Genomic DNA, 144,179 nt, shown 5'->3' on the forward strand with positions numbered 1-144,179 from the left:
ATTGGACCACAGTTATAGTGAACAGCCGCGTGTCTCAAGATACTCACATTTGTTTCATGATTTTTTGAAAAGTGATTTGCAAATGGCAACCCGGCGTTTTTTGTTCAGTTCATGATTTCCTGAACCCAACCTATCATTAAAATCATCCATTGTACCTGAAGACTATGTAAAATAGGCTCTGCGCGTGCAGGGGCAGGTTTTCGGGGTTATGCGCGTAACCCTTTGAAAATCTACCCCAAAGAACGTTAGAGGCACAACCCATAGGCATAACACAGAACTTTATTGATTTGCAGTACAAGAAAATACAGTCCTTTCACTATTGCCTAGAACTCTTACCCTTCCAACAGAAGGATTATCTAATTTGCAGATTTCTAATTATGGGAAGAAAATCTTTGATTTATGCTCCAGTTCTTATAGGGGAGGGGCATTTCAACATATGCGTACATGAGGAAAATATTTATCAACGATATATACATTTTTTATCCAGTAATATATGCTTGTATTTTCACTTGCTGAACAATGGAGTGTTGACCTTCACTTAGCAATATCAGATGACATATACCTACAGGTATATGTCATCTGATGTTGATATATAGATAGATATATATAGAGATAGATAGAGATATACACACACACACACACAGGGGCAGATTTTAAAATCTACGCCCGATTTTATAACATGCGCGTGCAGCCGCGCACGTTATAAAAGCCAGGGTCAGCGCGCGCAAGGGGGTGCACAATTATGCAACTTGCACGCGCCAAGCCGTGCAGCCTGCCTCCATTCCGAGGCCGCTCTGAAATCGGAGCGGCCTCGGCAGGAACTTTCCTTCCACCCCCCCCTTACCTTTGTTGAAGAGGTTACGCCTGCCGGCCAACAGCCGGCCCGCGATCCCAGGCACAGCAGCAAATGGCCGCTGCGCCTGGAGGCTCAGGCCACACCCCAACCCCCAGATCGCCCCACCCCTTTTTGCACATCCCGGGGCTTGTGCGTGCCGCCGAGCCTATGCAAGATAGGCTCAGCACGCATAGGGGGAGGCAGGGGTAGGTTTTCGGGGGTTTCGCGCATATCTTATGCACGCAACCCTTTGAAAATCTACCCCCGAGAGAATTGCAATTACACAAGACTATCCTTTTCCCATTTAAAGGCATGTAGAATGGGTATTGCAAATATGGAGGATTGTTTAAAAATGTACAGCACCTAATGCTACTCTTCTACATGGCCTGTGGCATTGCTACCATCTTAACTTTTGGAAAGATGGGGGGGGGGGGGGGGGGGGCAGTGTCCTTTTGGTTAGGGCAACCTATAACCTTTTCCTCAGATTGGGTATTCATTCCCAATAAGCAAATCTCCTATAAGTGACTATAATTAGAAGTTTAAGTATAAATGTTGCATGATTGGTAAACAAAGTATTTTAGTGATATGGTTAATGCAAGCCCCACCTACTATGTGGTATTGGAAATGAGTAGATCTGTTATGGTTGGCAGCTAAATCTATCCAGATAAAGACTGGTTCATATGCTAAGAACTTTAAGCTAATCTGGGGACCATTTTTTAGTTCAATAGGAGATGTTAATTTGCATATTAAACAATTGAACCTTTGTCATAATCGAAGGAGGAGACATCTGCCTCACTGAGAAACCGGTTACATACATGGGTATTAAATATGTACCGAGGGGGAGGGGGCCAAAGGGATAGTAAAATCTGCTAAGCTATGGAACTGTTGAATTGGTTGTGCATTGTTGGTATTCTGATATGCTTTTACATTATTCTAATAATATTTTTAAAAAATGGAAACTGGCTCTGTTTCTATTCTGTTGAAGATTGCCAATAGGATATGGCTGCAGTAAGAGGTAGCACTTCTCATCTTTCAAATGAACTAACAGAACTGTCAGTATCTTGTACCACAATCACCCCCTCCCTTCACAGGAGGTTTGACACAAATTGTCCATCTGTCAATGATCATAATGCCTGATTTTCCTATGGCAAATTGCAGCAGGTCCTTGATCTGTGTGCCTCTATACTATCTAACTCCTGTAAAACTAAATCTCATAAAGTCTGAATGGAAGGACAAGTAGTCCTGCTAGCATCCAAGTCAAGCAAGTCTTCACCACAGCCAAAAGCTAACTAAAGCCCCACATTCCCATTAAGGGTTTAAAATAGACTGGCTTTGCTTGTTTTTCACATTACTTTGAGCTTATAGTAAAAATTAGATACTAAGGACATCGCAGACAGAAATAAACTAAGCATGTGTTAAACAGTAATGTTTGAAGATATTTAAAGAAACATGGAGAGATTTTTAATTGCAAATTTTAAAAAAATGGAGGGCAGAAGATTGGGAATAAAATGAGATTAAGTGCTATTTATTAGATGACTACCAGTTATGAGTATTTCCCCTTTTCTTGAGTTATTTTTAATCTTTTTTTTTTTTTTCATTAACCAAACTTGGGATAAGCATAGCTTATGTTCTTTGACTGCTAAATTATTTTTTTTTTTTTAATAATTATTTCAGGTAGGTAGTCATAGTGGTATTGATCTCAGCAATGCATGTAGACCATGGTGCCCCAAGTGCAGACACAGGCTGAAAGAAACTAGACTATTTGATGGTCAGGGGTGACATTAGATGGAGCTCAGATGCAAAAAAAATAAACCCACACAAACCACTTCGCATGCTCTTACCACACATCCACATGACATCCCACTTCAGTCTTAGAAACACAGAATTACAATTAAAATTTAAAAAAAGGAGAAACCCAACACCACAAGGGGGAAAGTAGGTTTCTGAGGACTAAGATCCTGCTGTCCTCAGAGAACACCTATTACAGGTAAGCAACTCTGCTTTCTCAGAGGACAAGCAGGCGGGTAGCCTTCACATATGGGTGAATCCCTACTACAGGCTGCTCCGCAACACAAAGGGGACCAACAGACACCTAACCAGGTGCCAACAGGGCACCACCATCTGTACTAGTGCTAATATGGGGGTGGGGGAGGGGAGCCTGAACCCAAACAAGGCCCTAGGTTGGGATCTACACCTCAAACAGGTTCCAAAGGCCAAAGTAGAGCACCTACTGTCACATCAGCCATCACTATCAAGATATTAAAGGGATGTGTATGTGAGCAACAGGGCCTGAAGGTTGGGATGCCACAGCCCGCCTTGATCGTATGTGATGAGATATGGGGGAGTCCCCAGCCAGGGCAGTTGCTTACCTGTAACTGGTGTTCTAGGACAGCAGGAGGTTAGTCCTCACATGGGGATATCATCATCTGATGGAGCCCAGAACAGAAAACGTTTGTCAAAGTTGCTAGAAGCATGCTGCTATCCATGCCTCCACAGAAGGTCCCCCTTCACTATTGTAATATAGATGGAAAAAATATGAGTGAAAAATAAAACAAACCAATAGGATAACCCAATGGCATGGGGAGGTGAGCAGGATTCCTGAGGACTAACATCCTGCTGTCCTAGAGCACCTGTTTTGGGTAAGCAACTGCCCTTTCTCCTAGGACAAGCAGGCTGGTAGTCCTCACATGTGGCTGTGTACCAAGTTCCAGACTGCCCGAATGAACAGAGAAGACCAACAGCAATCAAACAATGTGCCAACAGGTACAACTGCAATGCTGGAGGTCAGCTGAGGGCTGTCTGGTTCCCACAGAGCACGGAATGAAAAGTTGGTTCAGGACTGGAACAGGTTGCGGAGGTTGGCTTAACCAAAGGCACTGTCCCGACACCCATCCTTGTCCAAACAGTAATGAGCTGCAAACGGGTGACGTGAACTCCACATTGCAGTCTGGCAAATCTCAGCTACAGAGACTGCGTGCAAATGAGCTACCGACAGTGGCATGGCCCACACAGAGTGAGCCTTTACGCTGCCAACAAGCAGGAGGCCTGACTGCTAATAGCAAAAGGCAATGCAATCCACCAACCAATTTGACAGGATCTGCTTACTCACCTCCCTTCCCACTCTGTTGGGATGAAAAGATACAAAGAGCTGGGTGGACTGTCTGTGGCTTGCTGTATGCTCCAGCAAGAAAGCCAAGGCCATTTTGCAGTCCACGATATGAAGGTCTCCCTCCCCCCGAGTGGGAATGAGGCCTGGGGAAGAAGGTGGGTAACACAATGGACTGATATAGGTAGAAATGATACCACCTTGGGCAGGAGCTTTGGATACATACACAACACTACACAATCATGGAAGCTTGAAGCTCACTGACCCTACGAGCTGATGTAATCACCACCCGGAACAAAACTTTCCAGGTGAGGAACTTCAGGTCACAAGACTGCAGCAGCTCAAAAAAGGGGGGGGGGTTTGCATGAGCCATGCCAGGACAACATTGAGGACCCAGGCCATGACAGGAGGCTGAAGAGGTGGCTTCAGCTGGAGGAGGCCCCATCAGAACCAGCCTGCCAGGTTCTGGTGGGGTTACACAGAAACCAGCATGCCAGTAGCACCCCGATAATACACACTGACAGCACACAGGTGGATCTTGACTGAGCTGGTCTGAAGCCAAGACACAGAGGTGCCAGAGGTAGTCATCACCTGAGGGAGGGGGCAGGAGAAGGTATCCAAGCCATGCCCCCTACACCTGATGGAGAATCTTTTCCACTTCAAGCTGTAGGACTTTCTGGTAGAGGGTTTATGGGCCACCACTCGTACTTGGGAGACGCAGGGTGAGTGCGCCAGAGCCTGAAAGGACAATGAACTCAACATGCAAGCCATCCGGGCCAACACTCAGAGGTTCCGATGGCACAGGGTACCCTGATTCTGAGAGATGAGATCACGCTATTCCCAGCCGGACGGGGGCCCACAGCGAAAACTCCTGCAGAAGTGGGAACCAGACTTGATGTGGGCAGAAGGGCGCCATCAGGATCATGGTCCTGTTGAAGCTTCAGCAATGTCTTCAACAGGGTACATATAAAGCAGGCCTCTCCCCCAGTGGAGTAAGAAGGCATCACAAGCAAGATGACTGTCCCCCAACAACAGGGAGCAGAACTTGCTCATCTTCTAGGGGTGAGGGAAGGAGAAGAGGTCCACACTGGCATGCCCCAGCAGCGAAACACCTTGGCTGCCACTCCCAGGTGGAGGGACCACTCATGGGGATGAAAGGAACAGCTTAAGCTATCTGCCAAGTCATTCAAATGGCCTGGCAGGTATGGGGCATGCAGATACACCCCCTGCAAGAGGGCCCAAGTCCACATTTGCACCACCAGGCACAGCAGGAATGAGCCAGCGCCTCCCTGCTTGTTGATATACCACATCACAACTTGGTTGTCCTTACGATTTAGGTCTTCTTTGGACAACAACTGGTCCCTGAATGCCCACAAGGCATACTGATGGCCTGAAATTCCAGGAAGTTTATCTAAGAGCAGGCTTTGGGGGCAGTCCAGAGACCCTGTGCATAGATACAGTTCACATGAGCTCCCCACCCTAAGGGGAAGCATCAGTGTTGAGAATCACCTGGGGCAGAGAGGCTTGGAAGGGAAGTCCTTTTTCCAGGTTGGAGAGATCTTCCCACCAGGATGGGGACATGCACAGAGTCCATGATTGCAATGGGAGCCTCGAGATATGAGAAGCCTGTTACCACTGAGACCGTAAGGTTCAGGGGTCCACCCTCCTCCTATAGAAGGTGAGCCAGAGGGTCACATGGACAGAGGCTGCCATGTGGCCCAGCTGGCAGAGCAGAAGGCAGGCTGGTATCCTCCGGCTGTTCCAGATAAGGGTAGCCAGCGAGGCAAGGGCGATCACTCAGTCCCTGGGCAAAAAGAAAGACTTTTGCCTGTGGTGTCCAGCTGAGACGACAGGCAGAGATAAGACTTGGGGAAATTGATAAACCCCAACACCTGCAGCACCCACACCATCAGGGCCAGAGCATGCAAGGCTGTTGAGCAGGAGTCACTCTTGAGCAACCAGTAGTCCAGGTAGGGGAACACATGCACTGAGTGACGCCTGAGGTAGGTGACCACCACCAGTAGGCATTTGGTAAAAACGCAGAGGGCCGATGGCAGCCCAAAGGGCAGCATTTTGTACTGGTAATGTGCGTTCCTCATCACAAAGCAGAGGTACTTCCGGTGGCTGGGGAAGATAGCAGTGTGCACATAAGCCTCTGAGATTGAGGGAGCAAAGCCAGACTCCTCTGAGGAGGAGCGGGTGAAGAGTGCCCAAAGACCATCTTTACCTTTTCTCTTAAGAGAAACTTGTTCAATGCCCAGAGGTCGAGAATGGAGCACAAGCCACCATTCTTTTTCAGGACAAGGAAGTACCTTGAATAGAACTCTCGGCTCTCCTGAAGGCAAGGGACCGGTTCCACCGTGCCTGCCAAGAGGAGGGCGGCAAGCTCTATCTGGTTATGACCTGATGGGTGGACGAACCCCACAATGGACATGGGGAAGGTCTCCGGGAGCTGACAAGTTTAGATAGTACCCCTGATGACTTATAGTGAGGATCCATTGGCCCAACATAATCTCTTCCCAGTGATGGGCGAAGCTCAAGAGCCTGTCTGACTGGGGGATATGATGTCAGGGCTACGGTCAATTGGCATTCACTCCCTCGCTGCCCGTGGCCGAGGCTTGCTGAGGTCTAGGCACTCGTTGCTGGGGAGGGCAGCTCCTGGAGCTGGTATGAGGCATGTGAGCCCTGGAGGTTGGAGGATAATTCTTCCTCTGCCTATAGAAAGGCTTCCAGGATCATGGCCTAGAGGACTTCTTGGCAGAGGACAGGGCATCAGAAGCTCTAGTGGAAAGCTGTTGAAGGGGGCATGATGGTCCTTCAATTGCACTACTGCATCCCAGACCTTATCCCTGAAGAGGTTTTCACCTGTGCAGGGGAGATCAGCTAGCCTGTCCTGGTCCTCTGGGCAGAGATCAGAAGCTCTGAGCCATGCCATTCTCCTGGCACTGATGGCAACTGCATCTACTTGGGCCACCATCTCAAATACATCATAGGTGGAATGCACTTTGTGCTTCCCGGCCTAGAGACCCAGCAGGACAATGGCTGAGAGTGACTCCTGTTGTTGAGGTAGGCCCTCTGCGAAGTCCTGGACTCATTTCCAGAGTGCGGTTGTATTGAGTCATATAGAGCTGGTAGACGGCAATGCGGGCCACCAGCATGGTGCCTTGGAAGACTTTCTTGCCCAGGGCATCCAGTTTTGTGCTCACATCCCAGAGGAGTGGAGGCATGGGTGCAGGAGCACTGGGCCTTTTTCAGGGTAGACTCCACAACCACAGACCGGTGAGGGAGGTGCCGCTTCTCAAACCCCACACCCTGCTGCACCGAATAGGTGACAGCCTTTCTATTGCCAGGGGGAGATAGAAATGGGGTACTCCCACATGCAGAGGAGGAGGTCCTTGAAAATGTCATGGATAGGAACTGCCATGATCTCCTTAGGAGCATTGATGAACTGGAGGACCTCCAGCATCTTAAGATGCACATCCTCCTCAGTTAGCAGTTGAAAGGGGATGGCCTCAGCCATAGTCCTGACAAATCCTGCAAAGGACAGGTCCTCGGGGGGGGGGGGGGGGGGGGGGGGGGTGACCGGTGCCATTCCTGTGGAGGTGAGGATGCTGAGAGGGGGTCATCTGAATAAACGGAGGACTCAAAGGAGTCATGGTCTGACCAAGTATGGCATTTTATGTTCTTATCACTCCAAGGGTCGTAAGGCCCTTTCCTCTTCACTGGGACCAGCATGCCATGGGTGAGGAATATCAGCCCTGGGCTTAGATGGCTTCAGAGGCCACGAGGGCACAGCAGGAATCGAAGGTTCCCCTGGCAGTGAGGGACCAGAGGTCGCGGTAGTCCGGAAGAACCTGGCGAGGACTTGGGGAACCGTGGTCTAGGAAACATGGTACCAGCCACATCTTCCTCCTCGGGGGACCCGAGAATTGAGATCACTCTGGTGGGGGGCATCGGAGGCTGCTAGAGAACAGAGGGTCCCTCAAGCATCAGCTGCGTCAGAAGGGGCATTGGTGGCCGCTGGGGAATCAAAATCGGGCACCAGCTGCATCGGAAGGGCACCTAGGATGTCCAGATGCTCCAGCAGAGGTGCATTGATGGCGGAGGTTTGAGCAGCAGTGTGGGGGCTGGTGGCAGCGGCAGCTCAACGCTCTGGAGAGCTTTGAGCACAGTGGACTACACCCTGCGTCCAACTACTCCTGAAAGAATGGAGTGACCAGGAAGGGGGGCGATGTGTCACCGGCTTTTCCTTGGATTGCTGAGGTGGCACAGTGCCTAGCACCAGTATCAGTGGGGAATGCCTAGGACTTCTGGGGCATTGGAGGATGGGGCCTCCGATGGCTGGTATTGCTGCGATGGCAACTTGGCAGCCACCAGTGCCGCATATTGACAGTGACTGGTGGCAATGTTTGTGGGATCTCCCTTTATGCTCAGCCTGGTCCTTCCCCGGCACAGAGGAAGAAGATCCAATGTCCAAGAGAGCGGTGAAATCATCGAAGACCTATCACCATCCCCACAATCCTTGGAGATATTGGCGAAAGGTATGGCCAGAGGAAGCGTCTCAAGTGGCTCCCCACACTACCTCAGTGTCAATGGGGCCGACGCAGGAGTAGAAGGAGCAGACTTCGGGGACCAAAAAAGCTTCTCCATTTTATTGAGGCACACCCAATGCCCTTTGGGGGGTCATTTGATCACAGACGGCACCCCATGGACATTGTGCGAGGCCCCCAGGCAGAGGATGCAAACCTCAGGCAGATCAGTGATGGACATGGTCCATGAACACTGTGGGCACAGACGAAAACCCATCAATGCCATAAAAAAAACACCTAATCTGCAATAACTGTGTAAACCATGTATATCATAACATCAAACTCAAAAAAACAATGGTTGAATATATTGGGATCAGAAATGCTAATTTCCACTTACAACCCAACCTCATATCACTTTTTGAGAGCTTAATGCATTAACACTCATATAGATAAGTCTACCACATATATTGAAACTTGCATATGTATTGTAGTTTGTTATAGACTTTTTAATCATTGTCATGGTTGTGAGCTCTCACATTTGAATTTCATTATTTTTCCTTTTTTTGGGTGGTTTTTTTGTAATTTTTTTAAGTTAATTTTCTTCAAAACAAATTATGATGAAAACATTTTCCATACGTTCCATACATTGCTGTAGAAAGTACTTATCTTTAGTGATGATGACTCAATTAGTCAAAAGACGCTGAGCCGCATAGGCTCTGTGCCAGAACGCCGGAGTAGTGAATAATGTGCCCAACACGGCTCGTGTTTCTTTATCACTTCTTCAGGGGCGTTATAAATTCTTCTGAAACACAAAATGTTCATTAGTATAATGCATTTAGAACAAACAATTGATGTACTTGCTTATCATCCGTACATTCAACATTAATTTATGTCGGACGAACCAGCAGACAAATTAAAATCCGTCTACGTGAACACCATAGCAGATTGAATACTTTGAATTTTGAAGCTCCAATTGTGTAGAGAGAGGACATCACGTCCAAGAGTTGAGATGGACTATATTGGATCAAATCACACAATTGGATCGTAATATTGACAGTCTAAATTAAACTTTATTGAACAGAAATGGATATTCACATTAACAGCTTTTTCCCCGAGAGGGATGAATGAGGCAGTCGATTGGACAACATTAATTTGACGTTTTTACGTTGAACGTTATGACGTTCTTGGAGTCGGGAGTTGGACTGTTCCTATTAGTTGGGATTTCATTCTTGAGCAGGTTTAAAAACCGCCTCGAAATGTTACAACATGGAGGATCAGCTGTTTAGTTATGCTGCGGAAGTCGGGTGATAAAGGAGTTTTGTTGAATGTACAGATAAGTACATCAATTGTTTGTTCTAAATGCATTATACTAATGAACATTTTGTGTTTCAGAAGAATTTATAACACCCCTGAAGAAGCGATAAAGAAACATGAGCCGTGTTGGGCACATTATTCACTACTCCGGCGTTCTGGCAGAGCCTATGCGGCTCAGCGTCTTTTGACTAATTGAGTCATCATCACTAAAGATAAGTACTTTCTACAGCAACGTATGGAAAATGTTTTCATCATAATTTGTTTTGAAGAAAATTTTTTGTAATTTTTTTAAGTTAAAACACCCAAATAAAAGGAAAAATAATGAAATTCAAATGTGAGAGCTCACAACCATGACCAATGATTAAAAAGTCTATAACAAACCACAATACATATGCAAGTTTCAATATATGTGGTAGACTTATCTATGAGAGTGTTAATGCATTAAGCTCTCAAAAAGTTATATGAGGTCGGGTTGTAAGTGGAAATTAGCATTTCTGATCCCAATATATTCAACCATTGTTTTTTTGAGTTTGATGAAAAAACACCTGGCATGCAGTCAATGACTGGCAGCCACCGTACAGCAAAAAGTTGGAAATCAACCACAAAGTTGAAAGAAAGCCAAAAAGACAACCTACTGCTCCAAGTAGGCACTGACTGCGAAGGAATTTGGAAAAAACTCAGAGAAAAAACAAGTAATTTAAGAGCTCCACAAACCACGAGGCAACTGCACCATGGAAAAGAAGAGACTGAAGGGGGACCTCACGTGGACGCGCAGCTATGCTGGGCATGCTCAGTGTGCAGGTCAAAGCTTCTAGAAACTTCAACAAAAGTTCCCCTTGCCAGGCTCAATCGGATGATGTCACCCACATGTAAGGACTACCAACCTGCTTGTCCTTGGAGAATGATCGGTCTCTGTGGCTGGACAACTCCCCAATGAATGAAAACCAGTCTTGTCTTGGCCAATGGGGGGCTATAAGAATCAGTCCCTTTGTCCTAGTAAAGTTTCAAAAGAGTCTTTGCTACTAAGGGAATCAGAGGATATACATACAGAAGACCCTTGCCCCAATGATGGGCAAGTGCATCCAAGGTTGGTTTGCCATCTATCCTCTGCAGGGAGCAGAAAAGAAAATTATTCCTTACCTGCTAATTTTTGTTCCTGTAGTACCATGGATCAGTCCAGACGGTGGGTTATGGCCCCAGTCCAGCAGATGGAGTCAGAACAGACTTCAAGGGGGCGTAACCATATATACCAGCACCCCCTCTGCAGGAGTTCAGTATCGAGTATATCAAAGCCAGATTAGAAGAACCCCTTGGATCAAGTTTACATAACTACGTATTAAACAAGAGCTAACCAACATCAACAATTGTTAACGGAAGGAAACAACGAACTTGTAAGGAGCTGTGACAGCAGTAGTAAAAGAGAAAAACCTGAGAGACACAGAATACTGCTATAGAACAGAACAGAGCAGAGCGAAGCAGGACTAGAATAAAACCCAGAAAGAGGTGGGCGTCTGGACTGATCCATGGTACTACAGGAACGAAAATTAGCAGGTAAGGAATAATTTTCTTTTCCCTGTACGTACCAGGATCAGTCCAGACGGTGGGATGTACCCAAGCCCTCTATGTCGGGTAGGGTCCTGCGAGACCTGCTCGTAGCACCTGCTCCCCAAAGTGACCAGACACTGGAGAGGCAAGATGCAATCGATAGTGTCTCGAGAACGTATGCAGTGACTTCCAAGTTGCTGCACGACAGATCTCCTGAGAAGAGACAGAACGCATCTCCGCCCAGGAGGCAGCTTGAGAGCGCATAGAATGTGCTATGATTCCGCGCGGCGGAACCCGTCCCGCTCCAATATAAGAAGCGGCAATACCATCCTTCAACCAGCGAGCGATCGTCATCTTCGATGCTTAGAAACCCTTCCTGGGCCCAGACCAAAGCACGAACAAATGATCTGACATCCTGAACTCGTTGGTGACTTGTAAGTAGTGGAGCAACGTGCGCTTGACATCCAAGAGCCGTAGGGTTTTCGGTTCAGAGGCATCGAAGGACGGGAGATCCACCGTCTGATTCAAATGGAAAGACGACACCACCTTCGGTAGAAAGGAAGGGACGGTGCGGAGAGAAACCCCCGAATCCGTGAAGCGAAGATAAGGCTCTCTGCACGATAACGCTTGGAGCTCCGAAATGCGACGTGCCGAACAGATGGCCACAAGAAACACAGCCTTAAGCGTGAGATCCTTGAGTGTCGCACTATGAAGTGGATCGAAGGGCGGACCCGCCAGCGTGCGAAGGACGAGATTTAGGCTCCAAGAGGGACAAGGATCCCGTACCGGAGGCCGTATATGCTTGACACCCTGAAGAAACCGTGCGATGTCCGGTTGAAGCAGAAGAGAACCACTCCACTGCAACAGCGAGCCCAGGGCGGCCACCTGGACTCATAATGAATTATAAGCGAGTCCTTTGTCCATTCCATCCTGGAGAAACTGTAGGACCTGGGCTACGGAAGCCCGCGTGGGACGCGTGCCCTGATTGGAACACCACACCTCGAAGACCTTCCAAACGCGAACATAGACTACCGACGTCGAGGTCTTACATGCCCGCAGCAGCGTGGAGACTACCGTCTCCGGGAAACCTCTATGCCAGAGGCGACGCCGCTCAAAAGCCAAGCCGCAAGACAGAAGAGTTCTGCCTGCTCGAAAAATACCGGGCCCTGATGTAGAAGCCGTGGAAGATGTCCTAGCCGTATCGGACCATCTATCACCAACTGTAGGAGGTCCGCAAACCAGGGTCGTCGGGGCCACTCCGTCGCGACGAATATCACGGTCCCCTGATGATGTTAGATTCTGCGAAGAATTCTGCCCACCAGCGGCCACGGTGGAAAAACGTAGAGTAACAGATGGGACGGCCACGGGAGGGACAGGGCATCCACCCCTTCGGCGCCGCGCTCTCTGCGACGACTGAAGAAGCGGGGTGCCTTGGTGTTGAGGGCAGTCGCCATCAAGTCCAAGTGTGGGGTCCCCCACCGGTGGACTAGAAGTTGCATCGCATCTTTGGAAAGGGACCATTCCCCGGGATCCAACTGTTGCCGACTCAAGAAATCCACTTGAACGTTGTCTACCCCGGCGATGTGTGAGGCCGCTAGCCGGACTAGATGCCGCTCCGCCCACTGCATCAGGAGAGCCACTTCGATTGCCACGTGCCGGCTCCGCGTTCCTCCCTGTCGATTGATGTAAGCCACGGTGGTAGCGTTGTCCGAGAGGATTCGGACCTCCCTGTTCTGAAGGAGCGGGAGAAAACGCTGCAACTCTAGCCGGACCGCTCTGGTCTCCAGATGGTTGATGGACCAACTCGCCTCCAGCTTTGACCACGTCCCTTGCGTGGTGCTTCGGCCGCAGACGGCTCCCCAGCCGAGAAGACTGGCATCTGTGGTGACCACTACCCAATGGGGAACCTCGAGGGATACCCCTCGGGCCAGATTCTGAGGGTCCAACCACCAACTCAGACTGTCCCTGGCACTCTGCGGAAGGGGTAGTATTACCTGATAATCCTGTGAGACTGGTTTCCAACGAGAAAGGAGCGCCGCTTGTAACGGCCTCATGTGCGCGAACGCCCAAGGTACGAGGTCGATGGTGGAAGCCATCACTCCCAGGAGCTGCAGATAGTCCCAGGATATGGGTTCTGGTAACGCAGAGAATCTCCGTACGTGATCTTGCAAGGATTGTGCCTTGTCCGGGCGAAGAAAAACCTTTCCCTGATGCGTGTCGAAACTGGCCCCCAGGAAGTCCAATCGCTGAGAAGGGACGAGAGAGCTCTTGGAGAAGTTCACAACCCAACCCAGGGAATGAAGCACCTGAAGGACCCGAGTGACCGAAGCTTGTCCGTGGCTGAAGGACTTCACACGAATGAGCCAATCGTCTAGGTAGCGGTGTACCAGAACGCCCTCCTTCCGTAGGGTCGCTGCCACGACCACCATGATCTTGGTGAAGGTTCGGGGAGCGGTTGCCAACCCGAACGGAAGCGCCGTGAATTGAAAATGTTGGTCCAGGATCTTGAAGCGGAGGAAACGCCGGTGGTCCGGAAGGATGGGTATGTGCAGGTAAGCTTCCGTCAAGTCCAGGGAGGCGAGAAACTCCCCTTGATGCACTGCCGCAATAACTGACCGGAGGGTCTCCATGCGGAATCGAACCACCCGCAGGGACTTGTTGACCTCTTTGAGGTCCAGGATAGGCCGGAAGGATCCATCCTTCTTGGGCACCACGAAGTAGATGGAATAATGGCCCAAGCCCACCTCGTCTAAGGGGACGGGGGAGATGGCCCCTATGGTTCGCAGCCTGTCCAGAGTCTGCTGCACCGCTATCCGCTTGAGGTCGGAGCCACGGGGGAGAAAATGAACCTTGCCCGCGGAGGGCGGACAAATTCCAAGGCGTAGCCATGCTTTATGGTATCCAGAACCCAATGGTCCGCGGTGATCCGTGCCCACTCCTCGAAAAAATTTGTCAGCCGGCCCCCGATTCTGGGAGCGGAGGAGTGGGCGAGGTTGGCATCATTGGGGTGGACTTCGGAGGGGGGTTCCCCGACCCCGCCCCTCGTGGGCCTGCGGCCACAAAAGGAGTGCGACCAAGACTGCGGTCGGGAGACGGAAGTCCGAGGCCCCGCTGGTCTGTAGTGTCGCTGAGCCCTGGTCCGAGACGAAGCAAAAGCCCTGGAAGGCCGGTATCTGTCTTCGGGGAGACAATGAACTGTGTTTTCCCCCAGGGACTTGATAATCTGATCCAAATCATCCCCGAAGAGGAATTTGCCCCGAAACGGTAGCGAGCCAAGACTCGACTTTGAGGAGGTATCCGCTGCCCAGTTACGGAGCCACAGCAGGCGTCGCGCCGCCACCACTGAAACCATGGATCTAGCCACTCGGAAGAGGTCGTACAAGGCATCCGCCCAGTATGCAACGGCAGCCTCTAGCCGATCCGCCTGGGCAGCTTCTTCAGGGGGCAGGTCTCGAGAGGTGAGAAGTTGTTGCACCCAGCGAAGGCTAGCCCGCTGAGCGAGAGAGCTGCACATCACCGCCCGCATTCCCAGGCCGGAAACCTCAAAAACTCGTTTGAGAAAAACTTCCAACTTGCGGTCCTGAGTATCACGAAGAGCTGCTCCGCCCGTCACCGGAATAGTTGTCCTCTTCGTGACTGCAGACACCGCGGAATCCACCTTTGGGAACTTAATGAGGTCCAAGAAATCTTCGGGAAGAGGGTACAACTTCTCCATTGCCCGACTGACCTTCAGTGAAGCTTCCGGAGTATCCCATTCCCCAATCAGAAGCTGCAGAAAAGACTCATGAACGGGAAAGGCCCGGGCCCGTGGTCAAAGTGCCGCCAGGACTGGATCCCCTTTCTTAGAGGATGTGACGACGGCCGGCGCCACTGGCGCTGGAGGGTCCGGCGGAGGGTCCAGATCCAACTCAAGGAGGATCTGAGGAATAAGATCGTTGAGCTCGTCCCTCTGAAATATGCGAAGCGCACAAGGCTCGTCCCCCTCCGGCTGGCCGTCCGGCTGTCCCGGTCCCAATTCTGGATCTGGGGGATCGTCCCCCAGGACTGGAATCGCATCCCCGGCCCCAGGCGCTAGATGGACTTGGGCTGGGCCTGGAGGGGCCCCCACACCCGAACCCACCGGATCAGGGGGAGCCTGTGGCATAACAGAGAGTCGCAGGATCTTTGCGGGGAGAGGCCCCACGGGAATCCCTCCAGGAACCGCCAAGGATTGCAAGTAAGCAGAGTGCATCAATAAAATAAACTCCGGGGAAAACCCCGGCCTATTCGGGGGGACCCCGTGGGGAGAGTCTTCCGGAGTCTCCGGTGCCTGCAAGTCCGGTCCCGGCGGTAAAATCGGTGGGGAGAGCTCCCTAGGATTCACTTCCCCCTGCTCTGACTGAGCAAGCACTGCGCGCTGAGGAGGAAAAATGGCCGCCACTCCCGCCAAAAAGTGGGACATGGCCGGCCCGCGCCGCCCGGGCAAGTCTGAAGAAAAAGTTGAAACAGGGAGGGACTGCGAGGTGCCTTCCCCCCCGGGAAGACATCGCGCGCAGATTCCCTCCCTAGAGATGCTGCGAACCAGGCTCGCCGCAGGCCGAGCAGCGCTCGGCTCGCGGCATCGCTCTGCCAAAATATCAAAACAAGCCTCGGGGGGGGGGGGGGGCCCCGAAGGAATCTGAGCTGCCACGGGGGGGGGGGCCCTGGTGGCCCGAACAACCCGCCGTTACAAGGTCTCCAAAAGTGTCGCGGGGGGCCCGTATGGCCGACACTACCCGCTCAGGAGGGTCCTCCCTCCCAGCCCAGGAACCCTCGAGCAAACTCGAGTCGGGCCGCAGGGGAAAAACAGTCGTGGAGAGGCCGACCCCACCGGCTTCCACGAGGCACCGCTGAGAAGAGCTGCAATAAAAAGCTGGCAACACAGGACGAAAAAGCTGCGAGGAAACAAAACACACAGTAAACTTACCCCCGGCGGGAGCCCAAAGTGAAAGAGAAAAGAGGCAGAGAAGAAGCAACGCCTCCCTAAAAATTAAGGGGTTTTTTTTTTTTTTTTTCCAATTACCAAAACTTGATCCAAAATAGCCAAGAGAATTTAAAGAAGAAGAAAAAGACACAGAGAGGAGAAATTCCTGTCAAACTGGGGAAGCACAGATTCCCCTGCTCTCATCTGCTGAAGTCAGAAGATACTGAACTCCTGCAGAGGGGGTGCTGGTATATATGGTTATGCCCCCTCGAAGTCTGTTCTGACTCCATCTGCTGGACTGGGGACATAACCCACCGTCTGGACTGATCCTGGTAAGTACAGGGAACAGAGGCACATTCCTGTTGCAGGGAGATGCAAAGAGATCTACTTCCGGAATATCCAATTCGCTACCCCCCAGTCCAAAGACCACTCATGGGGTCCTTAAGGCTCAACTCAGCCTATCGCCACCATGTACTCCATTGTGGCCAGGTACTTAGCCATGAGTACCATCCAGTGGCACAGGACCCACAACTAGATGCAGACTGCTTCCTGACACAGGGGGTGAGATCCTGTGTTGGACAGCTGATCTCCGAAAGCACATGGTGCGTACCTAATCGCCTGAAGGTCCAGGAAATTGATTTGACAAGAACTTTCCTGAGCAGACCAAAGACTATGGATACCAAGGCCATCTACATGAACTCCCCACTCCAGGATAGATGTATCCATTGTTAGGACAATTTGACTGGAGGCTTCAAAATGAGATTCCCTGTTCCAGATTGGAAAGTGCCCGCCCCCCAGGACAATAAGTCTCAGAGATGGGGTGAATCAGATGCAATCCTGGAGGCTCCGAGTGTCTCAGTGCCACTGTGACATCAGGGTCCATTAGACTTATGCATGAGTAACATGTATAGTTGTGGCTATATGGTCCAACAGCCTCAACAGGTGCCAGGCTGGCACCTGCTGGCTCTGTTGAATCTCTGCCACAATGGACACCACAATGCCAGGAGTCTGGCAAGGGAGAAAGGCCTTGGCCTGAGCCGTGTCTAGCAGGGCTCCTATGAAGTCCAAATGAGGTGAAGAGCTGAGATGGGACTTTGTGTAGAGAACAATCCTTAGTGACTCCAACACCTGAATGGTCAAGGACATGGACCTGACAGCCCCTGCCTAAGACATGCTCTTGACCAGCCAATCATCTAGATATGGGAAGACATGCACTCCTAGTCTGCAGATGTGCACCGCCACCACAGCCAGGCATTTTGTGAACATCTGCAGAGCAGACGCGAGTCCAAATGGCAACAACCAGTACTGGAAGTGTTCCCACAACAAATCTGAGATAATTCCTGTGATCAGGGAAGATCTCGATATGGGTGTATGCATCCTTTATGTCGAGGGAGCATAGCCAGTCCTTTTTGCAAGAGGGGGATCAAGGTGTCCAGGGAAACCATCTTGAGCTTTTCTCTTTTTAGAAACTTGTTCAAGGCCCTCAGGTCTAGGATGGGATGAGTCCTGCTGTTCTCTTTGGAATCAGGAAGTACCTGGAGTAGAATCGTTGCCCTTGTGGTACAGACTCTATCGCTCTGGCCATTAAGGAAGACAGCTCTTCTTTTAGTACCTCCTGATGTGCTACCAGCACCCAATATGGGTATGAAGGGCAATTTGGGGGGACACCCAATAGATTTAATTGGGTATTCTTGGCAGATAGAAGAGTGACTGGTCGAGGTTACACTGGGCCACTGGTTTGCAAAGAACCAAAGCCTGACCCTAACCTGAACATCTCTCACCTCAGGTACAGGCAACTGGCTTCCGTTCCCTGCAGCCCAGTCAAAACCCTGTCCCCGGAGTTGCCCGAGGAGGCAGCTGGGCTTTGGGTGCTCTGCTGCCTGGGTCGGCCACAGAAGCCCTGATTGTGTTGATGGGAGTGAGGAAGTGAAGTATAGTACTTCCTTTGTCAAAAGAAAGACTTCCTTGGCCCCAGTCTCAATGGTAGGGGGGGGGGGGGGGGGAACAACAGCTTGACACCAGCATAATTTTTTTTTTTAATAGGCCCCCTCCAAGGGTGGCTGGGGAGGGGGGGTCTATGCAGATCTCTGGGGTTCCCCCCCCCCCAACTGTTGGTTTGGGGTGGGGCAAGGGAGAGGGAGAACAGTTCTCAGTATAGAGGCCCCCACAGTCCCAGGGCCACCTTCATGCTTTGTTCAGGAGTTCTTTCACTGCCATGGTATTTTGCTTGTCACCCACTCTCTCCCCCGAGAAGGAAAAATTTCACTGGATTCATTAAGTAACAAGGTCTTCTACTGCAACCTAGTGAATGGCCCCCCCCAAGTTTTCAACAGATAGTATAAACCTTCAAGGACTCAAAATCAAACTTAACTAGAGGATTAAACAACTTTACTTTTAATATCTAAGCAACTTAAGGAATTTTTCAAAAACCTGTGCAGTACTTTCAAATAAAACAAATTAATTTATCTAGATACAGGTACTTTATTTACAAATATTCAGATTAATAGCATTTTGTTACATCAAACAAATAGTACAGCAGTCCAAACAAATCATGTGACACAAACAAAACCTACTGCAACTAAGGAATCTGAAGTCACTGGAACACACTAGCTGGAATCAAATTACCATGTCTACTTTACCCTAATTAGTGATTCTGTCAGCAGGGTCATGGTCCCCCTGGTGGCTTATGTCTTTTTTTTCCCATTTAGCAAAATGTCTAACCTGATCTTGACCTGCTCTACCAATCTATTTAAAAATAACACTAAACAGACAAACAAGGGACTGCACATTTCTGTTTTGGCTCTTCAATTAATATCAACTGCTCAATAGTTCAGTACCACAGTTTGCTTAAATGTGGTTCATAAGTTTAGTGTCCATAGCAGGGATTTTAACACTACTTTGAATTTTAACACTGCAGGTGGGTTTTGTGTTTTAAGTTGCTTTTGTGTAATTTCTTCCTTGACCATTTCATTATAAGACGGACTTATGTTGCAAGTTGGATGTTTTGGTAATTGTCCTAGTATGAAAAATGGATGCTCTGCAGTGTCAAACCTAAAGCACATTTAAAATATTTATATAGACAGCTGACTATAGCTTGAAAACAACTTTTAGAAAGGAAACCACCATTTTGCCCAGCACGATCATGTGTGTCCTTTATGTCACTACTGTATGGCATAAGAAGCTCAAGAATTATAATGCTCCTTTTATAAATTAGAATACATACTCCCTTGTAGTGTTAAAATGCACAGCTCTTAATAAAAATCCCTGAACAGCAGCCTTGCAGTTCTGCTTATCCAGTTTCAAATGGAACCACTTGAAGTATGCACTATAAAAGCATAAAAGATGCAACAAACAGCCTCTATACAATGTAAGGCAGAAAATGCAGCTCAATAAATGCCATATGTTTACAAAAGAAGCATGTTAGCACACTGCTGATTGCACAAGAATAGGGTTTATAAACAGCATAGAATTTAACAGTGCAAAGATGGAACAGACATTGTATCAGAAACTCAACCGAGAAAAGAAAGTCCAAGTACTTTGTAAACCGCAGTTACATCTATTGTGCTAAATGGGGGCAAGGAGGGGGGTCAGAGTCCATACTGTACAAAGTGATTTTCTTCTATACTAATGCCAATCAATTTATTTTCTTCATTAAAATCATATGCACACAATGTATTTAAATGTTAGCTCAGTTCCTTCAAACTTTATACATATTTACGTGGTTATTAAATGAGGGATAAAATGACAAAAACCCCACTAAGTAAAGCTATTAAGCTCAAGGGAAAAATACATGAATTGTTTTCCCTGTAGAAAGTTAAGACGGAAGTAAATGTGTACTTCTACAAAAGAAACAGGAAAATATATTTTACCTTCCCAACAAAAACCCCAGCATAGTTATAGATCCTTTTAACAGCGTATAAACATTACTTGCTATGGACAGATTTTAGGTAACAGTTACAGCATGGGGAAAGGACTGAAGTTGCCATAAAAATTAAACCATAAAAGACAGCCCTGCAAAAGTGTAAAATCAGGAAGGTCCACCATCAGTGCTCATTTTTTAAACCATGGATTGGTGACATCTATCACAAGGACAATTAAGAAAACTTCTAGATTTACCATGCAGGAGAGGGTCTCTTTATTACTCTAGTTGCCATTGATAACCTGATTATATCTATAGTCATTTAGCAGTTTAGTACTGGTGTTAAACTGTTGTCTCAGCAGTTTTATTTTTTAATTTAAACCCAGTAAGATGTACAGAAGACAGCGAGGCAGTAAAAAGTACTGCTTCAACAGGGGCTGAAAGGTCAGAAGTAAAGCAGTGGGGTGGAGTCACTAGCAGCCACAGCCTTCTCTCTGAGGCTGTGGCTCGCTGGTTAGTCGTCCTCCCTGTGGAGCTGAGGGTTTGTGCTGTACACCAGACTCTGCAGCATTCAGATCCAAGCTTCCGTCTTGGATATTCTGGTAGATTTTCTTGGCAGCCTCCAGGAACGCATCCCTCCACATTTTCACCTCTAAAGAAAATTATATAGAAATAAATCTACACTTCTCTAAGCTTTACCTTTGCAGATACTACCAAGCTAACTATGCAACAATGACAAATGCAATTTAAAAAAAAAAAAAAAAAAAAAAAAAAAAAAGGAGTATAGAGGAACAGATTATCCGTTTTTTTTCTCTCACTGGAAGCAATACTATATTTTCAAAAGCAACACAAAAAGGAGGGGGAAATATTAACAATTATAGCCACAAACTCAATGTTGAGTTATAAGGCACTAAAAATAAACAGCTGAGACAAGACAGCTTTACTCCTTTAGAAGGTTTTTTATGTGGAAGAATTCTGAAGACATTAAACGCTAAAGCTTTTATTGTGGGCTTCAGAGCAAGGTGATAAAAACTATAGATCAGGGGTAGAGGCAGCTCTGGTCCTGAAAGTGCCACAAACAGGTCTGGTTTTCAGGACATCCACAATGAATATGCATGAGATATATTTGCATACAATGGAGAGGTACATACAAATGTATCTCATTCATTGGGATATCCTGAAAATCACACCTGTTGTGGAAATCCAGAGCAGACTTACCTACTTCTGCTATAAATATCAAACAATGGGTAGTCTGCAGCATACTGCCAGATTTGCGAACGATATTATGTAGAATACATGGACCAATGTAATAAGCCATGCTAAGCCTACTGTGGGTTTTTCAGCACCAACACTGCCCAGATATGTAATAAGTGTTTTAGTGCCTAAAAAAATACATGCTAAAAAACCTACAGCAAGCTTGGCACATCTGATGCAAACTGCCAAGTAATAAGCCTTTATTAGCTATTACCCTGCAATGCAAGGAGGCATGCTAGTGGGGAGATTGTCTAGTACATCTCCTTTTACAGAGGGAAATTTAAACGCCTACCTCTGACCAGGTGTTAAACGCTCTGCAATGAAGAGGGCATCAAACCTCTCTCAGGCAGCCGGGCATACCTGACAAATCCCCCCCCCCCCCCCCACCCATTTACAATGAAGTCTGACCCAGCAGTTCAGGTCTGTCCTACCAGCCCCCTATCCCTCCCACCTTAAAATGAAGTTGGCCCAGTCCTCCTTCTGCTCCCATCCCCCTTAAATTTGGGCCATGTGGAACTCCCAAGCTCTCTAAACCCTGGCACTTAATATTCCCTCCTTCACTGTTAGTTGTTAGTGAAAGGAATCCTGACAGGGAAGCAGCCCTTTTACTGACATGTGACAGTACTGAGGGAACTGCCCTGCCGGAGGAGGTAAAGTCTTCCCCAGCAGGGGTTCCCAGGTGGGGAGGGGGGGTTTGAAGGGCTCAGGAGTTCCACATGGCCCGTTTTATTTTTTTAAATTGTGAAGGGAGCTGGGAGAAGGGCAATGACCTAGACCTGGTTGAATTCATTTTAAGGTGAGAGGGAGGGCATTGGAGGACCAACCCCCAGGCTGCTGAGCCAGAGTTCATTTTAACTCGAGAGGAAGGATTTTGGCATGCTGGGGAGGGAGGGAGAAACTTGCCTGGCCAGGCCACGCCACATCAGGCTCACTAGAGAGATCAGAAAACTTCTTTTTTTTTTTTTTTTTAAAGCATAGGTTGGCATACATATGGACCACAAATCAAAAAAAGCATGGTTTTTTTCAGTCCTGGTCTATTTTCATGTAAATAGCTTCCTGTTTCCCATAGGGACTGCTATTTCAATTTCTAACTTTCGCATTTTATTTATTTACAGCAATTAAAATGAAACTTGCACTAAATCTAACTAATTTTAGCGCAGGTTTTATTCATCAGCCTCACAGTGAGTTAGCACTGCAGTAGTTCTATGGTGCTCTCATGTCAAGTCCCTGTCCCTATATCACTGCCCTATAAGTAAATGCAACTCAGATTCATAGAATTTAAAAACGTAAGGTACAGAATAATTAACCAGGCATTATACACCACCCTCAACCAAAATAGCTTTCTCTAGGCCAAGGTCTTTCCACTTCACACGATAGCTGAAGCCTTCATGAAATTAATATCACCACAAAGGCTGAAAAAGGAAAATTGGTTGCCTGCTCATTTTCATTCCTATAGTACCACAGATCAGTCCAGACTCCTGGGTTTTGCCTCCCTTCCAGTAGATGGGAGACTGAGAAATGTACATCTACTGGCACATAACCCAGCAAAGCACCTGCAGTCCTTCGGTATTACTATGTACCCAAGCTAAGACAGGAATCCCTGCAACAAATTTATGCAACTAAATCCCTCCAATGAGCAGGGAAAAAGAGAAAAAACAACTTACAATAGATAATAAAGAAACTTGAAGTGGTCAGAAACCTGTACTATTCTTCAGATAAAGAAAGATCGAGCAGACTTTCCAAATGATCTGTCCTCCACTGGGCGAGACTCTGGACTGATCTGTGATACTACAGGAACAAAAATTAGCAGGTAAAAACCAATTTTCTTTTCCCTGTATGTACCCAGATCATTCCAGACTCCTGGGATGTACCAAAGCTTCCCTAACAGGGTGGGACTGCCAGAATCCTGCTTGAAGTACACTTGCACCGAAATAGTCAACGTCCGAGATCTGGGCGTCCAATCGGTAATGCCTGGCAAAGGTATGCAGAGACGTCCAAGAAGCCACCCTGCAAATCTCCTGCAGCAACACTAGCTGACATTCTGTCCAGGCGGCCGCCTGGGACCGGGTAGAATGAACCCTTAACCCCTCCGGGTAGGACAACCAAGACAAATGTAGGCGGAACCAATGGCTTCTTTCAACCAGTGCACAATCGTGGCTTTAGATGCCTTATGACCCTTTTTCGCACCACTCTATAATACAAAGAGGTGATCTGACAACCTGAAACTGGTAGTGGCCTGTAGATACCTCAACAAAGCCCTTCTGACATCCAGATGCCTTAATTCTGCAGTATGAGGCACACCAACTTCCAGGTTTGGAAAGGCCGGGAGCTCCACAGATTGCCCTAAGTGGAACGCCAAATCCACCTTCGGCAAAAAAGATGGAACTGTTCTCAATGATTCCCCGGAATCTGAGATACGTAAGAAAGGCTCCCTGCATGACGAAGCTTGAATTCAGATATTCTTTCTAGCTGAACAAATTGCAACCAAGAACACTACCTTTAAAGTGAGATCCTTTATGGTAGCCCTCTTAAGAGGCTCAAACAGCACTGCACATATGCTCGAGGACCAAATTAAGGTCCCATGACTGACACACCAAATAAACAGGAGGCCGTAAGTGCTTGACCCCCCCACTGAGAAAACAGGGACATCCAGATGCCCTGCCAGGGGCTTCCCGTAAACCTTTCCTCGAAAACCCCCCAGGGCTGAGACCTGTACTCTCAGGGAACTAAATGACAAGCCTTAGTTAATCCTTTCTGTAGAAGAGTCAAAATCTAGGCCACTGATGCCCGCTGAGAATTAATCTTCTGATCAGAGCACCAAGACTCAAAAACTCTCCACTTCAAGGAAGTGGAAGTCTTTCAAGCCTGCAATAGCCTAGTGAAACTTCCTCAGGATATCCTCTCTTTCTTAAACGCCTCCTCTCAAAAGCAAGTCGCCTGATCTGAAAATATGGGCCCCTGACGTGGTAGGTTCGGAAGATGCCCCAAAGCGGACCGGTCTCACTGCTAGATTGACCAGATCCACAAGCCAAGGCCTCCAGGGCCACTCTGGAGCTAACCAGATCACCCAGCCCGGACGGATCTCTATTCTCAGTACCTTGCCCACCAGAGGCCATGGCGGAAAGGGAGGACAAGCCCAAGGGGCCCAAGGTATCTTTCCCAGTGCATCTTTCCCTTAGTCGCTTGGCTAAGGGAGATCCAGGGCATAGACTCCCTCTCTGCCCCTTGTGCTTTGGCACTGTGCAGAGTTACCATTAGATCTATATGCAGAATGCCCCACCTGCAGGTAATAAGTCACTGCTTCCTCAGACAACTCCCATTCTCCAGGATCCAAACCGCTGACAGCTGAGAAAATCGGCTTATACTTGTCAGACTCGCAATGTGAGATGCCACTATCAAGGACAGATTCTGTTCCGCCCAAACCATCAACATTTCCCCTTCCTGTGCTACTGCTTGACTCTTGGTACTGCCCTGATGGTTGATAAGAACATAAGAAAATGCCATACTGGGTCAGACCAAGGGTCCATCAAGCCCAGCATCCTGTTTCCAACAGTGGCCAATCCAGGCCATAAGAACCTGGCAAGTACCCAAAAACAGTCTATTCCATGTTACCATTGCTAATGGCAGTGGCTATTCTCCACCATGTGGCATTGTCGGACAGGATCAGAACTGGGCGACTGCACATCAGAGGCAGGAATGCCTGGAGAGCTAGCAGTACTGCTCTAGTCTCCAGAAGATTGATGAACCATAGTGCCTTCTCCAGCGACCATTGTCCTTGGACCAACAGATTGACAAACTGCTCCCCAAGCAGAGAGACTGGCATAGATAGTAACCACTATTCACTGCAGCACCACCAGGTCCATTCCATGGCCCAAATGGTGGGAAAACAGCCACCATGACAGACTGGACCTGGCCGAACTGGTAGGAGGAAATGAAAACTGCTCCGACACCAGATCCCATCATGACAACAATGCTTGCTGAAGAGGTCTCCTCTGAGTAAATGCCCAAGGGTTGAGTTCCAGGTAGATGCCATGGAGCCGAGAACCTGTAAGTAATCCCAGCCCCTAGGGACACGGGCCCTGCAACAGATTCGAAACTTGGGATTAACTTGATCATCCGCCTCTTCTGTAAGAAACATCTTCCCGACGTGGGTATCAAAGCACGTGCCCAGAAAACTCAAGACTTGAGGGTAGCAGGTGGCTCGGAAAAGTTCACTATCCCCCCAATGAAACTCAAGCGGGTGTAACACCAATTCCATCACCTGCCTGCAAAGGTCCTGCGACTTTGCCCGAATCAGCCAATTGTCGAGATACAGTTGCAACCAACAATGCTCTCCTTCCATAGGGCCGCCACCACCACCATAACCTTGGTGAAGGTCTGTGGTGCCATCGCTAAACCGAACGGAAAGGCACAAAATTGAAAAATGCTCTCCCAGGATCATGTACTGTAGGAACCTTCGATGGGTCCAGGCGGATCCCATGTGCAGATACGCCTCCGTCAGATCCAAGGAAGCCAAAAACTCCCCTCTTCGCATCGCCGCAATGACAGAACGCAATGTTTCCATGCGAAACAGGGGAACCTTGAAAGCCTGATTCACTTTTTTCAGGTCGGGAATTGGATGAAACGTCCCTTCAAAATAAATGGAACAACATCCCTTCCCTCGCTTGTGCAGAGGGACAGGAACTATGGCTAACATTCCCAGATGGTAGAGAGTCTGAAGCACTGGCCACTTCTTTTCTGCCAACGCACAGGGAGACATCATAAAGAGACTTCTGAGGGGCCAAGCAAACTTTAAAACGTAACCATGTTCTATCAAGCTTAGAACCCACTGGTCAGACATTATCTTGGCCCACTCTTCATAAAATTGAGTAAGACTACCTCCTATTACAGGGATTGAGGAGGTAGCCCACCTCATTTCATTGTGTAGGCTTAACTCCTCCAGATCCCTGCCGGGTCTATGGGCTCGAAAGGATTGGTTCCAGGCCTGAGACCTCCCCGAGGCTTGCCTTTGGCCATCCACAGGAACTCTGCTTTGCCGAAAACGTCTCTGAGCCAATTTTACGAGGAGTGGGCCAAGATAACATCTGACCAGTGGGTTCTAAGCGTGATAGAACACTGTTACGTTTTAGTTTACTCAGCCCCTCAGAAGTCTGAGCCAGATATAGAGTGTGCACTGGGAAAGATACCTTGGGCCTTTGGGCTTGTCCTCAGGCAACTTGTGCACCTTATTCTCACCCAAGAGTTTAAGCTGCTCCAGATCCTCCCCAAAAAGGAGCTTCCCCCTAAATGGTAAGGCTTCAAGCTGTGCCTTTGAGGAAATGTCCACTGACCAATTCCACAACCAAAAATGTCTCCTGGCCGAGACTGCAGACATCATCGTTCTGGAAGTACAGATGAGATCATATAGGGCGACAGCACCATAAGCGACCACAGCCTCCAGATGCTTCGCCTGCTGAGATTCCAGGGGGAGATAAATCCCTGTCCACTTGCAACTGTTGCATAAAACTACTGCAACCGCTGCCCTTATACCCAGGGCCGACACCTCAAATACTTTAAGGTGCACCTCAGCTTCCTATCCTGCCCATCCTTCAGTGGACAAAACATACTCCCAAGCCCCCTCCCTACCCCGCCAGCACGGGGGAGAGTAATGAGAGGTTGAACGCTACCTGATTCGCTTCACTTTCCCTTAACTTTTTTTTTTTTTTTTTTTTTTAACTTTAAAGTACAGAATATAAAAACAGAAATGGGAACAGTCTTATCTGAAGAAATGGTCCAGGCTTCTCCTGAGCTTCAAGAGGTGAAGGAACTGGACCACCAGCTTTCATCTCCAAAATGGTCCAAACAGCAAGTTGGGTTCTCCAACCCCTGCTCGTCTAACTCTATGACCGGGAGGGATGGTCCCACCAGGACCTGCCAACCTCCTGGGACAGTGCAGAAGGAGAACAGACTCCTAGAAATTTCTCTTCCTTTTCAAATGTTTTAATTTTATTTTTAAGATTCAGAACTGCAGGTTTTGCACCTCCTCTATCTGCTGGAGACAGAGAAATACTGAAGGATTGCAGGTGCTACACCAGTTTGTGTGCCAGTGGCTGTGAAAATTTCAGTCTCCATCTGCTGGAGGGGAGGTAATCTGGGTACATACAGGGAACAGGACACTATTCCAATTATTCTCCATACCATAGCAGACCCATGCTTGATGATTTTCAAGAAATACACAAAGTGCCAATTCTGTAAAATGTGCCAACAGATTACTGAAAAGCACTTGTAAATCAGACATCAATACAATGCTGTCCACTCTGCTTGTCACAAGGTATTCCTACCCTAACTGGTAATCTTGAGACTTGTGATGCTGCAAGATTTCTAACATTACTTCAATGTGTGGTTTTTTCTCTAATGAATCACAAAAGCGCTGCAATGCTGCTACAGTTAACACCTTGGGTACTGAGAGTTTGATTTCTCAGGAGCAAATTCATACTGATATAGTGGACATTAAAAACAAAGTTCTTGACAAGTAGTACTATTTCCCTTACAAATAAATTAAAAGGCTTCTAGATGAACACTTGGAGCTCACTTGAACTCCTGAAAGAAACCTTTTTTCTCACAAATTACACAGTATCCTCTGGGTCGGATTGGTCCAGTTTGGCTCTGATGTCAAATCTCACACAGCATAAACAAATATCAGTGCATGTCGGAATTTGTAACTTCCACATCATCCAGTATACAGGGAAGCTGCTTAAAGAATATTTTAATTCTGAATTAAATGAACAAAAGGAACAGTACAACTTGTCATGAATTCTTTTTGAAATGTTACAGCCTACAGAGAAATCATACACTCCATTATAGTAACAAATATTTGCTCAGCTCAAAATGTAATGGTCATTTTTAACTTATCTCAAAATTAAATTTGTGAACTACAAGGTCTACTTACGTTTTTGCACTGGCTTCAAGGAACAATAAACCTATTAAAAATGCAGACTGTTATAAATTACTCCAAAACATCTATATAATGACAAACTGTTTAACACTCCGCCTTATAAACCATAATGTTTAAATTTGTTCTAATTCTTGCCCCCAGTAATATGTGAAATTACACAAAGCTCTTAAGGGACCTGCCCAGTAGCAGTGCTGGGTAATGAGTGTGATTCTTGCATCAAATGTGCAACTACTCAGATAACTCTGGACACTAGGCAGTGACACTGAGTGGCTGGATTTAGAGCCCATGATTGCAGGGTTCCAGAAGGAATCCTGGCACATGGCCCCCAGCCCAGGACTATCATTGTGATGAGCCAAATGAAATGGGTTACAAATTACAGGTAAGTCACAAATGAAAAGTTCATGGTACCAGTTTCCAGCCCAGTCCCAACTGGGCTGGAAACTGAAAAGGAATCAGAAGTGCCTGTCCCTCACATCCCTAAAAAAAGCTCTTAAAAATGCTTTTATCAGATATCTTTCAGCTTTGTATCACCCAATATCTAGAAACCAAGTTAAAAATGTACAGCTCATGAGGAAACTGCTTGAAGAAAAATTTGGTTCAGATGATTAATCTGAAAATAAAATGCAATCTCTTAATTTTAATATATATAGATTTAAGATTAAATGGTTTTGTCAAAATCAAAAAAACAAAAATAGGCAGTACCTTTCTAATATTGGAAAAATGCATTGAAGTATAATCATGCTACTGGTGCTCAATTTTGTTTAAAAGAAAAGCAAAACAGGTCCTTAAGACATTTTAAGATCTTCCAATTAAAAAAAAAAAATTAAGCAAGTTAGTATCAGGAAAATACCCTAGAACTACCAGAAAAAAAAACCTCACACACCCAATATTTCCTGCCTGTCAAACCCTGTCAGACTTGTATTCCAGGGGGAAAAAGGGGTGGCCCTGGTTCAATAACTGCATCGATCTATACTGTAGGGATGTGAATCGTTTATCTGACGATTGAAAATATCATCCGATATTTTCAAATCGTCAGATATCGGGGGGTCCCCGATACCGATAGGAAACCCCACGATTAATTTAGTGGGTTTTCTTATCCTTATGGGGGGGGGGGGGGGGCAGGAAGAAAGGACACAACCTAAAAATACAACCTGACTCTTTAAAATGAGTTTGTTAGTATCCCCCACCCGCCAGACCCCCCCCCCCCCCAAAAATGTGTAAATACCTGGTGGTCCAGCGGGGGTCCTGGGAGCATTCTCCCGCACTCAGGCTGTCAGCTGCCACTAATCAAAATGGCGCCAATGGCCCTTTGCTCTTACCATATGACAGGGGCTATCGGTGCCATTGGTCGGCCCCTGTCACATGGTAGGTGCACTGGATGGCCCGTGCCATTTTTAAAGATGGTGCCGGCCGTCCATTGCTCCTACCATGTGACATTTGGGGGGGGGGGGGGGGGGTCCGGAGGGTGGGGGGATACTAACAAACTCATTTTAAAGAGTCGGCTGTATTTTTTGGTTATCGGCTCGGGTGCAGCCGATAAAAAAAAAAAAAAACCCGGACTGCAAGATAAAAATTTCACAATGTGAATCTGAACCGGAATCCGAACAGATACCGGTTCAGATTCACATCTCTACTATATTGTGCACTCTGAGAAGAGCAGCCCCTGCTACACACTACCACAATACTCATATGTCAAGGAGGAAAGAAAAACAAAAAAAACAAAACTAACCTTTTAAATTCATTCAACCAGCAAGAAAAAAAAAAAACAAAAAAAGCAACAGGCACTAGAGGGTATTAAGAGAAACAAATAACTGCTGAAAGATTTAAGTCCAATCTCCAGTTTCTAAGTGTTCTACTGGAGTTGAAAAACTGCAAGATTAAAATCAAACATCAAATAGTGGATTGAGTGTAAGTTAATTGGAGGAGTTCTAGTGCATATTAAAATGAGTTTTGCTTCAATCTACTAGGCAAGAAATACTCACCATTCTCTTCAGCAAACTGTTTGGCCTCTTCATATGTTACATCTCTCTGTGCCTCCAGATCTGCTTTATTTCCTATCAGAATTATCACCTGGTGCAAGAAAGAAAAAAATTAGAATTAAACTTTAAAGATCTGCTTTCACTGTTTTACAGGAAGCAGCTTATTCGTTTGTCTTCCATGTATAATCATGTGGATTTCTCCCTTGCAAAGTATGAAAACAGCCATTACAATGCCTTAAAATTCTACAAGAGGCATCTAAAAAAAAATGTCAGAAGGGGAGATTCTCCATACTTCACTGGAAAATAAATTTGTAAAGGATCTTGCTCAAAATCAAACTCAGATTTGCTTTGCTGTCAGATTTTCTCCAGAAAGATATAGTTCATGAAACAATTCAGTTATAGAAAATCTCAGCTGTCTTAAATCAGAAATTTAAAAAAAAAAAAAGCTATTTCCATCAAAAAAAATCAGAAATAAAGAAATTGAACTTCCTAGTTTTTACTAACTGAAAACCTGATGTCCTTTCAATATGCCATTTTAAAGTATTAAGTTGAACTTTGGAAATGCTAAAAGATTAAATAGATTGATAACTACTATCTTCTATATATTTTATTCACAGGGCCTGCGTGGGGCCGAAGGAAAGAGTAGCCCATGGGGCTGCAATGGAGCTCATCCCACCACAGCCTGAAGAGGTCTATGGAGGGGGCTGCGGTGGAGCCCAACCCAGCGTGGCCTGAAGAAAGGAAGCCGTGTTTGTGTGCACGTGTCTGTGGCAGAGCCTGTGTTTGTGTGTACCTATGAAAGCCTATGTGTCACATAGGTTTTCATAGGAATGCTCTCATACACAATGTGCTGTGAGGGAGAAAGAGCAAGTGTGAGAGCATAGGTATGTATATGAGAGATGGATTGTGTGAGAATGTGTGTCTCTATGTGAAGAAAGTGTGTGTGGCCCTGCCTCCAATCCACGAAAATTTCAGGGTGACTGGAAATCAAAAGATCCCAGATATGGAGAGCAGATTTTATATTCCTTATCAGTTTTAAATTATTGGGTGTAATTTGTTTTTACTGTTTTGAAATATTTTGGGGGGTTTTGGGAAATGAGGACATTTTAATTGGATTTTTTTATTCATCAGATATTTTGGAATATTTTATTGGTATTTGGGTAATTTTGGGATATTCTATTTGTTAACTGGTTTTAAATATTTATTCTTTTTATGACTGATTTTACTATTATGATTGTTTTATATTTCTTGATTTCATTTTTTTAATGTTTTATGAAGAATGGTAATGTTTCTGTATTTCCATTGTTGCACTGCTTATAGAGGATGGCTTGTTGTGGGTTCCAGTTTGGTTCTTCTCAGCATGTTTTTATTTATACTTTGTCAGGGTCTGTCTGTGTTTTCTGTGTGAGACCAAGGTGAGGTATTCTGCTCCCACAATTTATCTGGAGTTATCTATAGGAGTCTTATTTGTTCTGTCTTCCTAATAGGAAGTATATTGGTGTTCTAGGGCCTGTGTAATGTGTAGTGTTACCTTTTCATAGATAAGGTTGTTACTATGAATGCTAGCAGTTAGGGTTGCTTTGGTATGGGAGGTTTACCATATTGTAATGGTAATTCCATTTATTCATGGCTTTGAGGGTCAAGTCCACACCCTGCACGTATTATCTAATTCCATAGGAGTTCCAAGTGTCTTTTGCAAGATTTTCTGATTGGCACCACAGCTGTGTACATAAATATAATATTCATGTTGTGATTTTTTACTCAGAAGACTGTACTTTTTAAAGTATTCATGTAAAATCTTTTATAAATGCATAATTGAATTGTGTGCACATCTATAGAGGATGTGTGTGTGAATGTAAAGGTGTAAGGTTTGCTTAGGGTACCTAATACCCTTCCCTTGACCATGGGTTCCGTTGAGTGTTAGTTTTTAAAAACATAGATTGTTAATCAAAAAAATCCCAGCTCCCTCCAGCAAAGGAGAGACTGGATGATGCGGGGGAGGGGGGGGGGGGAGCACAGTAATTGTTCGCACAGGGAAGCAAAAAAAGCTAGCACCAGCCTTTTTTCATCAGGTGTGAGACTTTGTAGTAAATCCAATTTTCATAACCTTAGGCAAACTCAATGGTTAAGCAGCAGTGCTTTGCACTATGATCCAGAAGGTATGCGTGAGACTCCTGTAAGGCTAAGCCAGTCACCCTAAAAAGGCATATACAACTGAACCAAAAGGAATGCAGGCCCGAGCAACACAAGATGGAAGTTGAGCCATGTGATGACCCCTTCAGTTTTAATGCAAATGGCAGCAAAGTCTACATTGAGAAGAAGCTATTTTTCTCCATGTCAAGCAATGTCTTCACCTTAAAATTTAGTTGGCACCACCAGACAAATTTGCTGAATTTGTGGCCTTTACAAAATTGTATCCAGTCATGAGGCACAATGCTATTCATCAGATGTCTTCCAGCCCATATTTTCACCCTTGTGAAAATGTGCACACACATACCAGCCAAGCCGTCATATTGGAAACCCACTAATCCTATGCCAGGGGATTGTGGTAATTGCCAATCAATATTGATTTTTGGATCCTATGCGTATGTATGAAGTTGTAATGAAGAAAAGACTTTGGACTTATAGATTTAGAACTACAAACCCTTGTGAACTTTACATACACAGGACTTTGCACCCCAGACTTAATGAAGCCTCATACTAAGCTTCAAGACTGAGCTCCCACCTTAGTCCAACCCTTCTCCATTAACTTTCGGAGTACTTGCCAATATCATCCTTGCACAAGCCTTTGCAAGCTAGACCAGTCTTCACTCTTGCCTACATAACTTAGAGCCTTCTGTAATGCCACTCAAATAGTGGTGTTAACCTGTTATTTGCCTGCCAAAGGTCCAACTGATTGTCCTCCATGCCACAAGAAAGGACTCTGACCAGACCCTTTGAGACTAACAGATTGCAATGGAGAGAGAGACAGCCTGAGATTGTCCCCGAGATGTCTTCATATATCCTGAACAGTGTAACATTAATTGGCTAAATTATAACTTTAAGCTGGGTAGTTAACTGGCAATGTGTTTGAGATATGTAAGTTAACTCTGGGCTAGACACAGGCATTTTCATAACCTTGTAGCAAGAGTGATTTACTCAAACCAAACTTAACACAATATCTATCAGATATAAAGTCACTATCTTTAATACTGCTATTATAAAATTATGTACCTCTCTCTTTATATGAACTTGGACTATTTTATCTGATTTAAATGTCAGATAGACCAATAAAGATTAATTATCTCATATGCTCCCAAGCCTAATTTCTGCTCCTTGGGCTAGTCAGATCTGTGAATGGTACAAAGGAAGTACTCATAACACCTTGAATAGGAGGGATTTCCCACCATCACATAATAGCGACCGACATCTATTAGCCAAGCTTAAGGTGTATGTACAGCAGATTCTGGAAGGAGCTGCATTCCAGACCCTGGCCAAGGGCTGTCACTACAATGGGCTAGGGGTTATAAAGCAGAGTTGGTACCTGTAACAGGTGTTCTCACAGAACAGCACATATGGGTGACATCATCAGGATGGAGCCCAATCACAGAACACTTTTGTCAAAGTTTCCAGAACTTTGACTGGCACCTACTAGGCATGCCCAGCATAGCACCAACCCTGCAGCCAGCAGGGGTCCCCCCTTCAGTCTTGTCTTATAGTAAAACGTACATGCGAAAATAAAATAAGAAAACGTAAACGAACCCAACTCCGCGGGGTGGCAGGCGGGTTTTGGGAGGACTACCATCCTGCTGTCCTGTGAGAACACCTGTTACAGGTAAGCAACTCTGCTTTCTCACAGGACAAGCAGGATGGTAGCCCTCACATATGGGTGAATACTGAGCTGAGGATGCCTGAGCAATGCACCAAATGTACCCAAAGACATGCAACAGGCACAAAAACTGGGGTAGAATTTGGTAGAGGGCATCCTGAACCCTAATGAGTTGGCAGAAGATGTTGGCAGAAGATGTTGGTACCTCAGTTCGCAAATAAGTTGTGAAGCACAGACTGGCCAAAGAAAGAATCTTGTCTGCCAGACTTGTCTAAACAATAATGGGCTTGCAAAGGTGTGGAAGAGAACTCCAGGTAGCAGCCTTACAGATGTCAGCAAGTGGCACCGAGCATAGGTGCGCTACTGATGTTGCCATGGCCCTGACAGAGTGTGCTTTAACACGGTCTTGAAGCAGAATGCCTGCCTGTTAGTAGCAAAAGGAAGTACAGTCCACTAACCAGGAGGAGAGAGTCTGCTTACCCACAGGTTTGCCCAATTTGATGGGATCATAGGAAACAAGCAATTGAGTGGATTTCCTGTGGGCAGCTGTACGATCTAGATAGAATGCTAGAGCACGTTTACAGTCAAGGGTATGCAGAGCCCGTTCTCCTGGATTTGAGTGGGGCCTGGGAAAGAAGGTGGGTAGTATAATGGATTGATTAATATGAAACTCAGATACTACCTTAGGCAGAAACTTAGAGTGTGTGCGTAGTACTACCCTATCATGCAGAAGTTTAGTGTAAGGCGGGTAGGTGACAAAGACCTATAACTCACTAACTCTGCGAGCAGATGTGATCGCCAAAAGAAAATCACTTTCTAGGTGAGATAGAGATCACAGGATTGGAGAGCCTCAAACGGAAGTTTCATGAGCCGCCCCTAAACCAAGTTGAGGTCCCAAGAAGGGGCCGGAAGGAGCAAGCCCTTCAAAAAGCGTGTTACAAGGGGTTGTACTGAAATAGGTACGTCCCTGACACCTTTATGGAAGGCGGAAACCTCACTGACATGTACCTTGATAGAAGACTTTTGAGGCCTGACAGGTGCCAGAGATAGTCCAGAAACTTCGGTGTGGAACAAGTGAAGGGATCAATGGATATGTAAGCACACCATACTGTAAACCTGTTCCATTTGTAACAATAAGACTGCCTTGTGGAAGGCTTTCGTGAAGCTACTAGGACACGGGAAACCGGCTCTGAAAGGTTAAGAGGTTGAAGTATTAACGTTTCAACATCCAGACAGTCAGAGATAGGGCCTGGAGGTTGGGGTGACTAAGGCAGCAGTTGTTCTGAGTGATCAGAAGCAGGTCCTTCCCCAGAGCAATGTGCCAGTGTACTGATCGTGGAGATTTGGAGACCAGACCTGGTGTGGCCAATGAGGGGCTATCAGAATCATTAGCCCCTTGTCCCTTCGCAACTTCACGTGAGTCTTCGAAATGAGTGGAAGTGGACGGTACGCATAAAGAAGACCGCTGGCCCTCGAGAGGGAGAAAGCGTCTCTTGGCTGAAGGTGTTGGCTGCGAGGGGGAGCAGAAATTCCCTACTTTGCGGTTGTGAATTGACGCAAAGAGGTCTATGTGAGGGTAACCCCAAAATTGGAATATTGAGTATGCTACCGTGGGGTTGAGGGACCACTCGTGCGGTTGAAAAGTGCGACTCAGCTTTTCTGCCAACACATTGTCCACTCCCGGCAAGTAGGTGGCCCTAAGGTTTATTAAGTGGGAAAAGGCTTCCGCCCATATCTGTGCAGCTTCCTGACACAGGAGGTAGGAGCCCGTCCCCCCTTGCTTGTTGATGTACCACATGGCCATCTGGTTGTCTGTTTGAATCAGGATGACCTGGTTGGAAAAGTGATCCTGAAAAGCCCTGAGAGCATATCTGATTGCACGAAGCTCCAGGAAATTTATTTGGTGTTTGGCTTCCTCTGGAGACCAAATGCCCTGAGTTTGCAGGTTTGCAACATGTGCACCCCAGCCGAGGTTGGAGGTATCTGTTGTCAAGGTTATTTGAGGTTCTGGAGCCTGAAAAGGAAGACCTTGAAGAAGATTGGATTGGTTTATCCACCAAGCCACCGATAGGCGGAGCTGGTTGGTGATGTGGACAATGGCTGAGATGACTGAATCCACTGCGACTTTAGAGTACACTGCATTACTCTCATGGCGAGGCGAGCCATGGGAGTGACATGCACCGAGGCAGCCATATGACCCAGTAAGATCAGAAAGTGACGTGCAGTTGAGTTGTCGAGAGTGCAGAAGATGGGCCAGAGAAGCGAGAGTAAGAGCCCGATCCCGAGGTAGGAAGGCTTTCGCTTTTAGAGTGTCCAAGTCGGCCCCTATGAACGATAGGGTTTGAGAAGGAACTAGCCTGGATTTTGGATAGTTTATGAGGAACCCTAGGGAGATCAGGGTATGCCATGTGAGACATAGGGACGTCAGTGAGTTTGCTGAGTGGGAGCCCTGATCAATCAATCGTTGAGATAGGGATAGACATGGACACTGACTTCTGAGAAAGGCAGCTACCACTACGAGGCACTTGGTGAAGACTCGTGGGGCAGATGCTAGGCCGAATGGTAACACTCAATATTGGAAGTGTTTTGGGCCTACTAGGAATCACAGGAATCTGCGATGTGACGGAGTAATTGAAGTGTGTGTAGGCGTCCTAGAGGGCTAGAGATCAAAGCCAGTCTTCCCTTTGGAGAAGGGGAAGAAGAGAACCCAAGGACACCATCTTGAACATTTCTCTTTGAAGGTATTTTTTATTTATTTTATTTAATGTATTTATATACCATTTTACCAATGTAAAAAATTGACCAAAGCGGTTTACAATAGTATAACTATAAAACAAAATCAAATTAAAAAGTATAACAAATAAAAATGAAAAATAAAACAAAACAAAAATTTAACACAACGTTTGAATAAAAATACAATATATAACATGATCAATAACAAAAATTTGGTGACTTTAAGGTTATAAATGGATTGGCTGTTACGTTAGAAAACTAAAAAGAGAGAATGTAATATGAATAAAATAAGTTAGTAGGAAGATCTTCTAATCCTTAACAATGGCTATGTCAGGAAGCTTTCATAACAAAAATTAGCTATGGCTAATAGGTTCAGCGTTCCCAAATGCTTCCAGAAATAGATATGTTTTTAATGCCTTTTTAAACTCCTCTCGACTGGATATTTGTCTTAAGGGATCTGGCAATGCATTCCACAGAATAGGACCAGCAACCGAAAAAGCTCTGTTCCTTGTTACTTTTAAAGCAGCCATTTTTACAGTAGGAACTTCTAAAAGATTTTTTCCAGCTGACCTAAGTTCTCTCAGAGGCTTGTAGACTCGCAATGTGGAACACAGCCAGATAGAGTCTGTGCTATTTAACAAGGAATGTATTAACGTGATAATTTTGTACCAAATTCTATATTTAACTGGCAACCAATGTAATTTTTGTAAAATAGGGGAAATATGTTGTTTTAAAGGAGTGGCTGTAAGAAGTCTAGCTGCTGAATTCTGAATCAGCTGTAGAGGTCTAATAGCAGTTTTAGGCAAGCCTATATATAATTCATTACAATAGTCTATACCAGAAAAAAATCGACCTTCTAAGCCTTATTTGTTTAAGGTGCGAAGATCCAGTATTGGGCGAACACCACCTGACTTTTTTGGGATCAGGAAATATCAGGAATAGAACCCCTGCCCCTGTTGGGAGAGGGGCACTAGCTCTATTACTCGGGACTGGAGGAGGGAGACCTCCTGCTCCAGGAGTGATGAGTGGTCGGATGTTCCCCACATCAGCCGAAGTGGGGAGGTCCGGTGGAACAGAGAGAAAGTTGAGGTGGTAACCTTGAGTTACTACAGCAAGTACCCACTGATCTGTGGTGACTGTGTGCCAAAGTTTGGAGAAGTGGCACAACCGGCCTCCGACGGGAATAGCCAGAAGTGGAGGCTGGGTACTGCTCTCTAGGAAGGAGTCAAAAGCCAGATGCTGGACCTGGCTGGGGGGCTGACTTCTGTACTTGAGGTTGCCTAGATTGGCCTTTTTGGTAAGGCTTAGAAGGTCGACCCCTGAACGCAGGGGGATAGTATCTCCTTTGCCAGGAAACTTGTCTCTTGGAGTCTCTCCTAAAAGATCCTTTGAAAGAGGAAGAGAGATCAGAAAGCAGTAAGGAGAGCTGGCACAGTCTCTTGGTGGTCCTTGAGCTGCGCCACTGCTTCTTGAATCTTTTTTCCCAAAAAGATTATCCCCAGCACTGGGCAAGTCAGCTAACCTGTCCTGTACTTCTGGTCTGAGGTCTGAAGACTTTAGCCAGGCCCATCTCCTCGCACTAATTCCTGCCGCCGAATCTCTGGAGGCGGTGTCGAAGATGTCATATACCGACCGCACTTTCATGTTTGCCAGCATCTAGACCTTTTTGTGCTAAGGCATGAAGTTGGACCTGGAATTGCAGAGGTAAGGCTTCAGCAAATTCCTGAATCTTCGTAAACAGGGCCCTGTTGTACTGGTCATGTACAGTTGATAGGAAGCAATGCGAGAGATGAGCATTGGCCCATGGAATACTCGCCTTCCAAATGCATCCAGAAATTTCTGTTCTTTTCCTGGGGGAATGGAAGAGTGGGGTTTGGCACGTCGTGCCCTCTTCTGGGCTGACTCCACAACCACCGAGTGATGGTCTAGTTGAGCTCTTTGGAAGCCAGGGGCTGACTGAACTAGATAGGTGGCATCTGCCTTACGGTTGACAGGTGCCACAGAGCCAGTGTGCTCCCAATTTCTCTTTAAAAAGGTACAAGAGGATGTCATGAATATGGATAAACATGATTTCCTTAGGAGCATTGAGAAATTGGAGAAGTTCCAACATCTGATGCCTAGAGTCCTCTTCAGCCTGAAGCTGGAATGGAACGGTTTCAGACATTTCTTTTACAAAGTTGATAAACGACAAGTGCTCTGGAGGAGAACGCTTCCTTTCATCAGGAGGAGAGGGCTGTGAAGGCAGATCATCCGTATCCTGGGACGAATCATCAGTCCAGGGATTGTATGGCTCATCACCAGCTCCCATATGTTCATCAGAAGGGAGTAATGGTGTTATTCCGGAAGGTCCGGGCCTAGGCATCGAAGGCACCGATGGAATCTGCGACATCGATGGATGTGTCTGTGGTAGCACTCCGGAGGGCGGAATGGAGATCGGTGTTTCTTCTTCTTCCAATGACAAGGGTATCTGTGAGGAAGGAATCTGGGCCATCGGTTTTCTCGGATCCACCAGAAGGGCACCAATTAACTTATCCATTCTTGCCAATAGCGGTGCAAGCGCTGTGGGTATCTGATCAGTGCCGGAACAGGAACCGGCATCGATGGAGGTTTGAACCTCTGGAGTGCTTTACCGATGGCGGCCTCTTGGATCATCTGATCCAATTCTTCACGGAAACCTGGGGCATGGATACCTGGTTCCGGGGTAGGAGGCAGCACTGGCGTAGCCGGAGGGTCCACCGGTGAAAGTGTAATCGCGGATCCCGGCACCTGTCTAGGTAGGAAACGCCTTGGTGACCCAGAGACAGAAGAGGATGGGGCCTTTTCTGTTCGGGACTTCTTTGTCAGTGGCTCAGACAACGTCAACACCGAGGACTTGCATGTATCGGTGGCCTGAGCTTTACGATGGCGGCGATGTTTTTCTCTATGTTCTCCTCTTTTTCCTGAGGAGGAACAGAGGGGTGTCGACACCCGCGGAGTCTTGAAGCCGGTCAGGCAGCAGTGGTTTACCGGTGCTGGCGCGAAGTAGACGGCACTGGTTCAGGCGACGAAGCTATTGATGGAGTCGGGCTTTTTGGCCAAAAGAGAAGTCCCATCTTCTCCAGCCAAGCCTTGTGACCCTTTGGTGTCATTTGGACACATTTGGTGCAAATAAGGACATCATGGGCGGACCCCAAACACATCACAGAGACCGTGTGAGGGTCAGTGATGGACATCACTCAAGTGCAGTCAGGGCACCGACGGAAACCTGCCATGGTCTCGACAAAATTTAGCTGTGGTGCGGTCGATGGCCAGTAGGCTGCGAGGGAAAAACTCGACAGGAATCGACTGCAAGCAGGTAAAAAACTTACTGTTTGACTGTGGAGCAAAGATATTGATAAGGGGACCCCTGTGGGGTAAAAGTTTTTTAAAGTTTTGATGAAGTTCCGTGAGGAAAAATTCCTGTCAGGAATCTCTGAAGAGCTCCTTAACCCGTGTGGTTACTGCTGCGTGGAAAAAAGACAACTGAAGGGGGACCCCTGCTGGCTGCAGGGTTGGTGCTATGCTGGGCATACCCAGTAGGTGCCAGTCAAAGTTCTTGAAACTTTGACAAAAACGTGTTCCATGATTGGGCTCCATCCTGATGTCGTCACCCATATGCGAGGACTACCATCCTGCTTGTCCTGTGAGAACAGGGAAAACCCCTAGCAGTTAAAAATAAATAAAGTTAGCTCGGTACTGGCTAGTTCTGACTGACTAGAGGCCCCATAAGAGGAGGAAAACTGCTGAGCCAAAACAAAAAAAGTTCAATACTTGCCAGAAGATGTCAGAATCTGAGACAGGCAAATACACAGGCATATACAGAGACCAGAAAGCCTCATTATAGGAAATGAGGAAGAGTGATATATTAATGCTTGGAGTGTGGGAGGATTATGTATTGTTAACTCTAGCCAAATTAAGAGATTAAAGCAGACTCAATCTGAAAATGTTTGCGTAGAACAGTTCTATTTATTAACACAGATATAAATACCATCATAGCATTCTAGATTGACTTCTCTGTAAGACTGCAAAGTCAGATACTTTTTTTCAATTTTTTTTTTTTTTTAAATTAACTTACAGTATTGGGATTGGTAAGGTTCCTTGCATCAGTCAACCAGCTACTTAAATGGTTGTATGTGCTTCTTCTGCAGCAAAAAAAAAAAAAAAAAAAAAAGCTAGATATAAAAATTGGGTCTAAAACTGACACCAACATATGAATGGAATACTGCTAAAAACAATATACACTGGTGAATTATCTGGTTGGATCAAATGACAATTTTACTTAAACCTAAAGTCATTTAGATTGAGAGAATTTTTTCAGCAGAACACACTACTCCTTCAGGTGTTAAATGTTGACTCCCTGGTATTATATAGCACCTTGAAATATTTCTTACAATGCCCTTGCAGTGGAAAAGGTAAAGAGAAGGGTGACCAAAAGGGGATGGAATGCTCCCTCCATAAGGAAAGACTAGAAAGGTAGGAGTTGTTCAGCTTGGAGAAGAGATGGCTGAGGGGGGATAATGATAGAGGTCTATAAAATCATGAAGACTAGAATGTGAATCTATTTACTCTCTTTCAGATAATACATGGTCTAGAGGGCACTTCATGAAGTTAGCAAGTAGCACATTTAAAACAAAATCAGAGAAAGCTTTCACTCAACGCACAATTAAGCTCTGGAATTCATTGCCAAAAGATGTGCTTAAGGCGGTTAGAATAGCTGGGTTTAAAAATGGTATGGACAAATTCCTGGAAGAGAAGTCCATACATAAACTGCTATTAATCAAGTTGACTTCATGAATAGCCACTGCTTATTACTGACATTAGGAGCATGGGATCTATTTAATGATGGGTACTTGCAAGGTACTTGAGAGTGGATTGGCCATTATTGAAATCAGGATGCTGGTCTGACCCAGTATGGTAACTTATGTTCTTTCTAGTTGAAACTTCTCTCCTTAGAACACTAGGTATGTAAGACAAACCAGCACTGTCAGGCTGATGCAATATAGTGCGCTTGGCCAAGCACACAGCTTTACACATATTTTGAATATGCGTCCAAAACCCCTCATGCAATAAGGGGATTAGCGCATCCAAACCAGTGTAGCGCAAATAGCGCTCATCACAAATTCATGTTGATGAGGCTATTAGCTATTACCCAGATGCAAAACTGCCACATGGCCACAGCGCCCATTTTAACGCTGCAAATTTAATGCCTGCCCAGGAGCAGGCAATAAAAGCATGAGTGCTCAAGAGCTGGGGAAAAACCCCCCAAAATATCTTTTCGGTGATTCCTCCTATTAGTATCCTAGCGATACTAAATAGGAGGAACCCACAGAAAGGAACATCCCCAAGGTCTGGCCCAATCAGGACCCCTACCGGCAGTAAGTGAGGGAGCGAATACATGAATATTAAGAGTCAGGCACTTGATATTAATTTATTCACTCCTTAACTTCCTGCCGATTGGTCCATTCACCATCACATGTCAGTGAAAGGACCAACGCCCTTTCAGATGGTAGACCTGAAAGAGGAAACAGGAACAGCCCTGCCAGTGGTGGGGAGGGAGCTCTAGCCAGGCTGTTCTAGATGCACAGCCACTTCTAGGTGCCCGATGCAGAGTGCTAGGAATGCACAAAACCTATTGCATGTCCCTTTTAGTGCAGCAGCTTATTTGCCTACTGCATCGAGCGCCCAGGTCCAATGGATGTGTGTGTGTGTGTTCAAAAAATGTGCGCCCAGTTTGGATGCACTTTTTTACACACTGATATTGCATCAGCCTGCGTGTGTGTAGAACCTACTCTATATATGAGCAGCGACCAAAAGTTGTCGGTTTAACAGAGGAGCCACTGCTGTGGTTGGGCCCAAGCACTAAAGGAGTTGCTGCTTCTACCTAGAAAATTTGTCACTGGAGCCACTAATTGTTGACTGAAAGAAGGAATACAAATATTAGTCCCTCCATATAAATTCTTGTATTTGCCCATTGTTACAAAAGCATGTGACCAAAATTCAAATTTTTAAATTAGCTAATCATATGCAACAAGACACAATCAGGCACACCATTATTTGCATCAACTATGTAACCAAACCAAATGTTGCCTTGAATAGGTAAGAGTTCTCTTGTTTTGTACATTTGAAAACAAATTGTTAAAAAAAAAAAATTTAGGATCATTGGCCAGCATTGCATCTTACCTAGTTATATCGTACACCATAAGTGCTCCTGCAGCTCCTCTGTAGTAGCTTCTTGTTACTGCCCTAAATCTCTCCTGCCCTGCTGTATCCCAAATCTGCAGTTTAATTTTTTGGCCACTAACTTCAATTATTCTTGTACCAAACTCAACGCCAATTGTGTGAGGACAATCAGCCATAACTGTAAAAGAAAAATTCATAAAGCCATTAATCAACACTCCATGAGCCAAATGATAACTCAGTACAATAGCTTATTTGCTAGTTCTATGCTATAATATGGCTAGGGACCTTCATTTTCAATTTATTTTTCCTGGGAATTTCAGTTTGTTATAATGAACAAAAATGGGAGAAATTCAGTGGAAACCAGTTATTTTTCCCCACTGATTTTCTCCCATTTTTGTTATAAGAAACAGCTATTCCGGGGGGGGGGGGAACAACCTGAAAACGAAGGTCCCTAGATATTGTTCTGTTTGTAGTCAGAAATTTATCTTCTCTCCTACTTTCTAGTTGAGACTAGGCCATGTGATGTTGCATGAGCTTGAAATTTTGAAATTTAAAAATACGTATAGTTTAACTCCCTTTTGCAGTAATTTATTTGTAATCAACTCTTTGCCTAAATAGATATGGAAGTGAGTGAATTGTTTTTCAGCCAATCCAAAAGTTCTCCCTTCCCCTCCCCATGCATAAGAGTGGTACCATCTTACACACACACACACAAAAGCACTTAAGTTTTCAAGTAAACCACACCAAAAATCTAATTCAGTGTATTAACCAAAATCAATTTATTTATTGTTAATACATTAACAATGATTTTTTCAATTTTTTACATAAAACCACTCATGTTTATTGATCCCTTATGATGATATATTACTTATTTCATACAAACATCTTAACAGTTTTCCAAAGAACCATATCAACCTTAACCCAACTGTTAATAGCCCTCAACACTGTTTTACTTCTAACCTCAATCTGTCCCTAAAATATTTTACATTTCTGATCATCTGATATTGATTGTTGTTGGTCTTTAATATCGGAAAATACCACACTATGTTAAATACCTTATGCGTATATCCACATAATACTATATAACCCTTAATCCATACTACAGCTTGATGTATAGATCACTGTTTATGATTAACACCACCACATGTGGATATCCAAAATATGTTTGTTAACCCCTCATCCGTGGCACACCACTGATCTATACATCAAGCTGTAGTATGGTTTAAGGGTTATATAGTATTATTATGTGGATATACGTATAAGGTATTTAACAGTGTGGTGTTTTCCAATATAAAAGACCAACAACAATATCAGATGATCGGAAATGTAAAATATTTTAGGGACAGATTGAGGTTAGAAGTAGAACAGTGTTGAGGGCTATTAACAGTTGGGTTAAGGTTGATATGGTTCTTTGGAAAACTTATTTCATACAAAACATCTTAACAAGTAATATATCATCATAAGGGATCAATAAACATGAGTGGTTTTATGTAAAAAATATTGAAAAAATCATTGTTAATGTATTAACAATAAATAAATTGATTTTGGTTAATACACTGAATTAGATTTTTGGTATGGTTTACTTGAAAACTTAAGTGCTTTTTTTCTGTTTTCCCCAAATAATTTGTTCTTGGGGGTTTTTTGTGTGTGTAATATCAGAAAGCACACGTGAAATATACACACATATATACACACATATATACACACACACACACATATATATACATACATACACACACTTTCTTCTACAGTTACAGTCTGAAACGAATTCTGTGCACAAGATGGTACCACTCTTATGCATGGGGTGGGGGGGGCGGGGGGGGGGGAAGAGGAAGGGAAGGGAGAACTTTTGGATTGGCTGAAAAACAATTCACTCACTTCCATATCTATTTAGGCAAAGAGTTTATTACAAATAAATTACTGCAAAAGGGAGTTAAACTATACATATTTTTACATTTCAAGCTCATGCAATATCACATGGCCTAGTATCAACTAGGAAGTGGGAGAGAAGATAAATTTCTGACTACAAACAGAATAATATCTAGGGACCTTCGTTTTCAGGTTTTTTTCCCCCCTAGGAAGCTGTGTTTCTCATAACAAAAATGGGAGAAAATCAGTGGGGAAAAATAACTGGTTTCCACTGAATTTCTCCCATTTTTGTTCATTATAACAAATTCCCAGGAAAAATAAATTGAAAATGAAGGTCCCTAGCCATATTATAGCATAGAACTAGCAAATAAGCATGCATCATTTTTGCAAAATCAAAATAAGGTAATTAATGCACAAAAAAAAAAAGCCATGCTGAACATAATAATTTTCATTTCACACCTAAGATAAATCACAAGACAAAGGAGAACATACACCTAAATATATTTCTTGCTAAACAAATTCAGGGCCTTTTTTTGCTAAGGATTTCTCCCATAGACACAAAATGGGAAACATGTTTTAATAAGCTAGCCCCTCGGTCTGCAATAAATTAGTGATTAAAAATGAAAACAAGGGCCACACAGTAGCTCAGTAGAAGTGCTGTGCACTGCCATGTAGAGGGTCCCTGTTTCAAATTCCTGCTCCTTTCTTCCACACCATGGGACAGCTAGAGCTGGGAATACTGTAGAGTCACAGCCCCGGGGGTGAGGAGCAGGAGTCATGGGGCGACACCTGGTGGCTAGATTTACAGCCAATCTTCTCCACATATGCCTTCTCTTAAAACTAAATAACGGGGGTTGTGGTAAACATCAACAGATTAAAGTCCAAAAAGACCAGAACCTCTTACAACAATTAACTAGACCAGTGATGGCTAACCTATGACACGCGTGTCAGAGGTGACACGCCGAGACTTTTTGCTGACACACGCAGCGTTTCGTGGACTATCGGGAAATTTTTTTTAATCTGCTGTGCCGAGCCTTTAAAACTAGTTTTTTAGTATCCCCCACCCTCCGGACCCCTCCACCCCCCCCCAATGCCCCCGGGCGCAGCGATAGGCAGATAGGCAGGGCTGCGGCCCGAAGAAAAAGATCACGTTTAAACGCGCTGATGCTCCTCCTCCTTCCTGCCTGTGCGGCCCCGGAAGTAAACGTTGCCGGAGCCACGTGGGCTGGAAGAAGGTGAAGCATTGGCGCGTGCAGAAGAGGAGCAGCACTTGCGTTTAAGGGCAGCCGCGAATCCCGTCACAGCGGCCTGAGAAGAGGAAGAGGCCTGGTAGCAGGGCTGCAGCAGGGCCCATCCTGCATCAACCCGCGAAGAGGAGGCCCAGAGGTGAGAGAGAGGTTGAGGGTCTGTAGAGGGTGTGTGTGCGTGTATGAGATGAGTTGAGAGATTGTGTGCGAGAGTGAGGACCTGAATGTTTGCAGAGACGGCATGTGCTTGAGCAAGATAGCATGTGGGAGTGAGAGAGAGCCTGTGTGTGTGTGAGAGTCAGACAGCATGTGCCAGTGAGAGACTGTGTGTATGAATGATTGTATGAGAGAGAGCATGTGACAGTGAGAGCCTGTGTGTGTGAGAGAGAAATGCATGTGAGAATGAGAACCTGTGTGTTTGAGGGAAGAAGATGGAGAGAAAAGAAACAGAAAAAGACAATATAAAAGGAATTGGCAAAAAAAAATAAGAAAGGAAGGTGGGAAAAAAAGCCTGTGACCAACCAATTAGAAAATGAAGATCAGACAGCAAAGGTAAAACACAAAACAAATTACTTTTTAGTGATTGGCACATGTAATCTTTGGGAATGTGCAAGAATAGCACTTTCTCTATGCGGATCTCACAATGTACGAGATCAGCATGGAGAAAATGGAAGCCCACCGGGCCTGCACAGAGGCGGCAGCAGAATGGGCTTCAGTGTTAGTAGCAGCAATCGGCATCTCCCCAATAGCCATGCGGCAGCAGAGGAATGAGAGAGGTTCTGAGGTTGCTGGCAAAAGAGAGGGGGGGGGGGGGTCTGCCTTTAGTGTGTGCATGTGAATGAATGGGACTCTGCATGGGGGTGTATGTGTGTGAATGCATGAGTGCCTGCGTGAAAATGAATTGGTGCCTGGCTGGAGGATGGAGCGGGGAGTGGTGTGAAAATGAATTGGTGCCTGGCTGGAGGATGGAGCGGGAGTGGTGTGTGGAGTGCGCGTGTGTATGTATGTCAGGGAGCCAGTGAGTGTGAGAGCATGAGTGTGTATGAGAAAATCCAGGGGAGTAAGAGTTTGGCGGGGGGGGGGAGTGGAGGGGGAGAGAGTGTTTTAATTGAAGATTTAGGCAATGAAATTCAGCAACAAAAAGTCACTAAGCAGGTAAGAAAGAATTATTTGTTTTTGCTTTATTAATAAATACAGAACATATATTAAAATTATAACTTTGTTATTAATATTAGAGCTACAAATATCACAAAATTATGGATTTTACTAGAAGTGACACACCACCCGAGTTATGCTCGTTTTTTTTTTAATGAATTTTGACACACTGAGCGCAAAAGGTTAGCCATCACTGAACTAGACGCTACTTAGCAAAATTTGACCTTCATAATAAGCATCCTCGTTTGGTACGATGAGCTTGTAACTCTGCCTTATATTTACTCATCGGTCAATAACCAACTTCATATATTTTTTGTAAGTTTTCATATAAATGCAGATTTACAGTTCACGATTAAATTTGATGATTCTATCACTTTTTTTTTTTTTTAGATATTTCTATCAATAAGGTTGAGATGGAATTAATCACTATCATTTTTATTAAGCCCTACACTAAAAATACATATCTTCATCTTTCAAGTTATCATCCTTTTCATCTTTGTAAAAGTTTACCTATGGGACAATTTCTTCGATTGCGTCGTTTATGTACAGTTAAAGCAGACTTTGTACAACAATCACATCAGCTTTTCATTAAATTTCAGGACAAAGGCTATCCAATAAAATATATCAAGAGAGCTTTCAAACGGGCATATAACGCTGAGCAAGACTGGCTATTACTGGATAACAATGATGCACAAATAGCAGGCCCTTTAACCTGTGTTATACCATATTCTCCTTTGGCATCACGGATAACAGCATTAATTTTAAAGCATTGGACAATATTAAAAATGCATCCAGTTTTTTCAGATCGTCCATTGATCACTTAAGGTCGGGCCCGGAACATCAAAGATATGTTAGTACATTCATTCCAATAAGTTGCTTTGGATATATCAGACTCACGACCTATTGGACATTGGATATGTAACAAATGCTCATTGTGCCAACAAGCAATCACTGGAGAACTTTGGCAAGATCTTCAAGGCAACACACATCGTGCATATCCATACTGATTGTATTAAATATATTACATTCGAAGAAAGGCAATGCCACTGTCCACTTTTTTACATTGGGAGAACTAAAAGGATGATTAGAACCAGATTAACAGAACATCGGAGTTGTCTTGCAACAAAAAAAAGATTCAAGCTCCAATGGTTTTCATTGTTTAAATTATCAACATGAGTTTTATCAATTAAAATGGAGAGAGTTAGAGTTAGTGCAGCAGAATCCCCGTGGCGGCAATTTTCAAGCCTGCCTGAATTATAAAGAAGAGTGGATATACAAGCTTAATACAGTAAATCCAGCAGGACTAAATTCAGCCACAGAATGGTATTTTTTTATTGTAAATTCAATTAGGGTCGTGAATGAGTGTCACGACCCTAATTGAGGGTCGGATGATGTCATAATGATTGACATGAGAAGGTCTTTAAAAACAGCTGATCATGACTTCCGGTAAGCTACCGGAAAAATGTTCACCATATCATGGTAGGAGACGAGAAAAACACGCCAACAGTGAGTACTTCGGTTGAGAGTGTTACGGAAATTTTTATACATTGTGAAATTGATACAGTAACACTTTAGTGGTTAAATGTTAGTTTAATCTTGCATTTTGCTATCTTGTTTCATAGACGCTGATTACGCCCTTGAAAAAGAATGATATACGTTCGAAACATGGACCTATGTCTGGCACTTTTGGCATCAAGCAAAACAACTTAATGGCGTTCAAAATTGAAGCTAAGTTTTAATGTTTAATCACATTGGGAAATTGGTGTGATAACCTGTATTTATATGAAAAATTACAAAAAAATATATGAAGTTGGCTATTGACCGATGATTAAACATAAGGCAGAGTTACAAGGTCATCGCACCAAACGAGGATGCCTATTATGAAGGCTAGATTTATAGCCCATGATATAAGGCTCCAGGAGCCATGGTGCATGGCCCCCTGGCCTGGGACTGTCGCTGCAATGATCAGACTAAGAACAGTGGGAGGAATGGTCTCAAACAAGGAAAGAATCCTCAGATACTTGAATAAAAGCCTCATGATTCCAGGATCCATTTTGACTGAGCTGGAAGAAAAGGAGAAATGAACAGGCAAAAAACCCACATAGGTATAAAGTATATTTCATATAGTTAGAGAGTAAGATGCTCTGCCTATTCAGGAATATGATTAACTATAAAAGAATTTAGAACTGAACAGGAAAAAGCATTTTGCCTTTTAACCATATATTAGGCAATCATTCATACTAATAAAATAAATGGTCTGCTATTCTGAAGAAGAAAACCTCACCATACCAACAGCAGAACATGAAACGTCCTGCACTCTACAATGCCCACTTCTAGCTATGCAAGCACGGCACACATTACATTATTTGCACAGACCAGACTGCAAGATGAAGAAAACTGAAAGGGATAAAAGGAAAACAAAGGCAGGAAGGCGGCTTTGCAATGGAAAATGAATAGCAGAAGGGAACTAGCAGTGTGGTACCTGGCACATTCAAAAGAGAGGGAGGAACACCATTGCCAAACATCCTCTTTAGTCTGAATTGTATATAACTATGTAGCCAGTGGCCTAAAAACGTTAATATAACTGAAACAGTGCATCAGTGAGAAATCAGCTCAGTTAAGCCTTTATCCTTACTTAATTGCAAAAGTACTACTTTAGCTTTCTGGCAGCCTGCAGAAGTTTCAACATGTTATGAAATTAGGGTGAACAACTGGCTCCAACAAGTAAAAATGGACAAGAGAAGTTAGCACCTTTTTATTTGTAATTTTGAATCCTAATATATATTGCTTTTATTGTTCTGCTTCTCAATACTCTCAATCATACATATCAGAGCTTAGAGTTGCACAAGAAACAGAAGTGGCCATTAGTGAGCAAGTTGTCTACAAACTGGCAAGATTTATGAAGAGCTGGTTACCAATGCAGATAAAGATTTTTTTTTTAAATTAGGGTAGATCAGAGTTGCATAAAACAGATTAATACAAAACCAAAAATAAAGCCTAAATCACATGCTATTTCCGACAGGAAAATACACATAATTTGGAAAGAACTTCTTCCAAACCTCCGATTTATGAGAATCAAGGATAAATGTTAGTCTTCTTTCCATTTTCACAATTAACATCCAAACCGCAAAACACATTTTCTTGTAAACTGAAAACAGACAGTTCTTTTTAAAAATGTCACTGCAATTCCTTACATTTTTGTGTAGTTTTGGAAACAAATATAAATAAGATTTCACCATTTTTAGATACACACTTACATTTCTTTTCTGTAAACTGATGAAGCAAGCATGACTTGCCTACTCCCATATCCCCTGTTGAAACAGAAAATGAAGGTATTAATGGTCTTCTACAGCAAATAGTTGAGGGGACACAGGAAATGAAAAGCAACAATCTAGATTTAAAAAGACCATTTGCAATGTTATTTTGCTTCCTTCAGCTTAGCTTTCTTCCCCATGTGTTAAGAATCTGCACAATTTTTACAGCTTTTTGATCTTTTTTGGGCTTTATAATTTCTTTGATTTTATCATATCAAGTACACATCAGAAAAAAATTCACAAAAAGAAAAATGCAACTTAGCTAGACCTCAACTGGGGGAGAATAGAAAGAACTAAGTAACACATAAGGTAATACAATATTTAAACATTTTATATACCGTTGTTCCATGAATAGATTGCAATGGTGTACAAAGTGATGTTCATAATTTTAACTCAATGAAGCTTGGTTACAGAGGTGGTCTTCATAGTCAGGCATTGATATTTATTTATTTAAGGCTTTTATATATTGATGTTCCTGTACTAGTACATATCACGTCGGTTTACATAGAACCAAAGTTGGAAATTACATCAAACAAGAGGGTACAGATAACAGGGCTAACTTCGTATGAACTTATAGATAAAGCAGTGAACAACTTAAAATAACATTAAATTATTATAAATATAAGTATAAATATACAAAATATAAACAATCAACAAACTTGGATTTACAGCAGACTTGAAAATCTTGAATGCATAACATACAGCTAGCGGGGAAATGAGATTAATTTATAAGATTAAATGGTTACGGCGGACACCTTGCATATTGGGTTATGAAATGCGTGAATCTGACCCTGAGGGAGAGACCTTTAAGTGAAGGCTTTTGTGAAAAGCCAAGTTTTGAGCTTCTTTTTGAACGTCCGACTACAAGTTTCTAGCCGAAGGTCTGTGGGGAGGGCATTCCAGTGAGAGGGGCTGGCGGTCGAGAATGCACGTTTGAGCGATGACTTGGCTGGAGGTGCATATAAGGTGCCTAAGTAGCTGGTTCTGATTGGTCTCGATGATGCGTGGGGACGAAGTGGGTCACTTAGATTTAGCGAAGTTTGGGAATGAATGGCCTTGTGGGTTATGGTTAGTACTTTGAATATGATTCTAAATTTAATAGGGAGCCAGTGTAGGTTCTTTAGAATAGGTGTGATGTGTTCTCCTCTACTAGAGTTGGTTAGTATCCTGGCAGCCGAGTTCTGCAGCATTTGTAATGGTTTGGTGGTGATAGCTGGGAGGCCAATTAGCAGAGAGTTGCAATAGTCAATTTTTGAAAATAGAATAGTTTGGAGGACTGTTCTAAAGTCCTGAAAGTGGAAGAGAGGTTTCAGCTTTTTCAATATGTGTAGCTTGTGAAAACATTCTCTCGTAGTGTTTGAGACACATTTTTTGAGATTCAGCCTGTCGTCGATAGTAATGCCAAGGTCTCTTATGTGAGTGGGGGAGATCATTAGCGGTGTGATTAGATTGTTGGCAGCCTGACAGTTGTCATCCAGGGTGATCAGCATAAGTTCCGTTTTTGCAGTATTGAGAACTAAGTTAAGGCTAGTGAGGAGGGAGTTTCTGTCCACAGAAATTTTCTAGTACATAGGCAAAGAGTAAGGGTGATTGAACAAAAAGAATGTTAAAATGAATATTAAATGAATACTTCAGTTCTGTGTTCACTAAAGAGGACCCTGGAGAAGGACCGACACTAGTTAACAAGAAACTGGAGGGGAATGGAGTAGATGTAACTCCATTTACAGTAGAAAATGTATGGGAAGAGCTGGTGAAACTGAAAGTGGACAAAGCCATGGGGCCTGATGAAGTTCATCCCAGAATACTGAGGGAGCTCAGAGATGTGCTGGCGGGTCCGCTGTGTGACCTATTCAATAGATCCCTAGAAACGGGAGTGGTGCCGAATGATTGGAGGAGAGCGGTGGTGGTCCCGCTTCACAAGAGTGGGAACAGAGAAGAGGCTGGTAACTACAGACCGGTTAGCCTCACTTCGGTGGTGGGAAAAGTAATGGAGTCACTGTTGAAAGAGAGAATAGTGAACTATCTACAGTCGGGAGAATTGCTGGACCAGAGGCAGCATGGATTCACCATTGGAAGATCCTGTCAGACAAATCTGATTGACTTTTTTGACTGGGTAACCAAGGAATTGGATCGAGGAAGAGCACTCGATGTCATCTACTTGGATTTCAGCAAAGCTTTTGACACTGTCCCGCACAGGAGACTGGTGAATAAAATGAGAAGCTTAGGAGTGAGTGCCGAGGTGGTGGCCTGGATTGCAAACTGGTTGACGGACAGAAGACAATGTGTGATGGTAAATGGAACTCTCTCTGAAGAGAGAGCGGTTTTAAGCGGTGTACCGCAGGGATCGGTGTTGGGACCGGTCCTTTTCAATATCTTTGTGAGCGACATTGCGGAAGGGATAGAAGGTAAGGTATGTCTTTTTGCGGATGACACTAAGATCTGCAACAGAGTGGACACGTCGGAAGGAGTGGAGAGAATGAGACGGGATTTAAGGAAGATGGAAGAGTGGTCGAAGACATGGCAGCTGACATTCAATGCCAAGAAGTGCAAAGTCATGCATATGGGGAGTGGAAATCCGAATGAACTGTATTCGATGGGGGGAGAAAGGCTGATGTGCACGGAGCAGGAGAGAGACCTTGGGGTGATGGTGTCTAATGATCTGAAGTCGGCAAAACAATGTGACAAGGCGATAGCTAAAGCCAGAAGAATGCTGGGCTGCATAGAGAGAGGAATATCGAGTAAGAAAAGGGAAGTGATTATCCCCTTGTACAGGTCCTTGGTGAGACCTCACCTGGAGTATTGTGTTCAGTTCTGGAGACCGTATCTCCGAAGAGACAGAGACAAGATGGAGGCGGTCCAGAGAAGGGTGACCAAAAAGGTGGAAGGTCTTCATCAAATGACTTATGAGGAGAGATTGAAGAATCTAAATATGTACACCCTGGAGGAAAGGAGGAGCAGAGGTGATATGATACAGACTTTCAGATACTTGAAAGGTTTTAATGATCCAATGACAACGACAAACCTTTTCCATAGGAAAAAAATCAGCAGAACCAGGGGTCACGATTTGAAGCTCCAGGGAGGAAGATTCAGAACCAATGTCAGGAAGTATTTCTTCACGGAGAGGGTGGTGGATGCCTGGAATGCCCTTCCGAAGGAAGTGGTGAAGACCAGAACTGTGAAGGACTTCAAAGGGGCGTGGGATAAACACTGTGGATCCATAAAATCAAGAGGCCGTCAATAAAGAGTGGGTGGCTCGCCAGAATGACGGCTACTGCCTGGAGATAATACCCTTATTCAATAAACATACACATGGTTACTGTGACTCCAACATCACTCTAAGCTACAACAGCAAGAGGAAATGTGGAAAAAAGGATTCGCACTCACAAAGTGGGGAGTAGCTGGCTTGTTACGGCGGTTACTACCCCAAACCAAATAAGCCTGATACTTCACTTTCAATACATATCCAGCATAGCTCTCTGCTTCAACGGCAGGGGAGAAGAAAAACTGATACTTCACGCATAGCTCTCTGCTTCAACGGCAGGGGAGAAGAAAAACTGATACTTCATGCATATCCAGCATAGCTCTCTGCTTCAACGGCAGGGGAGAAGAAAAAAGGATTCGCACTCACAAAGCGGGGAGTAGCTGGCTTGTTACGGCGGTTACTACCCCAAACCAAATAAGCCTGATACTTCACTTTCAATACATATCCAGCATAGCTCTCTGCTTCAACGGCAGGGGAGAAGAAAACTGATACTTCACGCATAGCTCTCTGCTTCAACGGCAGGGGAGAAGAAAAACTGATACTTCACGCATATCCAGCATAGCTCTCTGCTTCAACGGCAGGGGAGAAGAAAAAAGGATTTGCACTCACAAAGCGGGGAGTAGCTGGCTTGTTACGGCGGTTACTACCCCAAACCAAATAAGCCTGATACTTCACTTTCAATGCATATCCTGCTTCAACCGCAGGGGAGAAGAAAAACTAATACTTCACGCATATCCAGCATAGCTCTATACTTCAACGGCAGGGGAGAAGAAAAACTGATACTACACGCATATCCAGCATAGCTCCCTGCTTCAACGGCAGGGGAGAAGAAAAACAACCAATAAGGGCTGAATAACACAGTCTGGGTAAAACAAATAAACATGGGTGTAGCTTGCTTATTGCGGCGGTTACTACCCCTACTACCCCTAACTAATCAAGCTTGATATTTCACTTGCTTGCAGCTCCATCACTGCTCTCTACATTAATGGTGGGGGTGGAAGGGAAATAGAACCAAAGAGCTAAGAGAAACAGATAAGTATGAGAAAAAAATGTGAAGCTTGCTGGGCAGACTGGATGGGCCGTTTGGTCTTCTTCTGCCGTCATTTCTATGTTTCTATGTTTCTATAAACATCTTAGTGAGGAGTTTTGAGAATCTTGTATTCTAGCATTTGATTTATTCTTTATGACCATTTTTGTCCTCCTTGTTGTGGTTCTGTATATGCTGATAGATATATATATATATATATATATATCTATTTATTGTTTTTAACTTAAATTGTATGCATTTCTGAATAGTCATGTTTTTAATTCAGATTTACATTTCTATCTGGTAAAATATGTAACGCCTCAGGCATAGAATTCCAAAGTTTTGGACCTACTACTGAAAAAACATGATCACTTATATGTGTCAGATGTGTGCACCGAATTGTGGGAATTGATAATAGTCCTTTATTTTGAGATCTTAGGGTTTGCTGAGGGTTGTAAGGTTGTAGTGTCACTCCTAGTAAGCCGGTGTTATTGGCATGAATGATGTTGAATATGATCATTAATACTTTATAGTAATAACTAAGCTAATAAAAGTGAACTGAACGGGATAAAACTTTATAAGAAACCATGCAAATGCACTGGGTCTCAGAATACATACATGTTACTCCAACTTCAACATTTACACAGAATTTTGAAAGAAAAGAAGCTCTAAGGCAAGAATTCTTTTTCAAAGACAAAAAAACAATTTCCTTCTAGTTTGAGTTACTCTGGCCACATCAGGAAAATAAGCTATCTTTTGAGCCATAAATATTTTAACCTTACAATGAAAAAACATTCTCAATGTTCAATCTTTGGTTCAAAGGCAAAAACAACTAAACTAACTCTTGAAGAAATTACTATTAGAATACTTCAGGAAACCAGTCAAATCTAGTTTATCAGAACTAAAAATCAATCTCCAAACACATTACCCTCAGAATCTACTTGCCCAAATTGGGCAAGTATAAAGTGTGGTATACCACTATTACTTTAGGTATATATAGGTATAAGGTTTAATGGCAAAACAGGTTTCAATTCAGTGATCTGCAAGACAATCATGAAAAAGCATATGCTTTTATAGATTAAGTGCAGTTGTTTCCTTGTATGAATGGTACAAAGTTTAAATGCAAAGTTCTTCTAATAATCCTGACATTCTGAAATCAAATATGAAATACCCAATAGATTCAGCTGGTATTTGCAATACTTCTAAACAATCTCTTAAGCATTACCAAAGGTGCTAACAATGAGGATTTAGGGAGTTCAGAAAACTAAGTCTCCTAGAATAATTCTCAGTCTTATGATATAAAGTGTCCTTATCTTTTATTAAGGCAACCTGACAATTCTGTAAGGCCTTAATTTGTCCTTAATCAAGCAGCTTCTCATCGTGAGAGAAACTGAGTTGGGTGTTCATCCATAATACATATTATTGATCAGCCTTAGATGTTAAGAAACTTCACAACCTTTGCAGTCCATAAAGTCTATAAGGTTATTAAAGCTGTTTTTTGGGAGTAGAAGTGATGGAATGACCTGAACCTTGGCAGGAGTAATTGCTCATATAGTGCTTTGCTCCCCTGAAATAGTTATTTGCACAGGCTTACTCCCATCCCCAGAACAGACATGACACTTTAGAACAATTGGCTCTCTTTTGGAGAGCATGCAACAGCAATTAGTCCCAAACATGGTGAAATAAGGACCTCAGGTCTCAAAAGAGACCCATGTCTCATTGTGAATGGCAATAGAGCCACCAAGTTTCATTGGTCCTGCGATTTCTTGAACACCTTGAATAACAGGCATCATAAAGGTCTCAATGGGAGGTTGCAAGCTTGAAGGGGGCAACCAAATCCCAGGGGGGCCAATTCCCTTCTTCTTTCCCATCACTGGGTAATACTCAACAGAAACCTTAATGTAAAAATAAAAAGTACTCAAAATCAATCAAGGAAAGATCGCCAAATCCCTGCCCAGGGGCTCTTCCCTTTGGCACCATACTACAGAGCACCATTTACATAGCATGTTCCTGGTGCTTCCAGCTGACATCTAATGGCCCACTTCAGGGGATAGCTACTAACTGGCTACAACCAAAAACTCCCGGTCTAGTAGGGCTAATGGCAAAATAAGTCTCCCCTGCTTTTTTTTTTTTTTTTTTAATTACACATATGCCTGTATGTATTTGGTTAACCTCTAACAAACAGATGGTGAACACAACCAACCACCAATTAATACACAATCCAAGTAATAAAGGTAGTATACCACACTTCATCTTGTTTTAAAAAGAACAGAACAAAACCTCATGCTAGCTAATGCTTCAAAGACCATTTCCAAATTCAAAATAAAAAAAGCAGTTTCTCCAAATTTTTGAACGTAAAATCAGAAGAGAATCAAGTTGTATGTTTTGTCGCAATAACTACACATCCAAGAAAAATATGAGCAGCGCCAAATCATAAACAATTTAATCTTATCAAGATTGAGAATATAACTCAACAGTATCCATATTATCAATGTGCTTATAGTTATGATTTTATTTCCCTAAAAAGGGCAGTGTTTGAACCCGAGTCATAAATGGTCTTATATAGATGTGAAGGACAAATTTATGTATACTGAATTAAATGGGTGTACAGACCATTTCAAATAGTGGAAATAAAATCTGCCTTGATAAACAGGTAAAAGTGTGGATACTCAGATTAGGGTGCATCCAGTTGCCCTATACATGTGACTGAGGTGTCTTTAGGAAATGTAGGTGATGTAGTTTTGCTGAAAAATGGCAATTTAAGAAAAAAAATCTGATACAGCTGAGAAAAAATGTTTTTCAAAAGTACAAGGCTGGGGATTCCTCCATAATCCAGTTAGGAAGGAGACCGAGGGTACAGAAAAAAAAATAGGGCTGGGGATCCCCTTTCCAGACCCCAACACCAGAGGGAGTATATGTATGGGACCAGTGTACCCCTTTCCCCGGTATCAGTATGCGCAGATTAAATTTTTACCAAAAAATAATTTCTACACTCTCTCGATAATACCATATTTAAGGTAGCTCCCCATGCAAGAAGTTTGGGGTAATCATGGATACTAAATTTTCTCCAACTTCATATCAAATCTGTGATTAGGTCTAGCATTAAGTTAGGTTTGCTGCAAAGTCTTAAATCACTGCTAGGTACACCTGAATTTCAATCCATTGTACAAGCATTTATTTTGCCGCTACTAGATTATTGCAACTCTGTGTATCAGTTTGCTGCAATATGCATTACGAGCATTAGAGAACACTGCGGCCTGTTTGATATCTAGCCATTCTATCTTTGGTCCTCATAGATTTACACAGGCTTCCAGTTACCTGGTGGGTCGAATATAAGAAGGCCTTGCTAGTACACAAGCTTCTGTGTGTCTAGCTTCTCTACCATGGACCAACTCCATGCTATAGATATACACCCCCGCATTCTCTCTGCGGCCTTTTCAGCTAGATCTTATGGATGTGCCCTCAGTCCGTGTGGCACACTGCACCAGCCTTCTAAAATCTTCTTGAGAATCTTCACCTCACATCACTGCTAAAGACATCTCTCTTCCAGCAGGCTTTTTTCTTGTAGTGATATTTTGTTTGCCTCGCTGGTTTTCCTAGTTAATTTTCTTTTGATTTTTTTGTCATGTTATTACTCGTCGATTTTATACTGATTATGAAAGTGAATCTATTTAAGTTGCATAGAGCCTAGCACCAGGTGACTAATATTTAAAATGAAATTAATCTGTTCCACTTGTCTTTATTACTAATAAAATTGTGAGAGAGTTTATACAGGGCACTTCTACACACAGTTCTAGTCACTTTGAAAGAATAAAAGTTACTTTTACCAAACACAGTATGTTCCCTAAAAATAGACATTTAAAAAAAATAAATAAATAAATCTGCATTGGACCAATGGCAATACTACATGCTGCCACACAGAGGACCTGGGCCCTAACTCTAGATGAGTTGGGGCTGGGGATGCTATAAAACAGACAGGTAGGTGTGAATATGGAAACCCAATCTTTGTACAATACCGCCATCTAGTGGCCAGGGCCCAGCACTGCAAGGTTCTAGAACGAGCTCTGGTGTGTGCTGCACAGAGGAGGAATGGGCTAAATACGAAGAGATAAAAATTAGTGGGGAAAAAAAAAAAAATCACTAGATTGTTACAAATGGAGGCTCATGGGGTTGGACACCAACTCCTGTTCTGATTGAGCTCGATCCTTAAAGGAGGAAGAGGAACTTGCCAGACCAGAAAATCTATCACAAAACATACCATGCACAGATAGGAATCTTGTGCTTAAATTTTTCTTTAGATACAGGATGGCTCAATATTATGGGCAACATATATGGAATACAGTTCGCTCTACACAAGAGCGCAGGAAAAAGTTCTGCTCATGAGAACGGAAGTAATAAATCATGGGGCTAGTATGGTACTAAGGTACCCATGCAAATGTTTGTTAAAATTCCAAGAGGAAAAATATATTTTTCTGGAGCCAGAACAATTAAGCGTTTTTGTTTTGTTGGGTTTTTTTTTTTTTTTTAGATGGGAAGGGTTGAAGTGAGATACTAGTGAAAGTAGGGGGGAAGCATCTTATATGACTATTCCTTTTTGTAATAATGATGTGATAAGGGCTCCTTTATTATACTTGTTTATACATCTTGGCTCCAAATTTCCTTGGTAATTTGAGATCTGGAATGATTTCTGAAAATGTTTGTTTTGATGCTTATAAAAAATTTGTATTGCAAGATCTCTACTTTCTTGATATATGACTAATATATCTGAAATCACAAAAAAAAAAAAACAAAAAAAAAAAACATAACATGCACATAGGTTGCTGTATCGTATGGTCAGTGTGGGCTGAAGGATCCATTCCCCAGAACATGAGGACTGGGGAATTCTCTCCCCAGGCAACAGAACGAGGGGTCTAGAGAATCTGCTACAATGTTAAAAATTGGTCACTATTGTTAATACTATAGATCTGAACACCACCTTTCACCTAAACAAGATCTCATCACTTTAAAAATTAATAGTAAGCCATGTACATGTAACCATTTTTAGAGTGGGTGACCCGTTAGGACATTTTTAATGCCTGAAAACGAGTACGGGGAAAATGAATGTAGTTATCCAATTACAGTTGGGTACACTGATACATAAGGAGATATGATTTGCCCAGTGTCACACCATCAGTGGTAGAGGGGATCTGAATCGATACATTTTACAAATTTTCAACTCCTTCATCACTCTAGCACAACAGTACACATCCTTATACACTAGCCTCCAACACCAAATTCTTTTTTTTTTTTTTTTATCACTAGTCCTCTGTTCCAAGAGAATATCACAATTATTCTAAGTGAAGAACTCAAGGCACAGAAAATATGAAGCCAAAAGGTCTAATTACTGAACAAGAGCTAAAAAAAAAAAAATAAAAAAAAAAAAGATTCATTAGTTCAAAATAAATATAGCATGTTTGTTTACCATTAATGGTATCTTCCTCAGATAATAGACTGAATTAGCCATTACATATGGATGACGTCATCCAGTGGCACTGAACAGAACTCTCAGCTAGTAGAGCTTTTGCACTATAAAACATGTGGGAATTCCCACCAAGGTGTTGCCTCGCGAGCCCCCCTCAGTCAATATTAGAGCTAATTTTAGCTATATAAGTTGACTCTGCAGGGAGGCAGGAGGGTATTTAATATGGCTAATTCATTCTGCTATGGAAACACCATTTAGGAAAAGCAAACTTGCTTTTTCTATCAATAAGCAGAGCTGAATTAGTCATACATGGGGAGTTCCAAGCTGAGGATTGCAGCGGAGTATTTACTGAAATAAGCAACCTGGATCCCAATGTGGAGAATAGACAAACTAGGTGAACAGACTATGCAAAATTGCTTGTCCAAATTTACTATCACTCTTTGAAAGACTGTCCAAACAGTAATAGGACAAAGGTGTTTACTGACAATCAAGCTGCAGATCTACTAATGTCTTCAAGAGGTATGGCTTGAAGATAGGCCACTGATGCAGCAATGACTAATTTGATGAGCCTTTATGGTGTCTAATTTGTAAATGTGCTAGCACATAAGTGCGTGAATCAGTCAGCTATTCAGTTGGATAATGGAGAAATTACCTGATAATTTCATTTTCCTTAGTGTAGACAGATGGACTCAGGACCAATGGATATAGTAAGCTCCTGATAGCAGTTGGAGATGGATCAGATTTCAATCTGACATCAGCCCTAGTACATATACCCCTGCAGGAAGCTCTGCTCTTCAGTATTCCCTTCGAAAAGCAATTGTGGATGTGTGTGTGACTGAATAACTTGGTTAACGTGATTAAACTTGGACTGGTTGATGTGGTTATAGCTGGAAACAGTCAGTGCACTCAACCGAGAAACGCAGACACCCGGTAGGTATGGGTGTCCTAATTAGAGGGAAGCTTGGCTTACACGTTAGTCTTGCTCTCGGGGATTGTCACCCAAGGTTTCCGTGTTTGTCGGCAGCCGTGGGTGGGATGCTGAGTCCATCTATCTACACCAGGGGTGGGCAATTCCGGTCCTCAAGGGCCACAAACCAGTCTGGTTTTCAGGATATCCCTAATGAATATGCATGAGAGATTTGCATGCACTCTGCCTCAGTTGTATGCAAATCTATGTCATGCATATTCATTAGGATATCCTAAAACAGACAGGTTTGTGGTCCTCGAGGACTGGAATTGCCCACCCCTGATCTACACTAAGGAAAATGAAATTATCAGGTAAGTAATTTCTTCATTTCCTAGTGTGTAGCAGATGGACTCAGGACCAATGGGATGTACAAAACCGGTTGGGAGGCTACCCATGGTCCACTTAGTACTGCCCTTGCGAATGCTGTGTCCTCCCGAGCCTGAACATCCAGGCAGTAGAACCTAGAGAAGGTGTGAATGGAGGACCATGTCGCTGCCCGACAGATCTTGGCAGGTGACAGCACCTTGGTTTCTGCCCAGGACACTGCCTGGGCTCTAGTGGAATGGGCCTTGACTTGTAGAGGTGGAGGCCTGCCTGCCTGCCTCTACGTAGGCCGCCTTGATAACTTCTTTGATCCAGCGGGCTGCGCTTCCCCTTGTTTCTTCCCACTGTGAAGGACGAATAGGTGGTCCATCTTTCGTACGGATTCCGATCTGCCGTTAAGGAGGCGAAGACGGCGAGATTCTTCCGAGTCCTTATGCTCATCTGGCGATGGTAGCAAGATGGTTTGGTTTAGATGGAAGTGAGAAACCACTTTTGGGAGGAAGGAGGGAACCGTGTATAGCTGTATGGATCCCGGTGTGACCCTGAGAAACGGTTCTAGACATGACAGTGCTTGAAGCTCGGAGATGCGACGGGCCGAACAGACTGCCACTAGAAATGCAGTCTTCAATGTTAGTTGTTGGAGGGACAGACCGTGGGTGGGTCTGAAGGAGGCTCCCACTAGGAAGTCTAGGACTAGATTGACATTCCTTTAAGGTACGGTCACTTTAGGGGTGGTTGGATGTGTTTGACCCCTTTCAGGAAACGGGAGATGTCCGGGTGAGAGGCTAGGCTGCCACCCTCCACTTTGGCTCTGTAGCAGGCCAACGCAGCTACCTGCACCTTGATGGAGTTGAGAGACAACCCCTTCTGTAAGCCGTTCCGTAGGAATTCCAGAATCGTGGGAATTTTGACTGTCCGCGGGAGAATGTCGCGGTCTTCACACTAGGCTTCGAATATTCTCCATATTCGTATGCAGGTTAGGGATGTGGAAAACTTGCGTGCTCGGAGCAGTGTGTCAAATCACCGCCCCCGAGTATCCGCTCTTCTTCAGGCATGTCCTCTCAATGGCCAGACCGTAAGAGAGAATAGAGTTGGGTCTTCTTGGAGAATCAGGCCTTGTTGGAGCAGATCCCTGTGTGGAGGTAGAGGGAGCAGGCTCCCTGTCAGTCTTCGCGTATCTGCCTACCATGGCCTTCTTGGCCAGTCCGGGGCCACGAGAAGTACTGGCCCCCCCTATGGTGTTCTATTTTGCGGATGATCCCGCCCTGTAGTAGCCACGGTGGGAAGGCGTATAGCAGGGTGTCCTGTGGCCAGGCCTGGACGAGGGCATTGATCCCTTGGGATTGTGGTTCCTGTCTGCGACTGAAGAAGTTGGGAACTTAGGCGTTGGACTGGGTTGCCAGGAGGTCCATGGCTGGTGTTCCCCAGTGGTTTACTATCAACTGGAAGGCTGTGGCAGACAGCCTCCATTCCCCTGGGTCTAGACTTTCTCTGCTGAGGTAATCCGCAGTGACGTTGTCTCTTCCCACGATGTGGGTGGCTGAGATCTCTTGTAGGTTCACTTCCAACCACGCCATTAGGGGGTCTATTTCCAGGGACAACTGTTGGCTTCTGGTTCCTCCCTGGCGGTTGATGTAGGCAACTGTTGTGGCATTGTCTGACATGACTGACCGATTCACCCCGGAGTCTGTGACTGAACCATAGGCAGACTAGTCTGACTGCCCGGGCTTCCGGTGTGTTGATTTCCATCCAGACTCTCTTATCCCATTGCCCCTGGCTGTAGCTACTGGCAGTGGGCTCCCCACCCTTGTAGGCTCACATCCATGGTGAGTAGGATCCAGGTCGGTGGGGATAGCCTTACTCCCTTGCTCAGATGGTCTTCTTGTAGCCACTATTGTAGCTGGATCCAAACTTCCTCCGGGAGTTGGAGGCAAACGGAGTAGTTCTGGGACATTGGATTCCATCGTGACAGTAGGGAACGTTGTAGGGGGGGGGGTCACATGTGAGCTCTTGTCCATGGGACCACATCTAGGGTGGATGCCATGAGACAGAGGACTTGGAGGTAGTCCCATATTTTGGGTCGAAGACTGCTTGACAGGTTTTGTAATTGGTTAGTCAGTTTTGTTCTCCTTGTAGGAGTCAGAATGACCTTGTCTTGTCTGGTGTCAAACCGGACTCCCAGGTATTCAGAGATTGGGAGGGCTGCAGAAAGCTCTTGTTCGTGTTGACCGCCCACCCGAGGTTGTCCGGTAGAGTTTTGACTCTGGTGGTCACCTGATGACTTTTCTCTGGGGATTTTGCCCTGATCAGCCAATCGTCCAGATATGGTCGTACAAGGATTCCTTCTTTCCTCACTACAACCATGAGTTTGGTGAACATTAGAGGTACTGTGGCTAGCCCGAAGGGTAGTGCCCGAAACTGGTAGTGGTGGTCCAGGATCATGAAGCGAAGAAAGCACTGATGCTCGTGATGGACCGGGATATGCAGGTAGGCTTCTGACAGATCCAGGGATGTCAGAAATTCTCCCGGTTGTATCGCCCTTATGACAGAGAGTAGGGTTTCCATGCGGAAGTGCGGTACCCTCAGGTGGCGGTTGACAGACTTGAGGTCCAGGATGGGCTGGAATGTGCCCTCTTTCTTGGGAACGAAAAAAAAGATGGAATAGTGCCCAGTATTTTGTTGTTGCGTGGGCACCGGCATTATGGCCTTTAGGGCGAGCAATTTGGTCAGTGTGATTTCCACTGCCATCCTCTTGGAAGGGTCGTGGTAGGGAGATTTCACAAATTTGTCCGGAGGGATGTTGTGGAAGTCCAGGTAATATCCCTCTCGAATGATAGTTAGGACCCACCTGTCCAAAGTTCTCTTGACCCATCTTTGGTAGAATAGGGCAAGCCTGCCTCCTATGGCCTCTTCCTGTGGATGGGTTGACTGATATTCATTGTGGGGTGCAGCTGGGGCCTGGACCAGAGCCAGCTCCCCTTTTGTTGTGCTTGTTTCGAAAGGACTGGCCCCTGCCTGCGGGGCAAGATGCTTGATATGTACTTTCGTATGGTTTGAAGCGCTGTGATCCCCTGCCCTTAGATATTTGGGGGAGGGGCGCTGGCTTCTTTTGTTCTTGTCCTCCGGTAGCTGCAGTACTGGGGATTCGCCCCATTTGTCGGTTAACTTCTCCAGTTTGCTTTCGAACAGGAGGGTTCCCTTAAAAGGCATTCGAGAGTCTAGTCTTGGACGTTGCGTTGGCAGACCAGCTTCGGAGCCAGAGTTACCTTCTGGCTGCCACAAAGGACGAAACACCTCTGGCTGCGGTGCGCACCAGGTCGGAGGTTGCATCCATGAGTAATGATACTGCTGGTTCTATCTAGTACTTCGAAGGGTGCGGTGGTGTTCCTGGTCTTTGATAAGCAGGCGCGTGTCACCACGGCACAGCAGGCTGCGATCTGTAGTGACATAGCTGATACATCGAATGACTGTTTGAGGATGGATTCCAGACATCTGTCCTGGGCATCCTTGAGCGTCTCTCCTCCCTCGACAGATGGTGGTACGCTTTGAGACCACGCAGACCATGGCATCCACTTTGGGGAATGCCAGATCTTTGGCAGCGGGGTCCAGTGGGTATAGGGCTGCCAGGATCTGACCCCCCTTGAAAATGGCCTCCGGAGCTTCCCATTCCAGGTCAATCAGCTGTTGGACAGCTTGCAGCAAAGGGAAATGGCAGGAGGCCTGACTGAGTCCCTCTAGCAGGGGGTTAGTCTTCGGTTCCCCTGTGGCACTTGTGCATGGGAAAGCGAGCTCTTTCAAGCTGTGAGCCATGAGTTCTGATAGTTAGTCTTTGGCGAAGAACCACCTCATGATTCGGTAAGGTTCCGTTCCTGGAGGGATTTCCCCTACCTTCAGGGAGTCTCGATCCTCAGAGGTGTCAGAGTCCCCAATGTTGGGGCTTTTGGGCGGGAGAGACAATACTCTGGGTCTAAAGGGTCCTGGGATGTTAGAGTCCTCTGGGGGAGGCTGTGGCATCGGGGGCACCGGTTGCATGTGGACAAAAGGTATGTAGGCCTTTGAAGAATTCTACCCAGGAGAAAGATGTTGGGTCTAAATTGAGAGGCGCTGCGTCCCCGGGGAGCCCGTTTGAAGGAGGTTCCCGCTGAGCGCAGAGAGGTTCGGTGTACTGTTGGTGGATCCGGATCCCAGTACTGGCTGGGGAGGACCCTGGTCTGGTTCACCCAGATCCTCCTCGCACTGTAAACACAGAGCCATGGCCTCTTCGTGCTGCACAGCTCTTATGTGGCACGCTGGGCAGAGGACCTGAGCCTTGAGCTTCTTGTCCGGTGGTGCCATGGTTTGTGTGCGTAGGATTGCAGAAACCCCCAGTTTGTGCGTTTAAGTGTACGCCGGGAGGCCGAAGTTGTGTGTGTAGGTCGGATGCGCGCGCCTCTGTGCGCACAGGGTTAACATATGCACCCAGCACAGCTGAGCGTATGGCTGTGGACCCGGTGCCCTCGTGCGCGTTGCTGTGCGCATGGCACTTATGCGCGCACAAGTGATTTGTGCACCCGGCTCGCCTCTGTGCGGCGATCAAGAGGAAAAGGGGAGCGGGGCTCATCTGTAGAGGTAATATTTCTTCTTTGTTTTGAATACTCTAACATTGTGCAAGTGTGTATAGAGTCCCGAACTGCTATGGAGACGGAAAATACTAACGAGCAGAGCTTCCTGCAGGGGTATATGTACTAGGGCTGTCGTCAGATTGAAATCTGATCCATCTCCAATTGCTATCAGGAGGACACTATACCCATTGGTCCTGAGTCCATCTGCTACATGCTAGGAAATATAGGTTTGGCCACTGCTATGCACAGTGTTAGGATCATAAGAGAAGAACAGCTGTGAAGCCTGATGATGGGGCAGGGCAAGGGAAAGGCCCTTTTCACAATATAAGGTATGAAGGTCTTTTTGCCTTTAGGTATGTGTGGCCGCAGGAAGAACATAAGTAACACAATGGTTTGATTAATATGAAAAAGCAAGCAGTGATCCATATATTGAGCTTTGGAATCTTTTTTTTTTTAACATATCAAAATCATCCAATAACCTTGGATCCTTCCCTGATGAAGTATTCAAGTATATTCTTTTTTCTTTTGCTCTTTTAAGAATTAATTCTACCACAAGTGAATGATGGTATTAGTGCATTAGCTCAAACTCCAGATATTTTTGTACTCTATATTTGAGGTCTAGTTTCCTTGCAACTAGGGCACAGAAAATAGGATTTTCTCACATTCTCATTTGCAATTCCTGCAGGATATCATGGATCAGGATATCTGTTGGTTCCACTGGTGTATCCAGAATTTGGAGGAGTCTGAAAAGAGCTTTGCACTAAGGATCTATGTTCTTAAGGCACATTAACTCTGAGAACTTTTCCCAACGTGACCAGAAATCTGGAGTAAGAAAGGTCTTCTAGTGGAGACTAGTGTCCTGAAAGCTCTTTGGGGAGAAGGGGAAGGGAGTGTATAGTTAGATCAATCCCTCTTGAAAATGCAGAATTGAGAAAGTCTAGGATCCCAATGAGGAGGGCATCCTGGTCATCTCAAAGGGTGTATATATATCTTCTGATTGGCTGGACTCCTGTGACAGCAAATGTCATGAGCTAGAACCAAACTCACAGGGTTCTGATTGAGTATTTTATTTATAATTTTAGAGAACATTGTACAATAATAAAATAGTATGTTCACAAACTTGGAGACAGTAATATCTCAAAGAAAGAATATACAACATTGTAATAAGCTGTACATTCAAATAAATCACCACAATGTACAATAAAAACTTCAGTTGTAAAGACCAGAACACATTTTTGTCTATTTCCTTAAACCCCACCCACATCCCCCCTCCCCTCAGCCAGGGCTGATGTGTCTTAATGTTGAGTTTGCCAAGTATCAGTAAATTTCAACATCTGGTGATGTTGAGTAGCGGTGAGTTTGTTCAAATAGACTGAGATTATCTAAGATCTGCTATTAAATATAAAAGAGGTAGCTGACAGCAAATGGGATCTGGTGACTCCAGACGTAGCCCTTTGTAAGTGCTCTGGTAATTGCTGGGGCAGGGGTATCATGTCCCCTTCTGCCCCTTTAACATTCTTGGTAGGCCAGCCTACAGCTGTGTAGGAAGCTCTGGAGGATGATCATGCAATAGAGGCGGCAAAGGTTATGCAGCACCTGGTGTGTGTGTATATAAATATATACATTTTTAACTAGTTTGATTGTATAAAACCTTATATTGGTGTGTAAACTAATACAAACTGAAATGGACAATACATTCAGCACTATTCATAACATGCTACACACCAATATAAGGTTTACACAATCAAACTAGTTAAAAATGTATATTTTATACACACACACGGTGCTGCATAACCTTTGCCTTGTCCATTGCAGCATCAACCAATGTCTGATAGAAACATGCAATATCATTTTAATAAGTTCAAAATGGAATTAAACAATTAATAGTTGGTGTGCCCATTTTTAGCTTACAAAACAGCTTTAAAACTAGCAAGGTAACAGCTTTTTTCAGCTTGTTGCTGGAATTTAATAATTTTTGGCTTTGAGAATTTTTAAAAGAAAATTCTTTCACTCAGCACATAGTTAAAAACTCTGGAATTCACTGCCAGGGGATGTGGTTTCAACAGTTAGTGTTACTGGGTTTAAAAAAAGGTTTGGATAAGTTCCTAGAGGTTAAATCCATAAACTGCTATACGGTAATTAATGAGCAATAGTAGCTTATAATTTATCTAATGTTTGGGTACTTGCCAGGTACATTGACTTGGACTGGCCTCTGTTGGAAACAGGATACTGGGCTTAATGGACCCTTGGTCTGACCCAGTATGGCATTTCTTATATCCTTATGACCATCACCAAATTCGGTAAAACACTCATCAGCAGTCTTTCCCCATGTCATCTGAACCCAGCTTTTGCTTCAACCTAATTTTTCGGCAATCCATTTTTCATTATAAAGTTTGCTCCAGAATCACGCGCCTCAGGAAATACAATATACTCACTACAGTCAATCTGAAGCTGTTTTTCACTATCACATGTTCCGGCCATATATAATAAAATTTAAGTAATCTGTAAGGTACTGTTAAATTCCAAACTGAATGGCCTACAAAGTGGTATACAAATTATATTAGTGGGTTAATCCAGTGGGCTACTGGTAGGAAGCAAAGGTTATACAACACCCAGTCAATGACATCTTTTATATTAAAGATACTTCAGACATAACATGAGAGCTTTTTATATGGCCTTTTTTCCCTTGCTAATGAAGTTGGTAATCAGCCAAATGACTGGCAACATGAGAGCAGTTATAATGCCATAATACACAGTCCGCTACAGTGACACTTACCAATTATGATGTACTTAAAGATGTAAGAGTAGTTGTAAGGTGCAGTTGCCATTGTGGCACTAAAACAAAAACAGGAAGTTTGGTTAGCAAAAACATGAAAACATCTACCGGTATATAGCACAAAACTACTTGCAAATATTTATTTCTCCCACACACAGTTTTAACCCTTTGGTATCTGAAGTCCACTCGTGAAAGAATCTGAGGCAGCGCCGTTAGCTCACTGTTACCACAACTTGATTGAAGAAAAATCATTGGGAGACCATTTTAACCCCTTTGAATCTTAGAGACTGCTCCCCAGCTTTCTCCCTTTCAGATTTCTAGCAATATGCCACTTTCAGAACATAGTAAATAAAAAGCCAAGTACCAACATAGGCATTTGAGAGTGAAACACCTCTGACATGGCAAACACACAGCTACCAAAGTTTAAAATTGTGCCAGCTGTTATTTTTCCTGTCAAGGAACAAGCAGATCCATTTCCTTACATTAATAATGCAACAGTCTTAAGAGATTTTAACAGATATACATGTTTTACAAAGTGGATCACTGCAACAAAAATTGCTAAAAAATTGTTCTTACTTGATAATTTTCTTTCCTTGAGTCCTGCTAGACTGGCTCTTACACTTGTGATTTCCCTGCTCTTTAGCTGCCTGAATCACAAGGCACACCCTGTTCAAAATCTCATACAGCTATAAGAGGGGAACTGCCATAGGTCTTACCGCTAGCATACTGTCAAAGCAACAAGACCAGGACCACATTCTTACCCCTTTTTTTGTGGGTATGTATCTCTTTTTATATATTTTTTTCCATCCCTTGAAGTTATTCCCCCTCTCGTGGGAGAACAAAGAGTAAATAGAAAAGGGGAAGAGAGCCAAATTACCTCTGGCATCTACTTGTGGCTCCTGCTAGATCAATCCTCGGCTAAGTGGGAAGACGACAGGGATGTTTTAAGGACCCCTGAGCCGAAGGCCATTTCCTCCTTAGTTTGTATATGCAGCTTACAGTGTTTGGAAAACTAGTGCAGGGATGACTAGTTTTAGCCTGAGACCAATGATGCCTGCACTCTTGTAGAGTGTTGATAGTGCAACAATGGCACCTGCCTGCAGATGATTATGTAGGCCGAAGTGATTGCTTCTTTGATCTAACTAGTATGGTCTTGGAGGCTGCTTCTCCCTTTCGAGGTCCACTGAACAGCACGAACAACCTATCCAATTTCCTGAAAAGAATCTTAGAGTTCCTAGGCTCCCGCGATCCTATGGATACTGGGAGAAGTCACAGAATTAGACTGTTGCCACAATAGACAATCCATCTGCACATTTAACAAACTTTCAAGGTCTACTGCTGTGTGACAATTACTTAAAGCCCAATAGTGCTTACAGGGCTGCTTCAAGGCTATTCTGGCTTAGCGTTCAAGAGAGCTGCAGATTGACTCTCAAACACCAATCAGCATAGCCAGCAAACTGTTCACTGTCACTAGTGCACAAACTGGCTAAACAGAAACAGGTCTCTGTCCAGACCCAGGATTCATATCACTGCTCCATCTTCTGATGGAATTAAAATTACCTGCTCTCACTGCTATACTTGCTGCTGCTGCCCTGAATCCAACTGAGATGTATTACACTTTGAAAATGTTTGCTTTTTTATATTTATATAAAGCAAGCTAGCTTACCATAAACAGTGTTTTCCATAGATATAATTTATGAAATAAAATAAAGTTATAACATGCTTGATCCTAAGTATTCAGCTAACGATTACATACATAAAAGCTTATGTGATGACAAAAACTTTAGTAAACAGTAAAAATAACTAAAGATAAAATATCAAATAAAACTGACAGCTACAATAAAATCAGGCATAACTTAACTGTTAAAGAATATTTAACACAAAAGCATACAAAAAGATACTTAGTTGTACTGATTACAATGTTCAAATATAATAAAGTACCTGCATTAGGTATTAAATGCCTGCTGAAAATAGAAAGCATGTTTCCTTAAAGTAAGATTACATTGAATACTTCAAATATCATCTGGTAAGCTATTTCATAAAGTTGGGTCTTCAATGCAAAAGGTATGCTCCCTGGTTTCATCGAAACGTACTTGGCGAACTATAGGAATTTCCAACAAATTGTGACTGGAAGATCTCAAACTGGGCTGTGGTTTGTAAATTTTTAAGAAAGAGCTAGCGCAGATAGAGGTAACACTACTTAAGGCTCGAAGTATCAGGGTGACAATTTTAAACTGGATCCTCCACTTTATGGGGAGCCAATGTAAAGAATAAAGCACAGGAATGATGTGACCATATGATCTAATGCCAGTAATTAGTTTGGCTATAGCATTCTGGACTGCTTGCAAACATTTCAGCATATATGCTGGGACACAGACATATAAAGCATTGCAATACTATATTCTGGATATGAACAAAGATTGTATAATATTCTGAAGAAAAAAAAAAAACCCATTACATGTGGGCGATGTTATCTGGTAACACCAAATGAACCCATCTCTCCAAGCCAGTAAAGTTTTGAGCTCTCAGCATGTGTGGTTTGTTCCTGCGCAGATGTTGCTTCATGAGCCTCCCCTCAGTCTATACTAGAGCTAATCTAGCTGTGTAGTTGACTCTCCAGGTGGGCAGGTATTGCATAGCTAATTCATCCTACTATGCATAGAACACACCATTTATGGTAAGCAAACTTGATTTTTTGGTTGATAAGCAGGTTAAAGTTAGCTGTTACAATTCAAAAGTCCCAAGCTCAGGGTTGCAGCAGAGCAGTTATTCAGTAAGCAACCCAGCCCACCCCATTAGGAATGGGGTAGGCTGGGTGAGAACAAATCTTGCATAACTGCTTGTCCAAATTTACTGTCAGTCTTTGAGAAGTTATCAAGACACTAGTGGGACATAAAGGTATGGAAGACCAGACTGCAGCTTTGCAGATATATCTTCAATAGATACTTCTTGAAGATAAGTAACAGACTCACATTTGATGAGCCTTCAGTGTCTGATTTGCAGTCCTGCTAAGGTGCATCCGTGGTGAATGTATTTAGCCAGCCAATTAGATAAGGTATGTTTGGCGACCACTATTCCTAGTCAGTTGCAATTGTATGAGACGAACATTTGGGAGGTTTTGATGCAGACAAGTTCATTTCTTGTAATACACTAAGGCCCTTTTGCAGTCCAGAGAATTTAAAAGTTTTTCTATGCAGATAACCATTTGCACATTGTATCGGTTTACATGGAACAATTTAATGTAGGGCTTTTTTGCCTTCTTATGCATGGGGCCTTGGAAAGAAGGTAGGCAATATGCTGAACTGACCTATACGGAAAACCAAGATCACCTTTGGCAGAAACTTCAAGTGAGCACAGAGAACCACCCTGTTGTGTAAGAACTACTTGTATGGAGGACAGTGGATGAGAGCTTGGGGTTCGCAGATTATTCTAGCTGAAGTCACTGTGATGAGGAGCACCATCTTCCATGCAAAGTACTTCAAAGAGATGACGCCAATAGCTCAAAGGGAGGCTTCATTAGTTGGAAAAGGACCACATTCATATCCCATGGAACAGGAGGCTTTTGTATCAGGGGTCTGACATGCCACAGACTTTTCATGAAATGAGATATCAGTGGATGAGTAGATATCTATTTGCCATCCAGTTGTGTATGGTAAGCCGCTACAGCTCTGAAGTACACACCCAAAAGAGGTGGTAAGACCTACGTGAGGAAAGGTGGTGTATTTCAGTAGATGCTTAGGTTTGCAAGAAAATAAAGTCCAAAGCGTTTTGCTGACGCTATTTGGAGTACCGAATTCCATTTGAAGGCATAATTTCTTATAGCTGAAGGCTTTCCAGATGAGACTAGTGTGCCACAATCTCTGTAATTAAATGCAGATCAGCGGTCACTGAGCACTCGACATCCAAGCTCTGAGCTTAAGGGCAGAAAGGTTGGGATGATACAATGCCCTGTCTTCCTGAGCTAATATAGGATCTGTTCCCAGATATATGGGAGGTCTGCTGGAAATTAGTATGAGATGCATACCAGATCTGTCTGGGCCACGCCAAGGCTATTAGGATCAGCCTGGCATGGTCCTGAAGAACCACAACTGTTCTGACAAGCAGTAATGGGGGAAAAGCATAAATGAGGCTTTTCCCCACAAATCGAGGAGGAAAGCATATTGAGTTAGGCTATGATTACTCTGTAGAAATGAGCAAAATTGATTTAGTTTTGCGTGCGAATAAGTCCATCAACAGTAAACCTCATAAGCTGAAGAGTTCAGGGATCACTGTTTACTGTAGAGACCACTCATATGAATGAAACACTGCTAAGTCGATGCTCGGCGGATAGGTGGCCAGATCAGTTCAATTTCTTTCCACCCAATTCCAGAGAGGATATGATCCCATTCCCCCTTGCTTGACAACATAAAACATAGCAACCTGATTGTTTGAATCAGGATGTTCTTCCCCTGAAGATGATGTGCAAAGGTTGACAGGACATATGCAAATCCTCTCAGCTCTAGTAGATTGATTTGACAGGGGCTCTCATGAACAGTCCATATGTTGTGTTCTCCCCACCTTTTGATGGAGACACCTGTGGTCAGTACCACTTGATAGGGGAACGTGAAAAGAGGGGCTCTTTCCATGAGAATTTTGAGGCAGTCACCACTACAACTTGTTTCATGGTTGCTGTGATTTTCATCTCCAGTGCAAGCAGTTGAGTTAGTTGACCCAATTAGATACACAGACCCCAATGGAGGTAGCGAATATGAAGACAGATCAGCGAAACCACACAGATGGCCACTGCCATATGACAATTACAAGGAGCCTTCTGGCCAACAAGCAAGGAGAAGTCAGAAGGTTGCAGATGAGCGACGTCATGGTGTTTGCTCAGATGGGAAGCAGGCATGCTCTTGCCTGCAGCAAATTTATCCAAGCCCCAGTGAATCTGATCAGGCTTCATGCTCAATTTCTCAAAGTTGACCAGAAAACCTAAGCAGAGTACAAGACCTGTTGTTGAGCTCAAAAAATGAAGCATTTTATCTCGATTTCGCTGTGATGAGCCAATCGTCCAGGTATGGGAAGACTTGTAATCCTTGCTGACTGAGATGAGCTGCTACTATTGTAAGGCTTTTTGTAAAGACCCTTTTGACCGACAAGACACCAAAACGGGAATACTATATACTGGTAGTGGGACAAATCCACCTGGAAGCAGAGGTAACACCAATATGAAAGGAGGATGGGTATGTGAATGTATGTATCATTTAGATCGAAGTTGCACATCAATTCATCCTATATGTAAGAAAGGATTGTGCCGAGGGAGTTCATTTTGAATTTCTCTCAAGAGTATTGTTTCAGACATCTCAAGTCCAGAATGGACCGTAATTCCTCCCGTTTTCTTCAGGATAAGGAAATATTGGGAATAGAAACCTCAAGTATTTGGAATTGCTGGAATTGGCTCTATCGCTTGTTGAAGAAGCAATTGGACTGCCAGACGAAGCTGTGGTAGATGAGAATAATCCAGATGGTGCACTGGAACAATGTGGAAGGGATGGTGGCCAGAAGAAATGCAACCGGACTATACAAAATGTTGAATTCTTACTCCTACTGGGAGAGTCAGGAGTAGATTGTTCAGAGGTATCAAAAACTAGGCCCCAGTTTCACCTGGGCCTGTTGTGTGGCTTTCAGCTGACAGCACTCTCTTTGTCGAGGCCTAACTGGAAGTGGCTGTTGATACTGGCCTGGAAAGGGCAGCAGACCGTACTGTTGAAGAGATTGATAGGGTCGCTTGTGGAAGTATGGTCATTTATACAGGTAGGAGTGATGTCACACCATGGAGAGCTTTCAGGAGCTGTCAAGAGCTGTTACTGTGCTACATTAGATCCTTTGAGTGACCGTCTCCCGAAGCTTTTTGCAAAATAAATAAATAAGTTCCTCAAGCAGGGGGAGGACCACAAATTTTCCGTGGATATCCTAACAGACACTATTTGCTTGAAGCCATACCATACATCTAGCTCCAGACGATGAAGAGGTACATGAAACAGAATCAAAGGATTCGAAGATTGATTGAAGTAGGTGGCAGATAACCACACCTGGATGCAGAAGAGAGTATTTATTTGTTTTTATATACCGAAGTTTAGCGGTGGCCTTCACTCTGGTTTACAGGTATAACAGTTTACATGAAAATCAACTGTTTACATTAATAACTGTGGGAGGCGGCGCAGGCCCTCACTCCTAAATACAAATAGAAACATAGGTTTACATGAACAGTCAAACGGATTATATTAGTAACTGTGTGAGGGGGTATAATGAGGGTTTATATTAACAGTCATACTATGTACATTAGATAGTTATAGAGTTGCCTTGCTCAGTGGCATGTAGGAAAGCCTTCAAATTTTGAATGCAGTCAAATATAGTGCACCATATGGAGCTAGTGGATAGTAATGCGAGTAGATAACTTTGCAAAATATTTCAACATGCAATGCTATCTACAATGTTTGAGGTCTTTTCTTGGAGAAGAATTTGAATGAATCTGTCTTCACCTTTTTTCTTTGCAAACTCAACCACTACAGAAAAGTGAGGCAGCTGCATGATACCAAAGCCTGGTAACTGTTGGACTCTATTTGAGGCTCAGCTTTCTAGCCACAGAAATGACCAAAAATGGGAGCTTCCCACATTCTCATCTGTAGAACACTGAGGCTGCTGTGAACTGGAAGGGCTGCCGGTTCAGCTACAGTATCCATTATCTGAAAAAGGCTAAGGGGCTCAGAATAGGGATATTTGCTTTTGTGGACAGATGCCCAGTGCCGTTCCCATCTTTTCTACATACTTAGAATAGGTAAGATCCTCTGGTGGCGAGGTGTGGTTCAGAAGCTCTGGAAGTAGGTGGGACAGTGTACTGGTAGACTTCATCCGAGCCTAAGAAAGGTACTGGTTCACTTATCCAGGACACCAATGACAAAGTGAACTGAGAGGGTCTTCCAGTTGACTGAGAAGGAACGGCCTGGCCTAAAACCTCTGACCTACAAGAATCTTTGAATTGGTGGAGTGACTGATATGTCCTCTGGCCTGGTGTAGATGGTGGGACACCCTGTTCAGAGACCACGATAAGCTCTCCTGCATGAGAATGGGTGGCCTGTTATAAGTAAACAATACTATAGAGCAGCAGTTCTCAACCAGTGTGTCGCCACACTTCCCGGTCCCCCGCTGACCCAGCTGCTCCCCCTACCCAAGCAAAATAGGTCCTCCTCCCAGGCTTAAAAAGCTGATAGCCCGGGAGGAACACAGCAGGACAGCTGGAGTAAGCAGCGCCAGCATGCTCTCTTCTTCCCGCACCCCAGAAGAGGAAGTGGTGAGCAGCAGATGCGAGCACGGAAAGAAGAGACCATGCTAGTGCGGGCAGCATCAGCCCGAAGAAAAGAAGAGAAGCGTGGCCTGAAGGATGAGCAGCGCAGCTCGGAGTAAAATGAGGAACGTCAACCCTCATGGCTGATGGGACTCCTTTCTTCGCAAGGGCTAAAAATGAAGGAGGTTACTGCTGTCTTTAGGGTTGAGAGGAGGTGAGAGTGAGTGAATGAGCAAGCATATGTGTGAGATCTGTATGTGAATGATTGAGAGCCTGTATAAGTGAAAGAGTATGTGTGTGATTGAGAGCTGGTTTAGGTGAGAGCATGTGAGTATGTGATTAAGAGCATGTGTGAAAGTGAAAGAGAAAGCATGTGAAAGTTTGTGTGAGAGAAAGACAGCATGTATGCGTGTGATTGAAAGCCTGGGTAAGTGTGAAAAGATAGACAGCATGTGTGTAAATGTGTAATTAAGAGCCTATATAAAAGTGAGAGAGAAAAAGCATGTGTATATGTGAGCGAGCGAGAGCAGAAAGTTGCAAGCAAACAATCCCTCCTCCTGCTAAATCAAAACAATCTCAAGACACCTTGATATCAAACAGAACAAAAAATTTGTTGTATCATTTTTTATTACTGGGTCTGTGTCTGCTATTTTGAAATATTTTATTGGTATCTAGAAATTTGATAAGTTTTTAATTATTGAATATTCCATTCATCAGCTGTTTGGAAATAATCTGTTTTTTGTTAGTATGGTTTTACTGCTACTGATTTTATATTTCTTGATTTGTTGTATAAGGACTGGTGATGTTTCTTTTTTTTTTCCTTTGTTACACTGCATACAGAGAGAGACTCTGGCTTGTTGCAGTTTCCAATTCAGTTTTTGTCTGCATGCTTCTAGTTATGCGTTTTGGTCTTTATTTTTTGTTAGGTGAGGGTCAGCACTTGTGATTCAGGTGAGGTTTTCTGCTGGCATGTAGATTTCTGTGTAGGGCTCTATAGCTATCTGACTTGGTCCGTTTTCCTAATAGGAGATGTATTGGTGTCTTAAGGCCTGGTGTAAAATTTTCAGTGTTGCCTATTCTTAGGTAAGGTGATTACTGTTTAAGTGCTGGAAATTGGTGCTGTTTTGGCGTGGGATGTTTACTATTTATGCAATTTCTGTTCAGATAGAATACTTATCTTTTCCTTGTGTCATTCTTAACAAAAATAACATTGGACCTTTATTTTTTATTTCTGCCGTGAACTGTAATGAGCAGAATGTCACATGTGAGCGTGGTCTGTCAGGTGTGTCACAATGGGAAAAAGGTTGATAACCAATGCTATAGAGCAAAAATGATGGAAGAGAAGGCCACATTTATTTTGCTTTTTTTCCAGTAGCACTGAAAAGTGCTTTTATGGGGCTGCAAAACCAATGAGCCAACTTAAGAAAAAACTGAAGAAAAAATATCAAATTTAAAAAGGTTTAAGGATTTTTACAGAAAAATCAGGAGACCCCCAAGTCCATGTCTGTGCTCTGACAAAAATTGACCAAGGAGGCTTACGAGACAACTCCCACACATGCTCAGTAGAGCTCAAAGCTCTACTAGCTTGGAAAGATGAGTGCATTCAGTGCCACTGGATGAAATGACCCTCACATAATGGGTGATTCAGCCTGCTTACTGCCGGAAAAATAAATGTAATTTTATTTGAAGTATTTTTGTCTCTTTTTATTTCATCATCCATATATAAATGTATGGCAATGACAATTTTATTTTTATAACAATTTAAGTACAATTCAAACTGTGTACAATATAAAATAAACAAAAAATATGTAATGTGAGCATCAGTTCAGCAGACATAAGCTTATATCTTCAGAAAGATGAGGACTTTCGAGAAAATATAAAAAGAATGGTTACACTATTTCAATTCAAAACAAAATAGTGGGTGCACAATTAAATTTGGAACTTATGTTTACTTGAATAGTTGATTTTTGTAAATGGTGAGTTTTGTATTTGTATATAGTTTAAATATGTGAATGTTTTCAATAAAATCTTGACTTTTTTGCCTAGAGCTGTGAATCAAATTTTCCACATAATTGGGGCAGAATTTTGAAAAACTTGTCCCAAGATCTTAATAGAGCATAAAACACATCCAGGAGTGCACTCTTTCGCCCTTACCCCTACGTTCCTTTCTTCTAAAAGGCCGATAGCAACACCATCCAATTCAGGTGGAAGGAAGACACCATCTTCGGAAGGAATGAGGGCACTGGTCAGAAGGTGCTGAATGAGAGTGCCTGTAATTCCAAAATACATTTCACTACCAGAAAGGCAGCTATTAATGATAGATCCTTAATGGATACTTGCTTCAAGAGTTCGAAGTGTGCTCCTGCTTGTGCTCTATGAATAAGATCCCACGGAGGGAAAAAAAATTGATCCGAAGGGTGGCTGAATATGCTTCACCCTTTTAAAAAATATATTACACCCAGATGTGCAGCTACCTTTGATGCAGCCCCAATAGCATGATATAGCTGCTGCTTGCACCTGTGTCCAGGTCTCTTCTGCAAGAAGTCTAGGATTTGTGGGATATCAGACTTCCATGAGGAAGACTTATGCTCCCTGGCAGTAAGCTTCAAATAGCCTACATTCAAGTTTGGAGGCTTGCGTGCTCTCAGCATGGTCATCACAGCTACCTGGAAATAACCTCTGTCTCGTAGTCATGCCCTTTCAAGGGCCAGGCCATAAGACAAAAATAGTACTGAATCCTGCCATAGCAATCAGTTTTCAGGGACATTGTAGGGTGGTCCCTGCTAGGAACTTTATTAGGTCTGCATACGAAAATCTCTTCAGCCAATCCAGAGCTATCAGTATCATTTCTGAAGAGAGATCCTCTATCCTTTTTATCACTTTGCCTATCAGGGGCCAAGGTGGAAATACATTTAGGAGCCTGACCTTAGGAAAAGATCAGATTAAGGCATCTAACCCAATGGATCCTGCCTCCTGCTGACCAAAGGAAGGACCTGCCTGCTTTGGCATTGGCTTAGGTCGCCATTAAGTCCACAGCAGGAGGTCCCTATTGTTTCGTCATCATCTGACAGGCCTCCTGGCTGAGCTCCCAATTTCCTGGGTCCAGCCTGTTTCTGCAAAGAAAGTATGCTTGAACATTTTCTTTTCCTACAGTGTGATATGCTGACAAATAGAGCAGGTTCTTCTCTGCTCAAGTCAGTATTTCACATACTTCTTCCACCAGCCTGAGAGCTGCACGTGCCCTTTGCTTATTCACTTATGCCACTGCAGTAGCACAGAGAACACTGACTGCCTTCCCCTTTACCCTTAGTAGGAAGATAAAGTGCCAATTTGATTGCCTTTATCAGTTATTAGCCATATGAGCTTCCTCTTCCAACCAACTCCCATGGCCCAGACGATCCTGGCAACATGCTCCCCACCTTATCAGTCTGACATCTGTGGATAGAATAACCAAGTCAGGCAGTTCTAGGCCTACCCCTTTTATAAGGTTGGAGGGATTCAACCACCCAGTCCAGACTCTCCTCTGCCAACCAGGAAATCTGGCAACAGTAGTCATAGCTCTGGGAGACTGGAGACCAGTGAACTAGCATCAACTGTTTAAAGGGTGCATATGTGCCCTGACTCAGGGAACTAAATGTACAGCAGCTGTCAGACCTCAATAGCTGGAGATAATACAGTACCCAGGGCTAAGCCCAGAGTGCAAAAAACCTTTACTTGCTCTTTTATTGTGGTGATCCTTTTAAGCAGCAGAGTCATGCATCATTCTACCATATTGAAGAGAGTGCCTAAGAACTCTTAGCACTGAGAGGATTCTAAGTTGCTCTTTGTGGAATTCACCCAGCTCAAGCTTTCTAGAAGCTGGATTACCATGGCTGAAGCTTGCCAATTCTGATGAGCCAATCATCCAAATAAGGAAGTATAGTTATCCCTGGTTTGCCCACGGCTGCTGTCTTGACTAGCATGACCTTGGTAAAGGTCCTCAGGGAGGCTGCAAGGTAAGACCTGGAATGGTTAGTGCTGGCCTAGGATGCAAAAAAATGAAGATAACTGATAAGTTCTGATGGGTATATGGAGAAAGGCCATGGAAACTCCTTTTCTTATTGCTGCCATGATCAAGTGGACGGTCTCCATTTTGAAGTGGGATATCCACAAATACCGTAATTGCTGACCCCCTTTTAGATCCAGGATAGAACAAAGAGGTACCATCCTTCTTTGGAACTACAAAATAGAGTACATTCCTTGCTCTCTTTCCTGGGAAGGGATCGAGACTATGGCCTCCAAATCCCACAGCCTTTGAAGAGTTGCTCTTACTACCTCTTGATTTGCAATATGCAAAGGGAAATCATAAAGACATCTGGTACTGTGGAGATACTCTGGCACACGCCCCCTTAAAATTATATCCAGGACGCACTCATCCATAATAATCTGGGTTTTCTCTGTTTAATACTGTAACAGGCATCCACCTACCAGTATCACCTGAGGGACCCGCTGGCTATCATTGAGGGGGGTAACTGCGTCCTGCAGCTAGGTCTCTTAGTCCCTCAAAAGGACACACATGAGGCCACCAACCTTGACATTTTACTTGTGTTGATATTTTAAATGCTGTCATCTAAGCCTTCATGCGCTCAAAAAGCCCCTATCCTCAAGGATACATTTTTTACTATTTACCCTAGATCTTCTCCATATCGTAGCCCCCCTCTAAAGAGAAGCTTACTAAGGCGTGACTTGGAGGCAGAGTCTGCTGCCCAATTTTGGAAACAGGGGTGTCACCTGGTTGCAACACCGAAGACTACTGCCTTAGAGGATCAAACTCAGGGGCGGATTGGCCTATCAGGGGATCGGGCATCCCCCGGTGGGCCAGAGGTTCATGTCACATGACTTTAAGCTCCTGCTCAGAACGCCTGCGGCCAAAGTAAAGAAGAGGGGCCGCCATGGCCCGAAGGAAGATTCGGCAGAGAAGCAGAGCTCGGCGGGGAAGCAGCCCGAAGAAAGGATCGGCGGGGAAGCAGAGCTCGGTGGGGCTGCAACTGAATCCAACCTGCTACGGCCTAAATAAAGGTTTGGCGGGAAAGAAAAGTTCAGTGCGGCCACGATGGTACCCAACTCACCAAGGCCTGCACAGTTGCGCAGAGCCCCCCCCCCCCCCAATCAGGAATAGCAGAGCCATAAGAAGACAGCAGCTGCAGCACAATTGCAGGGCTGCTAAAAGCAATGGCCTCCTCCCGTCTCCCCTGCTGTAGTGAGGAGAGCGCAGCCACTCCATAACAGCTGAAGACAAGGCCCAGGAGAAAGCGGAAGTTGGAAAGCATGTTTGTGTGTATATGAGAGAGAGATTGTATGTGTGAGAGATCCTGCAAGTGTATAAGTCTATGTTTTATGTGTATATGAAAGAGCCTGTATGTGTGAGAGAGAGAGAGAGAGAGAAGGGGAGAGATCCTGCATGTGTATGTGAGAGAAAGTGTGCCTGCATGTAGGTAAACAGATTATCTGCAAAAAAAAAAAAAAAAAGCTGGAGTAAATTGGGGGATTAAAGCAGGAATTTGTGGACTGAAGGTAAATTGGAAACTGGGGAATGGGAGAGAAGCCCTGAGTGGGGAGTCAGGAAACGTGGGAACTCAAGACTGGTAGGGGGTGAGAGACTGAGGAAATGTAGAGCTAGGAGGATTAAGGTGTAGAGCAAGAGATTCAAGAGATTAAGGGGTAGTGTAAGAGGGAGAGAGCACAGCCCCAGATAGGGAGTGAAAATTGGGGACTGGCAGGAAAAAGAGGCTTGGAAGAGGGAGGATGGGTACAGGACAGTAACCATGCTGCCTGGGAAATGAGATGGGATGGGGAAAAGTAAGTGGGGACTGATGGGCAAAGTGGGAGAATGAAAATTTAGGGCTTGAGGAGGTGAGCTGAAATGCTGCATGCATCTGACGAAGTGGACTCTGTTCCTAAAAGCTGCCTCAAAGTGTTTGTATATATGTACAACTATCTCTTCTATAAAATGTATCACAAAATCTGCATGTGTGTGTGCGCGTGCACGTATCAGAGAGACAGAGTGTATGGTTGTCTCACTACTTAGCAATTGATTCAAGAGCAGATTGGTTTAACAACCAGGAGAAATGTAACCAGACTTGGGGAGGATGGGGGCTCAACCAAATTTGTTCATGCTTGGTCTAGAATGTGCTCAACTTCTTGGTTACTTATGAAAAATTTGAAATTTGTGTTGAAGATTTTTTTGGCTCAGGTCTGACAGTTAAGGCGTTTATGTTCCAGGTCACATAATGTATCTCTCAAGGGTCAGCTTGGTGTGCTTTTGTGAGTCAGTGAATCACATGGGCCTGTTTTCAAAAAGTCCCCCAGGCTGATATTTTCCTACAATCTGCCCCTGATCAAAATTGTATATTGTGTCTGCCAAAATGATAAATGCTGTCTCCCGGCATACAGTGACTCTTAGAGGCAGCTGCTCTCTCTAGTACAGGGCTGCCCAAGCTATATAGCCTCCACAAACAGAGGCCTGAATTGCCATAGCACCTGTGGAGAAGGCCTATTTTAGAGCAGCTTCAATCATCCTATCCAGAGGGTCCTTTAGGGTTGTGTTTCCCTCCACCGGGATAGCGGTTCTGCAGGAGCATAGACTCTAGAGAATGACAGTAAAAAGATAAGATTTGCCATACTGGGTCAGATCAAAGGTCCATCAAGTCCAGTATTCTGTTTCCAACAGTGGCCAATCCAGGTCACAAATACCTGACAGGATCCCAAAAGGTTGATAGATTCCATGCTACTTTTCTTCCTGCCTCATCTGGGCTCCCCTTGTGGGGCATCCCACTCCACTAGTACTATCCATTTTAAGGCTTTGTGCAAGGGAAAGATTCGTAAAGGCTTCCTTATTTCCCTGAAGGATGGGAATTGCCTTTTGAAAAATCTTCTGCTTTGGCACCTGAAATATTCAAAGCTACCTGGACACTAGCAACGAGGACTGAAAGCTCCTCTTTTCAAAACAGCCTTACTATTGATGAATTCTCCTCCTCCGCAGACCACTGCCTCTTCTCCTGAGAGCTCAGGAGCACATTAACCTCAGATTCATCAGCAGACCCGTGCTCTTCTATGGAATCCAGAGAAACAGCTAACACTATTGAGGGTTTGGCCATAAGGGGTCCCTTCTATTCATTGACACCTAGTGTGGGAATCTCAGGGCTAGAAGAGCAAGCATTAGGCTTCTGCATAATGCAGAAAGCCTGGTGCACTACTAACACAAACTCCTGAGAAAATCCTGTAGGGTCAGTTTCCATCAGGACAGTGACAGGTCCAGCCCCAGTCTCTGTGCAAGGCAGATAAATCTGCCTCCAGACTCCCTTTCCATCAGGGAAGCTACCAGGACAGGCTGGACTGGAGGGAGGAAGTAGCTCCCCCTCCTCCCCTGGAATGTTTGGGGACAAGTCAACTACAAGGCTACCCACTTGCAGATCTCCCCTTGAGGGGATTTGTTAGGCCTATCAGGGGGAAGGTGGATCCAGCCTTCCCTTGCATACTGGGCATAAGGAGCCGGCAACACTGAGGGTCTTCTTCAACCCAGAACCTGTGCACCTGCAACTGCACAGCATTTCCTTTTACCACCATGCCTCCCCCCCCAAGACTGCATGCCATGCTAGAGTGCCTCCGGAGCAGACCACCATCAACAAAAATCACAAAATGTGGTATGCTGCACTGCTCTCCCTCTCCTGGTTCCATTGCTATTAGTAATAGTGGTACTCACCACCAGAGAAACCCCTCCATACATGCTGGTAGCATTGGCTTACCACAGCTCTCCCTCCCTAAATTTTTTTTTTTTTTACTCCCCCTGCGCAAGCCGAAGAGAAAGACCGTCAGAGGTAAAGCAGGATAGTGGGAGAGAGACAAAAAAAGGATTAGGCAGTCTAGGATCCCCTACTCCTAAAAAGGTGGGGTCCCCACTAGGACGTATTCACAGCTCCTTCAGGAGGCAGGGATCCAGTTCTAGGTTTCCTATTACCAGAGTCCTTCCTAGGAGGCCACTTCTCAAGACTATTGCCCCAGAAACTAGGAAAACTACCAGGCCAGAGCCACACCCTGTGCTCTGGAAGGTTTATAAAGTTTGTCTATTCTTGTCTGCAGAATACAGAGACTACTGGCAAGGTCCTACGGCCACTTCCCTCATAGCTAAAAATGAGGCCTGCCCACTGTCTCCAGCAGCTGAAGAGCAGGGAAATCCCAAGTTTAAGGACTGATGTAGCAGAAGAAAATGAACATACAACTACAGAAACTCAGCAAGACAAAACTGTGCTACTGCGTAATAAAATTATTTTCTCGTTACAAAACTGGCGAACAGTTAACATCTTACTATTACCAGCATAGCATACTGAAGTTTAAATTAAGTAATTTACAATAAAGTGAATTTAGCAAATATGGATAATTTACCTTTGACATTTCATAGATGCCAAAATATTTTCACATTAAAAACTGCGCCATAATTATTAAGCTCCAAATTTAATCAACTAGTGAGAGAAGCTGAGATGCTTTAGCTGAACTGATACAAATTTTAACAGTACCAGCAAAGCAGACATTTTACAAATCTTAAAAGTACTAAATATTATGAACAGGTTCCAAACAAAAATGTATCTCCACAGTTGAATTACAAATGTTCTGCTTTACAAATTCTTAGAACACAAAATCAAGAAGAAAAAAAAATAGTCCACTTTATGGAATTATATCCTTTATACACAAATGCTGCATCTTCTGAAAGGCCATGGCAGGGGGGGGGGGGGGGGCAGCAGGAGCTGGTCATATATGAAGTTTGGACAACAGCAGAATTCTCTGTTCTCAAAAAGAGTCACCTGTATGTTTACACTATGATTGGAAGCCAGGGTTCACAACTTATCACAGCAGCATGACACTATTATGGGTGACAACGCCATAGCACAATCAATCTGAAAATAACCAATATCCAAAGAGGCCCTAAATAAATTCACAGTAGAAATTTTTGACCCTAAAGATATGAAAATTAAAAAAAAAAAAAGCTACCACACTAATCTCAAAATGATGAAATTTAGTCTCACATGATAATTTCTTTTCCACAAGTCCTGCTACACTAGTCCAGATGCATGGGTTTATGCTCCCCACCAGCAGATTGAGAGAAAGAACACTTCTTGTGATATCACCACTGGTATTAATCGTAGTGCAGCACAAAAAAAAAAAAGCCAGTAAACCACTAAACCGCTCTCAACATTCTTATGCACTGTAATTTTATTTTTATTTTTTTTTTAGGAGGATGAATGACAGCATTGCAAGCCTTGGATCCTACAAGAAGAAAAATTCCTCCTAGTACTTGAAGTTTTGCAAATCCAGAAATCGATATAGACAACAGTATGAACTGTAGCAGGACTGAGGAAATTATCTGCCTAATCATACTATTCCAATATACCTCCTAAACCGGATGGGAAGACGGATATGCCCTCAGAATGCTAGCTCTGAACACAGCATCTCTCTTAGCCTGGGCATAAAATCTGTAATGTTTAGCAAAACAATGTAAAGATAGTCAAGTGGTCATTTACAATTATCTTCAGTAGAAACTGCTGACACTGCCACCTAAGAGGCCTGAGCTCTCGTCAAATGAGTATGGAGACCAGACACCTTCCTGCCCTTCAGCAAATAAATTGAGGAGACTGACTTTTTAATCTAACAAACTAGTGATGACTTAAATGTTTCACTTATGTGGGCACCCAAACCTAATGAAGAGTAGCTTCCTAAAAGAATTAGTCACCTCTAAGAAATATGCAAATATCCAGATGAAGTCAATTATCCTTACTCTGACATTTGCCTCTCCAAAACCCCAGAACAGAGAGGCTGGTTATCAAGAAAATACCAGGTTTGGCAAAAAGTAACTGCCAAGAACGGACACACATTTTTTAAATAACATGGAACTATGCAAAGGGAGACTGTACCTTCCAAGAGCTCCAAATGGCCACCAAGAATACAATCTTCAAAAGACAAATCCTTCAGAGAAGCCTAGCTTAATGTTTCAAAAGGAGAACCTGTCAGGACTCTGAGAACCAGATTAAGGTCCCACTGAAGAATATCAGCGTTGAAAAAGGACGAACTGTTTGCCCCTCACAAAAAAAAAAAACACCCAAAATGAACATCCAGATGAGTAGCCACAGAGATCCCTGATTTCGACCTCAAACACGAGATTGCTGTAATGTGAACCTTGAAGGAATTAAGGGCTAGGCTCTTACCTAAACCCCCTGCAAAAAAGTTAAAACAATTGAAATATCCACACCTCAGAGAAAAACTGAAAGGGCATGTCAAAAGATCACAAAAAGCTGCCAGACCCAAACATCCGCCAAGGAAGCAAAGTATCCTTTCCTGTATAACAGACCTCTCAAATGTCAAGTCACAAGACAAATGGAGAAATTACTTACCTGATAATTTTGTTTTCCTTAGTGTAGACAGATGGACTCAGGACCAATGGGTATAGTGTACTCATAGCAGTTTGAGATGGATCAGATTTCAATCTGACTTCAGCCTTAGTACATATACCCCTGCAGGAAGTGTAGCTCTTCAGTATTCTCCTCGAAAAGCATTGTGGATATATGTATGACTGAATAATTTGGTTAACTTGATTTGCACTGGTTGAATTGGTTATAGCTGGAGACCGCCAGTGCCCTCAACCGAGAAACGTCGACATCCAGTATGATGGATGTCCTAGCTGAAGGAAAGCATGGCTTACCAGTGAATCACTCGCTCTTGGGGATGTCACCCGAGAATTCCATGAGTAACGCCAGCCGTGGATGGGATGCTGAGTCCATCTGTCTACTCTAAGGAAAACGAAATTATCAGGTAAGTAATTTCTCCATTTCCTAGCGTGTAGCAGATGGACTCAGGACCAATGGGATGTATTAAAAGCTACTCCCGAATCGGGTGGAAGGCTGCCTGTGACCCACTTAGTACTGCCCTTGCAAATGCTGTGTCCTCCCGAGCCTGAACATCCAGGTGGTAAAACCTGGAGAAGGTGTGGATGAGGACCATGTCGCCGCCCTGCAGATCTCGGCGGGTGACAGCATCTTGGTTTCCGCCCAGGACACTGCCTGGGCTCTAATAGAATGGGCCTTGACTTGTAAAGGTGGTGGCTTGCCTGCTTCTAACGTAGGCCGCCTCGATGACTTCTTTGATCCAGCGGGCTATGGTTGCTCGCGAGGCCACTTCCACTTGCTTCTTCCCGCTGTGAAGGACGAATAGATGGTCCGTCTTTCATACGGATTCAGACCTTTCCAGGTATCGGACAAGGAGTCTGCCGACATTGAGATGGTGTAGACTTCGAGCCTCTTCTGAATTCTTATGCTCATCAGGTGATGATAGCGAGATGGCAGTGAGACACCACTTTAGGGAGGAACGACAGAACTGTGCATAACTGGATGGTTCCCGGGGAGAGTCTGAGGAACGGCTCTCGGCAGGACAGTGCTTCCAGCTCAGATATACGACGGGCCGAACAGACTGCCAGCAGGAAGGCTGTCTTCAATGTTAATAGTCGAAGAGACAGGCCGCGGAGAGGTCTGAAGGAGGTTCCTGCTAGGAAACCTAGGACCAGGTTGAGGTTCCAAAGAGGCGTGGCCACTTTAGGGGTGGTTGGATCTGCTTGACTCCTTTCAGAAAGCGGGAGACATCCGGGTGAAAAGCTATGCTGCTGCTCTCTCTCTTGGTTCCGTGGCATGACAATGCGGCCACCTGTACCTTGATGGAGTTGAGAGACAAACCCTTTTGTAAGCCGTTCTGCAGGAATTCCAAAATCACAGGAATTTTGACTGAGAGTGGTAACAATGCCGCGGTCCTCGCACCAGGCTTCGAATACTCTCCAAATCCTTATGTATGTTAGGGATGTGGAGAACTTGCGTGCTCTGAGTAGGGTGTCAATTACTGCCCCTGAGTATCCGCTCTTCCTCAGGTGAGTCCTCTCAATGGCCAGACCGTAAGAAAGAATCGAGCTGGATCCTCGTGGAGGATCAGTCCTTGTTGGAGCAGGTCTCTGTGTGGAGGTCAGCAGTCTTCGCTTGTCTGCATACCACGGTCTTCTTGGCCAGTCTGGGGCCACTAGAAGTACTGGTCCCCTGTGGTGTTCTATCTTGTGGATGATTGCACCCAAATAGGGGCCACGGCAGGAAGGCGTATAACAGTCTCCTGTGGCCAGGTCTATACCAGAGTATTGATTCCCTGGGACTGGGGTTCCTGCCTGCGGCTGAAGAAAATGGGCACTTGGGCGTTGGACCGGTTTGCCAGGAGGTCCATGGTTGGTATTCCTCAACAGTTTACTATCAATTGGAATGCTGTGGTCAACAGCTTCCATTCTCCTGGTTCTAGACTTTCTCTGATGAGGTAATCCGCAGCAATGTTGTCTTTCCCGGAGATGTGGACAGCTGAGATCTCTTGAACATTCGCTTCTACCCATGACATTAGGAGGTCTATTTCCAGAGACACCTGTTGGCTTCTGGTTCCTCCCTAACGGTTGATGTAGGCCACTGTTGTGGCGTTGTCCGACATTACTCTGACCGCTTTGTCTCTGAGTCTGTGACCGACCCGTAGGCAGGCTAGTCTGACTGCCTGGGCTTCTAGGCAATTGATGTTCCATCCAGATTCTTCTTTGTTCCATTACCCTTGGGCGGTTAGCTCCTGGCAGTGTGCTCCCCATCCTCGTAGGCTGGCATCTGTGGTGAGCAGGATCCAGGTTGGTGAGGATAGTCTCGTTCCCTGGCTCAGATGGCCTTCTTGTAGCCACCATCCTGGCTGGACCCGAACTCTGTCCGGGAGCTGAAGACGTACGTTGTAGTTCTGGGACAGTGGATTCCATTGTGATAGAAGTGAGCGTTGTAGGGGTCTCATGTGAGCTCGTGCCCATGGCACTACTTCCAGTGTGGATGCCATGAGGCAGAGGACATGTAGGTAATCCCATGCTGTGGGGTGAAGCTCGCTCAACAGGGTTCGTAACTGGTTCATCAGTTTTGATCTCCTTGTCCGTGTCAGGATGACCTTGTCTTGTTTGGTGTTGAACCGGACTCCCAAGTATTCTAGAGATTGGGAGGGCCGCAGGCAGCTCTTGTGTTGACCACCCACCTGAGGCGCTCCAGTAGAGTTTGACTCTGTTGGTTGCCTGGTGGCTTTCCTCTGGGGATTTCGCCCTGATCAGCCAATTGTCTAGATAAGGGTGCACGCGGATTCCTTCCTTCCTCACAGGCCAATACAGTACATTGTGCTCCGGTGGAGCGCACTGTTAACCCGCATTTGGATGCGCGTTTTCGACATGCTAGCTTTACCTCTTATTCATGGCGATATTAAGTCGGAGGCCCCAAAAGTAAAAAACCATTAAAAATTGGCCCAGAGGTCAGAAGACGGACGCTCAATTATACCGGTGTCCATTTTCCAAACCCATGGCTGTCAGCGGGCTCGAGAACAGACGCCGGCAAAATTGAGCGTCAGCTATCAAACCCACTGACAGCCACCACTCCTGTCAAAAAGGAGGGGCTAGGGACGCACTAGTGTTCCTAGCTCCTCCTTTTGCCGCAGACCCTAATTCGCATAGGCCACCCTCCTGAATCACGCTCCCAGGAGAGTGGCCTGTGCGCGCGCTGGGAGAGCGGGTGCTCGCCAGCTCTCCCGCGCGTTTCTGAATCGGCCTGTCAGTGTTGCTGCCACCACCACTATGATCTTTGTGAATGTCTGGGGTGCAGTGGCTAGCCCAAATGGTAGTGCCCGGAACTGGTAGTGACTGTCCAGGATCGAGAAGCGTAGAAAACGCTGATGCTCTTGATGGATTGGAATGTGTAGGTAGGCTACCGACAGATCCAGGGATGTAAGGAATTCTCCCGGTTGTATCGCACTTATTACAGAGCTTAGGGTTTCCATACGGAAGCGAGGAATCTTTAGGTGACGGTTGACCGCCTTGAGGTCCAGGAAGGGTCTGAACATTCCTTCTTTCTTGGTGACGATAAAATAGATGGAATAATATCCAGTATTTATTTGTTGTGGAGGCACCGGTGTAATAGCCTCTAAGGCTAGCAAACTGGTCAGTGTAGCTTCCACTGCCATCCTCTTGGAAGGGTCGTGGCAGGGGGATTCCACAAACTTGTCCGGAAGGAGGTGGTGGAAATCCAGGTAATATCCCTCTCGAATGATGGATAGGACCCACTTGTCCGAAGTTCTTGACCCATCTTTGGTAGAATAGGGCAAGTCTGCCTCCTATGGCTTCTTCTTTTGGACGGGTCGGCTGATTTTCATTGTGGGGTGTGGCTGGGGCCTGGGCCCGAGCTGGCTCCCCTTTTGTTGTGCTTGTTCCGAAAGGACTGGCTTCAGCCTGCGGGTAAGGCTGCTTGATATGTTCTTCTATATGGGTTGAAGCGCTTTGATCTTCTGCCCCTGGAGGTTCAGGGGAAGGATCGCTGGTTTCTCTTATTCCTGTCCTCCAGTAGCAGCAGCAGTGGGGACTCGGCCCATTTGTTGGCTAGTTTCTCTAGTTCGCTTCCGAACAGGAGTGTTCCCTTGAAAGGCATCCTTGTGAGTCTCGTTTTGGAGGATGCATCGGCCGACCAGTTTCGGAGCCAGAGTTGTCTTCTGTCTGCCACGGTGGATGACACTCCTCTAGCTGCGGTGCGCACCAGATCAGAAGTGGCATGCGCGAGGAATGATACTGCTGGTTCCAGGGCCTCCCCAGGAGTGTTGTGCCTTGTCTGCGATAAGCAGGCGCGTGTCACCATGGCACAGCAGGCCGCGATCTGTAAAGACATAGCGGAGTCAAAGGACTGATTGATGATAGATTCCAGACATCTGTCTCGAGCATCCTTGAGTGCTGCTCCTCCCTCCACCAGGATAGTAGTGTGCTTCAAGACTGCACAGACCATGGCATCCACTTTCGGACATGCCAGGAGATCTTTGGCGGCTGGGTCGAGGGTACATGGCTGCCAGAGCTCGCCCCCCTTTGAACGTAGTTTCCGGGGCATCCCATTCCAGGTCAATTAGTTGCTGGACGGCTTGTAATAGTGGGAAATCTGACGGAGTCCTTCTAGTAGGGGGTTCGTCTTAGATTCCCCCAAGGCACTTGTGCCCAGGATAGCAAGCTCTTTTAAGCTGTGTGTGACCAGGTCTAGAAGCTCATCCTTGGTGAAGAAGCATCTCATGGTTCGGTGGGGCTCTGTCCCCCGAGGGAGTTCCCCTTCCTCCAGGGGTTCTGAATCCTCCGAGTCCCCGAAGCTGGGGCTTCTGGGCGGTGGGATCACTTCCCTGGGCATAGAGGGTCCTGGGATGTTGCGGTCCTCTGGTGGAGCCTGTGGCCACATTACAGGAGGACCCGGTTGCACGTGGACGAAGGTATGCAGACCTTTGAAGAATTCCACCCAGGAGATAGATGCTGGGTTTAGACTAAGGGGCGCCATGTCCTTGGGGAGCCCCGTTTGAGGGGAGGTCCCACTGTGCAATGCTAGGTCTGGCGTACTGCTCAAGAGGCTGGAACCCGGTACCAGCTGGGGAGGGCCATGAGTTGGATCCCCTAGAGCCTCTTCGCACTGTATACACAGGGCCGTGGCCTCCTCATGCTGTGCAGCTCTAATGTGGCATGCTGGGCAAAGGCCCTGAGCCTTGAGTTTCTTTTCCAGTGGTGCCATGGCTTGTGCGCGTAGGTTTGGTGCTCGCTGTTGTGCACACAGATCAAAGTTATGCGCCCGGCACAGTAAGCGTGTGGCTATGCGCGTCGCTTGTGCGCACGGAACTTGGGCATGTGTTTGTGCGCACAAGGTATGTGCGCGCACGGATCGGAACGGCGGACAGGGCGGTGAACAGATCAAAATGGTGACTGTGACCACGCTGACAATATGGCAACCACCTCGGAGGGTTTCCACGTGGGAGGACTCTCTGAACTGACCGGGGTCTAGCTCTGCTAGGGCAGATCAATCTGGTGGCACTGGTGCCGGCTGGGGACCTGTGCGACTCCTCGAGCTTCAGAGACCGGAGACTTTTAAATAGATTTCTACCTTACCTTGTCTCGGCACTTCCCGGTCTCATTCCGAGCAGTCTCCGGCTGCGGGGGGGGGGGGGGGGGGGGGGGGAATACCTTCACCGCCGCTCTCGAAGTTGCATCCACTGCCCCTCAGCCTCACCCGATGTTGGGGGCTAGGTCCCCGCCGAGGGTCGGCCACCGGTCCGAGGATTACCTCAGAGGGATCGTGGAAATCACCTCGGGATTCTCAACTGGGGGAGGGACCCAATGGGTGTCACCTCAGGAGAGCAGGGCTCGTCTGTAGAGGTAAGATTTCTTATTTTGGTTTTCTTTGGTAAAATTACTCTAACGCTGTGCGAGCGTGCATAGAGTCCCTAACTGCTATGGAGACGGAAAATACTGAAGAGCTGCACTTCCTGCAGGGGTATATGTACTGGGGCTGACGTCAGATTGAAATCTGATCCGTCTCCAACTGCTATCAGGATTACATGGTCCTGAGTCCATCTGCTACATGCTAGGAAATTGGAACTGGATCCTCCGTAATCACTGGAACTCGATGAAGCAGACTGCGTGCACCAGAGACACGAAGGGGAATGTCATCTGCCAACCTCATCAGATCTTCATACCAGAGTCTCCCCAATCAGTCCAAAGCAATGACAATCAATTCTCTATCCTTATCACGCTGCCCGATGATGGCTAAGTCGGAAACACAAAACAGCTTATCCTTTGGTTAAAACTGAATGCATGGATTCCACTAGAACTCTATTCTTTCCTGTGACTGACAAATGTTGGCCTTCGAATTCTTGCAAGTTAAGAACAAAAGAAAATGCCATACTGGGTCAGACCAAGGGTCCATCAAGCCCAGCATCCTGTTTCCAACAGTGGCCAATCCAGGCGATAAGAACCTGGCAAGTACCCAAAAACTAAGTCTATTCCATGTTACCATTGCTAATGGCAGTGGCTATTCTCTAAGTAAACTTAATAGCAGGTAATGGACTTCTCCTCCAAGAACTTATCCAATCCTTTTTTAAACACAGCTATACTAACTGCACTAACCACATCCTCTGGCAACAAATTCCAGAGTTTAATTGTGTGTTGAGTAAAAAAGAACTTTCTCCGATTAGTTTTAAATGTGCCCCATGCTAACTTCATGGAGTGCCCCCTAGTCTTTCCACTATCCAAAAGAGTAAATAACCGATTCACATCTACCCCTTCTAGACCTCTCATGATTTTAAACATCTCTATCATATCCTCCCCTCAGCCATCTCTTCTCCAAGCTGAAAAGTCTAACCTCTTTAGTCTTTCCTCATAGGGGAGCTGTTCCATTCCCCTTATTTTGGTAGCCCTTCTCTGTACCTTCTCCATCGCAATTATATCTTTTTTGAGATGCGGCGACCAGAATTGGACACAGTATTCAAGGTGCGGTCTCACCATGAAGCGATACAGAGGCATTATGACATTTTCAGTTTTATTCACCATTCCCTTTCTAATAATTCCCAACATTCTGTTTGCTTTTTGACTGCCGCAGCACACTGAACCGACAATTTCAATGTGTTATCCACTATGATGCCTAGATCTCTTTCTTGGGTTGTAGCACCTAATATGGAACCCAACATTGTGTAATTATAGCATGGGTTATTTTTCCCTATATGCATCACCTTGCACTTATCCACATTAAATTTCATCTGCCATTTGGATGCTCAATTTTCCAGTCTCACAAGGTCTTCCTGCAATTTATCACAATCTGCTTGTGATTTAACTACTCTGAACAATTTTGTGTCATCTGCAAATTTGATTATCTCACTCGTATTTCTTTCCAGATCATTTATAAATATATTGAAAAGTAAGGGTCCCAATACAGATCCCTGAGGCACTCCACTGCCCACTCCCTTCCACTGAGAAAATTGTCCATTTAATCCTACTCTGTTTCCTGTCTTTTAGCCAGTTTGCAATCCACGAAAGGACATCGCCACCTATCCCATGACTTTTTACTTTTCCTAGAAGCCTCTCATGAGGAACTTTGTCAAACACCTTCTGAAAATCCAAGTACACTATATCTACCGGTTCACCTTTATCCACATGTTTAACTCCTTCAAAAAAGTGAAGCAGATTTGTGAGGCAAGACTTGCCCTGGGTAAACAAAGTCAGGATGCTGACTTTGTTCCATTAAACCATGTCTTTCTATATGTTCTGTGATTTTGATGTTTAGAACACTTTCCACTATTTTTCCTGGCACTGAAGTCAGGCTAACCGGTCTGTAGTTTCCCGGATCGCCCCTGGAGCCCTTTTTAAATATTGGGGTTACATTTGCTATCCTCCAGTCTTCAGGTACAATGGATGATTTTAATGATAGGTTACAAATTTTTACTAATAGGTCTGAAATTTCATTTTTTAGTTCTTTCAGAACTCTGGGGTGTATACCATCCGGTCCGGGTGATTTACTACTCTTCAGTTTGTCAATCAGGCCTACCACATCTTCTAGGTTCACCGTGATTTGATTCAGTCCATCTGAATCATTACCCATGAAAACCTTCTCCATTACGGGTACCTCCCCAACATACTCTTCAGTAAACACCGAAGCAAAGAAATCATTTAATCTTTCCGCGATGGCCTTTAAGTGCCCCTTTAACCCCTCGATCATCCAACGGTCCAACTGACTCCCTCACAGGCTTTCTGCTTCGGATATATTTAAAAAGGTTTTTACTGTGAGTTTTTGCCTCTACATGCATGATCTCCCCTAGGGATCCACAATTAGTTGCAAGGGCTCTAGGCCAAGCTCCCACTCTCTAGGGTCTAGTGTGTTCTTGCAGAGAAAATCTGCCTGTATATTTCTACTTCTGGGATGTGAGCTGCTGACAGATGTAGAAAATGTTGGTCTCCTGACATGTTCCGTGTGCCCCTCTGCTTGTTCATATATGCACGCTCATAGAAATGACAGCAGAAAAGGACTAAATGGTTCATCCAGTCTGCCCAACAAGCTTATGATTGTAACTACTGGCCATACAAGCTACCTTTATAATTATCAGTTTCGCAGACTGTCAAAGTCAGGGCCCTTATTGGTTGCTGTTTGAGTCCAGTTCCCTATTACCTCTTGCCATTGAAGCAGAGAGCAATGTTAGAGTTGCATCAACAGCATACAGGCTTATTAAGAGTAGTAACCATCATATTAGCAAGTTTAGTCCTGGGGGATTTCTGCGCTACTATGGAGCGCAGAATTCCCCCCCCCCCCCGCAGAATTGCCAAATTCTGTGCAGAAAATAGCAAAGGAGACCATGGCATGCCGCAAACAGAGCACTCAAAGAAGAAGACCCCCCGTGTGCCGCGAACAGAATGTGCTCCACTCGCGGCGAAGATAAAGGCCCCGGTGAAAAAGAATGGGTGTGAGGGAGGGGATGGTGAGAGAGCAGGAGGGTGTAAGAGAGCATGGGAGGTGGGGGTTGCTTGAGTGTAGGTTTCAGAGAGTTGGAGCCTATATGAAGAGATTGTGAAGGAGTGTGTGAGAGACTGGGAGCTTAAGTGTATGTAAGGGTGCTAGCCTATGTATGTGTGAGACAGAGCCTATCTGAAGGAGTGCGTGAGAGAGAAAGGGAGCTTGTGTGGGTATGAATGCAAGAGAGAGGGCCCTGCATGAGGGGATGTGAGTGTGTGTGCGCATGAGAGTGAGGGAGCCTGTATGAGGGTGTGTGTATGTGTATTAGAGAGAGGGAGCATGTGTGTGAGAGAGGGAGGGACAGAGGGAGCCTGTGTGAGGGGCAGTACTGAGAACGGGGTCAAACTCTGGGACTGGCAATAGAGTGAAAGGGGTTAAGCCTAGAGGTGGAGGGGAGAGATACTGGCAGGTGAAGGAGTTGGGGCCTGAGAGGGCAAAGTGGCCAGGGGAGTAGGGAGAGCGAATGGAAGGGACACTCACAGTGAATTTCTAGGGAAATTCTGCTCAAAATATTTAAAATTCTGCATCTTTAAGTAATAACTTTTTTCTGTATTAATTTAAAATGTAATTACTTAAAGACTGTCATGTAAATTGTGTTATTTTAACCAATATAAAGTTTGCAGAATTTTACATATTTTTGCGCAGAATTCCCCCAGGAGTAGTCAAGTTACTCCCATGCTTATTCATTTTCCCAGACTGTGCAATTCAATGTCCTTGTTGGTTGCTGTCCAAATTTAATTCCCCTTTTCCTCTGCCGTTGAAGCGGAGAGCAATAATGGAGTTGCATCAACAGTATAAGGGCTTATTGGTTGCCACACCAACAAGTTACCCCAGCACTCTTTTCTTCATTCACATCCTCTAGCCTTAAGGGATCCACAGGGTTTGTCCCATGCCCCTTTTAAATCCTTTACTGTTAGTCTTCACCACCTCCTCCAGAAGGGCATTCCAGGCATCCACCACCCTTTCTGTGAAGAAATATTTAATGGCATTGGTTCTGAGACGTTCTCCTTGGAGTTTCATTTGTGACCCCTAGTTCTGCTGATTTCTTTCCAAAGGAAAAGGTTTGTCATTGATTGTGCAACATTAAAACCTTTCAGGTATCTGAAAGTCTGTATCATATCTCCCCTGCATCTCACTTCCATTCCTATTTGTAGCAATTTTCTATGGTCCTACTTCAAGCATTTCCTTAGTAAATGCTAAGCAGAAATATTTAAGCAATTCCACTCTCATCAGTCTACATATTCCCACCTTCATCTTTGAAATAACTCATTTTTGCACTGCCTATCTAGAAAGGGTACTATGCTAGTATTACTATATTAGCAATTCTTCATTTGCGTCTTTGCTCTCCTGACTACTCTCCTAGTTTCTCCATCTTCCTTTTTCTGCAATTTCTTGTAGTTTGTGAATGCTAACCTTTTCCCCCCTTACCTTTTCAGTCACTTCTTTAGAAAACACCAGTGGTCAATTTTTAACTCTTACCTTCATTTACTTTTCTAATAAAAATTGCCTTTACAATATCACATTTTAGTTTTGTCCATGAACCACCACTGACTGTGCTCTAATACTGAATACAGCCAGGGAAATAAAATGCTGCTTTTAGATGCCAGTTATATATAGTCAAAAGAGCACCACTAAAAGCAATGCCATAGGAAGCTATAAAGAATCACTGTAACTTTTGGTCTATAGATAGGGAAGAGGCTTTGGAAAAGAAAAAGGAATATAAAGGAAGCTGTACATAGTAGCTTCCTCTTGACAGGCACATCATGGCACCCGAGGAATGAAGACGTTCCAAAGGATCAAAAAAAAATGTTTTAACTAAAAGGATTCAATCTGTAATTTCTATAAAGGCTTGCAAATATAATTCATTTGCCAATATTATGTATTGTTTCAATGCAAGAATTTGAATTTTCCTTTTCTCCAGTTTCTAAAATTATTACTAGCCAAAATAGCTATTTTTAAACATTTAAAACCTGGTTTAGAAGAAAGGGTTAGGGTATGGGGGCACAGGAATGAATCCTGAGCGCAAAGCCCAAATGAGGTATTGACAGTTAGATGTTGGTCAATTTGTTTTCCAATGTTTCAGTTTACCCCAATGTAACTATTAGTACTAACAGCCACCATATATACTGGTACAATTTTAAGAACTGGGACTGTTACAATCTCATTACCTCTACACTGATAAGATATCGTAAAAAAAAAAAAAAAAAATCTATTTCCAGCTCTGGTTAAGCTTCCCCACATAAAAACTACTACTAAGATTTCAAACAATGTGAACATTCAGGAAGTTACCAATATTTCTTAATAACTACCATATATGAAAGTCAACAGTCCCAGCTCAATGCTTAGGAAAGTAACATCAAATGAAAATCATTGTAAATGGTACTTTTTGAACTTAAAGTTATGCCTATGTTCCTACCACTTATATTGGTAATCAAATACAAAGTTCTCCAACAATTACCATTTCCATACTTCTCAAACCTAAATTATACAAACCCAGTTTGGCCAAACTCATTTCCTTATGTGCAGAACAGCAACTAGCTGAGAAGCCACCAAGCAACTCTCCTCCACTTCAAGCAACAGCAGCCACTGCTAAAGAGGCAGGAACTCCGCCACATTATAGTTCTCCAATCATCCTCTTAGCCTGCCAGGATGCAGCTTATGTAATTTTTGTTATGCAAATGTTATATTTCTGATACATGTCAGTTTCTACAACTAAACATTTCTATAGTGCTATGACATATGTAGCACCGTACAAGCATACAAAAAGATAATACCTGCTCAATACAGCTTACAATCTAATAAGACAAACACAGAGGACAAGAGATTTGGGGTATTTCATAAAGCAAGACAATGGTTAAAAAGAAAAGAAAGTTAGTTAACAAGACTAAAAGCAGACAATCAGGCATAAGATTTAAAAGCGGTTTCAAAAGGTGAGTCTTTAGATGGGATTTAAACATGGCAAGAGAGGGAGTATGATACACCAGTTCAGGAAGACTATTCCAAACAGACGGTGCAGCCAGGTGGAAAGCAGAGTCGAATTGGCAGTAGGGCACAGATAGGAGTGACTTATCAGACAGGGCTGCAGAGCGAGATAAGAGGAAAAGTAGTGAGGTGCTGTAGAGTGAAGGCAGTTGTAGGTGAGAAAGGGGAGCCTGAACTGTATGCGGGATCAAATAGGGAGCTAATACAGTGACTTCAGAAAAGGGGTTACGTGAGCATAGCGACTTTGGTGAAAGCTAGGTCACACAGCTGAATTCAGGACAGATTGCATTGGAGAGAGATGGCTTGCCGGGAGACCTGTGAGGAGCAGGTTGCAATAGTTTAAGCGGGAGGAGATGAGAGTGGATAAGGGTTCTGGTAGTGTGTTCAGAAAGGAAAGAACGGATTTTGGCAAAGTTAAAGAAAAACATTTTAGCAGTGTTTTGGATATGCGGAGAGGAGAGAAAGGAGACGAGGGCTCCAAGGTTGCGGGCTGATGGGACTGAAATGACAACAGTGTTATGAGAAAGGAGGAAGAAGGGAAATGGGCTCCTTCTTGGCCATGTTGAGGCGGGACATCTAGGCAGCAGTGTCAGACAGGCAGGCCGACATCCAGAACTGGACTTCTGGTGTACAAAAGGTAGATCTGGGTGTCATCAGCAAAAGAAATGGCAAGAGAGGAAATCAAAGCAGCAAGGGAATTAGTATATATCACTCCTATATTAATGTTTTGTGGATATACTGATTGCTCTGAAAGGTAAAATTATTCTTACCTGATCATTTTCTTTCCTTGAGTCCTGCTAGACCAGTCCATTACACTTAGGATTACCCCATTCTTCAACTGCTGGAGACAAGCATCCCACCACTTTCTCCATGACCTCACTCACTCTTGTCATAAAAGGGGAGTAATTGCAGGGTCTTGCCAATAACTGCCTACTAAAGAAACCTAAAAGGATCACTCTCTTTTGGCCCTCTTTTTATTTTTAAACCCTCGAGAGGGTGGAGAGGGAAGAGCAGAAAGGAAGAGGTGAAAAAAAAAAAAAAAGCTAGATACCTCAGGCATCTCTCTACTTATGGCCCCTGGACTGATCTAGCAGGACTTAGAGGAAAGAAAGCTATCAGATAAACACAATTCTACCTTCCTTTTCACCTGCTAGACTAGACCATTACACTTAGGAGATACAAAAGTTACCCTCTAGGCTAGGCGGAAGGAAGACTGGGTCTGGGGTTAAGGCCGCCCCTAAGACCATCTCTTTCTTCGTGTGCGCATCCACCCTATAGTGTTAAAAAAAAAAAAAAATGAGTGCAGGGATAACCATGTAGCAGCCCTGTAGATTTCTACTAGAAAAACAGATTTCTGCCCAGAAAGATGCCTATGCTCTCATAGTATTTGCATGAAGTATCCCTGGTGCTTGTCTGCCATTGAGAATATATGCCAAAGAGAAGGCTTCCTTACTCCATCTCGCGACTGCAGCTTTGGAAGCTACTTTTCATGGTACTCTGAACAGCATGAAAAACCTATCCAAACTCCTAAAAGGGTTTGTAATTTTTAAGTTCCTCATTATCATGTGGCACACGTGCAGTAGATGAAGACTGTCAGTCCTCCCCATACATTCATTCTTCTTGAATAATCACAGAGACATCATCTGGTTCAGGTGAGATGAAGAGATCACCTTCAGAAGGAATGCAGGCATCTGTTTGAAGGTGACTGAGTGATATATCATCACTAAGTGGAATGACAGACTACTGGCAAGCATCTACCACCACTCCCCTTTTATGACCAAAGTGAGGTGTGCAACTGACAGGTCTAACAGATGAAAAGAAGTTTATTTACAAATGGAAGTATTGTGTTTATAAGTGCATATATCATATGAATGCAAAATGTGTGCTTAGTGTTAGAGTAGTCAACAGGATATAGTTGCCAACATCGCTGAAAAGAAAGCATGCTTTTAGGTATTTTCATATCCCTATACTAGAATTATAAAATCATATAGATATTTGCTGTTTAGGAAGATGAGAAAATGACGTGGAAATTATTTCCATTCATATAAAATGTGTATAAAGTTTGAATGCCCAAGATGTGACAGTGAAAGAGCAAAAAAAAAAAAAATAAGGTACACTAGGTATAGATTAGGAAGAAAGAGTTTTAATTCCAAAATGTATACCAATTTAATTATTTGTTTAAGGCAGGCACCATGCCACATCTTACAGGAAGAGCTGTACTAGCCCTTTAAAAACTGTTTTTGCATGGTAATTTTTTTGTCAATGTTTAAAAACAAAACAATTGTAAATTTTTTCTAGTAATGTTAAGTGATGAAGTACAAGTGTTCATTGGAGCTCATGTTCCTATTTATTCACGAGCACAAACATACAGGAGCCGCACAGCTGTGGCAGCGCTTCAGTCTCACCTTATACCAATCTCCAGTAGGAATAAATATATTTAGACTAGAGGATAATCAGATGCAAATCAAAAGAGGTACACATTTTTATGAACATGTATTTGTGGCATGTCTGTGGGCAGATAGAGCATGAGGTAAACTTCTCCTCCGGCATGTTGCCAATATCTTTTTCAGACCACAAGAAATGTCAGTATTTCAGGTTTTCTTATTCACACTCCACCGGCCAAAAAAAACCGTGAATCTCTCTCTAAACAAAATTGGACAATTTTAAGTAGCTCTGCCAACACAAGCCAATATTTAAGCCTTGTTTTGATTTAAGACCCACTGCTTTAGAAAACTATTTAATTTCAATCTTGTTGAAAAATGTCAGGAGAAAAGGGGTGTTATCTGGTTTTGAACGGGGGTCTTGATCATAGAGCCACAAAATGGCTCAGACAAAGCTATTTCCATTATAAAGTTAGTGGTACTATATTGGTCCTCAGGGCACTAAAAAGGACTGCTGGGACACCTCTCAGGTGTTCCCAGCATTTAGAAGAGATGGTGGATATGGAAGAGCCCAGAGTGGCGGCTTACAGAAGTATTGAACCTCCTAAAAAGTCAGATTTTATGTGGATTACAAATGATACAGATTGTTCTAAACAGTACGTTTATTGCAAACCAGTATACTCAAAGTAAATTCAGTCACAATTCATTCTCTGTATTTTTTTGTAAAATATAATTAAAAACTGAAAAATGCTACTTGCATAAGTATTCAACTCCTGTGCTGCATAAGCTTTAAGTTTACACAGATGAAAGATATTGCTCTATTGGATTACAAATGGCCTCTACATGTTAAAAAAAAATAAAATTAAGATTCAGCTCTTCTACATAAGACCCCCTAACACCAGTCCCATTGGTCAGACTGTGAATCTGAAAACCAAAAGAACATTCTAAGGAAATTAAAAGTAAAGTTATAGACATGCACAAGATAGGAAAAGGCTACAAAATAATATCCAAGTGCTTGGATATCTCAATAAGCACTGCTGGATCAATTATGATACAGCTTCCATTTCCTCACATCACCCAAAACTCAGCATCAGAGCAAGATGATGACTTGTGAGGGAAGCCACAGAGGCCAAAAGTCACTTTGAAGGAGCTACAGAGTTCAGTGACAGACTGGAGTGGAGATACACTCGACAACCATATCAAGAGCTCTGCATAGAACTGGTCCAACATGTTGGTTCAGTTTTTTGTTTTGAAGAGGGGTTATTTCAATATAGCAAACAAATCAAACCTGGGGGGGGGGGGGCACACCAAAGAAATTATTTTAAAAAAGCCAAATTGATATTTTGGGGCCGGTAGTATGGCTAGTTACAGCAAGAAAAACTAAGCAAGTAGGCTGTGAATGCACAATTTTCCAATGATACCCCAAAATTATAAAAGGAGACCATGACATCAAAATAAAAAAAAAAAAAAATTGGTATTCCGTTTAGTATACTGTGCCAAATGGAACCAGACTAAACACGGGAAACTAAACTGATTCATTATGAAAGTTACTTCTTTATGAATTATTTTATAGAACTACCACAAGAAAAGCTTTAAAATATCATGATGTCTATTTCAGCTAGCCAATAGATCATTGCAGAAAAACAAAAAAAAAAAAAAAAAGTTTTACCTCCTCTATCACAGCTTCCCACCAGAATCATGTTCTTCACTATAAGGCCTGGGAGCCATTGGCAGCAACCACGGATCGTAAGTGAAGCTACTCTGCTCTCTCTCCTCCGCCCCCCCCAATTCTCCAGAGGCTTCCTGCCAGCACTGCTTCTGGGGCAGCTGTTTTCTTCTAGCCCTGTGCAGTTTTTAGCAAGTTTGACCTGTACAGTGTTCAAATCCCACACTGTTCTTGCAAGACTATGAGAACTGCATAGGAGATTGGGAACCACATGGCCAAAACTCACTGAGAACTATGCAGTGCCTAAAGAGAACAAGAGTTCAGAATTGGCACCGGAAAAAAGCCTCCAGGAAAGGTGAAGTCGATTAGTTAACTAGGGACAGAGCCAGCATGGAGGGGAGAGGTAGCCAGCTGCATCTCTGGACAGGGATGCCCCCTTGCCCACGGCACTGACTGCTCTGTCTGTCAACTATTCTAGTTTTCACAATAAGAGCATAAGAAATTGCCATGCTGGGTCAGACCAGCATCCTGTTTCCAACAGAGGCCAAACCAGGCCACAAGAACCTGGAAATTACCCAAACACTAAGAAGATCCCATGCTACTGATGCAATTAATTAGCAGTGGCTATTCCCTAAGTAAACTTTATTAATAGCAGTTAATGGACTTCTCCTCAAAGAACTTATCCAAAACTTTTTTGAACCCAGCTACACTAACTGCACTAACCATATCCTCTAGCAACAAATTCCAGAGCTTAATTGCACGTTGAGTGAAAAAGAATTTTCTATTAGTTTTAAATGTGCTTCTTGCTAACTTCATGGAATGCCTAGTCCTTCTATTATCCGAAAGTGTAAATAACTGATTCACATCTACTCGTTCAAGACCTCTCATGATCTTAAAGACTTCTATCATATCCCCCCTCAGCCGTCTCTTCTCCAAGCTGAGCAGCCCTAACCTCTTCAGCCTTTCCTCATAGGGGAGCTGTTCCATCCCCTTTATCATTTTGGTTGCCCTTCTCGGCACCTTCTCCATCGCAACTGTATCTTTTTTGAGATGCAGCGACCAGAATTGAACACAGTATTCAAGGTGCGGTCTCACCATGGAGCGATACAGAGGCATTATGACATTTTCCGTTTTATTAACCATTCCCTTCCTAATAATTCCTAACATTGTTTGCTTTTTTGACTGCTGCAGCATACAGAGTCGATGATTTTAAAGTGTTGTCCACTATGATGCCTAGATCTTTTTCCTGGGTGGTAGTTCCTAATATGGAACCTAACATCGTGTAACTACAACAAGGGTTATTTTTCCCTATATGCAATGCCTTGCACTTGTCCATATTAAATTTAATCTGCCATTTGTATGCCCAATCTTCCAGTCTTGCAAGGTCCTCCTGTAATGTATCACAATCCACTTGTGATTTAACTACTCTGAATAATTTTGTATCATATGCAAATTTGATAACCTCACTTGTCTTATTCCTTTCCAGATCATTTATATATATTTTGAAAAGCACCGGTCCAAGTATAGATCCCTGAGGCACTCCACTGTTTACCCTTTTCCACTGTGAAAATTGGCAAATTTAATCCTCTCTGTTTACTGTCTTTAACCAGTTTGTAATCCATGAAAGGACATCGCCTCCTATCCCATGACTTTTTAGTTTTCTTAGAAGACTCATGAGGGACTTTGTCAAACGCCTTCTGAAAAACCAAATACACATCTACCAGTTCACCTTTATCCACATGTTTATTAACCCCTTCAAAAAAATGAAGATTTGTTAGGCAAGACTTCCCTTGGGTAAATCCATGTTGACTGTGTTCCATTAAACCAATTCTTTCTATATGCTCTACGATTTTGATCTCGATAATAGTTTCCACTATTTTTCTCGGCACTGAATTCAGGCTCACTGATTTATAGTTACCCAGATTACCCCTGGAGCCCTTTTTAAATATTGGGGTTATATTGGCCACCCTCCAGTTTTCAGGAACAATGGATGATTTTAATGATAGGTTTAAGGAAGATTTCTGAAGTACTAATTGGCAGGCCCTCTCCCATGATCCAGAAGCCACTATAGATTAGTGAAGTCTGGAATCAGAATTCCAGAGAAACGATGGAAATTCTTCTAAACACCAAGGGGAAGGAGTTTAATCAATTAAAATATTCTAGAATCTTTCATTAGGAAAATCAGTCCAAAAAAAAAAAAAAAGGAGCAATTTAATAAATCTAACCCCCAAAACTAACTTTTAGATTACCGTAATTCTATAATGAAGAACATATCCTGATGTTAAGACCAACTATCAAATGGATAACACTGTATAGTAGCACTACAAATGACAGTCTATTTCATAATACACTGATCAGAACACCACTCAGCTGATTGAGATCCATTTATAATTCAGGAAACATTTGCATTGTCATACAAAAGCTAATCACTGTCAGTTTTCTATGCTCACTGTCCTGATAATTTTCTTCATTAACACTGCTTGATATCACAATGAAAACATTCTACTCATGGTTATAGTTTCTTTAGTTTTATTCTGCTTAACAGAGTTCCCCTAAACGGTTTACATAGAGGACATTCATGAGAAAACTGATCAGGGATGTACATTTGCCGATTTTATTTTAAGCCATTAGTTTCCACCGATGGGTGTGTATCTCCGAACGGCACATATGCACACATGTGGGCGTCCACCTGAATACGTGCATACTATCTGTTTTGGGTACATGTATTCCTATCAGGTGATACACACACACTGCCTGAAACAAGTGGCAGACAAATGCACATCCCTAATCATCATATGCAGTATTAAGGAAATGACCACAAAGTTACAAATTCAGAATTATAGCTTCACTTGCAAGATCAATTACAAAGATTTATAATAAAAACAAAAAACAAAAAAAACCAACCTTTGCCTACAAATACTTAGAAAAAGCAAGAAAAAATGAAAAATCTGAATGAAGAGGTGATACATAATCCTTTGCTAACTTTATAAAAAAAATATATATTTTTCCATAAATGAGGCAAAAAAAGACTCAACCAGACAAATACAGCAAAGTACTAAATAATCCAGGGGTCCCCAAACTTCAAGAGAAGGGACACAAGATATTTCAAATCACAGAAAAGACCAGAGAGGGATTCCTCCTCAGTTTGCTGAAATGGGGGAGCAGATGGGGTAGAGCTCCTCAGTCGTTTGCTGAGAATGGTTTGGGGGAAGGGGTGTCTTTGTGATATGAAACTGATATTAAGAGATCATCTCTTTTCTGTGATTTAAAATGCTGTGGAAAAGGCGGGAGGCAGAGACAGGGTTCCAAGGGATATAGGGGTACAGCAGATACAAGAATAAATATAACAAAAAAGCAAAATGTGGGAACCCAACTCAACAAAAGTTAAATTAAAAGTTATTTTACCAGCATTAATTTTTTTTTTATTAATACAATGTGCAAAACAAATACACAGAATATAATTGTTATACAAAATATGATGACCTATGATTACATCACTAGATGAGTAAACAAAGCACAACCCAATATACCAGTTTAAAATACCCAAAAACCACCATGCATTCATCAACGTTCATTCAGACTAGAGAATAAACAGAACACCTAAAGAACGTGGAAATTAATAAAAGGCATTAAAGAGTGTACCAATGCCTACTATATAAAGTCAGTCTCACCCTGATAACTCTTGTAAGAATGGTATGCTGTACTAAATACTTTTCAAATATTCCATTACCTGTGGTAAACTCCACATATGATTTAAAGAACATACAGGCTTGACCAGTTTTATAAGAGCATATATGAGCACAACCGGGTTTATAATATCCAACCGGTCTTGTAACATCAAATGTTCCCATTTCTTAATCAGACTTCCAATTCCTACTCTGTTGTACAATCAGTAGGGACATTCCACATCAAGTGGACCAGTTTTTAAAATCGTCCCCACTCGACCATCTCTGATTTTGCTGAAAATTTATAAGGATGTACATGTATGTTTGAAACGAGGTTCTGTAAAGTTTTAGGGCCAGATATCAAATACTTGGGGCACTGTTGCCCTTTCACTGGAGGTCCCACCAAGCCCGCGGCTTCAGCTACGAGGATTTTGCAAACTTTGGCACATAGCCATTATAGAAATATAGTGGCTATGATGCTGAAATTGGACATACTAGCTCAACTTTTGCTGGTGAACACGAAAAAATTAGTACCAGCAATCACAAAACAACATGTCGGTCTTAATTTAGTGTCAAAGTGGCTTAAAAATCACGCGACATGACATTTAAGCCATACTTTGACCAAGTATAACTCAAAACCAAAAACCACTAGTAACTGGTGCTTTACCCTGTATACCAAACAGCTACATGTCTTTGCATTGCTGCAATATCAGGGTCAAAGCATATGTATTTGTGGAGATATTCACACCCACATATGATGAAAAACGTTTAATGATCAAATCTGACCTATTTTCAAGGTCAAATATATCAAAAAGGGTACCCCTAAAATCTATTTATTTTGATATCAGTGGAAAGAGCAAATATTTCTCTACAAGGATCATCATTTCCTTTTTTGGAGTCTCTCAGTTTAAGAAAAGAAAAATGCCACTGAACATGGTGTTTTTTAATCATATGCAATGAATGGTAACTGCACTATTTAAACCCTTGCGTTGGTCCATGGTGGTTATACCACTACCAATTCCCTAAGAATTGGTATTATAATCCTATTAAGAATTGTAATAATGCCAAGTCTTTTGAGAATTGGCAGCCCCATCGCCTAGGGGCCACGCCCGATAGCCGTGCAAGGCCAGCCACGGGCGGTCTCTTTATCGCAGGTTCAGAAGCCTGAGGGTGGGTGTCTTAGCCTAGGATCCCAAGCCTAATATTGGGTATCTTTTGTTGGTTCCCAAGCCATAAAGTGCCCAGGAGGGGGGTCCTGACCTTCCCTCTCCCCCCCCCCCCCCCCCCGCCAAATCCAGCGTCCCTTTTTCAGCGGATTTTGTCCTCCTCATGCACAAATCTTATCTAGCTAGCCTGCATGAGCTGGACAAAAGCCCCCCCCCCACCAAAAATCCCTCACTCAGCACCGTTGACCACTGGACCGGCCGCGGAGCCCCAGGGACTGGTCCCGGGGGTGCTTCCCCCCCCCCCCCCCCGGTGTCTCCCGTGTCCTTGGACCCCGCTGCTTCCTCGGATTCGGCGGATGCCCCCCCCAGAAGGGGATGACCCTAGAGCCCTCCGTCTTTTTCGTAAGGAGGAATTAGAGCCCCTCCTCCCTTTTGTTTTGCAGGAGCTGGGTCTGGAGAGTCCCTCCGTGGATAATCTCATGGCCTCGCTCCCTAAGGATATGAACCCGGTTCTGGGAGGGCTCCAGCCTCGGCCTTTCCCTTCCACCCCATGCTTAAGCTCCTTATCCTGCGGGAATGGGAGGCTCCTGAGGCTTCGGAACCTGCGATAAAGAGACCGCCCGTGGCTGGCCTTGCACGGCTATCGGGCGTGGCCCCTAGGCGATGGGGCTGCCAATTCTCAAAAGACTTGGCATTATTACAATTCTTAATAGGATTATAATACCAATTCTTAGGGAATTGGTAGTGGTATAACCACCATGGACCAACGCAAGGGTTTAAATAGTGCAGTTACCATTCATTGCATATGATTAAAAAACGCCATGTTCAGTGGCATTTTTCTTTTCTTAAACTGAGAGACTCCAAAAAAGAAAATGATGATCCTTGTAGAGAAAAATTTGCTCTTTCCACTGATATCAAAATAAATAGATTTTAGGGGTACCCTTTTTGAGATATTTGACCTTGAAAATAGGTCAGATTTGATCATTAAACGTTTTTCATCATATGTGGGTGTGAATATCTCCACAAATACATATGCTTTGACCCTGATATTGCAGCAATGCAAAGTCATGTAGCTGTTTGGTATACAGGGTAAAGCACCAGTTACTAGTGGTTTTTGGTTTTGAGTTATACTTGGTCAAAGTATGGCTTAAATGTCATGTCGCGTGATTTTTAAGCCACTTTGACACTAAATTAAGACCGACATGTTGTTTTGTGATTGCTGGTACTAATTTTTTCGTGTTCACCAGCAAAAGTTGAGCTAGTATGTCCAATTTCAGCATCATAGCCACTATATTTCTATAATGGCTATGTGCCAAAGTTTGCAAAATCCTCGTAGCTGAAGCCGCGGGCTTGGTGGGACCTCCAGTGAAAGGGCAACAGTGCCCCAAGTATTTGATATCTGGCCCTAAAACTTTACAGAACCTCGTTTCAAACATACATGTACATCCTTATAAATTTTCAGCAAAATCAGAGATGGTCGAGTGGGGACCACTGGTCCACTTGACATGGAATGACCCAGTAGTTGGTTTGGAGAGCATATACCAGCATAACCAATCTTAAAAGAACATTTACAAGCGTGGCTGATCTTATAAATTCCAACATTCCCATTTTTCAAACAAACTTCAATTCTGTTTCACCCTCACAGTTCGGGCTTCTTCAGGGGAAACTGCTTTCACCCCAATCTTTATCGAATTTAAAGCCTCTTCTCCTCATCCTTCATCAAAATGTTAAAATGTAAGACGGCTTATCGCATGTAAACACACTATCCAGCGAGAAACACTGTCCATTGGCTGCTGTCAACCAGTACTTCTCCCACTGGTATCATTTGTACATCCTCACATCACATACCAAGTGTAAGCAATATTTCACGATTTCTCTAAAGTTGACAATCCTACTACACACTCAGCACTCCTGCTCCCTCCTCTCCCTCATATCTGCCTGCCTATAAGATTTTATGACTCAGCATGTGTTTTTTAAAGTTATGTATTGCATGATCTGTTCTGCTGTAAAGAGCTTTGATGTCTGTGGAAAAAAAGTGGCATAGCAAGTCAAAGTAAACTAATAGTAAACTAGGAGGGCAGAAAGGTTGGGCGGCACTCTCTCATTCCCCCCCCCCCCCCCAAAAATATGCACTCTTGCTCCATCTCCACTTCCAACTCTTTTCTCTTCTTTTCCCTTCTCTTGTAACATGCCAGATTCATGGTATGAGCATAACAACCCTTTCTAGACCCTAATCCAGGGAGACACTCAGACTTGGTATCTGTTATAACAATGATAATTTTTGCACTTTCAAAGCCTGCACATCCTTAGAGGAGATTCATGCATCTCTCTCACGGCTCCAAAGAGATAGTGGTGCAGTTGGGAGCTCCAGGTATAACCTAGCTTTCCCTGGCAGCCCTGCAAAACCTACGGCTTGGCAATGTCAGTACTTTCCTCTCCTTGGCTTGTACCGCCCCTCCACGGCAGCCAAAAGCTCCTTGTCAGTGCTGCCACCACTTTCATATCTTTGGCTCAAGTGGCTCCACCTGCACAAACAGCACCAACACCAGCAATGCAAAACAAAGCCAATCAATGGTAGCCTTGCACCAGCATGCCCCGCCCATGCTGTTCTGACGTGCTTCTACTTGCACTTCTGACTTAAATATTTTGAACTGATGGTAACAGAACGCATTCCCACCACTGTCACCATGAGGTGTCATCTGTCACTGCTGCTGCAGGCCAGCTCAAGCTCCATCTGCTGTTGCTACAGGGGACCAGATAAGAATTCTTCCAGGCTGAATTTGACCATCAGGCCATAGTTTGTGGACCCCTGAAATAATCCATCTATTGTCAGTTCTACTCATGGCAGCTATGAAAATACTAAGACCAATACATGCAACATGTACAAAAGGAGACACTGTTGCAAGTGTAACATACTAAATGTAGACTGCTTCAGCATCAGTAAACAACTTATCTTGACAGCTGTCTGGAGCTATGTCAATAGAGAACAGATTAAATATTTTACTCTGCAAGCAGACAAGCCTCTCAATCTTGAGATATTGGACTTCAAATAAGATGATCAAATTGTCTGAAACATGGCAACCTTACCAAGCATCCCTTGCTTCTAGATGGATCACAATTCAAGCACCAACAATGCTGAAATATTAATCGCCTTTTTGGTCATATACCTGGTAACCACAGGTGGTATAGTACTAAAGTCTCTATTTGGAAGTCTAGTGACTTAAAAGTAATCTATTTTCCAAGTATAGTCTAAATGACAAAGGTTTGTTTTGATTTCTGTTCTACTGATTCATGCACATTTAAAAAATATTACTTCCAAGTCTTTAAAATGTGGAACATGAACCTTCACGAAACAAGAACATGGACTGCTGATCAATGTAATGTATTGCTATTACAGACCACAATATTTCTCCATGTTTCACTGAATTCTGATTTCAGTGCAGTGGTAGAGATCACAGCAATACTGATTTTTTTTTTTAAACTGAAAAACTAAAGTTCCTGTTGTCCTTTTCCTCTCCAAGAAGCCCTGAATTAACAAATTTTGTTCTAGCCATCTACTAAATAAATGAGTTATAAATAATCTAGCCATGGAAGGGTAATTTTCCTCCAAGCCTTCCCCTAATTTCTAAAGTGTTCAATCCAGACTCAGCCCAACTAATGGGACGTTCGCACTAGTTTCAGTACTATTCATATGTATTTTTACCCCTAGTTATTTTTGTCTTACTTCTTCCTGGCTACTCTAGCCCCCAAGTTCAATCTCCTTGTTATATGTAACTTTGCTTCGGCTCTCTTGTTTGGTTAATTAGTTATTCCCCTAAGTTCCATGTAAACCGGCCTGATATGAATCCCTTCATGAAGACCGGTATAGAAATATGTTAAATAAATAATGATGTAGGTCTTCAAACAGTGAAAGATGCCAAATGTTTAAATGCACAATGTAAATTGTTTTTACTAGGTGGAGGAAGATTTTGAAGGAAAGGTGGATGGAGTGAAGGATGAAAACGCTAAAAAAAAAAAATACTATTATCTATATTTGAGCCTATTTAGAATAAAGTCTGGAAAACTGAATCAAAAAAACTACAAGAAAGTATTTTAAGTGCTAGATATAGTAACATAGTAATGACGGCAGAAAAAGACCAAAATGGTCCATCTAGTCTGCCCAGCAAGCTTCCCAAGGTAGTAACTGCCGCTCTGTGCTGGATAAGCTTTATTTATTCCCATCCTCTAGCCTTTTAGGGATCCATAGTGTTTATCCCATGCCCCTTTGAAATCCTTCACAGTTTTAGTCTTCACCACTTCCTCTGGAAGAGCATTCCCGGCACCCACCACCCTCTCAGTGAAGAAATATTTCCTGACATTGGTTCTAAGTCTTCCTCCCTGGAGTCTCAAATCGTGACCCCTAGTTCTATTAAATTGTTTCCAATGGAAAAGGTAGGACGACAACTATGGATAATTAAAATCTTTCAAGATTTTCTTTTCCTAATATTTATAGAAAGACCAGTGTAAGGGTCTATCAAAAATGACAGGAAAAACACATTTACTCTCGACTTCCCCATGCCTCCAGGAATAATGCTTTCCTCTGTGGCTGAAGGTATTTCCCCCAACAGACAAATGAGCATGTACCGAGTCTCAGCATGTGCATTTCTCCAAGCATATAAAAGTACATGCACTGTTAAAGAAGATGGGAATCAATTAGAATGCCAATTTACACAAGACATATTTTACCCACATGAAACATGCAGAAAGTTTGTGACCCAGGAGAAAATAATTTTTATATTTTGTCTTCAGTTAAGGTTAATGCAGCACAATTTTTGGTGGGAAACCAAGCATGCAACCTAAGGAAACAAAATCAAATGTTTTGAAAATGCATTGCGAATATAATTTTTGGAGCATGACTGACAGTGACCAAACAAGTGTCAAATTATATAAACACACAAAACTTGACTTGAGTGACTAGATATGAAAGATTACTTTTTTTTTTTTTTTGGGGGGGGGGGGGGGGGGGGGAGTTTCTATTGATACTAGCTTATGATATGAGTAGTTTAAAACCCAACAGCTCTTTCAGAATCATTTAACACACATGTAATACAAACACTCCTTTTTAGAGATTAAAGATGCAATCTCATATTTGGCATTTTTTTTAAACAATGTAAAGTTGTGAGTTATCTAGTTTCATTAATAAAACTGTGTAGTTAGGCTTGCCTGGTGACAAGTACTGTGTACTATCATGCATAAGATCCCTGGTTCAAACTGAGTCAGATCTTCCTCTCTTGGGGTTGGCTGAGGCTGCTGCAGAGGCAGTAGTCACAACCCCTGGAGGGAAAGGTGTTATGGTCATTGTTTAAGGGTGACACCTGATGGCTAGATTCAGGGCCCATGATCGTAGGGTTCAGAAGAAGTCCTGATGCATGGCCCCTTTGCCCAGGACTGTCACTACAATGACCATACTAGATATGTTGGGGATAGAGGGTGATATAAATTAGGGGGAAAAAATCCCTAGGTAGCAGCAGATCGTGCCAGATCTTAGCCCTGTTTTGACAAAGCTGTAAATAAAGGAGGAGAGAGGGGAAAAAATCTAGTTATAGTAATATTAATAGTGCTATTCATCTCTAATCAAACATCAGACAGCCAATTAGCCTGAAATAATGCACATAGGTTAAATGTGTCAGGACTCCTTGGAAAAAATGCTAAGACATCACCTACACCATTTTAATTTTCCCAAAAATGTCAGAGCACTGACAATTCATACTCAAACTATTTTTTCTATTTTTTCAATAATCTAGTGGAATAGGTCAGTTTCACCCTACATAAACCAGTTTGTCTACTAATAGATGTCTCTACTCTTCTCCAATCTCCTCTTCTCCCCAAATCAGGGCAGAATACCTGCAAATTCCAGTAGGCCAAGCAAACAAATTATTCTCAATTATACATATTATACAGTAATAAACTGCTGCTTCCATGTATCACCAATAAAAATATGGATTTTTTCCTCTGATACCAAGATTCTTATCCTGCCTCATAGGTTTTTGAAAAGATGCTTTGATGTATTTCCAGTAAAAGCCCAGTTCAACTAAACAGCTTTTCCTTGACTAAAACAGAGGAGTAGTAGCTGAAAGTGAAAGCCACATGCTTTAAAATGTGTACAACAGGTAAGCTACCAGTGAGGGACAGTGTTGGCCATGCTAAGGACATAGAAATGATAAATCACCAGCATACATCTTCCTTCATGGGCAGTTTTCCAGGTAACCACTCTGACACTGCATCTGAATGAGATGGGTGAAAATGGGAGGGGAAAAAGCTTAGAGATTTTGCTGATAAGAGAACAGCAGCATAAGTAAGTAAAACTAAGTAGAAGTTATAAAATAAATATAGAAGCTATACGCATGTTCAATCTACAGATTTCAGGTGACAGAGTACTCTGTTCTGATTCCATAGTACAGAAAAAAATGTTTTCTAAAGATACAGAACTGTCTTTTGAATTTTTTAAAATACTTGCACTGACTGATCTTTCACTTTGAAAAAACTAAATCTTATTTAATATATATATTTCTCTAGGTAGGTACAGAATGTGAGAAGTCTTTTTGAATAAGTGCCTATATCAGACATGGCCAATTCTGGTCCTCAAGAACCACAAACAGGCCTTGTTTTCAGGATATCTACAATGTATATGCATGAGATATATGCACATACAATAGAGGCAGTGCATGCAACTCTCTCACATGCATATTCATTGTGGATATCTGGAAAACTTAGCATGTTTGGGGCTCTTGAGGATGGGAGTTGGCCACTCCAGGCCTACATCTTGGAATGTTTATCATACAACTTTCAATTCTAAAAAACATATCAGAACCAAATATTTTCAGTTAAAATAAATAATGTTTGTAGGCTAATGTTAAGTCTCTTCACTTACAGATAATTCACTCCTACCTAATATAATTTGGATTTAAAACTTTACAAACACTTATATGGAGTGAAGGCCCACTTTTTTATTGTAATATGAGAGTTAATACAAGACAATTATCTGACCACCTCTGGCAATGAAAATGCATCTGTACTGGGCCCTTGATCTGTTTCTTTCTCCTTGCAACAACTAGGCTGCAAACAGAAACATGTAAGGCCACAAAGTTACTTTAAAAAAAAAGCAAACACCGCAACAACGGGCAATTTAAAGACCTTATCGTACATAATAAACACCAGTTTAGCACATGGGATCCACTTCCGGCAAGACGCAGATATTCCTAACGACACAGAGAACACACGTTTGTTTTAAGGAATACGATAAGGAATCTCTCATTCAAAGTTCTTCCTTAAATGGGAAAAGAGACAGAATGAGGTTTTTCACACCTTTAAATACCTAAAATCGGGTCCTCTAAAATAACCATCGCTAGCAACAGCCCAAAAACAATAAGCTGAAGGGGGTTAAAATGGAAGAAATGATGTAGATCGGGCCTAGCGCTGGTCTCTCGGGCCTAAGCACCCGGCCGGCTGCCGCCAATCAAGGAGGCAAAGACGTGAAGAGCCATTTAGAGTCCGCTCCTCTACGAATCAAATGGCTGCTCTCCTACATCAGTGTTTATTTACAATGCTTAAAGCAAAACACACACAATGAAACTCAACGTCTCCAGGCCGCTCCCTCCCGCGCTAGCAGGGATGAGGTGGGGCGCTCGGGTGCCAGGTGTCCGGTCACCGGGGCCAAGGCCTGGGCTGTGTTGTCCTGCAGGGAGTCTCGCTGGGTGGAAGCACCGAACAAAAACAATCCGGCCAGTTGAGGGCGCGAGATCGCCGGCACATACCGGACGGCTCAGCAGAAGGGGTTTTTTTTTTTTCCTTGGTTTGTTTGTTTTTGTTTCCTTTGGGCTTATTTTCCTCAACCGCACCGGACGCCGCTTCCGGACTTACCAGGTAAGGAGGGATGGCAGCGGCACTGAGCTCTCTGGTCTTTGCGGCGTTTAAGGAGTCAGCCCTGCCCGGCTTTATCTCGCCTTCCTCCCTTCCCTCCGCCCTCACTCAGGCTGACTGAGCGCCTCTCTTCCCCCTCCCTCTATGTCTCCAGAGGATCCCTCCCAGACCTCTCTCTTTCTCTCTCCTTCCTCTTTCCGTCCAAGATGGCGACGCTGCCCCGCGCGGGATTTCCTGTCACGCCGGCAACTTCGCTTTTGGAGGACTCCACCCTCCGCGACAAAAGAAAGCGCGTGACTGGGGCTGGCACCGCCTCTTCCCCCGGCTCCGCCCCCTTACCTTGCACTCTAGCATAAATCGGCTCTAGTGTGGGTTGGTCTTGTCCAATCTGTTCTTTACAGCTCGCGAGCGTATCAGGCGGTGGACCGAGCTCCCAAATTCTATCTGGTTCGAGAGGGAGCACGCGCGCTTTGAGAGGAGGTGCACCTCCTCCATCTCGTCACTCGCCCAGCGCGCGGACTTTTAGTCGCTTGGAGTAATGGCATTGAGGCAGAGCTTCTGGGCGCCTAGCTCTGGTTGGGTCCAATGTGGGACCTAGTGCGTTTAACAGTGTCCCTGGATGAAATTAAAATATCATTTGAGAGTAAACTGGCGATCCTGTAACTGAAAGTTAACGAGCCCCCAGAGCTTTGTTGGCTTCTATTTGCCAGCGGCGACAAAGCCTAACTGAATTCCAATGCTTGTGATTGGCCATATTTTCTCTTTTCTTTTTCTTGTGGCCTTCTGCCAAAGTTATCTAAAAATAAAGAATAGCAAATAACTTGTAGATTAGAAATTGTATTGGATTATTTTAATGCATTTGCGACTAGCATTTGAGAGCCATTTACCCACTTCAAAGCTACTCATAAATATATCAAGTCATTCTGACAAAATCTATTACCCACAATTTACTTGTTGGACCTTTATTTCTATGTCCCTTAGTGGACTAACAAAGCCATCACGCTACTTCATGAAGCAGCATTGTAACCATCAGGCTCTTATTTGAAAAGAAGAGAGTAGTGAAAGATAGTTTAATTTAACACCAAGATCAGCATCAGGTCCTTGTGATTTGTTTGCTGGTAGAACATGATGCTAAAGTTACCAAATGGCCTTTTAGATAGGAATATATTATGCAAGTCTTCAGCATCCCCCATTTAGACCCTATTTAAGTATTCTTTTCCATACACATAAGATGGGAGAAAGCCTTTAAACTGGCCTCTAGTTTGCAGACTTTTCAAAACTTGTTATGCATACAGAATATGTTCTCATGTCTGGCTTTAACCAAATCAGCACATCTGAAAAAAAGTGATTTTGGTTACAGCATTGTTTTCAATACTCTTGGAGAATATTTAGATGTGAACTGTAACCACCCATACTTTTGTATTCATTGTGGGACATTTCCTCCACTATATTTTATTTTATTTTGATTTTATAGTCTGCTTTTTTCAGGCACTTCAAAGTACCAGATTACATTCTGGTAATGTAGGTATCCAAATGGCCTTGGGAGGTCTGCTTTAGGAAGCAGTATGTTTTATTGAATTCCTTGTATGTAACTGCATGAAACGTCAGTCCACAAAGAAAAAGTGGGCAACCCATGACCATCTGTTTCATAGAAGTGGAGTATATGATGGCAGATAAGGCCCATCTAGCCTTCTCAGTTTATCTTCAATATAAACTGTTCTCAACTGAAAGCCAACAAATGTGCAAAAGATGCTGTCAGAACCAACAGCCATGACCCTAAAAATTAGTGCCTTGAATGTATAGTGCATTCATTAGACCGGTTCTATATATCCTTGAACAAAATGACATCACTTAGTACTAATTCTATTTTAAAGCTTCGGGTAATAGACTTGTCAGAAAGAAGATCATTATTTGAAAACGCCTTTAGCCTAGAAGGCACTGAAAGCAGAACCACCAGTTTTCCTGCATGTCTGTAATTTGGTATATCCTTTATGGGTTGGTTGTGATAGGAGCTAGGAGTCACCTCCTGTGCAATTGATCTACCTTTAGAAGTTCATAAAGTCCTTAGAAGCCACTCAGTATAAATAATCTGGTGCAATTTGGTAGAAGTTGCATGGGGTTTTAGTTTCCCTGTCTATAATATGTCAAAAGATAATCTTTTATTAAATAGAAACGTTTGTCCAGAATAATGATGAAGAACCTTTTCAAATTTTGGCACCACAAAGTATCAAATGTTTAGAATACCTGTGTTGGTGCATTGCCAATAGGACTTTAATTTGGGACTAGTGTCTTCTTGTGTCTTGGAGAGAGGGAAAAACATTGCCTGAGACCCCACCCCACCCACTTCATGCACCAAGGTATGTGCAACCCACAAAAATGGCAATATTCATAGAAAGATCCAACATGTTCAAATTATTGCTTTAGTAGGATTAAAGTTCAGAGATTAAAGCATACATTTACTAAAGTACAAAGGAACATCACTTAGATTCAATCAATAAGAACATAAGAAATTGCCATGCTGGGTCAGACCAAGGGTCCATCAAGCCCAGCATCCTGTTTCCAACAGAGGCCAAACCAGGCCACAAGAACCTGGCAATTACCCAAACACTAAAAAGATCCCATGCAATGGCTATTCCCTAAGTAACCTTGATTAATAGTAGTTAATGGACTTCTCCTCCAAGAACTTATCCAAACCTTTTTTGAACCCAGCTACACTAACTGCACTAACCACATCCTCTGGCAACAAATTCCAGAGCTTTATTGTGCATTGAGTAAAAAAGAATTTTCTCCGATTAATCTTAAATGTGTTACTTGCTAACTTCATGGGAGGCAAAAACTTGCTAACTTCAGGGAGGCAAAAACTTTATTCAGTAACATCAAAGGGATTTATTTACTTATTTTTGTTTACAATCATTTCTATACTGCGCTCTCCGGTGATCATAGCTGTTTACAAAGTTTAATATAAACATACACAGTTAAAATATATAGGCAATGTTCATAAACAACAAAGACTAAAACCATATCAAGTACATCAACATTTCAGTTTTGCTTGGTTACGTCTTCAATGTCACAACATCCCAAAGAGCGGTGGCTACAATATGAACTAGTATGTTTGCTCCTTCAGATATTAATTTCAAATTATTGTTGAAATATCCATGTCTTTTATAGTCTTCTTAAATATTTAAATTTCTATCATAGTTTTTAACTGCTCTGACAGTGTTCCAGAGAATAGGACTGGCTACTGAGAACACACGGTCTCTAGTCTCCCCCAGATGAACTTGGTGGACTCTCAATATTTCCAACAATCCTTTATTTGGTGACTGTAATACACAAGATAGAGTATACACTTGTAATGTTGCTCCTAGCCAATGGCCTTTAGTATTTCACTTTAGTCTGAAGAGGAAGCCAAGAGAGTGAAATTAGTACTGGAGTTTTTGGACCTTTGTTTCTTGTCCATTTCCATTCTGCTCTTCTAGTGGATCTCCAGGTCCCTAAACTTTATTCTGATTATTAAAGCCTAGAAAAAAAAAGTACAGTAACTTAATTTGGGTACTTGCCAGGTTCTTATGGCCTGGATTGGCCACTGTTGGAAACAGGATGCTGGGCTTGATGGACCCTTGGTCTGACCCAGTATGGCATTTTCTTATGTTCTTATGTTCTTTTTATGTAATGTGCTAGGAGTCTAGGCCATGAGTATTACTTTGAGCACTTCTTGTGCTAACATTGTTCCAGACCTGAGTGAAAGTTCAGCTTCTGCTAAAAGTACAGTAGTAACATAGTTAATTTTGCTGAAGAGGATTTGGAAGATTAGGGACCTGCACCATAACAATTAAGAATGTAGAAAGTAGATTCAGAATAAGCCAGAGTACTAGCTACATTAGCCATCTGTTTGTTTGTTTTTTTGGAGTATCATGCCATGATTTGTTTGTTATTCCTGAAGACGCTCAAGAAATTAAACCTTTACATGCCTTTAATACCATCTCAGCAGTAACTGGGTAAAAAAAGCCTTTTGCGCCTAATACTATTGATCAGTATTTTTCACTAGAAAACCAAATAATCCTTAACCATTTTTTTTCCCTGAGGAGGTCTGAAGCACCTTATTTCCCAGATGCTCCAGGAGACTTTGATCTCCAGGAAACCTTTGTTGGTAAACCCATCTAACATGATAGATCTTTGAACATCTGGATATCTGTAGAAAGTAAAATACTGTAGAAAAAGTGGACATTTTGATCTACTGCTGCTTTATATATAGCATATCATTTTCTCTCAGTACTGCCTAAGAGCATTGGCTCAAACACTTGCTTTAATCCCAACAATATACTAATATTACACAGTTTTAATTCAGCAAAGTCTTATCATGTTGTCTAATTGTTAATACCAATCAGCTATAATCCAAACTTTTAGTGGGCAGGGTATAAGTAAAAGGCAAGTGAATTACCTTATTTTATGGCCTCACTACACTACATGAAAGACCAGCAGGGAGGAAAAACAGATGCTGTAAGACATGTAAACTTGATATTCTATTACACCATCCAGTTCCCTGACCTTCAACTGTCCCTTGAAGTGCATAACGTTCATTTTAAATGGTCAGTATGGCGCCGAGTCATTGAAATTGCTCAAATGTATCATTAGTAAATCATTAATAACCCTTCTAAGAATCATACTAAGGCCTCAGGGCCATCTTAGTCCTTAGTTTTCTGCCTTCCTCTTCAGACCTTTTGCTAATAGCCACCCCCCCCCCCTCCCGCCTCAGAGACCATTATTGCTTAAAGTGAAAAGATAACACCATTTTTCAAATACCATAAGCAATTCTCATTAAATTAAACAAAGGAAACATGTTATGGCGCCCGAGCGGACCTAGTGTCCGCTCGGAGCAGTATAATGTGGGCTTCAGGCCCGCTCGGGAATCGGGCTGCCCGGGGAGGGGGAGGGGGAGGGAAGTAAGAGGAGAGAGGGTTAGTGTGGGGCACGTGCAGGTCGTAGGAAGGGCAGGAGGGGGGGGGGAGAAGCGGGGAGGAAACAAGGGGAGACGGGCAGGGCGCGTTGCTAGGCAACGGCAGCCCGGATTGGCTGGTGGACGGCGCAGGGAGGTGGAGGGGGGTCAGCAGGTCGTGGGGGAAGGCAGTCAGGCTCTGGGCGGCGCAGGGCAGGCAGCGCGGCGAGATTCCCTCCCACCCGCCCTGGTGCTTATGGTGTGTAAGGGGTTATGGTTGGGGTGTTGTCGCAGCTGGGGGGGTTGTTGGGCGGTTGGCCCGAGTCAGAATTGTTAGGAGTTGTGTTTATGGTTAAAGAGGGTTTCAGCTAAGGTGGAGGGGGGGTTGACAACGGGGGGCTGAGGTCGGGAAGGGCTCCTTGCTCGAGGTGGCAGGAGCGATCCAGCAGGACTCCTTGCAGGTGGGCGGCGGGAGTCCACCCGGGATTGGCTCCTTGCAGGCAGGCGGCGGGAGTCTTAATCCGGGGGGGGGGATGCTGGAACAGCGAGCCGGTTGGCTGGAAAGGCTATCCTGCCGGGGGGGAGCGGCGGATAGAGGGGGGGGGGGGCGAAAGCTGATGAAAAAGGGGGGGGGTTAATTTGTATGTATGACTCGGGCCTTCAATTTAATAAAGCTGCGGCCTTGTTTACCCAAATTATGGTGTCTGTGAATAATTGGAATGTAAAGGCGGTGATGGACGAGTGAGGTACTGGATGCCCATATTACTCTATCAATAAACAGGAGAAGTATTTGAGTATAGACATTTATCCCAAAATAAACTACGGTATCGGAAAAAACAAATAAAGCAAAGATACAGTCCTGATATTTCCACATCCAGTCTTTAATTATGTTTCCTCTCCTTTTGTTTCAATCCCTATGTAAGAAGTCATTTATGGTGTATTCGTCTCTGAACAAAAGTTTTGCATCCTTGGTCACGGTAATGCTAAGAATACTGGAGCATGGAGCATTATAACAAGTAGCCAACATTACAGTAAAATGCACTGTCTCATGGTTAGTTAGTGCCAAAATCAGAGAAAAAATAGCAGCTTTGGACTTTATTTTGTCAATTTATCTGTGTATTTTGTGTATGCATGGACAATAATATCATAATCAGTCTGTGAGATAATTTCTATCTCTATGGATGGTTCATAACTAGAAGTGAATGTAAACATTTTACACTAGATAAAACCATGCAACCAATAATCCACGTTTCTATCAAATGTAAACTTCGACCCTGGTCTCAACTGTTGGATAACTGGGGATTCGCACATAATGGGAGGTTCTGGATGACCAAGGTGTAGGAATAAGAGGTGATTCCTTTTTTCTTGTTGATTCTTATTTCCTATTTCTACATATTCAAGTGGACTAGCCCAGCAATCACAATACCATACACAAGAAACATTTTGTTTGCAAGGATAAATCCTAAAGAATCCCAAAGGTTAGTGAATATATCAAGAATACTATAAACAAAAAAAAAACCCAGCAAACTTAGACCAAATCTTAAAAATTATTTATATTTTCAGGGACAAATCCAGCAATAAAGATTTCTAATGAATGACTCCACTTCTGAAGCAGAAAATCGAAACATGGCTGTGTCGAGTGCCATCTCTGTCATTAGGGAAGTGCTGGTTTAAATTTGTTTCTTTAAGATTGTTTGAAATCACTTTTGGAATTGCACAAACAAACACATTGAAAATGAATGGGACTATGATTACACATAGGGGCAGATTTTCAAAGGGTTACGCGCGTAGGGGGGTTACGCGCGCCGGAGCTTGAAAAAATAGGCGGTCCGGGGGCAGGGCGGGGGCGTGGCCAGAGACCTCTGCAAGGCCGCTGGGCTGGGGGATCGCGCTCCGGCAGTTGCCCGGCGTGCGCAAGTTACACCTGCCTCTGGCAGGCATAACTTGACAGATAAAGGTACGGGGGGGGGGGGTTTCGGGCTGAGGGGGAAAGGTGGGTGGGGGAAAGTTCCTTCCGAGGCCTCTCCGATTTCGGAGAGGCCTCGGAGGGAACGGGGAAAGCCAGCTGGTCTCCCCAAGGGCTCGGCGCGCGCAAGGTGCACTAGTGTGCACCCCCTTGCGTGCGCCAACCCCTGATTTTATAACATGCGCGCATGTTATAAAATCAGGCGTACCTTTTAAAATCTGCCCCATAATATGGTTTTTCTCTGATTAAAATGTGGTCAGAGTTCTTTCCATGTATGACTGTCCTTGAAAATGTTAATGATTTTTAAGATTTTGGTCTTTGCTGGTGTTTTTGACAGTATTTTTGATATATTATTGAATAGCTTTTCCCGCACTTCCACAGACACACACACACACACACACACACATATATATACCACAAAAAAAACCCCTAGAAAAGGGGAGGAAAAAAGCACCTAATTTAGCTTATAATATTTGATACCATCAATTATTCAAGTTAAAAATTCATATTTATTGAAAAAAATCCTTTTATAAAAGTATTTTGTTTACATACAATTCAAGATTGTAAGCCCTCTGGAGATAGGGAAATACCTACAGTACCTGAATGTAAACCGATGTGATATCTCAGATCGAATGTTGGTATATAAAAATAATAAATAAATATAACCACACGTTCATTCTCATGCTCACACAGACATACACAAGCACTCTTTCAAAACTCACACAGGCTCACAGATACACACATACATACTGGCTCCCTCTCTCTCAGGCACACAGATACACATTGACTCCCTCCCTCTTTCTCAGGCACATACACACACGCTGGCTCTCTCTTTCTCAAGCACACACACACACACACACACACACACGTTCCTTATCTGTCAGACAGACAAACACACACACACACACACACACTCATACTGCCTCCTTGCTCCTTCTCTCTCATGTACGCACATACATGGTCCCTCTCCTCCCGTTGGGATGAGATCCCCAGAGCCTCCTCCACTTCAGCCTCCGAGCCTGGTGCAATCTTTTGGCAACCGTGGGGCTGCTTTCACTTTGGCTGCCGGCCAGGTTGGGATCTTCCAGTGGCCACCAGGCCTCTTTCACCTTGGCTGCCAGGCGAGATGGAATCCCCCGGTGGCCGCACAGGCCTTTTTCACTTTAGCCGCTGGATGAGATGGGAGCCCTGGTGGCCGCGTGGGCCTCTTGCAGTTTGGCCACCAGGCAGAATGGAATCTCCTGGCGGCTACGGGCATCTAAAATTGGTGGTGCACAATGGGCACTATGTCCCTGTATATATATATGCTTAGCTGGATGCCGTCTGTCTGTTGGCAAACTGGTGTGGTGTGCATACATGTGCTCCGCACCAGCCACTAAACACTAGATTATATTACCAAATAAAATTAAAATATGGGCCCTGGTTCCAGCCTGAAACTGCTACACAGAAGCACCCTCAGCCTCCAGGGCCACCACCTCCCCCCACTTCCCACTGACCTCTCCCCACCCTAGCCCTTACCAATACTACTTTTGTGGGGCTTCCCTTTATGCCCCAGACCTCTGGTTTATCAAAATGGCCACAGGTGAACTCAAAGGCTGGCACATTTATTTTGTATGAAATCTGCTGAACAACATAATGGCACCAGACTCAGGTTGAATGGCAGCTATTTTGCTAAACTGAACGACTGGAGAAGAATTGACAGGGGATGGCTTCTGTCCCTACAAGCCCCACAGACCTACAGTTTGGTAAGGGCTGGGTTGGGGAGAGGTTGGTGGGGATATCCTGGAGGTGTTTATGGAATCAGGTTCGATGGGTGGGCTACTTTCATTTCTTTTGCTTTTTAAGGGAGTGTGCTGGGTTTGGATTAGGGAGGGGGATTGGGAATGTTCTGGGGCCGCATTGGCAAGGGAGAAGGGAGTTCCGGGATTGGGCTATAGCCTGGGGTCAGGGTGTGCTGGGGTTAGTCTGGAGGGCCATAGTGGGCAGGTAAGGGGGAACATAGTATGCTGGGGCTGGGCTGGGGAGGGGGGGTTTCAGAGTGTGCTGGGGCTGGGCTGGGGAGGAGGGGTTTCAGAGTGTGCTGGGGTCGAGCTGGAGGGGGTGGTCAGAATGTGCTAGGCTACAACTGTGTATGGGGGTGGCAGAATGTGCTGGACTCAAGCTGGTGGGCATCAGAATGTGTTGCAGTTGACGTAGGTAGGGGTTGACTGGGCAAATGAAAAGGAGTGCTAGGATCAAGCAGGGGGCAGGATGTGCTGGGGTTCGGCTGGGGAGGGAGAAGGGAGTGCTGGGGTCAGTCTAGGGATATGGATCTGGGTGGGTTCGGGATGGGGAATGGAGCATTGGAATGTGCTGGGTCTGGGCTGTGGAACGGAGGTGAGCAGTGTCCTGCAATTCGATTAGGGAAGGTGGATGGGAGTGTGCTGGGGACACGGGCGAGGAACAAGTGAGTGCTTGAATCGGGACAGGGCAGGGGATTAGGGTGTGCTGGGAAGGGGGATCAGAGTGTTCTGGGGGCAGACCGAGATCAAACTCAGAAGAAGGAAAGGAATTGCTGGGGTAAGAATAAGAAGCGTGGGAGGCCGTACTGAAGTCAGACTAGGGAGCAGGACAGTAAATAAGAACATAAGAAATTGCCATGCTGGGTCAGACCAAGGGTCCATCAAGCCCAGCATCCTGTTTCCAACAGAGGCCAAACCAGACCACAAGAACCTGGCATTTACCCAAACACTAAGAAGATCCCATGCTACTGATGCAATGAATAGCAGTGGCTATTCCCTACGTAAACTTGATTAATAGCCATTAATGGACTTCTCCTCCAAGAACTTATCTAAGCCTTTTTTGAACCCAGCTAAACTAACTGCACCAACCACATCTCTGGCAACAAATTCCAGAGCTCTACTGTGCGTTGAGTGAAAAAGAATTTTCTCCGATTAGTCTTAAATGTGCTACTTGCTAACTTCATGGAATGCCCCCAGTCCTTCTATTATTCGAAAGTGAAAATAGCCGAGTCACATCTACTTATTCAAGACCTTTCATGATCTTAAAGATCTCTATCATATCCCCCTAAGCCGTCTCTTCTCCAAGCTGAGCAGCCCTAACCTCTTCAGCCTTTCCTCATAGGGGAGCTGTTCCATCCCCTTTATCATTATGGTTGCCCTTCTCTGTACCTTCTCCATCGCAACTATATCTTTTTTGAGATGCAGCGACCAGAATTGTACACAGTATTCAAGGTGCGGTCTCACCAAGGAGCGATATAGAGGCATTATGACATTTTCCGTTTTATTAACCATTCCCTTCCTAATAATTCCTAACATTCTATTTGCTTTTTTGACTTATGCAGCACACTGAGCCGACGATTTTAAAGTATTATCCACTATGATGCCTAGATCTTTTTCCTGGGTGGTAGCTCCTAATATGGAACCTAACATCGTGTAACTACAGCAAGGGTTATTTTTCCCTATATGCAACACCTTGCACTGGTCCACATTAAATTTCATCTGCCATTTGGATGCCCAATCTTCCAGTCTTGCTGTTGCGTTCGTGCCTATTCTCGCCCTCGCTCCACCCTCTCTACCTTTGTGGCGACTCCCTTTGGCTCAGACGGACAGATGCAGCCGCGGCTTCTCCCCACCTCTTGATCCCGGTGTCCCCGGGCTGGCTTGACGCTACAGATCTGCATGTTCCTGATGACATAAGGGCACACGTGCACGCTCCAGACTTTGTACCAGCAAGGGCGCAAACCTCGGGGGCGTCCCCCCGTATTGACGTCATCCGTTTTCAATTTAAAAGGTCTTTCTTTGCTAACTACAAGTGAGTTAGCAAGGAACTCCAACGGGACTTGCTTCGGCAGTCCACGCTACTTGCAACTACGTTCCAAGTCAGCAAGGGGAATTCTTCTCCACTGTTCAGTCTTTTCAAACTTACCAGGAGTACCCGCTCCTCTATTCTTGATTTCAGATTGTTGGACGGGATCCGGTACTCGCTCCTCAAGGACCTACGTTCCTGAAGACTCCTATTGCCTGGAGGCGATCGCAGACGTGAACATAGTGAGTCCTATTACAGACAGGAACCGGTACTCGCTCCACGAGGGCCATTGTTCCTAATCTCTAAGGCTCCCTTTAGTCTAAGACGTTATCGCAGGTACAGAGGTCATGAGTTACCATTGCAGATTGCAGATCGGAATCGGTATTCGCTCCACAAGGGCCTATGTCCCTAATTACTTTCTCATACTCTCTTCTTCCTCAGAAGATATCGCATACCTGTATCTTATGGATTACTATTACAGATTAACAGATAGGAACCGGTACTCACTCCATGAGGGCCTATGTTCCTAAATCCCTTCTAGCCTCTCTTCTATGCAGAAGCCATCCCATACACAGTTATTGTGAGTTCTATTTCAGACTGCCTATAGAAACCAGTACTCGCCTGCAGCTCCTGTTCCTGTGTACTGAAGACTCTCTGTTGCATAAAGAAGACACTACAGAGATCTACAATTGTGAGTGTATCATCTACCTCTGGTTATGCCCAGCATACCATGTCTACTTACTACCTATAGTCTCTCCTTACAGCTCAACAACTCAGAGATCGTATTTCCAGTATCAGAGGGACTTCAGCCCTGCCGGGCATATCAACTCACTACTGCCACCTCTGGTGTTTCTACTTCCAGTCTAATAAAGAACTATCTGTGTTTCTCTCAATACTCCAGCCTAGCCGGTGGTCCCTCTCAGGATCTCCACTTGAGGGCGCTGTCATCTGCCATCGGCCCAGGGATTCACTATTTCTACTAAGTGTTACTTCCTACACTAATAGAGTGGTATTATCATCTGCCACTCTGTGGGAGCCAACCCACATCAGACCATTACTCCTCTCTCTGCGGAAGCTGATCCATATCAGATAGCTATCTCCCTGTGGGAATCATACAGGTTGCTGGTTCATCTTTCTACAGGAACAAAGCATAACAGATGCTACTCCTTCCCTCAGGAAGAGCAGAGCACTAACAGATTGCTACTCCTTAGCAAGATTCGTAACAGAGTGCTAACTCCGCTTCCCCTGGCGGGGTGATCACTAACAGATTGTTAACTCCTCCAACGGGAGTATCCAGCAGCCAGATTCATAACAGATTGCTAACTCCTCCCCTCTGGGGGAGCAGATCTATAATAAATTGCTAACTCCTCCCCTCTGGGGAGCAGGTCTATAACAGATTGCTAACTCCTCCCTTCTTGAGGAACAAAGCCTAACACTTGCAAGGTCCTCCTGTAATGTATCACAGTCTGCTTGTGATTTAACTACTCTAATAATTTTATATCATCCGCATATTTGATAACCTCACTCATTGTATTCCTTTCCAGATCATATAATAAATATATTGAAAAGCACCGGTCCAAGTACAGATCCCTGAGGCACTCCACTGTTTACCCTTTTCCACTGAGAAAATTGACCATTTAATCCTACTCTCTGTTTCCTGTCTTTTAACCAGTTTGTAATCCACGAAAGGACATCGCCTCCTATCCCATGACTTTTTAGTTTTCGTAGAAGCCTTTCATGAGGGACTTTGTCAAATGCCTTCTGAAAATCCAAATACACTACATCTACCGGTTCACCTTTATCCACATGTTTATTAACCCCTTCAAAAAAACGAAGCAGATTTGTTAGGCAAGACTTCCCTTGGGTAAATCCATGTTGAATGTGTTCCATTAAATCATGTCTTTCTATATGCTCTACGATTTTGATCTTGAGAATAGTTTCCACTATTTTTCCCGGCACTGAAGTCAGGCTCACTAGTCTATAGTTACCCAGATCACCCCCGGAGCCTTTTTTAAATTTTGCGGCTATATTGGCCACCCTCCAGTCTTCAGATACAATGCATGCCATCCGGTCCAGGTGATTTGTTACTCTTTAGTTTGTCAATCTGGCCTACTACATCTTCCAGGTTCACAGTAATTTCGTTCAGTTCGTCTTCTTTCTTTCTTTCTTTTAAATCTTTTCTATACCGTCGTTTGGAGGAGACCGTCACAACGGTTTACATTGAGGCACATAAAATTAATGATACTGTAATTTGCACATTTACAAGAGTGCCAGAACTGGTATCTCCCCAACATCCTCATTAGTAAACACGAAAGCAAAGAATTAATTTAGTCTTTCTGCAATGGCCTTATCTTCCCTAAGAGCCCCTTTAACCCCTCAGTCATCTAATGGTCCAACCAACTCCCTCACAGGTTTCTTGCTTCGGATATATTTTAAAAAGTTTTTATTATGAGTTTTTGCCTCTATGGCCAACTTCATTTCAAATTCTCTCTTCGCCTGTCTTATCAATATTTTACACTTAACTTGACAATGCTTATGTTTTATCCTATTTTCTTCAGATGGATCCTTCTTCCAATTTTTGAAAGATGTTTTTTTTTTTTACTAAAATAGCCTCTTTCACCTCACCTTTTAACCATGACAGTAATCATTTTGCCTTCTTTCCACCATTCTTAATGTGTGGAATATATATGGACTGTGCCTCTAGGAACGTATTTTTAAACAATGTCCAAGCCTGTTGAACACTTTTAACCTTTGCAGCTGCACCTTTCAGTTTTTTCTAACTATTTTCCTCATTTTATCATTGCCTCTGGGAAATTTCAAGAAAAAATGAATCATGGCTATTGGGAGAGTAGTATATATCTCAGTAAACAGAAGAACAGGGTAGATTTCTTTTTATGTACTGGAATATTCCATCAAGCACAGCATCCCGTCTCTATCAGTGGCCAGTCCAGATCATTAGGAAGTAAACAATAGATATCAATGGGAAGATCCCTTCCCTGATGCTCATTCCCAAATTTAAGAGGTGGCAATCCCTATATCTACCTGGCTAGTAATTGTTAATGGATCTGCCCTCCACAAACTTGTCCAAACATTTTTTAAACTCAACCTTGATCAAATCCTATGGCAATAAATTCTACAGCTTAACTGTGCATTGACTGAAAAAAAAAAAGTTCTTACAATTCTTGGAAAGGTTAAAGCTACCAACAATTTCATGGAACGTCCCTTAGACCTAGTACTATTTAAAAGGGTAAAGAACCATTTCCTATTAACGTATTCCTTCCCACTCCTAATTTAGTGAACCTCTATCACATCACCTCTGAACATTTCTTCATAAGGGAGATTTTCATCCCCTTTACCATTGTTATAGCCTTTCTCTGTATCTTTTATAATAGTGCACGGTATGAACTGTACAGATTTACTTATTGTAGGGAAAGAAGAATAAGGTGCACAAGGTTTAATTGCAATTGTAGTCTCTTTGTCCTGTATGTCTCGATTAGAATGTAAGCTCTACAGGGAAGGGATTCTCTCTCTTGTGTATTTGTACAGTGCTGTGTACTTGTAGCTCTATAGAAGTGATAAGCAGTAGTATTTTAGTTTGTATTCTGGCCCTTTCCCTAGTTTTTGGTGTGCTAGAGACATCTATTTTCTGTAGTTTCACTGAAACATTTCAGCATACCTTGCATTAACAATTAACATACCTTGCATTATTTATTTATTTATTTATTGTTATTTTATTTATTGTTTTTTTATTAATTGTTATATACATATTTTTTCTGTTTCTTGGATTAACTATGTTCATTGTAAACCGCTAACTTGAAGCGATAGTTACTGTTCATTGTAAACCGGGGTGATATGTATATTATACAGGAACCTCCGGTATATAAATCCTTAAATAAATAAATAAATAAATAACAAGAGTGTTTACCAGAGGGCAGTGCTTGAGAAAACTCCTTCACTGTGTCCAGGGAGGGGTCATTTGTGTTGAGTTCTGCATCCCCAATCATTTTGAATATTTAGCGCCTCTGAATGTTTAAGAGCAATGAAGGTGACAAATTGCCACAAAATGCACCTTAGTGTGTAGAATGTCTTCAGGGGACACATTTGCCTTACCTAAATATTTATTTAGATCAGATGCCTTGTAACACAAAGTATCCTGATCACACTGAAAATTTACCCTGGAGGTTATTGCTCATAAAACAGAATGGGAACTTTATAGAAAGAGTAATTTAAATTGAACTACTAGGCATCTCTAGCAACTAAGGAGAGGAACATATTTTGTAGAATTATTCTAGCTAACTTCAGTCACACATGCACCTCACAGCAATTTGGAAATGTACTTTTTCATGAAGACTGTGAAAGACAAGGAGTGTCCTGCTCCCCCTCCATACATACAAGGCAGTGGAGGCAGCAGGCTTTGCCAGAGATTTGTGCTGGGTGCTGCAGTGAGAGAGCAGAAGGCGGAAGAATCCTCCAAATGTCATTAGCCAACATCAGTTAAAACACTAACCACAGAGATTTGTAGTTGCTATTTTCAGCGTTCAAGTTGCTGCTTCTGCTTTGGGGTTGTATTGTTCCAGCTCTAGAATACCTTCCTAAGCCCAAGTGGACAACACATTTGAACTCTCTGGGGACCTGTAGGCTCCAAGCTTTAAGTTTAGTACATTGTGTTAGTCTCAAAATCAGACTCAAGGCATCGAAAGATAACAAGGAGCCTAAATCTTTAGAGTAGCTTGACATATTAAAAAGCAGAAAGAAATTTCAGGCAAAGGTAAGGTGAAAAATAGTGCATAATACTTTCAGCCCAGTTTGCGTGCACTATTTTCTAAATGTAACCTCTTTTAAAAAATATTGTGCAGATAGTGATAAATACAGGAATCAGGCCATAATCAGGCTTTATGCAGAAGTATTTGCTTGCATATGCCCCTCACCATCCATGGAGCATTGTAGTGCCAATGAAGGTACTTCTTCCAAGCTAATCAAAAAAGTATTAAGTCCAATAAGAAGATAGCTCCTATAGCATTTTGTTGACATTTATTTCTGAAGATCTCAGAAAACATGGTGGAGTTTGTAATGGTGTTCTTCTGGTCTTTGCTAGAGGGCACCCAAGCACTGTTCCTGTGTCATCGTATATGTAAGAAAGTAGCATCCCTATTCCGAATATAAATAAGGGAACCTTTATGATTAGAAGAGGTAGATTTGGGATTAATTAAAAAAAAGAATAAACATTGATCAAAGTCTTATTCTCATAGCATTAATAGACTTACATATGTAGTTTATCAAGTGCAATAACCCATTTCTAGTACTCGTTATTGTATACAGAGGAACACATGCATATAAAAGTAAATGGATTGTAAGAAACACAGAAACATAGAATCTGATTGTTAGGATTTTGTATGTTTGTGGGCCGATGGGAGCGATGGTACCACCCACAGGAAGGAGCCCTGTGAGTCTCACTGTCGGGAGGCAAGGTCTCGGTAGGTTTCACACACACAGGTGTGCAACAGAGTGTTTATTAGAAAGAGAGAGACACTGCTCGAGGAGCAGGCAGTGCAGAGAGTAGCACAAAGTTCGTGTGATGGGGTATACCCAGAGGGAATACCTCTTTGTAGTAATCTGGTAATGGTCCGCTGAGCGGGGTACACCGATAAGGTCCTCTCGTAGAGATTGCTTGGTAGTGGCCTGCAGCGCAGGGTACACCAGCGGGGTTCCTCATGTAGATCAGGAATGGTAGTGGCCCACAGCGCGGTTCACCAGAGGATTCCCACAGATCATCATCCACAGATACGGTGCACATAGGAGTGACCTATGCAGGTGAATGCGGTAGTGGCCCGCAGCACGGAGTACCCCAGAGAGAGGAAGTAATCCAAGTGGTCAGAGTACTCACAGCAAGGTGCATTCCAGCAGTAGTCCTGGGATGCAGGGTAGAGCGATAGCCCAAGGCAGAAGGCCCTCCGAGGAGCGGATAGCCAGAGACAAGGAAGGGCCCCCGAGGAGCGGGTACCCAGAGGGTGTCTCACCAGAGCAGTAACTGGAACGGAAGTCCGTAGCATGAGGTGCAGAATCAGCAATGAGGGAACTCGTTGCCAAGTCATCAGTGGTCAGGTTTGGTCGGCTTAAGTATCCGGGAGTGGAGACGTCATCAGCAGGCAACGCCCCTGAGGTTTCCGCCGAGCAGTGCTTAACCTGACCTGTGTGCGCGCGTGCCTATGTGATCCTGGAATCAAGATGGCGGTCGGCAGCACCCACGCCGTCCTGGGAATGCCAGATGGGTCGGCGGTAGCTGGCGGAGGCTGCCACTTTCCCCAGTGGAGTCACTGAAGAGAAGAGAGAGGTGAGCAGAAGTGGTCACAGCCGTCTGTGACTGACGGGCGTAACACTGATGGCATTAGGCCCATCTAGTCCGCCCAATTTCATTTCTGATGCAATGCTATAGACCCCCAGTTGGTTTCTTTCTTTCCCTTCACTTCTTTGCAACTAAGATAAATTAACATTTGGACAAAGCTTTGGTAACAAAGTCTACCTACAATACGCATTCCTTATTTATCATCTGATTTTATAAATGGCTGTATAAAAGATTTTAACACAAAAAATGGCATCTTTACCATCAACAATTATTGACAACATCTTTAAAACAAAAACAGTAGAAGCTGAGACAGGTTATCTGTAACAGTAGCATCTTAAATGCACATGCTTAGAGTGCATGAGTAATTTCCATTCTAAACAGAATTCTAAAGTTAAAAGTCAAATTTTTAAGGTATAATTGAGGGGGGGGGGGGGGGGAGAGATGGCAAATTGCCTAGTATGGGCAGAAGGCTGACTTGACTACACTCTCCAGATAAGGACATAAAAGGGTAAGAAGCAATCCCCTGCAGTTGTCAAGCTTGTATCGCCCACAGTTGGGAGATATCCTTAGATAGTAAAGTGTAATCAGAGGCACATAGCTGGCAGGGCCAAATGGTCCTTCTCTTTTGAAATCTGCTGTGCTGCTGTGTTACTATGTGGATTTCAAGGGTGAATGCACAGTGAAAGGAACCCTCTGAAAGAGTCTGTGTGTATACAGAGCTTGTGTGTGAACACTGCCCTGGAGGGTTTCCCACAATCCATGAAGGGATTTTATATCTCTGGCACCATATTTAGCTATATCCCCCCAAGGGAAGCAGGAAAAAATAATTAAAAAAAAAAAGCTAAACCAAAGTTCTTTTACTCTTGGCTTGCTTTTCCTCCAAAATTATACTTCACAAAGGTACTATTCAAGATATTCAATCTTTACAATACCAGCACTTCTGGAACTGGAATCTTCTGCTTGCAAAATAAGAATAATTTTTGTATCTCCCCTCACCCTCCTTTAAGCCTACCCTACCTTTCTCCCCCCCCCCCCCCCCCCACCTCTCCCTGTCACTGCCATCACTGGTCTGGTACCTACCAGCCCACCTGTACATAGTGTCTATTGTTAATTTATTTTCTTCAAATGTTCCTATCAAATTTCTCTCTTTCCCTATCCTTCCTACTGCTGTCCTCTCTCCTCTTCCATTGCTGCTCCCCTTTCCCCATCCCTGTTTATTGTATTTCACTCTCTTGTTATTTTTGTTACAATGTAAACCGGCATGATGTTCCGACGAATGTCGGTATATAAAAATCAATCAATCAATCAATAAATAAATAAAATCTACTTTGAATATTTAGAAGTGTGTGTCAGTCAAAACAGTGCCCATCATTCTCTGTCCCTGGGCTTGCACATCACTTTGTGCGTGTCCCATGCAGGGTCTGGCTCTTTCTCACTTTGTACCTAACCTGTAATGTACTTGCTAGGTATTGATATATAACCATGGATGTCATTATAAGATGGGGAGAGAAAATGAAACATTTCAGGAGCAATCTTGAATAGCTCGCATCGTTTGGAATGTGTGCGGGCACTTTTGGCCTATGTTCGCTGCAGCTCGTTTTCTAAGGGAAATGACCAGCACAGGGTGAGCCACACAGGCCATGGTCCAACTACTTTTGGGTAGAGCAGTGACCGGTCTCCTGCAATTCTGCAGCCGTGGGAAAGACCATAGAATCCAGCCCTCGCTGCATAATCAGTTCCTGCCACGGGAGCCAAGGGGCCAGGTTGAGTAGCAGCAGCAGCTTTGTCCTCGGCTGGCGCATCTCTTCTTGCTCCTCAACAGCCTACCGGTCTAACAGCAGCAGCTTCTTGGGCCCCTTCCTCTTCTCCTGTCACACCGACGTGTTCTGCATTGCACGGTTAGAGAGATGCACTCTGTGGCCTGTGTGTGGGGGGAGGGCTCAGAGAAGGCATGAAGTGTGTGTGATTGTGGGAGGAAATTTGGGACACAGGGGGACAGAGTGAGCTGTGGTAGTACAGGTGGAATAAGTGAAGGAATCGGGGATGTTTATAAGTGATCAGACTGTTATTGGAAGGAAAGGTGTGTGTGTGGATCCCCCTTATTTCTCCTCTTCTCCATCCCCTCTATCCCCCTTCTCCCCTCACCCTCTTTAACTCTGCTCTTCCTTCTCCCTCGATCCCTGCATCCCCTGTTCATCTCTCTCCTCCAAGGTCCCTTCTCCATCTCTTCTCCTTTTCCTCCCTCCTCCTCCAGGCCCTCTCACTTGTTCCTGTTCTTTATGCCTCTTCACCCTTTCGGCGAAACGAAGATCTTTGTTGGATATTTTGGACTTACATTTGGTTCGTTTACAATATTTAAATATTTTTGAGCATTCACACTTTATATAAACTTTATATAAACTATTAAATAATTGAAAAAACTGTATGTGAATTGATACTGTATATTTATATTATTATAGACATTGTGCATTTCATGTTTATTGATGAATTCTGTTTTTATATGTGTGTGCATGTGTGAAGGATGAGTGTGTTAGATAGATTTTAATGTTAGATAGGTTAATAAATATAAAAATAAAAAATGAATGTAATCATTGTTTAAATCCTCTTCTTGTGTATATCTAGTCTCCACCCTTTCCAGCAACTATCACTAAAATCTCTCCCCTCCCCTGCAAAAGAAAAAGAACAAACAGGGTGCGGGAAGGGGAGAAAGAAAGAGAGACAGGTAGGGGCAGGGGGTATAAAGCATGGGGGCAAAGGGGAAAAGAGGGCAGAGGTAGGTTGGTTGGTTCTGTCCCCCACAATCAAAAAAGTGGTCTTCTGCCTGTGCTGTTTCTCTTTGAAAATTAACAGGTGCAAGGTATGTGAGCATTTGATATACTTTAAATCTGCTATATGTGCGGCTGGCCAAGAGAGGAGGAGAGGGAGTCAAAATAGTGCATGTATTCTGGAAATCAAATGTACATGTACTCTTTTCCTCTGCCATCCTAAATACCCACAGGAACACCTCTTTTGCTAGCACAATGGAAGCCCGGGTGCACTTTTAGCCTGGTAGAACAGGCCAATTCACCCAGGTAAATTGCTATCTTATCCCAGTAAATGACTTTGGAAATCGTCCCCTGTTTTCTTAAGCTCTATGCTGCTTTCTGATTGGATAAACCCTACTGCATGTCATCTTCGGTGAACAGCTGGGACAAAAAGAGAGCCACACACACAAAACCAATCATCCGAATGCCAAACCATTTTCCATTGAAGGTTTATTGTACTGTAACATTAAAATGTTTAAAGAGCTGGTATTACTTTAAGCAGTTGGCCAGATGACTTCTGCTGTAAACACTGTGAAAAGTTAGGGACTCCAACAGGTTTATCCCTTTGGTGACTGCAGTCAGAAATTTCAGACGAGCAGAAACATATTATAATTAATAGAACATTCTAGAAATCTTTACACTGCAACAGTAGAAAATATAGACTTCTTATCATATGGAATTACAAACCCTGTGCTGGCGTGTAGCATTTGGGTGGAAGTTGGAAAGGTAACGTGAATATTTGTTATCTGCTTTCCATATTCTGCAGTAATTTGTAGTAACTCCCTCCTCCTTTGAACCAATTTACAGTAGCAGTGAGTCAGTATCTGTTGCTTGTGATTCAGCTTTGTAGTGTGGGCTGACATTTCATAACTGCCATATGTCCTAGCAGAGCCTAAAAATACACTTTGGGAGACATACTGGGTCCTTTGCTGTGCTGAGTGATGAGGGAACCTACAGCTGGACAGAACAAAAAGTTAAACATTTGTGAACGGCAAAAAAGACATCTGTGAATTTGGATCTTTAATTTTGGTATTACTAGGATTGCTTCCTTTGGAGTTCCAAAAGCTGTATCCCTTTTTGTTTGTTTGTTTAGATAAACAGATAACAGCTGCATAATGACAATATCTTGTTGAAGGATGGAGGTATTCCATACTGTGCTTCACACTGGAAAATAGACGTTACCAACAAAAAATGACCTGAATGGTTGCCATTATAAATGGGTATCTATGTATTAAATGTGGCTTACCAGCTGATTTTACCACTCGTAAACATAAGAACATAAGGATTGCCATGGTGGGTCAGATCAAGGTCCATTGAGCCTAGCATTCTGTCTCCAACAGTGGCCAATCCAGGTCAATACCTGACAGATCCCATAAAGTAGATCTAATTCCTGTTACTCACTCCCATTCTTTAGTCTACCTGACGAATAATGTGTTATGAACTTTTCCTCCAGGAACTTGTCCTAACTTCTTTTAAACTCCGCTATGCTAGTCACCTTGATCACATCCTCTGGCAACAGATTTCACAGCTTGATAGTGTGCTGAGTGCTACAATCTGTTTTGAATCTGCTGGTTGTTAGTTTCATGGAATGTCCCTGTGAGGATGGCCGAGAAAATCTTCTGGGCTGGAGCAGTAACCAAGCCGACTCCAGCCTTTTCTAATGCCATATGTACATTTATTCACACAGACATCAAATTCTGACAGTCACTGCCTACCTTTGCAGTATTCTTGTAGTTTCAGTTTACATGCAGATTAGCAGACTGCCTTCCTTCTGGTCAGTGTGCCTTCAATACTCACAGGTCAGGAGATGTGGGGTCCTCTTGAACCCAGCAGAGCTTACACTCTTTTCCTGTCCCAGCTGGCCCCGCCCTCCAGACTCTCCCCTGCCTCCCATGTCCTGCCCATATAGCTCTTCCCCTCTGAAGGAGTTAGGTGGACCAGGCATCTAGCCTGGTCCAGCAGAGGCAAAAAGAGGGGAAAAACAGGGGCACTACATCATGGTCCCCTTGTTTTACCATTATTTAAAAGGGTAAACACTGTCTCTTATTTACCTGTTCTACCCCACTCATGATATTAGAAACCTCTGTCATGTCCTCTCTCATCTGTCTCTTTTCCAAGCTGAAGAGCCCTAGCCTAATGTGTAGCCTCTCATCATAGAAGAGATGTTCCATTCCCCTTACAATTTTTGTTGCCCTCCTTTTCACGTTTTCTAATTCCACTATGACTTTCTTGAAATGGGGCAATCAGAATTGCACACAGTACTCAAAGCACAGTTGTGCCATGGCTCGATAAAGAGGCAATATGATATTTTCCATTTTTATTCTCCATTATTTTTCGGTTCATTCCTAACATTCTAATTGCTCTTTTGACCACCGACATACACTGAGCCGAGGATTTCAACGCATTGACCACAAGGTCTCCAAGGTCACCTGCTCTGCATGGACGAGAACAAACCTCCAGACAGATACTGCTACGAGAGAGCACAGATGAGTCCCAGGTCCGGAGGTGGTGGCTACAGTTCCTACTCAGAAGGAGTTGCTGGAGAAAGGGGAGGAAGAGATGGGCCAAATGACATCATGTGGGGGGCAAGAAAGAATGCTGGGCCAGTCAAGGCTATCTGCAGTCGGCTGTAGCGGGCTTCACACCAGAAGATCGCCTGGAAAATAAATGAACAAGTAGCAGCTGAGGGCCACCGACTTGTAGCTTATTTCTTCACTTCCAGTGTGGAAAACTGCAGCTGCAACTGTGCAAGATCTGGGCAGTAAGATTTTTTTTTCTATTTTAACACCTCCTACCTGAAGGAGACAGTTCACGTCTGCTTAGGACATTTAAAGGATGTTCTCTAACCACAGTTATCCAGGCAAAATCCTCCTTTTTTATGGAGGTTCTTTGGGAAGCAAAGCAAAAAAGGTCTTACATAGTTTGGGAAGATTTGGTTATTTTCAACTAGGATTTTATTTGGTATTGAAACAACAAAGTGGGCTTAAATTATTTTCATTCTGTAAGCCAGAAAATAATTTTGGCAGTCTTCTTTTGCAGAAGTCCCAGGGAACCAGCACTCCATACATCACTATATCTCTGGGTCAGGAGTTTATGATTTCTTCTCTGACCTGATCCTTTAACAGTTTATCTTACATCACTGGAAAGCAGGCAGAATTGCTTATTAATGGTATAACGTAAAAAAAAAAAAATTTATAAGAAAGAATGGGACAATGTCATGAGCTCACAAAGAAAAAAAAGTCAACGAGGTGTCCTAATAGTGCAAGACCTGTGCTGTAGATTTAAAAAACGATTGTGCACAAAAAAGTTTTGTACCCATAATTAATCTTCCAAAGTCAAGCTTTTTTTTATAAATCTTCAATTTCAGTCACATTCCTAGCAAAAGAATAATCATAATATTTAAAATTATATGTCCAAACAAACTTCAGGAATTTCACTGACCAATAACCCAAGGGTAGAAGACTAATATGAAAAAAATGTGCAGCCCAACTAAAAAAGCAATGGGGAAATTATCGTGTGATAATTTGGGCAGTGCTAGTTATCCCATGATAAAATACCATGGGGCTATTTAGCACATGATAAATTAGCATGTGATAATTATCTGGTGCTGTTTTATCACATGATAATTATCCCATGCCAGTTTATGAAGTGATAATTAGACCATGCTATTTTTTAAAACTTTCATTTATGAAGATTACAGCAGTTCCATGACAAAAGTAAAAATAACCATGCGAGGCAGTGCCCCTAGTGTTCCCCTATTTACTTATGCAGGAACAGGCGGGATGCCAGGTCCACCTTAAATGCCTTAAGGAGAGTATGATCTATTGGTGGGATCCTACAGGGCAGGTGGGGCTCAAAGGGCTTAACCAGAAGCTGGGGAATAAGAGCTGTGATCCAGGTGGTGATAACCAGATCAGGCTCCGGGCTCCAGGAGGAAGGCAGTTCCTGTAACGTAACAATGTCCAAACACTGAGCTGAGATGAAACAGCACAAACTGTGAGTAGAGAGAGTACACTGTCTGAATGTAAAGGCAGTCTACTGTGGTGTATATGACTGAAGCTGTGAATAAAAACTAAGTTTTAAGAAAAGCTGGATTCAGATTGAATTTCTGCCTCCAGGCTTGTGGGAATCGTCGTTCATTTCCACAAACCATTAAACAGTATAATAAAGAAACACATGTCACTGCACATAATCCAGCCCTATATATAGCCATACACTAAACATCCATGTTAGCCAGGGCCACACATCCAACACACCACAACACAGCAATCAAAACCCACACCTTAATCAAACTTGTGCCAAGGGGGTACTCATCCTAATTATAAATCCCCAGTCAAAATGTTCTTACATTTATGCCAAACATGAATAAACAGAGGGTTGAAATTTAGAGTACAGAATATTGTGGCATAAATAAGTAATTAAAAGCTGTTCCCACATAGACATAGTCCACCTCCCAAATCTTAAGAATCACTTTGTTTGCCATAAGAACAGCAATAAACACAAATCTATTTTCTGTAAAGCTTGGAAGCTGCTCATATCCCCTAGCAGCAGTGCATGGAACGAAAGAAGAGCCTGAAATCTCACAAGCAGTTCAATTTTACCTAATGCCTCAGACCAAAAGGATTTCAATTTGAAACACCATAGAAAAGAATGCAATAGATTCCCCGCTGACAAATGACAAAGAGCAGAATAAAACAAATGAAACCTATATCCTTTAACTCTGACTAGATAAGCTCTATGAAAATTTTTAAATTGAGTTTCTCTGGAATAAAAATCTGTAACCAATTTAAACAGAGAGGCAAAACATGTCTCCAGATGCTTAGAGGATTAATCCACCCCTATAGCCACAGACCACTTCTGTGCCAGCTCTGTAAAATGTTGTAACTGAACATTATTTCAGAATATCTTATATCTCCACACCACTTTATTGAAGGAAAGAGGAAGATTAAATAGGCACCAATCCAGGCTTCCTATCAAGTCTTTAACTGCTTTCCTAGGTACAAGCAACATAATATAATCATGAATCTGCCAGTAAGCAAAGAAATGAGCATTAGGGATATCCTTTTTGCCTTTCAAATCCTGAAACAAAACAATAGAAGCTAGATCCTTGGACAAGAAATGCCACAAGCTGACCAACCCCTTTGACTTCCCATCATGAAATAGACCACGATCCAACCCTGGGGGAAAATGAACATTATCTGTCACTTGTAAACGAGGGGAACAAAAGGGACACAAATTAAAAAATCCTCTTCCCCACCTCTGTGCTCAAATCATAGACCCAAATTATGGGAAAGGGATCTGAATATTTTTTAATGCAGCATATTGACTAAAGGAGACAGATTGCCTTCCACACATAGCAAAGAAACTACGTTAAATTTATCTGTGTCGCACACGTAACCCTTTGCTGGGGTTTTGTGGGTTCCCCCAGGCCCATAAAAGTATTTATAAATCAGGGCTGCTCTTGCCATCCTTCCCCTCCTTCCTGCACTTCCCAGGGAATGAGCTCTTTCTGTGGGGGGAGAGGAAATCGTCTGTGGCCCAGGTGATGGCGAGTCCCTCCTATGCTGTGTGTATCTTTCTGTTGTGGTGTTCTCCTCAAGCACAGACAGGCTGGACTCAGACTGGGTGTTCAAATCATATTTACTGATTGATTCCAAAAGGTCGATCACTGTCCCACAAACATTCAACAAATGAAACTGTACAGTTGAACTATTTACACGGCGCCTCTGCTGGGGGTGCTGGTGCCAATCTCTCCAGCTGCTTGGAGGGAGCTTGCCACTGCCTATTCATCTGTGCAGCAGCCCAGTAGAGGGAGAATCTAGGGGGGGGGGGGCCCACACACAAAAAGATCCTACCTGAGTCCAAAGTTCAGTCTGACACTCACAGTCTGTGTCCTGATCCCTTTGGGATGGAGATCTAGTTGGGAGTCTCCCAAGGCTGGATGGTACAACCTTGATGGACCTCTTGGGCTGAGAAGCCAGATGTCCCAGTTCAGCTCACAGCTCTCTGTCTTCTTCACCAGGTTGTGCAAAGGGCTGGGGAAAAAACCTCCACATGAACAAAAAAGGGGGGAAATTCAAAAGTCTGAATCCAAAATATCTCACGCTGGGTAGGGCTGTCATAGTCTTGCTTCCTCTAGGGAGTAGAGGGGGTTGCTTACAGGTCTCCAGCCCAGGTCTCCCAAGGCATAGCGTGTTCCCCAGAATAAGAAAACTTATCAAAAGCTACCAAAAACCTTCACTCTCTACAAAAGGGAGACAGACCCTCTCAGGTAGGGAGTGTACTGAGAAGGAATCTCCTCTAAATGCAAGAAAAATACCAAACTGGATTAGTGGGCCCAACTCAGCAGGGAGAAAACAAAATACAGTTCCTTACTCCTTAACCTCTAAATCAAACTGACCACACTCTATACTTCTCTAACTCTGCCTTATGCCCCTGGGATAGCCAATCACAGTCAGCTCAGTGGAGAGCCTGAAAGAGAATGGCAAATCCCATGCTGTTACTAGTCCAGGTGGTAAGGGACCTGGACCATCTAGTGACAAACTGAAGGGTTGGTCAAACACAGTAAATCACATAACAAATGGAAATGACAAACAGCATTAGACCATCACAAATCAGGCATATTCAGTCTTCCCCTGCCTCCATCCAAAGTCAACTTAGAATAGCCTTTCCTGGAAACCTTGCCCCTCGATATCAACTGCATCACAGCTGATATAAAATCCTTAATATCTATTAGTGTCAATATTCTAAGTGCGTTTTTCACTATTTAACTGGATAAATGTAACTTATGCAGCTAAGTAGTGGCCGCTGAATATGTGCTTTCACAGCTAAGTAGCAGCCGCTGAATATGTGCTTATACAGCTAAAAGGCTAGCCGCATAAATTGTGAGTGTGTAGTGTGCGGATCAGGGCAGAGTGAGTTAGCCATACAAGTTATGTGGCTAACTACCGATATTTGGTCTTTGCTGCATAAATTATGCGGCTAAGCATAGACGAGTCATACAGCAGGTCTAAACTTAGCCAGTTATAACTTATATGGCTAAGCATGGATATAAAACAAAGAATAGCCAAAGGTCCTTCTAAAATCTTTTATTGTTGCCCGACTCTAGGCCTGAGTTTCGCCCATCCAAGGGCTGCTTCAGGGGCTATAAAAAATGATAAATAATAAATAAACAGTAATTAAGTAATACAATCTTAAATAATTAAAAATAAAATATAATTAAAAACACAAACGCAAGAACAGCTCTGCTTAAACCTTAAAATTAAATAATAGTAAAACATTAAAAAACAGTACAATTCTAAGAACAAGATAAAGGAGGGCCTAAAGACAAATGCAACAAGATCAAGTCACAAAAAGCCAAATTGTTTTAACCAAATCAATTAAATACGTCTAACAGCTTCATAAAAGAAACATACCTTGTTAGAATCTAGATTGGCATGTTGATAAGTATGCTTTATCCATGGAGATTCATCGCGGACTTAAATATAAAAATGTTATTAGTATAAAAATAATGTTTGCAATAAATAAAAAAAAGTGTTTGCAATAATTAAAAAAAGAAAGAAAAAAGAAATTTTATTTATTTATTTATTTATTGTTTTTTTATACCGGCATTCAAGAACTCGTTCTCATCATGTCGGTTTACAGAAAAACAGGGGTGCAAAAAATAGAACCAAAAAACATGAATAAACGTGATGAAGAAATGCAGTTACAAATAACAAGGGTAAATGAACTGGGATTGTAAGAAAATAAAGTGAGATAGAGGAGATTAATTATATACAAGTGTACATTATAAATATGGAAATAACGAAAAGACAACAGTATTATAGATTATAATTACCTCGCACAGCCGCAGTCACAAGCACTGGGCTTTCTTGTTTGTACTGTTCAATAAGCTGCGCAAATAGTTGGTATCTCTCAACACCAAAGACTCTTAATTATAGTTAGAACAACCTCAAATGGGAATATATGTATATTAGAACCTAAAATGAGTGACCAACATTGTCAGTAGGTAACCAGCATTCTTAATCTTATTACAATATGAATAGCTAATATTTAACCCACGTATGTGCAGCGGGTACAGTTATTAATACATTTAAATATAGCTATACATGCTCAGTGCATGGTGTTTGATTAGACCAATATACTTTGATTGTTAACCTGACTTGCGGAAGCCTACTAAATGTCATGGTTGTTAAGGATAATGCAACAACTTATAAATTAATAATGAAGGGATAAAATAATAATAAAAAAAATAAAAAATAAAATAAAGAAATGAAGAATAAAGAATAAACCTTTGAAATCTGTCAATCTATCAACTTACAAACATATCCAACAGCCGTCTTAAAACTTGAGAGGAACTTATTATAAGTGAGAAAGCATTGGATGTCAATCAGTTCTAAAATGACCAAAAAAATGAAAAATAAATAAGTAAAAATGAAAAATTAAAATTAAAAAAATGAAAATAGAAAAACTTAAGCTAACTTCAGACACGGTAAATTGTCAACAATGACTTAATGGCAGAATTTTTATAAGGTTATGTACACAGAGGATTTTTATCACCATGAGTGTCGTTAGATAACCTCAATGTATTTTCTTGCACTATAGTAAAAACAGCACCGCGATCAAATTATTGTTTCTTAGAACTTTGCATCCTTCATTTTGGGTTAATAAAGATTAAATACATTGATTTTTATTATTTATTATTTATTTTTTACTTTTATTCTTTATTCTTCATTTCTTTATTTTATTTATTTATTTTTTATTTTTTTATTATTATTTTTCTTTCTTTTTTTAATTAT

The 144,179-nt window shown here is 43.6% G+C and overlaps 1 protein-coding gene across 1 annotated transcript; it reads right to left on the reverse strand.

Moving 5' to 3' along the window:
* Positions 1-18,732: 18,732 nt before the first annotated feature.
* On the reverse strand, positions 18,733-115,692 carry RAB14 (RAB14, member RAS oncogene family). The gene is given in 10 exon segments (XM_029612527.1): positions 18,733-20,765; positions 20,767-20,782; positions 28,313-28,343; positions 30,301-30,388; positions 40,932-40,998; positions 43,037-43,214; positions 50,565-50,618; positions 69,040-69,098; positions 113,838-113,892; positions 115,529-115,692. Coding segments are annotated over 9 exon segments (675 nt in total). The 5' UTR covers positions 113,858-113,892; positions 115,529-115,692; the 3' UTR covers positions 18,733-20,603.
* Between the last annotated feature and the right edge of the window lie 28,487 nt (positions 115,693-144,179).

Source organism: Rhinatrema bivittatum, chromosome 8 (genome assembly GCF_901001135.1).
Source record: "Rhinatrema bivittatum chromosome 8, aRhiBiv1.1, whole genome shotgun sequence".
Taxonomy (NCBI): Eukaryota; Metazoa; Chordata; class Amphibia; order Gymnophiona; family Rhinatrematidae; genus Rhinatrema; species Rhinatrema bivittatum.